Source organism: Solanum lycopersicum, chromosome 9 (genome assembly GCF_036512215.1).
Source record: "Solanum lycopersicum chromosome 9, SLM_r2.1".
Lineage (NCBI taxonomy): Eukaryota > Viridiplantae > Streptophyta > Magnoliopsida > Solanales > Solanaceae > Solanum > Solanum lycopersicum.
The window spans coordinates 44948744-45092922 of NC_090808.1; positions in this window are offsets into that span (position 1 = coordinate 44948744).

Sequence of the window (144179 nt, forward strand, 5' to 3'; positions counted from 1 at the left end):
AATTCTACTCTAAAGTAGACTATGCTTTAATATGTTATGTCCATGTGAAATGTTTTCTCACATGATTTAGATTTATAAAAGGATACTTCTCATCTATAACCTATGATCTAAGCATATGAGGGGTTAATTCTCCTAAAGCCTATTTTATGAAAATAATATTAATAAAGGCTTTTCAGTAAAGGGAAGTTAGCTTATCAACAAGTGGAATTGACCAATTTGAGGTGCCCCTTGTTAATGAGGAAGGATTGTTCACCAATGGTTTTTCATAAGGTGTTCACTTCCCCTAGAGGGAAATTTCTCCTATGGGCCCACATGAGGTGTTGACTTTCGTTGGAGGAAAATTCAGCCATGGTTTCTCATGAGATGGAAACTATAATGCCTAAGGTCATAAAGAGGGTTTCAATATACATCTATTACTTCCATAATTATTTTCCCCATAGGATGTAGCATGTGTATCATCCTAATATGCTAGAGTGATGTTAATGTTCTATGTGGCCAAGAAGAACACCTCCTTCCGGTGTGGGTTTCCACAATACTGCATTCCACAGTTAACTAACACTGTCTCATTTTCAGTTAAGTCTAGGATTTACCTAAAGTAAAATGGAAGTAAAGTCATGAACCCTAACGAGAATAAAATAAGAGATTTGCTTACTCAAGTGAGCGTATGAGACTTTATCTATGCATTGCACAAGTATTTCTTGGAGGGAGTTCTAGGAAGATGTTCTATATGTATATGTCTATTATGTATGATATTATGGAAATCACTTACTTTTATGATAATATGCATAGCATGAGTCCTATTGTTCCCATATGACGAAGCCTTACTTGGAATGCATAATGATAAACTTATTGACTATATGATGAGGTCTTGTCTTATATGCATAATTTTAGTGTTGTTGACTGTATAATGAAGGTAATATTTTGTATGTGTGAGGTTGTCTATACTTTTCACATTTATTTATGAAAAAAATGATATGTTTGTGGTCTCTTTGTGAGTTAACTTAGTATGTATGAAGTTATGAGGCTTTACATGTACATTGCACTAGTAGGCTTAGATTGGAATTATGAGTAAGGTATTGCTATGTCTTTACGAAATGAAGTCAAAGTATGTGGTTTTTGACTATTGCCTCTTGTGATATTATTGGTAGTGTTGACTTGCATGTGTTCTTTGAATGAGTCTTATATGTGGTTCATGAAGTATGTTGGGTCATATGTAAACCATGTGTTTCATGATATTTGGCGCTTATGTGAAATTATGGTTTTAAGTTAATGAAGGTTGTATGAATGTTCACCTTGGTGACCTTAAGGTGATGCTTGAGTGTAAATAGTGAAATGGGACACCATTCATGCATTGCACCAAGTATTATTGGAGGGTTTATTAGTGGTAAGAAACTTACAGTGAAGGGAATATTATGTTATGAATATGATATATGTTCCTTAACGGAAATACGTGTCTTTATGTGACATTATGAATAATATATATTTCTATATAAAGTATATGAGTTGTGTTGTACTTGTTGTATAAAGGTTTTATGAAGTTTCAATAAAAGGCATTACACATGGTTTTCTAACCACATGTCCTCTTTAAATGCATGTTTTTACATGGTTGCCATTCTTAATGCGTTCTTGTTCTAACACCATTCTACTTCAAATTTTTTACATAAAGTGTAGGTTATGTATGCATAAAGGATGTCTCTAAAGTGAAGATCTTGATATGTTTTTCCCAAACTCAAGAAAGGGATTCTTAAGATTCAAGTATTTTCTAAGTTATGTTTATTTTCAAAGTTATGCAATAAATTAGTTATTGTTATATATTGATAAGGGTCGTTTCCCTATTCTATTACAATGATGTTGAGTCTAAGATGAGAAAAGAGTCTGTGAGTATGAATATTTATTATGACTTATATTTTAAACAAATGAAGTGATGTTTCTAGCATAAGATGTGCTATGAAAAGTTTAAATATTCCACTAATTTCCTATGACAATATGATAAATTATGTATCATATTGTCATGCCTAGAAGAGTCTTGTTCATCGGTGGTGAGTCACGACTCATCTATTAGCAAGAGGCCATAGGATAATAGAGTTTCACTTTCTTTACTTATCTTGTGTCGTGTCATAAAACATAACTCTATATGATCTCCCTCTCTTATGTTTTCTTGTCCGGTGGTCTTTTTAGATCTGATTTTTTTGTATGAGATGGTATTTCATTGCTTCAGGGAGAAAAAGGTGAGTTTTATGCTTACTTTGGTTTATGGCTTGATGAGTGTCACATCTGTGGAACACTCCCTAGAAGTAAAGTGTCGTCGTCCTCGAAGTGGACTAAGACTAACCTTTTAGCATTCATCATTATATTTCGTAGGGTAAATTGCGTAAAATTTAAAATTTTTTAACTACTTATACATTGAGGTTTACATAGAGCTCTCGCGTACACATCATATGTAAAAGGGAGTTTACATAGACTCCTTGCATAGGATACACTACATAGGATTCTACTTTTATTTCACGTACATAAGATAACAATATAGACTAATAAGAAGTCTATAATACGTCTCATATGAACCGTCTAAAAAAAAGTATAAGATTGGTTATAGCCCATATTTCATTTCTATAAAGGCCACATGTAGGAATATACAATCTAAATCTTCAAATGAAAGAGAATGAACAAAAGTATGTTTAAGACTAAACAATACTTAATAGCAAGATAGTGGCAGCGTTCTCAGAATGTGAGAACCTACCAAACTTGGAGAATGGGAATCCAAGTCTTCTTCAATGGAATTATTGAAACTAAACGACCAGAACCTACATTTTGTAGTAAACATAGAATCATGGGTTAGTACATCACTTGTACCAAGTATAGGCATATACACATAAAAAATTGGAGACATGCATTAAAAAGAGACATTTACTTTAGAAGGCATGCTAAGTCATTTGAAAGTGTTCAATGCATACTTAAGAACCCATATAAGCTAATAACCACATATTTATTCAGCCAAGATCATACGTATCACAAAACCAACATTATCAAGTATAATCAAGTCAATATGTGTAGTAGCATCCTTAACATTTCATTACATTTAAGGCCCTTACTCATAACCCAACATCAAGTCTACATGTGCAATGACCAAACAAAGCCCCATAACCTTACTCAACCAAGTAAACAGAATGAAACATCACAAATAATTTCTAACTTCACATAACGAAGCATCATGAGTAGATATAATAATAATTAGCAATATAGAACAATATCATATTCACTCAATAATCATCATCATGTAAGAATATCATCATATAAAGTCAACATCGTACATTTCATAATACCTGACATATGAAAAACCTCATAGAACTCCTCTTAGGTTCAACTTGTTAAATGTATAGGTAGAGTCCCATACCCCTAGCTATACTAAGTCAATCCTCTTAAGTCACCCTAGTTAGTTTTAACTTTGTTTGTCCATTTTACTTTCGGGAACACTTTGCTTAATTGACATAAACCACAAGAGCTAAATTTGGAATGCGGTATCGTGAAGCACTACACCAAAACAAGGTGGACTACTTCCAAGGTAGTACAAAAACATGAACATCTCATTATAGGTGGATCTACTAGCTAGTATTCCTATAGGGAAATATAGTTCAACAACTAGGAGATATACTTGGAACTCACTTTATGCATATTGCATTACAGTCTCCAATATCATGAGTACATTAGTGAACGTACCTTCTCAACTTTGGAGGGGACACTCTTTACTATTAGTTCACTCGTTGCTAAGCTAGGGTCCCTTTTTTGAAATCTCATTAAGCGTTTATTAATCATCATAACTTAGTATAGCGTATAGGAGGGATGTATTGCCATTTAGATCATTAGGAATCACATGAGAATTTCCTTTCAATCCAACCCTCATATCTGAGATCAACACGTTATCATCATTATGTAAAAATAAGGAGGCACATAGGGAATCATAACCAACCTTATGTCATTTAATCTTAGCCATAATCTCACAATAACAAAATCAAGAAAATTCAATTTCATCATAATAACAACATATGAATAATTCAATCACAAGGCATGCGTCAATTAAACTTCATCACCAAGTAAAAGCCATCACAACTAAAGTAAAGTTTTAAGATCACAAAGTCTTACCAATTCTCCTTCAAAAAGCCACCATCATTGGTCTTATCCTTAGCCAATCATTTTCAACCATCAATTGGTGTAATAACATCATACAATAATAATTAAATTGTATCGTCACTATCAAAATTAACTTCAGTTAATAACCTAGGGTTAGTGGGAATAAGGTTACATCATGAATTCATGAAGAAATAGATCCAATACCAATAATATATTATCCTAGGAAGTCTATGAATGAATTAAAATAGATAAAACAAGTCTAACAATCGACGTATTAATCAATTCCCATATATTCATATGCAAGATCTAAGAATTGGGGAATTTGGGGAAAGAAACATGATCCATACAAAATTTCCTTAATTAACATCAATTACTCAACAATCTACACTTAACTAACCATGGTTAATCACAACTAGTCATAATCAATCATCAATTTCATGTTTTTAAGAAAACCCACTAGAAGAGGAAAACCCATCGGAATTTGGTGATTTTTAGAAATAATCTTTTAAAGGGCCTCTTGTAGAAAGGAATCCCAAGAGTTAAGTACCCATGTCTTAATGAAACTTAATACATAAAATTTGATAAGAAATGTTGAGAACTTGTTCTTATTCTCCAAACATCCTTTATTCTTCAATGGTGGATGAGTAGAGAGAAAAAAATAGAGAGAGGTGAGAGCTTTTGGTTTTTTAATTGGGTTTTTTATTTCGTTGGGTAAAATTGACCTAAAACTGACCTAAAATCCATATATGCGCATCACCTAAACTACCCAAAATACCCCTCACTTAATTGGGCCTTTTTGAGAAGTCAAAATTCTTAAAATACATTGCTAACGAATCTGGAAATGGTTCCGCATCACGGGGGCAATTTCACATTTTTTTCTGAAAATCCAAGTTGAGGCAGTGAGCCTCGTGGAGATCCCGCCTCGCAAGGCAAAACATTTCCTAGCTTGTTTTAGCTGCACGACGTGTGGCTGGTGCAAAATCTTGGCTGCCACAAGCTGCTCTAGGAGCTTGCTTGCCAAGGTTAGTCATCAAGGACCCACCGGGGGGTCCTTGGGGAGTCTTTACTTGTTGTTCGGACCTTATATACTTTATTTTACCTATTTAATGTCTTTTTACATGTTTTAGACTCCATGTGATACTATCAATCCTTCACTCAACATAGAGAGTAAACTAGTTCAATTTCACTAATTTTATGGACGTCATGGACGTTTCTTTACATCTTGACTCGAAAACATTCTAATTGAGTTATAACCCTTCTTTGAGGTCCTAAAATAGATTTACCAAACATAGAACCACATGTAAGGCTCTATTTTAGGTCTTAGACTTTTGGAGTATTACATCCCCCCATACGAACGTTCATCCCTTGATGACACTAAACCATTTGTAGGGAAAGGATAGACTTAAAATTAACAATGTCACGACCCACAAGTAAACCCTAGAAGTTAGAGCATCTTTGTGTCGTCACTCGGCGAATGAGAGTTTAAGAAGTCTCATCTAAGCCTCTCATATAATTCATTGGACAATCAACATACTAAAATAGGTAAGAATTTAAAACTTTGTCCACACACGAAGAACCCTTTCATAAACAGTAGACAAGCGGAAGACATTAATTTGAAATATTAAACCTTTACAATATCTACATGAACCATATAAACTTTAGAGTATACAATACTTGGGACTAAGCCCATACAAGACGGTAAAATAGAGACTACGACATAAGGGACATGTGGATATTGTCCCAGAATCGATAAGAACTCACCAATACATCATCTTCAAAGCCTTAGAATCCTATCCATACTCCATGGAACATCCATACATCCAATTCCCTACATTTTAGTCAAAAAGGGAAAACAAGGGTTAGCACATTAAATGTACTAAGTATGGAAGTCATACAAAAACCATGAAAAAGGAACATTTAGTAAATCACATGTTTTTCATGAATTTCAATCAAAAACACCATAATATAAGCATAAGAATAACATTGAACAACTTAGAAAATACATAAGAAATCTTTTAAGCAAAAATTCACATTTTAAGAAATGTTACAGTGAATTAACATCACTGTACAGTGAGCTCACTTCAGTGTTACAGTGAAGTTTCATTCACTTCACTTGGCAGACCATATAAGATATAAGTCATTCACTAGGAGCTATCCTAAGACTTTCCAAAGTAATACAAAGAGTGACCACCCATACACCCTTTATAAGCACACCTAAAATATCATTAAGACAACTGATAATGAGATCAATATACATTTACAAGACATCAAACATATTATCATGAGATCCTCCTACCCAAGGTGAGTTCTAAAGTTCACTTGAGTATGTTGTGAAGCGACTTCCCTTACAATACCTTGCACCACACACTTAAGAGATCCTATAGACTACCTAAAATATAATCATTCTCACTTAACACCTTAGCATATAGATCATACGACGTTCTTCTTCCAAAGGCTATCAAAAGACTTACCTAAGTAAATCAAGAAGATAACGTCCGTAGTGACCTTTTCAAGATTAGCGAAGTAATCCTTAAGACTACCTAAGGCTTAGATCATGTCAATAAAATCAGCCAACTCCCCTAACTAGAGTCATTCTTAATAATTATCTAGGTAATACAAGAAGTGATCATTCCTATGCCCTCTACACACCTTAACTAGACAACCCTTAATTACTCTAGATAAGTACTACTTCATTTTAACATATTTTCTTAATTTAAGCCATAAAATTCACTAGTTCATTAAGAGACATTCAACACATAAAGGACATTCAAGTAATGATCTTATACAAGACCTAGGGACTCTCACTACCACATTCAAAATCCTATTGTCCAATGTATAGATAGCGCTCCATAGCACAACCTAAACTTTATAGTACTTCTCTAATGCTACTAAGTATCCCATATGATAAGAATAGGCAATAACCGACATAGACTATGGTAGCAACAAATGGAATCCGAAGATTTAACCTATTTTGATGAGGGTGTTATACTTGCCAAGGAAAGATATAGGACACATCCCATGTAGGAACATGGTTAAAGAATATGAAGGGCATGCTTTGTAATATAGTCTCATACATAACTCGAGCTACTAACCTTACCATACTCACTCCTTGCTAGACTTCGTTCTCATAGAGTAATTCACATTAAAGTTTCACATAAAAGGGTTCCATAATAAGTTCATAACCCACTCAAATTCACCCTACAAAAGAAAGGTCCACTAAGGCTACCTCACAATGGCAACAAGAATCTCATTATGAATTCCCTAAGGTTTGATATGATGTCATTCCAGCCAATCAACCTTAAGTCCATGATTCCTTTACTTTAAGGATACCATTACAACTTTCGACTTAAGCATACATAACCTTACCACTAGGTTCAAGGTTTCACATAAAAGACCCTCTTAATATCATTCAAGGTCACATATCTTTTATACATTCAAGACTAAGAGACTATTGCAATATAAGTCAAGACATAACATATTCATATTCATACAAGCATCAAGTAAGGGACACAAGTAAACCAAGACAAGACACCACATACTTCACCTTATCATATATTACTAATCATTCTACAAGCACATAGGAATAACCATTATCATCTTTAAATCATCCTACACACTACCATATCATCATCAATTTAACTATTATATAATCATATAGTCTAGTAGGAACAACCATGCATCAACCCTAAGACTACACATAGAAGCACATAGTGATAGTTTACATGATGTCTTAGCATACATAGAAAGTAGCATCGACAAGGCCATATCAATTCACATTGAACCGCCACCATAAGTGGACCATACCAATCACAATATAATTTAAGTATAATTAAGATAAAATAAAAGGAATTATGGCAGCGTTACCCCACTCCATCTTACCACTTCGATTCCAAAGCTTAATCATCCAATTCAATATCATAAGTCCCTTACCCAAGGACATAACCAACTATTCAATTCATTTATATCAATAATCAATGAAACTAGGTCAATTCATTACATACTTATCAATTTAATACAATATATATATATATATATATAAATTTAATATAATTATTGCATCATTAGATAGCCCATAGAAAATTACATTAGAAATCATAAGCCTTAAGTCAATAGCAATTCAATAAGTGTAACATTCGATATATATAAGAATATTCAATACTCAGTTGATAAAATTGAAACAACATATAAACCAATTTGTAATAATCTATATATAAAATTAAAATCCCATAACAATCTACGCATGAATTCATCAATATCAAAACATGATCACTTAACCTATGTTATAGTCCAATTGAGAGATTTGTGAAGGTCAAGGGTTCATGGAGAATTTCATTGGAAAAATTATACATCAATTTCATCATATATAAACATTTGAAACCATTTACGCAAGAACCCATGACTTAGAGTAGAAATTTGACTTTTTCATCTCTTTGAAATCTTTGAAAATCATCTTTGAAATTGGCTCTAAGTTAATAGAAAGCTTTAGATAAAGTACTCAAATACCTTATTTGAAGAATCGAAAGCTAATTGAAGAAGCAAATCCATTGAATACCCATCTTCAAGCTCCATTTTTACATTGAACTTATATGGAGGTTTTTGGAGAAACTTAGAAGGGAAGGGGTTTTTATTTAGATGTTAGGGTTTAAATGAGACTTTAACCACTTATATACTCTTTTAATACCCCTAGAAACATAAAACAACCGTCCCCAAGTTTTATCATAGTTAGGGTGAATTTCCCAAAACCCCCAAGTCTTAACAGAAAACTGCCAGATTTTTCAACACCATTGACGCCCATACCAACGGACCCTGGTCTCACCCACGCCCTATCGTTGGGGTCTCGTGGGTTGCTTCCGAGGCTCCTCAACTTGAAGGAAACTTGGATCCAACGACGAGACCTATCGACTGGCCATTGGCTGGTCGAATGGCCATCGTTTTGGTCGTTCATTGCCACTGCTTGGCGTGTTGAGCTCTAATGTTGGGTCCTCCCTTAGGGCTCCTTGTGGTTCTTATGAGGATTCTTATCAAGATATTTCTACCCAAAATATTTTTGTATACAAGTTTAGGAACTACCACATGAGTTTTATCGAAAATGCACAAGTAAAACTCGACATACATGCATACACACACAAGGTCGTCTCAATGCAAGCCTTTTGAACATCATGGACGTTCTTGGACATTTGACCTCCAAACTTGACAAAACTTGAGACAATCCCTACATACATTATAATAACTCATTTAAGAACCTTAAACTCATGAAACAGACGTAAACACGTAGAACTACATATGAGGGACACAGGTCACTTAGTCGCCGAACATCTTGGTCGTCCCTTGACGTTTAACTTTCAAAGCAACTAAACTTTTAGACATTGAGTCAAACACACATTATAAACAATTTGAATACATTATACCATTACGAAAAACATGTTTGGATCTAGATTTACCTTGGTCATTTTTGGGGTCTTACAATCTCCCCCACTTGGAAAAAATTCATCCTCGAATGAAACTTGCCACTCTCCGAACACTTCCAAGAATAGAGACTCAATTAGCAACTCATGACCATATCATATTACGTCTCATACAATAGAAAAATCCAAGAGAACATCAATTTCACATAATTAAGAGATTGACAACACAATAAGAAACTAGAAAACAATTTTATAACTCATTATGCTACAAAACTCACATGCTTCATTCTAAATAGCAAAAAATCATTTTATAATCAATATCATACTTATATACATTAGTTATAACCACATTAAAACAATTAAAGACAAATAATCTGTTAGTCAGTTTTCCAAAATTTTAACATTGAATTGTCCAATGCTATAGTGATTTTTAGCAATTGTTTTTTAAAAAAGCATCTTTTAGGCAATTCATGATATAATCATGCTAATATGCAAAGTAACATTATATAAATACATCCTACAACATAATAAAACTCATAAAATCTTTAGATATGCTCAACATTCACTATATGAAATAATTATCAACCTACACTAGATGCACATGAATCCTGAGGAAGATACCATGAATGAAAGCTCATTTTCTTATTCAACAAAACGTCAATTAAACATGCATATTTATCATAAAGATAGCAATTGGAACTCATTTTCCACAAAAGACTACTACATATGTTCAAGTTACTAAGATCTATTTGCTTTAGGCTTGAATAAACGCATAAAGAAAAGTTAACAGTACTTTACTCCCCGCAACAATACTCTTCACCATACTACCCCACTTAAAAGGAACCCATTCTAAGGTAAACATAACATTACTATAAGGAACTCCCTCAAGGTAACATAAATTGTACTAACACTTTCTCACAAAGGTCTATCTCATGAATATTAAGAACTCTCAAAGGTCTCATCATATAACCACTACATCCCCCTTACTAGGAGAACTCACCCTTTTTTTTTCAAATCTCATCACCTCCCCTTCTATTGTTAGGGTCTTAAACAACTTCAAACCATCTCAAAAACCACTCATTCACATTCTCACACTCTACCTTACCATTTTTCCCATCTTAGGTACCCTTCAAAGGATAACAAACCAATCTATGGTCAAAACCAACTTCTATCATACCGCATCTAACAAATCACATCTCGTCTTTTTTCTCCCTCAACCCAAACTTCACAATGTCACCCTCAAGGGACCAACACATAAGGGAAAGTAGGGAAAGAAACCATACACAAAAATCTTAGGCACGATTAGATGAATCAAGAAGTGAAACATTTCCTATAATACAATAGCCTCCTATTAACAATGTGGCGCGCTTCACATTATAAACAAGACTCTACTAGATGTGGTTGATACGACAAATAAGACACTCCCTAAACCTTGTGCTATGATACCAACTTTGTCACGACCCACAGGTACATCCTAGAAGTTAGAGCATCCTTGTGTCGTCACACGCCAAATGAGACTTCAATAAATCTCATCTAAGCCTCTCATATCATTCATTGCATAATAAACATACTTAAATAGGTAAGAATATAAAAATTTCTTCACACACGAAGAACTCTTTCATAAACATTACATAAGTGAAAGACTTTCATTTAAAATATTAAAATTTCCAATATCTACTTGAACCATCTAAACTTTGGAGTATAAAATACTTGGAACTAAGACCATACAAGGCAATAAAATAAAGACTACAACATAAGGGACATCTGGATATTGTCCTCGAATCGATGAGGACTCACCAATAAATCATCTTCAAACCCTTAGAAACCTATCAATCCTCCTTCGCACATCAAGAATTCCAATTCCCTACACTTTAGTCAAAAAGGGAAAAGAAAGGGCTAGCATATTAGATGTACTAAGTGTGGAAGCAATGCAAAAAACGATGAAAATGAGACATTTAGTAAATCACACGATTTTCATGAATTTTGATTAAAACATCATAATATAAACATAAAAATAACATTTAAGAACTTATAAAATACATAAGAAATTTTTTAATAAAAAACACACATTTTAAGAAATGTTACAATGAATTTACTTCACTGTACAATGTGCTCACTTCACTGTTACAGTAAAGTTTCATTGACCTCACCTGGCATACCATATAGAATATGTCCCTTAATAGGAACTATCTTAAGACTCTTTTAAGTAATACAAAGAGAGACTACCCATACACCCTCTCTAAGAACACCTAAATTATCCTCAAGACAACCTATAATGAGATCAATAGACATTTAGAAGACATCAAACATATGAACATGAGATCCTCCTACCAAAGGTGAGTTCTAAGGTTCACTTGAGTGAGTTGTGAAGCGATCGCCCATACAATCCCTTACACACACATTTAAGATATCCTATAGACTACCTAAGATAGAATCCTTCTCACTTAACACCTTAGCATATAGATTATAGGACATTATCCTTCCAAAGGCTATCAAAAATACTTACGTAAGTAAATAAATAATATAACGTCCATAGTGACCTCTTCAAGATTACCTAAGTAATCCTTAAGACTACCTAAGTCTTAGATAATGTCCACATTGTAAACCAACTCCCCTAACTATAGTCATTCTTAAGACTTACCTAGGTAATATATGAAATGACCATTCCTATGCCCCATTCACACCTTAACTAGACAACCCTTAATTACTCTAGATAAGTAATACTTCATTTTAACATAATTTCTTAACTTAATCCATTACATTCACTAGTTCATGAAGGGACATTCAACACATAAAGGACATTCGAGTAATAGTCTTGAACAAGACCTAGGGACTCTCTAACACCTTCAAAGCCTATTGTGCATTGTCTAGATAACATCCCATACAACCACCTAAACTTCATAAATCTTCTCTAATGCTAGTAAGTATCCCATATGATTAGAATAGGCAATAACCGACATAGACCACAGTAGCAACTCATCGAGTCTGGAGTTCTAACCTACTTCGATGAGGGTGTTCTACTTTCCAAGGGTAGAAAAAGGACACATCCCATGTAGGCCATCATTAAGGAATATGATGGGAATGGTTTGTAATCTGGTCTCATACTTAACTAGAACTACTCCGCTTACCAATCTCACTCGGTTCTAGCACTCGTTGTCATAGAGTTATTAACATTAAAGGTTCACATAAAAGGGTTCCATAACAAGTTAATAACCCTATCACATTTAACCTACAAAAAAATGGTCCACTAGGGATACCTCACAATGGCGACAAGAAGCTCATTATGACTTCCCTAAGGTTTGATATGATGCCATTCCATCCAATCAACCTTAAGTCCATCATTCTTTTACTTGAAGAATACCATTACGTCTTTTGACTTTAACATACATAATCTTACCAGTAGGTTCAAGGTTTCACATAAAAGGCCCTCTTAACATCGTTCAAGATCACATATCTTTCATACATTTAAGACTAAGAGACTATAGCATCCTAATTCAAGGCATAATATATTAATATTCATACAAGCATCAAGAAAGGGACATAAGTCAACCAAGACAAGACACCACATACTTCACCTTAACACATATTACTAATCATTCTACAAGCACATAGGAATAACCGTTATCATCTTTAAGTCATCGTGCACACTACCGTATAATCATAAATATAACTATTATAGACTCATATAGTATAGTAGGAACAGCCATGCATCAACCCCACGACTACACTTAGAAGCGCATAGTCATAGTTTACATGATTTCCTAACATACATAGAAAGAACATATACTTTCACATTTCTTCACAAATAGATAGATATACTCATAATTCACTTAATAAACTATACAAAACATCATAATACTTCAAGTAGTGCCGACAAGGCCATGATCATCATATTGAATGAAGTAGCGCCGACAAGTCCACATCAATTCATATAGAACCGCCACCATAAATGGACAATTCCAATCACAATATAATTTAAGTAAAATTAACTACAAATAAAAGGAATTATGTCAGCATACCCCCACTCCATATTACCACTTTGATTCAAAAGCTAAATCATCTAATTCAATATCATAAGTCACTTACCCAAGGCCATAACATACCATTCAATACAATTATGTATATAATCAATGAAACTATGTCAATTCATTACATACTTATCAATCTAATACAATCTATATATCAATTGAATATAATTATTGGATCATTAGATAACCCATTGAAAATTACATTAGAAATGACAAGCCTTAAGTCAATATCAATTCAATAAGTCTAAAATTCAATAGATCTAAGAATATTCAATAATCAATTGATCAATGAACAACTTTTAAACTAAATTAACCATAATCTATATATGAATCAAAAGACCATAACAATCTACACATGAATTCATCAATATGAAAGCATGATGACTTAACCCATATTTTAGTCAAATTGCGAGATTTGTGAACGTCAAGGGTTAATGGGGAATTTAATTAGAAAACATCAATTATACATAAGTTTCATCATACATAAACGTTTGAAAAACATTTATGCAAGAACTCATGACTTAGAGTAGAAATTTGACTTTTTCATCTTTTTGAAATCTTTGAAAAAATATCTTTGAAATTGACTCTAAATTGATAGCAAGCCTTAGATGAAGAAATACCATACCTTATTTTAGGAATACAAAGCTAATTGAAGAAGAAACTCCATTGAAGACCCATCTTCAAGATCCATCTCCACTTTGAACTCAGATGGAGGTTTTTGGAGAATCTTTGGGAGGGAAAGGGTTTTGATTTAGATGATGGGGTTTAAATGAGAGTTTAATAACTAATATACTCTTATAATACCCTTCAACACATAAAACAATCGTCCCCATGTTTTATAATTGTTGGGGTAAATATCCCAAAACCCCTAAGTCTTAAAAGAAAACTGCCAGATTTTTCCGCACCATCGACGCCCATACTAACGAGTCGTGGTGTCACCCATGCCCCATCGTTGAGGTCTCATGGGTTGCTTCAGAGGCTCCTCAAACTGCAATAAACTTTTCTCCATAGACAAACCCATCAATGGGCCGTTGCCCAGTCGATTGGCCATCGTTTGGTTCATCGATTGCCACTTCCTGGCAGTGTTGAGCTCCAATGTTAGGGTCCTTCTTTAGAGCCCTTTGTGGGTCCTATATCAAGTATTACCCGGACGTTTCCACCCCAAATATGTTAGTATAGAAGTTTAGGACCTACCACATGAGTTTTATCAAAAAACGAACAAGTAAAACTCGATGAAACATGCAAAGATGCATAAGGTCGTCTCAAACCTAGACGTTCTTGGACATTTGACCTCCAAACATTACGAAACATGACACAATGCCTATATAAATGATAATAATTCATTTAAGAACCTTATAACCTCATCAAACACACATACAAAATTAGAACCACATATGACTCATATAGGTCACTTAGTCATCGAACATCTTGATCGTCCCTTGACGTTTAACTTCCAAAGAACCTAAAATCTTAGACACTGCCTCAAACACACATAATAAATCATTTTAGGACCATAGAACATCACGACAACCATATTAGGCTCTAGCTTTACCTAAGTCATTTTCGGGGCCTTACAAGCAATCCAACCCGCAACAACATATCACAACATGAGCTACAACTCAAATCAACATAATAACATGGAATATACATAAAGTAACTCAAAATATCAATTTCCACATATAAGAGCTCAACATATCAACATGACGAATTTCTTTTTGAACTTCAACATAAATTTACGCCAAAATTTTCTTTTTAACACACATCAATATGCTCAATATCATTTCATGAAGGCAACAACATACCAAATATACAAATAAGTGAAAATCAACCAAATGAGCTTTTTTCCATAAAAATTCATTTTAACGTAGACTTTTATAATAAATATGTATATCTTTGCAAAACAAGTCAAATTCTGATTATCCTTTATTTTCATTATTAATAGGAATAAACTACCTTAGTTAGTAAAGAGATGAGGATAACGGTACTTCATGTCGGCCTCGACCCCCCATTTTGCTCCCTCAACTAGGTGGTTTATCCATTAAACCTTTATCGAGGCCACCTATTTTTTCCTCAACTTCTTCACTTGTTGATTAAGGATTTCCATGCAAACCTTTTCATATGATAGATTATCATCCACCCCTAGAACTTCAATAGGAAGAATAGACTCAGGGTAACCAATGCACTTGTTAATCATGGATACATGGAAAACCGGCTGAACCGAGGCTATCTTACTAGGTAATCTCAACTCATATGAAACCTAGTAAACCCTTTAAGAAATTTCATAGGGCTCCACATAACGAGGACTTAACTTCCCCTTCTTGACAAATTTCACCACCGCTTTTATAGGTGAAACTTTCAAATACACTATCACTTTCTTCAACTTCTAATTCTCTTCTCCTATTGTCGGCATAAGACTTTTCTTGATAATAGGCTATTTTCAATTAATTCTTTATGAAAAGAACTTTCTCAATGGTCTTATAAATATCGTCAGGTCCAAGAACTGAAGACTCACCAACTTCAAACAATCAAATTAGAGATCTACATCTCCTACCATTCAAATCTTAAAATTTAGCAATGTCGATAGACGAATGGTAACTATTGTTATAAGAGAACTCCACCAAAGCAAAGATCATCCCAACTTTCTTTGAATTCTATCACACAAGCTCTAAGCATATCCTTAAGAGTTTGAATAGTATGATCTACTTGACCATAGATTTGAGGATAAAAAGTGGTACTCAACTTTACTCTTGACCCAACCCTTTTTCAAAAAATCTCAAAAATCTAGATGTGAATTATGCACCTCTATATGATATAATAGATAAGGAATACCGTGGAGACTCACAATCTGATCTATGTAGATCTTGGCATAATCCTCCACAAAGTATGTGGACTTAACGGGAATAAAGTGAGGTTACTTGTCATCCTATCAACCACCACACATATAGAGTAATTTTGCTTTCGATTCTGAGGCAATCCCAGTATAAAGACTCTATTAATGTCTTCCCACTTCCATGTAGGAACTTGGATTTCTTGAAGTAAGCTACCCAAATTTTAATGCTCGGCTTGCCCTTGTTGGTAATTAGGACACCTTGCAACGAATTCTACTATGTCCCTTTTTAAGAAATCCTACCAAAAACTTCTCTCAGTTCATTATTCATATTTGTAGAACCATGATGAATCGAATAACAAGAACCATGAGCTTCCTCTAGGATCCGATTTCTCATATCATCCAGAATGGGCGCACACAACCTCCCTTAGTATCTCAAAACAATATTCCCCCCTAAGGAGAATGCCTCGTTAAGCTTACCAAGAACGATTCTTTTAACTCCGTCAATTATGGATAAAGATGTTTCTTAGACTTCACCTCAACCACAAAATATGACTCAGTGTTATGATGCCCCATAAAACCTCCATTAGGAGAATCTTTTAATTGGACACCTGAACAAGCTAACCTATGAACATCCTTCATTAGGTATTTCTTGCTCTCCTGATGTCATAATCTTTATCGGGGTGGTAGAGAATTCTCATGTCATAATCTTTCAAAAATTCGAATCACTGTCGTTGTAAGAGATTAAACTCCTTTTGAGTAAACACATATTAAAGACTCTTATGGTTGATATGCCCATCAACATGAACACCATATATGTAATGTCTCTATAATTTCAAGGCAAACACCACATCCGCTAACTCAATATCGTGAGTTGGGTAGCTCTTCTCATGAACCTTGATTTGACAAGAGGCATAGAGTATAACCTTCCTTTGATGCATAAGGACACAACACAATCCCACTCGGAATACATCACAATATAACACAAAACCCTTGGTACCCTCTAGTAAAGTCTACACTATAACAGTGGTAAGCCTATCTTTCAAGGCTTGAAATCTTCTTTCACATGCCTCTGACCACTCAAATTTCAAATTTTTTTGGGTCAAGGTAGTAAAAGCATATGCAATAGACACAAAACCATCAACAAACCTCCTATAATAGACCCAAGAAACATTAAATATCTGTTAGAGCCAATGGTCTAGGCTAATTTCGAACCGCCTCAGTCTTCTTTGGATCAACCTGTACACCCACACTAGCTATGATTTGATCATGAAACGCCACCAAACTTAACCAAAACTTACATTTTGTATACTTGGTAAATAATTTGTGTTCATTCAAAACTTGTAAAACCACTCTCAAATGATCCATATGATCACCGTCATTCATTGAATACACCAAGATATAATCTATGAATATAATCACAAAGGCATCTAGGTAGTTTTGGAATACCGTATTTGTTAGGTCCATAAATGTCAGTGGATAAATAATTAAGCCAAATGAAATCACCCTAAACTCATAGTGACCATATCTTGTTTGAAAGGACGTTTTTTGAATATCTTCATCTCTCACCCTAAGTATGTGATATCCTAATCTTAAGTTAATCTTAGAAAAGTAACTTGCCCCTTGGAGTTGATCAAACAACTCATCAATCCGAGGGACAAGATACTTATTCTTAATGGTAACTTTGTTAAGTTGCCGGTAACTCTTTAAATTTGGCCGAATCCATCCTATAAGGAAAAATTGAAATGGGGTTCGTATCTTTAGCAAGTCAATACCTAAATCAATTTCCCATTCAGGAAGAATTCTGGGAAGATCATTAGGAAATTCCTATAGAAATTCCCTCACTAAAGACAAATTCAATGGGAGGAACCTCAGTGTCGAAATCTTTCACTCTTACATATGGCATAGACATACTTTAAAGATCTTTGTATAAGCCTTTAGAGAAGAAATGATACGACCTATAGGAATAGAACTTGCCCACCCCTTCCACTCAGTAACGAGTTCATTAGACAATTTAACTTGATGACTCTTGTCCTAAATCAATGGAAGCAAAAAAAGCATGCAACCAATCCATTCCCAAAAAAACATCGAAATCTATCATATCAACTTCTACCAATTAAACACGGGTAACCCAATAAGAATACATTATAGGACTATTTCTATATACTCTTTTTGCAACCACCGGCTGACCATCAGGGAACTCACCATGAAAGGTTCATTCAATAATCATGCAAAGTGTCAAACGTTCTATATACCAAAGGAGTAACAAATGAAAAGGTAGCACCTAGATAAGGTAAAGAATTAAAGTTTAAAGAGGAAACTTATAGCATACCAGTCACCACATCGGGAGAACTCATCGTAAAGGTGATTCTTTTTTGGAGCATCAACAGTTTAACCACTTGCTTGTCCACTCCCCTTGTCTTGATGCTTCACATTAGGTAAATCTCTAATCTTGTTGCCACTTTTACCACATCTGAAACAATTCTCCGTTCCAACTAGGAACTCACCCCAATGTTTCTTGCCCTACATTCTGAAAGTTGTATTCTTTCTAGGTGAAGTAGTACCTCTTCCCTGTTCAGACTTAGGGATAGACACCCTCATCACGAGCTTTAGGGAACTTGGAAGGAACTTTATTAGAGAAAATATTCTTTATTCTAAGCTTATTTTGAATTTCCTATCTCCCCTTTGAAGAACCACTTTCAAAAGACTTGACCATCTTAGCCTCTTTATTCTTCCTCCTTAACCTACTTTCTTCCACTGTTGGATCATTAATCATTAGAAGGAAAATATTTATATCATGAAGCATAGCCGAATGACATTCTTCCACAAAGTCATTGAACACGCCCCTAAGAGAATGACTCATATCGTCTCTTAGATTATCCACAAAGGATGAAAAATACATAGATAATTTTGTAAATTTTGAGTGGTAGTCAAGTACACTCACACCTCCTTGACGAAGGTTGATGAATTCTTCCACCATAGCTTGCCTTAACTCTGTTGGAAAGAACCAATCATATAAAGCTCTCTTGAAAATATCCTAAGTCAACTGACCATCTCTTATCACCCTATTATCTCCTTATTGGGTGTACCATGTTTGCGCCACATCTTTGAGTTGATAGGCGGCCAACTCACACTTTTCACCCATAGTCACAGCCATATCAAATTGGATCTTATAGACCTCATGTAGGTAATATTGATGGTCTTCATCTGCTTTCGAACCGTCAAACAAAGGAGGATTCTCTGATAAAGTCTCCCAAACGAGATTCCATAGTTCTAGCATGTTAAGGCACAAGGGTCCTCAAAGAGGACTAAGACTAACTTCATAGCATTTTTCATTACATTTCATAGGTTAAATTGTGGAAAATTTAAATCATTTTAAATACTTCTACATTGAGGTTAAAATAGACCTCTCACATACACATAATATATACATAGGGATTTTACATAGACTCCTCGCATATGAAACACTACATAGGCTTCTACTTTGATTTTACGTAGATAAGATATCATTATAGATTCATAAGAAGTCTAGGATACGTCATATATTAACCATCTAAAATGTGTACAACATTAGGAGTAGCCCATACTTCATTAGAATGAATGCCACATATAGGCATATACAATCTTAGCATTCAAATGAAAGTGAATGGAAAAAAGTGTCATTAAGACTAAACAATATTCAATAGCAAGATAGTGGCATCGTCTTCAAAAAATGAGGACCTATCAAACATGGATAGTGGGAATCCAAGTCTTCTTAAATGGCCTTATAGAAACTCAAAGACCGAAACCTACATTTTGTAGTAAACAGAGAAAAATGGGTTAGTTCATCATTGAACTAATTGTCGGCATATGCACATAAAACATTTGAAACATGCATGAGAAAGGGACATTTACATTAAAAGGCATGAAAAGTCATTTGAATGTCTTCAATGCAGACTCAAGAACACATATAAGCTAATAACCACACATTTATTGAGACAGGATCATATATATCACAAGACCATGATTATCATGCATAATCAATTCAACATGTGTAGTTGCATCCTTAACATATCATTACTTACAAGACCCTTATTGTAAGCCCCCAAAATGAGTAAGGGTGTCTATAGCATAACATTCTTTTACTAAGGGTGTAAGGACCTAAAATGAGTTCTTAGGTTGTAAGGATTCAGTGAATAAAGTTTGAGGCAAGTTAGAAGTCAAACGTTAAGGGACGACCGAGACATTCAATTACTCATCACCTATGTGCCTCATTTGTCTATACGTGATCATAATTGTATTTCATGAGCTTATGAAGTACTAAAATTATTTACAATGATGTTAATAGGAAGTATATGGAGTTTCATGATGTTTTGATGTCAAACGTCAAAGTCATTTGAAATATAGCCCTCGAGACATGCATCCATGTGTCCTGAATGTTTCTAGCCTATTTGAAGGTGTTGCATGTGTTTTATTTTGGGTAAAACTTAAATTTAAGGTCATAAACCTTTTAAGGTTAATATTTATGTCAGAAAAACCTGGGTAAGACTTCCCAAGGGCCCCGCAAAAGGGCTCACAAAAAGGACCCAAGGGCTATCGAGACACTGCCTCGGCTTTGTCAATCGACTTAACCAAACGACGCCCCATTTGTTGATAAGCAGTCCATCAATGTGGTTGTTATCGATGTTAATTTATCCTGGATAAATCTCAGCAAAGGAACAGTCCAAGAACCCATCGATTGAATTCAAAAACGGGCAATTGATGCACCTATTAGCCGTCGATAGTGGCCGTCGATGATGGCCTGCACCTGTTGCCTACCGACTGGTTCACTAAAGAGGTGAATGGGAAATTCACCCCACATCTTAAACGGACCCTTATATATTTATTTGGTTGTTTTTGGGTGTATTTAAATGATTAAAAACGTGAACAACCCACTCCCAATATAATTAACCAAACTAGATTTTTCCCTCCAAAACCATTCTCTCTAGAACCCCCATTGAAGGTGAAGTTCAAGAAAAGAATGGAGTTTTGATTCCTATGGTATATTCAAAATTTTTTATAGGTTTTCTTACACATTAGGGTATTGTTATCCTTCATTTTTATTTATCCTTCCATCGAAAGAGTTAATCTCAAAGTTTCCAAAGAGATTTCATGATCAAACTTTCAATATAACCATTGGTTTTTTCTCAAAGCATTTTTGAAATAATTAATTATGATGAATTTATTATAATGTATTGGTTTAATTATAAAAAAAATCCAATTGCATTGTGAACCCATGTCCCTTCCCAAAATCGATTTAGCCCTTTCATGGGCATTGTGATCATGGATTTTTATTGATTAAATTGTGATTCTAATACATTGAATGTTTTATGTCTAATTTGTATTAAGTATATTTATGGTGAATTATATGATATTGGATCCATTTACATTGAGTCTTGAATACTTGATCTCTACTTCTTAATTATTTTTAAGTATGTCATTTACTGTAACCTTGCTTCTATTTTGCATGAATGTGGGATTCGATTGTCTAGGGATAATTGTATCTACTGACTTACTTGAATGTCATTGATGAATTTTAGATAAGTGATCCATGTGGATCAAAGTTTCATTAGCCTATATTCTTCTATCTTCCATTGATTCCTAATATAGCATGCTCACTGTAATCTCGACTATATGACAATTGTGGTAGGATTTCGATTATGAAAAGGTCATTATAGCAACTGCCTTAGGGTGATATTATGGAATAATTATGGGTATGAATCTTGTATGATCAAATTAAAGGAGTCTTGGTATAAATTGATCTAGGTTCTTCTAGCCTATAAAGTGAAGGTTGTAATGTATATGATATGATCTAAATGCTAGGGTAGATGAAACATGATTTACTTTGAGTAATGATCTCTTAGATATTGTCCTGTGTGTATACTATTGATAATTTATTTTGACGAACAATGCAAGTGAATCGGGTTAAAGATCTATGATCTTCTACTTTCTAGTATGTTGGTGATGTGTTGTACTAGTTTGTAGCTTAGTCTTGTAGTAGCTTATCACAACTTCATATATGATTATTGTACTTATGATACTGACCTATACTTGAATTTTTTGTGAAAGAGTAGTAATGGTCAATGATGACCAAAGGCTAAAGGATTGGTAAGAATTGCTCTACTCTTCTACTGATCTACTTCTCCATAGTATTGTTGGTGAAGCCTTGTATGGGATTGTGTGGTATGGTCTACTTATGTTGGCAGTGCCTGATCTATTGTAGTTATATATGTGTTGACGATGGTCTTAAAGTTAAACTGATGAATATATGGATGTATTTTTATGATGATCACCTTATGTGTAACTTGTACCTAGTCTTCTACTCTAGTTGTGAATCTAGGTTATTTTACTATTGTTATAATCATGAGAATGACTATGTTAGGGTTATGCGTAGGTTCTTCCATTAATGAAATAATAAGGAATGATAACCCCTACCTATGCACCCGTATGTGAGTGCATTAATAGGAAAAGTTGGGAGTCTTAAGTGTAATAGGAAGCTTTGCTTGTCTCCTATGCTATTATGTGTTGTGTGGTCTATGCGTGAATATTTAATGTTGTATTAAGAGGGTGTCTGTCTCAATCTTTGTTTATAGTCATTATATGATCATGTTGACCAATGTACACACAAACTAACATATTATGCATGCTTAAAATGTAGTAAATGTTCATACTGTGTAATGAAAGGCTGATATAATATTCACTTAATGACTACTACTATTCATGTAATGTAAATGTATGAGAAATATGTTATTTATTCGATTAACTTGGATCACTTTGTAGGTGCACTAGTATGGTCAAGGGTATGGGACCTTGTTCTATGCATTCACATGTAAACCATGATAGGATATTTTTAGGTTTGGCTTCTTTTTACATGAAAATGAATATAAGGAAATGCTATAAATATGTCTTATATGCTATGATGTTAAGTATATGTTATGATGAAATATGAATGTGCATAGTTTCTTAAAGTGATTATATGAAAGGATTGCTCATATAGTTACACATATAGACTTATGCATTGATATATGAACATGTGTTATGTGAAAGGTTTTCTCACATACAAGAACACACACACCCATGTATGAAGATCAATTCAATAGAGGGACCTTAAAAGGTGTGCTTGTGTGTACCCTAAAACTTTTTAGGAGCTCGAATAAGCTATAAGCATATAAGGAATCGATCCCCTTAGCTTATGTGTTATGAGGTAAAGTAATAAAGTCTTTTAATAAAAAAAGGAACATAGCTTAGAACTTAGTGACCTTTACAATAAGTGGTGTTGGCTTCTCATGAGGAAGATTGACAATTGGTTTCTCATAGAGTGTTGACTTCCCTTGGAAGAAGATTCACCATTGGGTTTCCATTAGGTTTGACTTCCCTTGGAGGAATATTCACCTATAGTTCCATATGAGGTGGTGGCTTTTTTTAAAAAAAAGGTTCACCCATATTTTCTTATGACATCAGGCTCCAATGCCAGTGAGAATATACATGTTTGTGTATATCTCTTAGATCCATGAACAATGCTTTCTACATAGGATCTAGCAAGTGAATTCACTTAGTATGCTAGGATGTATGTTAATGTTCTACGTTGACTAGATGAGAAAACCTTTCTTTGGTGTAAGACTCTACAACACCAAATTTCTTGTTTTGAACGCATGGTCTTAGTGTTTGTTAAGTCTATGGTTTCCCTAAAGTAAAATGGATAATTCAAGTAAAGTAAGGACTCTAACTAGGATAACTTAAGGGTTTTTTCTTAGTTTAGGTTGGTTATGGGACTTCACCTATGCATTGAACAAGTGAATCCTGAGGGAAGTCCTACCAAGGTGTTCTAATGCATGTTTCTATGAACGTGTTCTTTATGCATGACTTTGTAGTAATTGTCTACTTCTTGTGATGAAGTACATGGTATGTGTCTTAATGGATCTATCTGATGTGGTCCTGTCCTTATATGCACTAGATTGGTCTTAATAACTACATGATGAAGGATTGTTGACACAATTCAAGTTGTCTTCACTTACTAGTTGATGTATGAATTAGATGTTTAGACTTGTGGTCTCATGATAGGTCTACTAAGTACGTGTGAGGTTATGGGGCTTCATAGGTACATTGCACTAGAAGATTATGAATAGGATTCTTAGTAAGGTTTCATAAGGTCCTATGTGATGTAAAATAATTATACATGCATAATGACAAGAGCTTACTATAATGTGCTTGTATCATGGCCTAAGTGTGCCTTTTGTGTATTACACTTCTATTGATGATATGTGTTGACTATATAAATTACAGATAGGATTTTCCTTGCGGACTTAAGGTGATGCTTTGCACCAAATATTAATATAGGGTAACTTGCAATGTTAATGAATTAAAAGACAGAATTCACTATAAAGAAGAAAATGTTCACCGCAAAATGAAAGGAGCTCACTGTAAAGTGACCTCAAATGTGGCTTAAATTTTATATGTTATTTTATATGATATTTGGACTTTAAATATGTCTATATGAAGTATGCGAATGATATAAATGCTATTGTATAAAGGTTTTATGAAGATTTACTCGAAAATTCATGAAGCATTATTTCAAGAAAATGTCCCTTTTAAATGAATGCTTTTGCGCGGTTGCCATACTTAGTGCATTATTGTACAAACTCCCTTATTCTAAACTTTATACACGATGTGAAGGTTAAGGATGCTTAAAAAGATGTCTATTGTTAAGGAGCTTTTTATATGTTTCCCATGTTCAAGCAAAATGGAATCCTCAAGATTCAAGTATGTCCTATGTCAAGTTATGTTCACAATCTTGTAATTATATATTTATGATTATGTTATAAGGGTCATGTCCCTAAAGTACTCTTATGAAGTTGAGTGTAGGATGGTAAAAAGAGACTAGAGTCTTTAACTATGTATGATGATATTTTATATGTATATGAAGTAGTGTTCTAGCATATGATATGCGAAGAAAGTCTAAAATTTTCAGTTCAATTTAGCTATGGCAGTGCGATAAATTATAACTATGGGATTGTATAATACCTTTGGTTGTAAAGTACGCTATGTTAAATCTAGGGGGGTGCTCTTCGGTTGTGACAAACGTGGTATCACATCATGAGAATTATGAAAGTGGTTTTAGGTTCTAATAGTCTCAAATGGTACGAGAGGCTATAAAATGATAGAGTTTCCCTTGTTCATCATTTTCATGTTGTGTCATAGAACATAACTCTATAAGATCTCTCTGTAATTTTTTCGTGTCCAGTGGCCTTTTAGATGTGATTGCTTGGATAAGATTGTATCTCTATGTTTGAGTGTGAAAAGGTGAGTTTTTATGCTTATTTTGGTTTTATGGTTTCATGAGTATATGTGTAGGTGAATTTAGCAATAATATGTTGATATGATGTCCCTTGTAGCTATTTGTGAGATCTATGTGAAATAGCACGCTATGTTTGAAATTATATGTTATAATATGGTTAAACCATGCTAGGAGTTGTTATGGTTAAAATGAGTTTATTTTTTGAATGGTATGCTACTATATGATTTTGCATGGTAGTAACCGAATGATATGATTTGATCTATAAATGCTTCATGAATATGTTAAATAGTAAATATTCATGTTGTCTAAGTGTATATGTTTAAGTGGTTCAACGCTACCCTTTTCTATATGTGTGCATCTTCCTAGTTTCCTTTATGAATTGCAGTCCTTTGCATAGGCTTGATTATAGAAGTAAGGGTTGCATGATTACCTTGGTAGGGTGATGATGTGGGATGATTGACCTAGAAGTCACCTTACTCTAAGATTGAATAAAAGGGAGAGTCCCTATGGTTAAGTCTTCTTGTTGATTTCCCCTAATGTTATATGACCTTGGTGTTTATTGTATTATTTAAAATACAATTATTTAATGTTATATGACCTTGGTGTCATTGAAGATAAGACTTAACTTGAAAATTATGTGATAATTTGCATAGATTATATGGTTTAGAATATCTTGATGTTCCTATGTTGACTTACTGTAATCCCTTCTAAATTGGTAGTCACTTTTAACTGATGAAAATGAAGGGTGTTATGTTAAGATCCTCTTAAGGTTGGGTTAATTTGCTCTTAATTGGGTCTACCCTTAGTGGGGGATGGTGATATAGTAGTAAGGTTGTAGATATTCTTCTACCTTGTCCTTCAATTCTTACATGGACTTAATACTAATGAATTCTTAGTAATCTTGTGCATGACAAGAGTTTTTCCTTAAATTATGAAATGTATACCACCAATATGTTTGGTATGTCTTTATTGACTCTATCTTGAGAGTATTTCGAAGATTCTAAAGTACTTGAATTTTTTTAGTTGTTTATTGTACTTCTTGAGATGATAATGGTGCATCTGACTTCATGATTTAAGGCACGAAGAGTCTTTGAAGTCACATTTCATATGAAGGTTTAGACATATAATGAGAAATTGAGCCTCTTTAATATGAAATATGTTGAGTCTCTTGAAATCTATATCACTTATATGGTTTTGAAAACATGCTTGTAGGTTCACTCTTGAAAAAGTTAAGGCATGTTATATATTATCCTTCTGTGTGCCTATAAATTGTAAGACTTCCCCTAAATGATGCGTGTTTATTAAAGTTAATGTTAAGTTAGATATTGAAATGTTTTTAAATGGCTTCCTATTGTTGTGAAGTGTGTTTTGTGAATTATCAGTTTTGACTTCACTAGGAAGGATGTTTGAGCGTGCCATGATTAAAATTTGAGAAATTTTCATGTTATAGTAAAGTTGACCCTTGTTTATTTGCTTGGGTATGAACTCATGAGAGATGTAAGTGTGTTGAGCAGAAAGACATTCCTTCGTGTATATAACTAAACATGGTATGGTTGAGTATGTATTCATAACACTAGGTCTAATTAATAAGACTCCATTGTCAATCTAATTAACTCAAGTCTATGTTCATTAAAGTATGACTGCTTAAATGTCTTTTGAGTATTGTTGGAATCTGCCTATTTATGACCTTATATGATGAGCTCAATGATTTGAAATGTAATGACCATGTTATGATTATGAGAAGGATGTTCCTCCAATGAACGTGGGATGTTCCTAGGTGTTTGATTCATTAAAGAGTGAGTGACTAAAAGTTTTGCTTGCTTGTATGCATAGAGTGCTAAGTAGTTGAAGTGTGTTCCTTATAAGTTTGGTTCATCAACTACTATCTGATGATGTTATGACTGTTGTGAGTGGCACAATAGTTCAGTTAATACCTTGTTGTGATTAATGTGTTGTAAGTGTCATTCGAGGACGAATGTTTCTAAGTTGGGGATATTATAAGAACCCCAAAATGAGTTAGTGTTTATAGAGCCTAGAATTCTTTTTTTAAGGATCTAAGATCCTAAAATTGGTTCTAAGGTTGTAAGGAGGCAGTGGGTAATGTTTGAAGAAAATTGGAAGCCAAACTTAAAGGGACGACCAAGACATTCGACTACTAGTCATCTATATGCCTCATGTGTCTATACGTGCTAAAAATTGTATTTCATGATCGTATGAAGTCTTAAGATGATATATAATGATTTTTATAGGCAATATATGGAGTTTTATGAAGTTTGGAGGTCAAATGTCCAAGATGTTCGAAAGATATCCCTTGAGAGATGCATGTGTATGTCTTGAATCTGCCTAGCCTATTTGAAGGTTTTGTGTGTATTTGTTTTGGGTGAAACTGATGTGGAAGTTTATCAACATGTTAAGGTTCATATTTACGTTTGAAACACCCGAGTATGACTTCCCAAGAGTCCTGAAAAAGGTCCCACGAGAAGGACCAAAGGTTATCGAGACATTGCCGTGGCAGTGTAAATCGACTAAACAAAACGACACTCCATTTGCTGATAAATATCCCATCAATGGGGGTGTTTCCGATGTTCATTTAGCCTTGATAAGGTTCTGTAATTCCCTAAAAGAGCTTCGTGATTTTTTCTTGAGTTAATTTTAAGTTAAAATGAGTTACATTGATGTTCTTTGGTAGTTTGTAATGTTTGGTGAAGTTTGGAGGTCAAACGACCAAGAATGTCCATGACGTTCGCATAGTGTACCTTAGGGTGCGCTTGTGTGTCTTGGTGTGTTTAAAGGAGTTTTACATGTTCACCATAATCTAAATTGATCTGGGATGTTCCTATGACCTATGACTATGTTTAGGGGTTTAATGCTTTGGCACAACCCCACCTAGGACCCACATGGGGCCCTATGAAAGGGCCCAAGAGAAGGATCCAAACATCTTTGGCAGTGTCCACCAACCAGGGCAATTGACGGCCAGTGGTTAAACTAACGGCCCGTTGACTTGCATCGTCTATTAGACCTGCAAGACTAGTTAGAAAGGATCCAAATGAAACTAAGTGTCAACCAACGAGACCCCACTAAAGGTCCGTTGATGGAAAAACATTCAGCTGGTTAGGTCTCGTCTGTGAAGGCTGCCAAAAGTTTTACTCTCTTGTGAAGGTTTATGGTGTTTTGTAAATTCACCCCAAGGCTTTTTATGAACCTAGGTAGTTATCTTTTGAGTTATTTAGTGTAAGACCCCCAAAATAAGTTAGGGTGGTTTCCAAAGCCTAACATGTTCATCATAAGGTCTAAGATCCTAAAATGACTTATAATATGGTATTGAGGCAGTGTGTAATGTTTGAGGTAATTTGGAAGTCAAACGTCAAGGGACAACCAAGACGCTCCATGACTTGTCACCTATGTGTGTCATGTGTCTATGCATTCATATATATTGTATGTAATGAGCTTGTGTGGTCTTAAAATGAGTTATAAAGTTGTTTATAGGTATTATATGGAGTTTCAAAAAATCTATAGGTCAAAAGTCCAAGAACGTCGAAGACGTTCTATGTTAGACCTTGAGATGTTCAAGTATGTCTTGATGTGGCCTAGCATGTTTAGACGTGTTCTATGTGTGCATTTTTGGTGAAACATTCGTGGAAAGTCTTTGACTTTCTAATATGTATATTTACGTTGGAAATATTTGGGTACGACTTCTCAAGGCCCCGTAGAAGGGCCCACACGAAGGAACCAAGGCTGTCGATACACTACCTTGGCATTGCAAATCGATGAGCAAAATTGAAGCCTTGTTGTTGGACTGATGCCCCGTTGATGGGGAGGCATCAATGGGAATTCATCATAGGGAAGTCTTTTCCACATGACAGTTTTGGCCCAATCGACGGAGAGCACAAAATGGCTCATTGATTGACCAAAGCTCCGTCGTTGGGTCCGTTGATACAGGTTGGTGCATCAGTGCCTGCACACTTCTCATTAAAGGGGTGAATAGGAAATTCACCCCATGTCCTAACCTGATTCTAATAGGTCTAATTAGCTATTTTGGTTGTAGATAAGGGATCAATAATGTGATCAACCCATTCCCAATCCGTTCTACACAAAATAGAGTTTCCCTCAAAAAATATTCTCCCTAGAAACCTTCATTGTTGGTAAAGCTCAAGAACAGATTGGATCTCTGATTTTCATGGATTAATCATCAAACTTTAAAGGTTTTCAACTATACAAAGGTATGGTGACCCTTCATCTCTAAGTGACTTTTCACTTGGAGAGTTAATCTCAATGTTTTTCGAAGATAACTCATGATCAAATCTCTTTTTCTTCGATCAAGCTATGAGATCTTTCTAAAAAATTTTTAATGGATAAATAATTATTAATTGATGTTAATGTGTTGATTTTAATGTGATTTTAATCCAATTACATTATGAACCCATGTCCCTTCCTAAATCAATTTAGCCCTTGCATGTGCATTGTGATCATGCCTTGTTAATGGTTGAATTGGAATTCTCCTATGTTGAATTGTCTATATATACCTTTATTTAGATAAATTGATTATGAATTTATGATGAAAGATCCATTTGTATCATTCTATGAAGAATTGAACAAGCCTAGTTTAGAATTTTAGGAGTTCATTGTAACATTGCCTTATAATGGTTGAATTTGATTAAGTGTTGATGATTGTAGATATTTTTTTGGGTTAATATCTTGATTGTATTATGTATAGGAATGTCGTATGATCAATGTAAGTAGGGATTGACATGAATTGATCACGTTTCTTCAAGTGTATTGATTTATAATACTATGTATGTGATGTAGTCTTGATTTTAGGTTAGATGAAGCATGATTCCTTTTGATTAATGATCTTTTTAGCTACTGCCTAACATTTACATTATTGTTAAAATATAATTGATTACCAACGCCTTAGGGAATTAGTATTATTTCCTATTTCCTCTACTCTCTCTTAAATGGATATTTGACTGCATATGTTTTTACCTTGATATTGTAGGGCTTTAAGCATGATTTCATTATGATAACTGTATAATTATCTACTACCCAATATTGATGTTATTGATGAAATATGATCTATAAGCCACGCAAGTGAAATTAGTTAATGCTCTATGTCCTTCTTCATTCTAGCATCAAAATGATGTGTTATACTAGTTTGTAGCATGGCCTTGTAGTATCGTATGCATGACTTCATATATGATTATTATGTTTTATTACTTCCATTTACTTGAAATAATGATGAAATATTAGTAATGGTCAATGAAACCAAAGGCTAAAGGATTGGTAAGAATTTCTCTTCTCTTATACATATCTACTTTTTTTAGTAATATTGATGAAGCCTTAATGGAATTGTGTGTTATGATCCATTTATTGTGGCGGTGTTTAATTTATTGTCATTATATGTGTAATGACCATTGCCTTAATGTCAAATTGCGAATATATGAATGAGTAGTTATGATGATCAACTTATGTCAAACTTGTGGCTAGTCTTCTCTTGCCTGCTATGCTAAATGGCGTTGTGTGGTCTATGCTTTGTTGTTCATTATGGTCTTAAGAGGGTGTCTGCCTCATGATGTTATGGGTATCCATGATGTGATCAGGTTGACCAATGTTCACACACCCACACATTATGCATGCTTACAAGTAGTATATGTCATGGTGTCTAAATGAAAGGTAGTTCTCATATTCACTAGTGTCTACTACTATTCATTTTAAGACGATTTCTATGAAAGTATTGTGTGTGTTTCCTTAACTAGGATCACTTGATAGGTGTACTAGCGTGGGAAAGGGTATGGGACCTTGCCTATGCATTGCACATGTATGACTTGATAGGATAGTTTCTAGTTTTGGGTTCTATGTACATGAAAATGATTGTATGGGCATGTTATGAATATGACTTATATAATATGGTGAAATGTGAATGTGCATAGTGTCTTAGTGGGTTTATATGAAAGGATTACTCATATATTTATACCTATAGACTTATTGAAAGTATGAACATGTGTGACCTAAATATGTTATGTGAAAGGTTTGCCCACATATATGTATACACACACATGAATTATGATCCCAATAAAGTATATTTGAAAGATGTGCTCAAGTACATCCTAAACTAGATAGTGCTAATGATATATGCTATGTCCATGTGAGAGGATTTCTCCCATGATTTAGATTGATGAACTCTCAACTATGACCTACGAGCTAAGCATATGAGAGGATGACTTTCCTAAAACCTTCTTTTACAAATAATATTAATGAAGAATTTTGATAAAGGAAACTTTGGTTAGCACCGAACTTACTTGATAATGGGAGGTTATGGTTTCCCATAGATGAAGATTCACGATATAGTTCTACATATGGTGTTACTCCCCAAAAAAGAATACTCATCCAATGGATTCCCATGAGAGGAGACCCAATTCCCAAATGGAATGTAAAAAGATCATACCTATCCCTTAGTTCCATAAATATGCTTTACACATAGTATATAACAATGTGATATCAGCTAAATTACCAGCATGTGTTGATGTTCTACCTTGGCTAGGTAAGAACATCTTCCATTAGTGTTAGGCTCTACAACACCAAATTCCATGTTTAGCACCCATGGTCTTAGTGTCGGTTAAGGCTATAGTTTCCCTAAAGTAAAATGGATAATGAAAGTAAATGACTAAGACCCTAACTAGAATTACTTAAGGGAGATTACTTTTGAACGGTGGAACTAATGAATCGATCGAGACATTGCACAAGTAGCTCCTTATGAAGTTCAAGGAAGGTGTTCTAATGTGTATGATTATGATTATGTCTTTTTGCATGGCATGGTAGTATTTTTCTATTTGTCATGAAGATGTGCATAGTATTAGTCTATGTGATGTGGTTTTAGTCTTATATGCACTATGTGAGTCCTAAGGACTATATGATAAAGATTGTTGACATGAATGAGGTAGTCTTCACTTAATATGTTGAGGTATGAATTGAATGATAAGGTTTATGGTCTCATGAAGGGTTTAGTAAGTATGTGTGGAGTTATGGGTCTTCGCATGTACATTGAACTAGTAGACTATGATTTGGGTCATGAACAAGGTCTTATAATGATTTATGCGAGGTGAAGTCAATATATGTTCAAATTGATGTAGCTTACTGTAAAGTCAATCGAGTCTTAACTTAAACGTGTCTTTGATATGCTATGCTTATATCATGATATGTGTTAGCTTATGTAGGTTGTATGTATGATTTTTTGTGACCTTAAGGTGATCCATTGATCCAAGTATTACTAGAGGGTTACTTGGGAGGTTAATGAATAAAAGGAAAGAAGTTCACTATGAAAGAAAAATACTCACCGTAAAGAAAAGTACTTACTATAATGTGACTAAAAAATGACTTAAATTCTATATATGATTTCCTTTGACATTTGTCATTTGAATATGTCAATATCAAGTATGTGTATGCTATTAATACCATTTTTTAAAATTATTATAAAGATTTAGTTAAAAAGACATGAAGTATGATTTTAAGAACTCATTTCCTAAAACCCAAAACTCCTCTCCCGTAGAAGGCTCTCTCAAATCACAATGGAAGTTAGAAGTCAAGAAGTTCTAGTAGGGATGTTGGTGGTCAATTTCTTCATCAAAAATCATTGGGGTTTATCTTATCTAAGGTATGGTATCCATCGTTGAACTATCTTCTAGTCAAGGAGCCCCTTTTTAAAAGATTTCAAAAAGAGTTTCAAGACTAGTTTCTTCTATCTTCAACTCTGAATATGGGTCTTGCATGAAAACATTTCTAATAATTCAAATATAATTCTTCTAAGGTTAGTTGGTGATTTTAATGCAAAACGTACAATGAAATCATGAAAAAGATTTTCATCAAATTTTGGCGTAAGAAAAAGGTTAAATAAGCATGAATTCGTAGTCTTTGAAACTTTGGTTTTTTATGGTTGATGTTGTTTTTTAGCTACTTACCATAGGAATATATTATAATGAAATATTTAGTAAAATGTTATAGGTGATAAAATCGTGGATTAAAGGGTAAGTTGGTTGTGTTGTTTAACATAAATTTTGAAATGTGCTTAAGTGGTATTGTCACCTCCTTGGTTGCATTTTTTCCCTGAATTGTATGAATTTGAAGTTACTTGTTTATTGTGAATGAGTCCATGAAGGCTTGTTAAGTGAAGTAACATGATAGTAAAGTTATTATTTTTAATTTATTCGATGAATCTTGTTATAAGAAGTATTCTAAGGATTATGTCGAAATGACTTATATGATTGTGTGAAGCATGTAAAGTGTGTGATGTGATGAATGAAGGTCTAAGCAAATATACAAGTTCAATATAAATGAAATGATGTTTATGTGCAAGGTGTTCTCACATGTACACACAGTCATACTTAAATGAATGAATAAAGCTAAGTTAAGTCAAAGAGGAGTTTTGGGGTGAACACTCTTTCGTGAGTTTAGATGAATTGTTTAGTAGTAGCCTCAAGATAGGTTGGAGGATGAATGCCCTTCGTGAGTTTAGATGTATTGTTAACTAGTTATCCTTAACATATAGTATATAATGTTTACAATCTGTGGGGGTTATATCTAGCACCAAGAGGATATGAAGAAGAGGTAGTCACACTTCGTGAATTGAGTTGTTGTATTCCAATGTACCTCTTAAGATGATTACTCCTCGTTAGTAGAGAATGAGTTACTTAGTACCAATATCCTTCTCCCTTAAATGTACGCCGCATAGGTGTAGCTATTAGCAAGACATGTAAAAGCTTAGAGAATGACATTACTCTAGACAATTGATGATCCCTCATTTGATAGAGGTTAATATCACAATTCCTTGTCTAGACCTCATGGTTTATGTCGGTTAATCTTACTCGCACAACAGTAATGAATGTGATATGGTTTCTAAAAGAGTGTGCTACTTAGGGTAGGTAGTGGAATGGGACTGTATTTATCCATTGCACTAAGTAGGCATTCCGAAAGTGGAGTCTTGGTGAGTTTTGTATGAATTCAATGAACTAATTCTCCTAAAATAACGTCTACTTAGGGTAGTGGTGGTATGGGATGATAGCTATCCATTGAACTAGGTAGGACCTTCCAAAAGGGGATTATTGGTGCCAAGCCTTCTAAAAGAGTGTACTACTTACGGTAGGTGGTATGGAACACCATCTACTCTTTGCACAAAGTAAGCATTCCGAAAAGAAAGTCTTGGTATGTTGTTCGGGTATTCTTCTATTGTATTGCCATTAAGTGGGGGCTTGTTCTCCCGAGGTGAGTATGCCAAAAAGGAGGTAGTCTTGAGAATCGATTTGATGTGTATTGAAGGAGGCATATGCGTACTACCTTCGTGTCCTGCCTTAATAACTCTTTGGATGACCGTATTTAGGGAAACTCCGATGGAAAGGAGTTTACTTACTCATTGGAAATACCTTGTAAATTCACTACTTTGGAGTCATTTAAGTCAACTGTAATGTTAAATGAAGTTTACTGTAAATGCTAGCTAGTTTACAGTAATGTTTGGAAAGGTTACTGTAAAATGGTTTCTGTTTATGAAAACTTATAGAAATCCTTATCTATGTGTTAAATGATGTTGCTTATGTTGTTTTGTTTCTAAACCCACAAATGTTCTAATTATTCTGCATGATATCTTACTTTACTAAAATGTCCCATTTTTTTTATATTTTTGCCTATGTCATACTTAGTACACTGTTTTGTAGTAACCTCATATTTTCTATGCTTTAAAAGTATAGGTTTTGGCAGCAAGGTTGAAGTTTAGAAGTCAATCTTGGGAATTGATTCTCTCAAGATAGAGTATGTCCTCATATATTCGAGGTCGTAGTTTTTGATTCATTTAATTTTGTACAAGTTCTTATTATGTATTTTTTTTAATTTTAAAAGGGGCGTGTCCCTAAGTTATTTATGTCGTGTCTTTAAGTTGGCTTCTGATGATCAGATTTTCTAAGTATTTATAATATAATTATTTTTTATATTAATTTTAATGAAAATTTTTAATTCCACACTACTTTTCATCTATTATGTAATGAACGATAATTAAAGGGATTGTGCAAGACCCCAAAGGGTAAAGTACGGCCGGTCATGATCCAAGGATTCTACCTAACTTCTATGGGGTACGTTCATGTCGTGACAAGATCATACAAAGAAGAGTCCAAGACCCCATCGAGTGAATCCACAGACAGGCCGTCGATGGACCTTCTGGTCGTCGATGGTTGCCTGCATCTACTGCCTAGTAATTGTTTCATTAAAGGTATGAATGGGAAATTCAACCCACGTCCTAACCTAACTCTAATAGATTTATTTGGTTATTTTTAATTGTATTTAAGTGATTAAAAACTTAATCGACCCCACTGCCAATACAATTCACCAAATTAGACTTCTCACTCCAACAATATTCTCTCTGGAACTTCACTAAAGGTGAAGCTCAAGAACAACTTGGAGTTTAGATTCCAATGGTTTATTAATAATTTTTAGAGGTTTTCTTACACATTATGGCACAGCGATCCTTCATATCTAGTTGTCCGTCCATCTATAGAGTTAATCTCAATGTTTTCAAAGACATTTCATGATAAAACATTCAATCATCCAATGTAGTCATGTGTTTTGTATCAAAACGTTTTCAAAGGCTTAATAATTATGAATTTATGATAATGTATTTGTTTTAAGTTAAAATATAATCCAATTGCATTGTGAACCTATGTCCCTTTCCAAAATCGATTTAGCCCTTCCATGGGGATTGTGATCATGGCTTGTTTTGCTTTAATTGTTATTCTAATACGTTAAATTGCTTCTGCCTACAGTTTATTAAATATATTGACAGTGAATTATGTCATATTGGATCCATGTACATTGATGCTTGAATACTTGATCTCCACTTCTTAATTATTGTTAAGTATGACATCAACTGTAACCTTGCTCTATTATGCATGAATGTGGGATTCGATTGTGTAGGGATGGTTGTATGTACTTCCTTAGTTGGATGTAATTGATGAATTTTAGATAAGTGATGCATGTGGATCAAAGTTTGATTATCCTGTGTTCATCTATCTTCCATGGATTCCTAATATATTATGCTCATTGTAATCTCAACTATATGGTAATTGTGATAGGATTTCTATTATGAAAAGATCATTAAAGATAGTGACTTAGGTTGATATTATGGAATAATTGTGGGTATGAATCTTGTACGATCAAAATAAATGAGTCTTGATGTAAATTGATCTAGGTTCTTCTAGCCTATAATTTGAATGTTGTAATGTATATTATATGATATAATAGGGTAGATGAAGCATGATTTCATTAGAGTAAGGATCCCTTCAGCTACTTCCCTAGATCTATATTGTTGATAAATTGTTATTGATAATCAATGAAAGTGAACTGGGTTAAATGATCTATGTTCTTCTACTTTCTAGTATATTGGTGATGTGTTGTAGTAGTTTGCGGCTTAGTCTTGTCGTAGCTTATGAATAACTTCATATATGATTATTGTACTTTAGATACAGCCCTATAATGAATTGTTGATTAAAAAGTAGTAATGGTCAATGATGACCAAATGCTAAAGGATTGGTAAGAATTGCTCTACTCTTCTACTTCTCTATTTCTCTATAGTATTTTTGATGAATCCTTGTATGGAATTCTGTGGTATGGTCCACTTATGATGGAAGTGTCTACTTTATTGTCGTTACATATGTGTTCATCATGGTCTTGATTACAAATTGATGAATAGATAGATGTATGGTTATGATGGTCACCTTATGTGTAACTTGTGTATAGTCTTTTACTGTAGTTGTTAATCTAGGTTATGTCACTTATGTTATGATAATTAGAATGATTATGTTAGGTTTATGTGTAGGGGCTTCTATTAATCAAATATTATGGAGTGATGAACCCTACCTATGCACCCATACGTGAATGTATTAATAACAAAAGTTAGGAGTCTGAACTGTTATAGGAAACTTGGCTTGTCCCCTATGCTATTGTGTGTTGTGTGGTTTATGATTGAAAGTGTAATGTGGTAGTAAGAGGATTTCTCAAAGTGTTGTTGATATCCATTATGTTAACATGTTGACCAATTGACACAGACACTAACACATTATGCATGCTTACAATGTAGTAAAGGTGGATAGCGTCTAATGAAAGGTTGATCTCATATTCACTGAATGTCTACAACTATGCATGTAATTTAAATGTATGTGAAGTATGTTATGTATTCCATTTACTCGGATGACTTGGTAGGTGTAATAGTATGGGAAAGGGTGTGGGACCTTGTCTATGCACTGGATATGTATACCTTGATAGGATAGTTTCTAGGTTTGCTTTCTATGGGCAAGATAATGAATATAAGGACGTGTCATGAATCTGTCTTATATGCTATGATTATAAGTATATAATATGATAAAATATGAATGCATATTTTTTCTGAAGTGTTGATATGAAAGGATTTCTCATATGATTACACCTATAGACTTATGCATTGATAAATGAACATGTGTTCCATTAATGTGTAATATGAAAATTTTGCTCACATACAAGTATACACACACATATGTATGAAGATCTAGGCAATATGTGGGACCATAAAATGTTTGATTATGTGTACCATAAATCTTCATAGGTGCTTGAATATGCTATAAGCATGTAAGGAATCAATATCCTAAGACTATGTTTTAAAAAGAAAGTAATAAAGGATTTTCATGAAAAAGGAACTTGACTTAGCACATAGTGAACTTGATAATGAGAGGTGTTGGATTCACATGAAGAAGATTCACCATTGGTTTCTATTAGAGTTTTGACTTCCCTTAGAGGAATATTCACCTATTGTTCCACACGAGGTGGTTGCTTCCCTTTGAAGAAGGTTCATCCATTTTTTATCATGTCATAAGGATCCAATATCAATGAGCATGTAGATGGTCATATATATCTCTTAAATCCATAAACTATACTTGTAACATAGGATCTAGCAAGTGAATTCACTTAGTATGCTAGGATGAATGTTAATATTCCACTTTTGCTAAGTGACAACCCATTATTTGGTATAAGACTCTACCAAAATAAGTTCCATTTTTGGAACCCATGGTCTTAATGTTGGTTAAGGCAATAGTTTCCCTAAAATAAAATGCACAATGAAAGTTAAGTAAGGACTATAACTAGGATAACCTAAGGGTAATTGCCTAGTGTAGTGGGGTTATGGGACTTCACTTATGAATTTAACAAGTCACTCATAAGGAAATTCCAAGGAAGGTGTTCTTATAAATGTATCTATATATGTGTTCCTTATGCATGACTTTGTAGTAATTGTGTACTTCTTGTGTTGAAGAGCATGGTTTGAGTCTTAATGGATCTATGTGACATGGTTTGTCCATATATGCACTAGATTGGTCTTAATAACTACATGATGAAGGTTTTTTTACATGATTCAAGTTGTCCTCACTTACTTGTTGATGTATGAATTAGATGTTTAGGCTTGTGGTCTCATGATAGGTCTACTAAGTATGTGTGAGGTTATGGGGATTCACACGTACATTTCACTAGAAGATTTTGATTGGGATTTTGAGTAAGGTTTCGTAAGGTCCTATGTGAAGCAAAATAAGTATATATGCATAATGACAATAGCTTCATTTAATATGCTTATATCTTGACCTAAGTGTGTCTTTTATGTATTATACTTCTATGATGATATGCGTTGACTATGTAAGTTTATATATAATTTTACTTGTGTCCTTAAGGTGATGAATTTGACCAAGCATCACTAGAGGGTTATTTGGAAGGATAATGAGCTAAAAGAGGGAGCTCACTGTAATGAAGAAAATGTTCACCGTAAGTGAAAGGAGCTCACTGTAAAGTGACCTCAAATATGAATTAAATTCTTTATGTGATTTTATATCATATTTTGACTTTTAATATGTCTAATATGAAGTATGTGAATGATATAAATGCTATTTTATAAAGGTTTAATAAATATTTACACAAAAAGTCATGAAGCATGATTTCAAGAAAATGTCCTCTTTCAATGCATGTTTTTAGATAGTTTCCATACTTAATGCATTCTTGTACTAACTTCATTCTTCTATACATTTTACACAAAGTTTAGGTTAAGTATGCTTAGAAGAATGTCTATGATTGAGGAGCTTTTATGTGTTTCCCAAGATCAAGCAAAAAGGTATCTTTAAGATAAAAGGATGTTCTATGTCAAGTTATGTTGAAAATCTTGTAATTTTATATTTATGATTATCTTATAAGGGTCGTGTACTTGAAGTAATCTTATTATGTTGAGTCTACAATGGCAAAAAGAGAATAGATTCTTTAACTATGTGTGATGATATTTTATATATATATATATATATATATATATATATATATGAAGTAATGTTCTAGCATATGATTTGCTGAGAAAGCTTTAAATTTTCCACTAAATTTACCTATGACAATACGATGAATGATAACTATGAGCTTGTATAAGACCTCCGCGAGGTCAAGTACGCCATGTTACGTCTAGGGGGTACTCCCCGGACGTAACACTTACTCATAACCAAATATCAAGTCTACATGTGCCATTACATAGAAAATCCCATAACCTTACTCAAGAAAGTAAACCAAATGCAAGATCACAACAATGTCTAACTTCACTTAACGTAGCAGCATGACTATATATAATCATAAGTAGCATTAAAGAACAACATCATATTCATCAATAATATTCATCATGTATAAATATACTAATATAATGTCAACATCATACATTTAATAATATCATGCATATGAACAACCTCCTAGAACTCCTCTTAGGGTCAACTTGTGAAATGTGTAAGTAGAATCCCATACCCCTACCTATACTAAGTCAAGCCCCTTATGTCACCCTCTTGCCTTAACTGACATAGACCTAAATGGATAAATGTGGAATCCGGTCTCATGAAACCCTACACCGAAATAAGGTGGACTACTTGCAAAAGGTAGTACCAAAATATAATCATTGTATTGTTGGTGGATCAACTAAGTAGTATTCCTATGGGGACAACATATTTAAGAACTAAGAGCTATGCTTGGCACCTTATTTATGCACATTGCATTATAGTATCCAATCTCATGAGTACATTAGTGAACCTACCTTCAAAACATAAGAAGGGATACCCCTCACTACTATTTCATTCGGTGCTAAGCTAGAGTCCCTTTTTGAAATGTCTTTAAGCGTTTATTAATCATCATAACTTATTATAGACTGTTGAATACTAATTCCTTGTATATAATTGTACTTTAGCTCATTAGGAATTGCATAAGAATGTCCTTTCAATGCAATCCTCATATGTGAGATCAACACATTATCATCATCATCTCATAAAAAGGCACACATGCAATTCATAACCAACCTTATATTATTACATCTTAAGCATAATCTCAAATTCAAAAAATCAAGACATTTCAATTTCATCATCATACAAAAACATACTTAATTCAATCACATGACACACTTCAATTGAATTTCATGACCAAGTAAAGGCCATCACAATTGAAGTAAATGTTTAAGATCACAAAGTCATACATATTATCCTTCAAAATCCATAATCATTGGTTTTACCATGAACTAATCAAATTTCAACCATTATTAGGTGTAATAACATCATATAATAATAATTAAACAAGAACTAGGACAATTGAATCATCAATATCCCAATAATTTTCGATTCAAAACCTAGGGTTTGGGGAAATACGGTTCATCATGAATTCAAAAATATATACATCCAATCCCAACATTATATTTTCCTACAAAATCCACAAATTAATTAGAATAGATAAAACAAGTCTAACAATAAATCCATTCATCGATTCCCATCAATTGATATACATGATCTAAGAATTGGGGAAGCTGGGAAAAAGGACATGATCCACATAAAATGTACTTAATTAACATAAATTAATCAACAATATACTCTTAATTTTAAATGGTAAATAACAATTAGTCATAATTAATTATCAATTCCAAGTTTAGTAGAAAACCCATTAGAAGAGAAAAACCCATTGGAATTTGGTGATTTATAAATCAACTTTGAACGGAACTCCTGGGGAAAGGAATCCAAGTATTGAATAACTAACACCATAATGAAGACTAATCCACAAAATGTAAGAAGAAAATTTGAGAACTTGGTCTTCTTCTCCAAACATCCTTTATCCTTCAATGATGGATGAATAGAGGGAGAAAGTAGAGAAAGGTGAGATATTTTGTGTTTTTATTTGAGTTTATAAATTTGAATTGAAATTTATATATAATCAATATATACTCATCCCCTAATTTACCCATAAGACAACTCATTTAATTGGGTCTTTTTGAGAAGTCAAAATGCTAAAAAAATGTTGCGAACTAATCTGGAATGTGGTTGCGCATTGCAGAGGCAATTTTACATTTTTTTCTAAAATTCTAATAAGACAGTGACACTCATGGAGTCCCCACGTTATGAGGAAAAATTATCCTAGCCAGTGTTTGCTGCGCGACGTGTGGCTGGTGCCAAATCATGGCTACTACAAGATACTCTGGCAACTTGCTTGCCAAGGTTTGGGTCCTCCTCAAGGACACATCGGGCGGTCCTTGGGGAGTGGTTACTGGATGTTTGGAACTCATATAATTCATTTTTACTATTTAAAGTCTTTTTACAATTTTTAGACTCAATATGATACTCCCAAACCTTCACTTAACATAGAGATGTCAACTGGTTCAATTTCTCTAGTATCAAGACATCAGAGACATTTCTTGACGTCTTGACTCTAGAACTTCCTTAATGACTTGTAACCATTATTTTAGGCCTGAAAACAATGTTCTTAACGTTAGACCCACATTTAAGGTTCTATCTTAGGTCTTTGACCTTTAGAGTGTTACAATGAGTATGTGTAAAGGTGAATTTTGAATGGATGTTAATGTGATTCCATTTTTGGATATATATGTGATTTATGAGGATGATATGTTATGTGAAGATTTATGTCATGACATGGTTTGGTTATGGTTATAACTTGCTAAAAGTCTTTATATTCAAAATGAGCTCCCTTGGAATAATATATTGCGATATGATTTGATATGATGATAATGTAATGTTATGGTTTAGACTTGAAATACTTTTATGGATTGTAATAAATATCTAAAGATTCATTTTGCCTTTATATAGGTGTACTGGTTCTATGTTTCTTTTTATGTGTGTGATTCTTTATAGTTGCCTTGTATGGATTGAAGTCTTTGGCGTAGGCTTGATCGTAGAAGTGAGGGTAGCATGCGTGGTGTAAGAGAGTTAATAGGGGAAAACATATGATTAGTTGGTTATTTTCCCTTATGAACCTATTTTAAGAGTGTGACATGGGGAAGAAAGGGTTTTGGTCCATATGTTTGAACTATGTTTTGGCCAAAGGTTGACTTAGAGAGTGGTATGTATCCCATAAACCTTAAAAAGAAGGAGAGTACTGATGTTGACCTACGTAGAAGTTGTTATTGGCCCTTTGAGGTTGGACTTAAGTATGACCATTCGAAGAAGTGATTGGGTTATACCTAGGTATGGTTGGTTGGATGTTTCCTCCAAAGTTGATGATGTTGGTTGAAATGACATTTAAGTTACCTTATCCAGTGTTGAAACAAAAGAAAGAAACCTTTCTGGACAAGTTTCCTGTATTGATTCTACTAATGTTTTCGTGACTATTGGTAATCATGATGTAGTTAAGGCTTCATGTTGTAGGGTAATATGACGTAACTTGATTATCACGAGTTTCCTTTAGGTTTTAGTCTTAGAGGAATGAGAATGCATAGATGGTACCTCTTGAAGGTTGAGACAAGTTTCTCTTAATTGGGTTTACCCTATGTGGGAGATGATGATGTGAGTAGTAAGGTAGTAGATATCTCTACTCTTACTCAAATTTTAACCAAAACAGTTCCTAGTAACTTGTTCATCATGGGAGTTTTTCATCTATGTAGGAGTTGCATATTCTCCATATGTTATACATGTCTTAAATGGCACTATGTTGTGCATGTTTTATAAGGATTTACATTACATAAAAATGGATTTTTTATTAAAATCATGTTTTCTCACGTTGTTGTGCATCTTGATATTTTAAATGGGCATTATACATCCTAAGAGTAGGTAAGGAGTATGGTGATGTAACTTTAAGGTTTGATGTCTTAGGCCATCAACGAGAACTTGAGTTCCCTGTACGTGAAAAAACTAATAATTTCATAAGAATGAGTGACCTTTTTGATTTTGGAAATGTTAATGTAGGCTATCTTTTGACAAGTGATAGTGTGTCTAGCTAATGTTCTTGAGGAGTGCCTATAATTTGCAAGAATTTTACAAATTGATGCATGTTTATGAATACTAGAGACATGCTAGGACTTGAAACTATGTGTAATAACTTCCTATTGTTGTGATGTGTGTGTTATGATTAACCATGTTTATTTTATTAGGATGAAAGTGTGAGTGTGCTTTTGTTAAATGTGTAGAAGTTCCCTTTAAAATCAATTGATTGATTAAGCCACGTGGCGATACCCGCCAAAAGAAAGGGGGCCTTGAGTACTCAAATGCGTACGAGGAAAGGACAATTATTCAGCGCACTTAAATTTTTGTTCATTTCTTGTGTATGAACTCATGATAACATGCGAGTATGTTAAGGAGAAGGAAATTAATCCTTAAACATAACAAAACATGATGATGTTAAGTATGTCCTTAATGGTACTATGAGTAAACGATAAAGATCTTTGTTGATCTACATTACTCATGATCTATGTGCATCTAGAGTGAGTGACTTGTTTGAATCTTAAGCAATGTTGAATGTGCCTATCTGTGACTTAAAAGGTTGTTTCATGATGTGCTGTTAATTAAAAAAGATGTAGAGGCCATGTTATGATTAGGAGAAGGATGTCCCTCCTATGAACATGAAAAGAGCTCGTGTGTTTGATGCATTAAGGAGTGAGTAAATTCCTTCATGGTTTTTCTTGCTTGTGTTACATTGAGTTTAAAATGGTTCGAAGTTTGTGTTTGTTGTAAGTTTTGTGCATTGAATTTTATTTGATGATGTTTTAAATGTTATGAGGTTCACTATGGTTGATTTAGTCCTTGAATGTATTTAAAAAAAATTTCCCAATTGTCATTAGAGGACGAATTTTCCTACGTGGGGGATATTTATAAAGCCTCACATGTGCCTAAAATTTTTAACAATATGTTAATTTTGTGTTTTACGATATGCATACTTGATTTTAGGGGATTTCGATGTCAAACGTCCAAGAACGTCTAATGACGTTCAAAAGTTTTCCTTCAAATGTGCTAGTGTGTTCTAGTGTGCCTTGGTATGTTTTCCATTTTGTTTGATGATCCAATTTTTAGGGAAGGTCCTTAATATGTTAATGATCGTATTTACGTTTGAAACGTCCAGGCACGTTTGCAGTCAACGGATCATAGCCTAGTCCATGCCCCATCAATGCGGGTTGTTTCTCCACACATAGTTGTGGGATATTAAACTTCAAATTATAGCCTCAATTCGAAATGATGATTGTAGGGTATGACACAATCGTTCCATCAAAGATCCATCGACTGCACCATCGATGGGTTGCGTGCAACTATGGCATGCACGCCCCATCCTAATGGGTGATTGAGAAATTCACCCACTATTCCTAAATTAGTATGGATTGTTATTATGGGGTATTTTAGGTATATTAAGTTGGTCAATAACACAAAAACCCAATTCCCAATTCATTCTTCCAATTTCATCTTCCCTCTCAAAACAAAACCTCTTTAGAAACCTCCATTGGAGTTGAAGCTAAATGTCACCCTAGGGGTGCAATTTCCATAAAATTTTCATCAAGTTTTCGTGGATTATTCATGTAATGAGGTATGGTGATCCTTCATCCTTAGTTATCCATTTAGCTAAGGTGTTCCTTCAAATAATTTCAATGAAGTTTTATGATCAAATTATCTATTTTTAGTCTAGCCATGAGTTCTTTATGAAATTGATTTCAAAAGCATTATTATGATGAATTGATGATTATGTACTACTTATAATGCTAATTTCAATCAAAACTCATGATGAACCAATGTATATCCCAAAATATCAATTTAGCCTATAATATTGGTAATGTGATTTTGTTGAGATGATGTTAGATTATTATTTTGATTATGTTCTCTTCCCTATATGTATTTTCTTCATTATGGATTTCTTATGATTTATTTGTAATTGATCGATGATGATCATATCATGGAGAAGTTGTATGATTACCCTATTCCTCTATTTTTCTATAGAATTGATAGTTGAATTATCCTTATAAGGGATTGTGTGATATGATTCACTTATGGTAGCGTTATTTACTCTATTGTCAATCTCTATATTTTCTTATCATAGAGTTGAAGGCAAGTTTTTCAATTATGAAGTGTGGTTATGATGATCACATGATGTGAAGTACTATATCTAGTATGTTAATCCAGTATCACGTGCTACTGGTGTCTTCAACATTTGAATGAACATTTTAGGTTTAATTTTGGTCGTTTTGCCAAAGACAAAATTCTAATGGTGAATGACCCCCTACATATGTACCCTTATATAAATGTGTGACCTTAGCCAATGTTAGGTTTCTTGGATACAATGTTGAAAGTGTCTTGTCTTCTATGCTATGATATGGTGTATGATCTATGAATGAATGTGTATTGTGGTCTTAAGAAGGTGGATGCCTCAATAATATGGAGCTACAGATAATGTTATGATGTTGTCCAAAGGTACATGCACACAACTCATGCATTCTTATGAGTAGTATAGGTTCATGGTGTCTAATGAAAGGGTAATTCTCATATTCACTAATGTCTACTACTATGCATGCAAATTATATGTCAATGGAAGTATAATATGTATCTTAACTAGGATGACTTGATGGGTGAAGTATTATTTATAAGGGTATCGATATTTGTGTATGCATTGCACATGCTTACCTTGATAGAATAGTTCCTAGGGTGATTACTTTATCTAAATGTACATGAACGTGAATGCGGGAATTAGATATGAACATGAAAGTTTATGCTACGATGTGAAGAATATGATATGATGAAGTATGCATATGTGTAGTGTCCAAATGTTTTATGTGAAAGGTTTCCTCATGTTTGAACATATACACGCACATGAATGAATTCATAATGAATTATGTATGATATTCTAGTAAAGTAGTGTCTTTTGAACGGTTTGCTCAATAGTAATCTAAACTAGACTATGCATGAATATTCTATGCCTATGTGAAAGGTTTTCTCACATGATTTAGGTTGATGAAATTATACCTCTAATCTATAACATTATATTTAAGAATATGATTGGTTAATTCAGCCAAAGCCTATTTTAGAATATAATATTAATTAAGGCTTTTCACAAAATAGAAGTTAGCTTAACACTGAGTGAACTTGATCAAATGAGTAGTGCCCCATTCTAATATGAAAGACTTGTTCACCAATGGTTTTTCATAAGATGTTGAATGTTCTTGGATGAGAATTCATCCATGGTTTCTCATGAGATTGGAACAATGATACCTAAGTCCATAAATAGGGTTTTAATATGCATCAGATAGTTCCATTATTATGTTTCCCTATAAGACCTAGTTAGTGGATCCACCTAATATGCTAGAATGATGTTAATGTATTAGTTAGCAAGTAGAACACCTCCTTTCGATGTGGATTTCTACAACACCACATTCCACGGTTAACTCACATTCACTAAATTAAAATGGACAATTGATGTAAAGTAATGCACCCTAAAAAGGATAACCTAGGGTATATTTCCTAGAGTAGGTGAGGGTATGGGACTTTACCTATGCATTGCACAACTAACTCTTGTAAGGAGTTGTATAAAGGTATTCTATACGTTTATGCATATGTATATGTCACTTATGCATTATATTATTGCAATGACTTACTTATATGATAATACACATATTAGAAGTCCTATTGTGTCCATATTATGCAGTCTAACTTTTGATGCATAATGTGTGTATAATTGACTATATGGTGATGTATTTTCTTATATGAATAATGTTGTTCTTGTTGACTATATGATGAAGGTATTACTTCGTATTTATGAGGTTTTCAATACTTTCCATGTGGATCTTTGAAGCAAATGATATTTGTGTGGTCTCTTTGTGAGTTTACTTAGTATGTGTAAAGTTATGAGGCTTTACATGTACGTTGAACTAGTAGGCTTTGATTTGAACTATGAGTAAGGTCTTGTTGTCTTTATGAAATGAAGTCCAAGTATGCTATTTTTGACTATTTCCTCTTATGATGTTATTGGTATTGTTGACTTGCATGTTGTCCGAGAATGATTCTTTTATGTGGTTCATCGAGTATGTTGGGTCATATGTTGTAACACTCCAAAATTTCAAGACCTAATATAGAGTCTTGCATGTATATATAAGGTTGTTAATACTGTCTCTAAGTCTTAAATATTGTTTATAAACCATTAGAAATTTTAAGAGTGCAATGTCCTTAGGTTTCGTGAAGGTTTGGAGGTGTTGTATGAGGTCTACAACTACTAAAATGACTTTAAATAGGTAACATAATGTATATAGGGTTGAAATGTCCAGGTACGACCCCCCCCCAAGGATCACCCTAAGGGTCTACAAAGGGACCCTAAACTTGGCCAAGCAAGCTGCCAATGAAAATGCAAAATTGCACGTGGATGAATTGGGTACGCGTCGCGGCCTTGGTGAATTTTATTTCCTAAAAAATAAGTCTGCGTCGTGATAACACAGCGGAATCTACTGTCTCTAAAATTCATTTCGGAAACCATGCGAGAATAGCTCCGCGACACGGACTTTTTTCCCGACAAAAATATAAAATTGGGAATTCAAGTTGGACTTCATTAAATTGTCAAATTAAGTGAGCGGTCTGTTGGGTATTTCATGGGAGGTCTATATATTGATTTTCAATCAGTTTTCTCTCACATTTACTCACTCAAATCAAATCCCTAATTAAACCAAAAAGCTCTCACCTCTCTCTACTTTCTCTCTTTATTCAACCTCTATTAGAGAAACTTTGAAGCTTGAAGACCAAATTCCAAATTTTTTAAACCCAAATTGGAAGCTAAATTATTGATTAATGTATGGTTTCTTTCACTGTTCGGATTTGTTTCCCCAAGAGGTCCTTCAAAGGTACTTTAAAACTTCGCCAAACAAGGATTTCTACACGTGGGTTTCTTTGAAACAAAATGTGGAGTCAATTGTGATGAATTATGGTAAATTAATGTTGTTTAAGTATATATTAATTTTTAATTCTTCTTATTCACTAATGATTCCCATGTAACCATGTCTTTCTCCAAATTCATGAAAACCATGAATTTATACAGGAAATTATGAAGTGGATGAATATGCTGATTGAATATATTAGTCTTTATTATGCAGTTGCTTATTGAATTTACCTTAATTATGCATTGACTATGTATTCTTTGGTAATTGAAGTATGGAGGATATTAAAGGGTAAGAAGGTATGAAAGTTTATTCTTCTTGAATTTAGTTATAAAGAATGAGTTACTTAGATTGTGATGCTTCTATGCCTAATGTGTTGTTGTGATGTTGATAGTAAGTATTCCTCATCCTTAACCCTAGACTACTGAATTAATTATGAAGTATGGAAGTATTTGATGGTATGATTATTATATGATTACAAGTAGTTTTGTCATGATTATAATAAAGTGTTCACTGAAAGGTTTACCCACTTGTATGTGGTTTCTAAAGTGAAAGGATCGTTCTCACTTGTCAATACCTATAAGCTATTTTTATAAGATGTTCACATAGGGGTCTAGAAAAAGACTAATATGATGTTGTATTATGAATATGATGATTACTAAAGGGAATAAATTCTTAGCACCGAAAGGTCACGTAAATGAGACGGGGGTCTCACGTTAAGCAAGTCCGGCCTCCCACATAGGTTTCTTCATATTTTGAATGGACGCATTCATAGGATATGTGTTGTCTCATGAGATTGAAACCTGCGCGTTAGTAAGTCAAGGTTTCTAGAAAAAATTCCTTAACCCTTAACTATGTGCCCATATTGGACTATAGCTTAGTGGATCCACCTAGATATCTATGTAAGATTGGTTAAACCTTAGGTTAGTTTTAACCCTATTTCTTTTTGGTGTGGGAGGAGAACACTATATTCCATGTAGCTCATATAGTATCATCTCGGTTATTGCACTATCTTCCCTAATGTAATATTGTAACTGAATAAGTCAAGTATGTGAATTATATTACGGCTAGTCTTAAAGTTTATTACATAGGGTGAGGGAAGGTATGCGACTGCTCTTACTCATTGCACATATGGGATCCCAAGAGATGGTCTTCGTAGTGTTGTTGTATGAGTAAGTTTAGTTCATGTTATCTATATCAAGTATATATGATATTCGGAATAACACATGTTATAATAAGTTATGATATTATGTTGTGTGTATATAATTAGTGACTTAATGTGATGCTTTAGTTTGAATAGGGTCATGCGGTTCTATTCTTGGCATTACACAAATGTTGCTTTGGGTTGCTTATTTGTTGGGTTAATATCATTTTAGGTTGACTTATTATATTTCAAATATTCGCATGTTGAGTTTTTTAACACAAATTAATGTTTTGAATAAGTGTGCCTTTTCTCATGCATTGATGATTACATGTATAGGAACCATACTTAGTACATATGTTTTGTACTAACCTATATTTCTCACCTCTTTCTCCATGCAGGTTCTAACCATTAATGAGATTCTAGACAACTTTGCAAGGTTATATGGACTTCTTTCTCAAAGTGGTGGTGAGTCCTCCAAGTTCGAGGATGGTGCTTTTGATCTACCCTAGTGTATTGCTATAGTCTAAAAGTCATTAGTTACTTTGTTGATCTTAAATACAATTGTTTTAAGCCCTATGTGGCAATATGTACTTGTGTAATGTCTATGCTAAAATAATGTACTTCAATTGGATCTTTAAATGTAAGTGGGTATTAGTATACTAACTCCTTATATTTTTATTTTGTAAATTTTGTGAGAAGCCTACACTACACCATTTTTGGTTAACGACAACACTAAATATGGACAACACTTATAAAGTGTTGCCTAAAATACTTTTGGAAACAATTTTAAAGTTTAGCCAAATATTTTGACTTTTAGATACACTAATATTAGCAACACTTTTGAAGTGTACTCTTTAATTGAATAACCTACACTTTATAAATTTTGTTATAGTTGGCAACAACTATTTACATAAATGACCACACTTTTAATGTGTGTTATTTTTATAATTATAAATACAAAACATTGAAAATGTGCCCTTAGTGTTTTCACAAAAATTTTATATTCCCTCAATCATTTTAACATTAGAATTTGATCTCCCTCCCATTTTTATTTGGCCTAAAAAACATTGAAGATATATTAAAAAGAATAAAACATTAAAGAAATAAAAAAAGGCAACATTTCCTAAAACTTTAGCTAAAGCTTTCATTTTCACCTGAACAACACCATTTGAAAGAACTGAAGAAGAGGTTCAAAGAACGGATGAAATTGATTTGTAATACGATTTTCCTCAAATTTTTGTCGAACTTCATCTAAAGATCACTAGAAAACTATGTGATTCTATTTGGGTTATAGTTGATAGAATGACCAAGTCACTCACTTCATTCCAGTAAACTCTATTTACAAAGCTGAAGATTATGCAAAGCTTTATATTGATGAGATAGTGAGATGACACGGGATTCCTCTGTCTATCATCTCGTATAGGGGCGCCCAATTTTCTTCTTATTTTTGGAGATCTTTTCAAAAGGTGTTCGGCACACAGGTGAAGCTTAATACTTCTTTTTATACGTAGACGGATGGACAAGCAGAGCGTACCATCCAGACCCTTCAAGACATGATGAGAGAATGTTAATGACTTCAAGGAGAGTTGGGATACTCATTTGACGCTGATAGAGGTCTCTTACAATAACAATTACCATTTAAGTATTGGGGTAGCACCTTTTGAAGCACTATATGGCCGAAGATATAGGTCTCTAGTTTAGTTGTTTGAGGTAGAAGAATCTGTTATACTTGGTCATTAGATTGTAAATGAGGCTATGTAGAAGGTAAAAGATGATCAAATATAGGTTGGCTACTTCTTACCGTCGTCAAAATTCGTACGCAGACAACAAAATGAGGGCTCTACAGTTTGATGTAGGTGATCAGGTCTACTTGAAGATATCACCCATGAAAGGGGTAATGATGTTTAGTAAGAAAGGTAAGTTTAGTCCGAGGTATATATACCCTTATGAGGTCTTACATCATATAGGAAATGTTGCATATGAATTGAAGTTACCTCAAGATTTCTCTTCAATTCATCAAATGTTTCAATTTTCAATGCTTAAGAAGTTTCTAGGCGATCCAGCATCTATCCTTCCTGTTGGGGGTTAGGAGTTGATGAAAGACTCTCTTATGAAGAGGTTCAAATCAAAATTTTAGATCATCAAGTGAAGAGACTGAGGAACAAGGAGAATATTACCGTGAAAGTCATATGGCAGAACCACCTTGTTAAGGTAGAAACGTGGGAGGCCGAGTCTGACATGAGATCTCGCTATCTTCATTTATTTAGTTCTTAAAGGTAATATATTCTTTTCCTGAATTCTTATTTATGTGTAAGAAACTCTATATTCTAATTGTTGTAGTCAACTTGGTGTAATAAGTCACTAATCATATGTTTTACCAAAGCACTATATGAGTTAAAATGAAAATATATTTCCAATATATGTTTCTATTTTATGTAGCATAGGTATATTTTCTTTGTTGCAAGAATTGTGTTGTGCATTAAGTTAAGTGAGATTTAGAAGGAAATTCATCAATATCAAGAATGAAGACTTAAATAAGTTTGTATGATATGCACCACCCAAATAAGTGTGTATCAAATGTTCCCACAAGAGAAACATTTAAGTACGATGAAGTAACTTTCAAAAATCACCCTCTTTGTTTAAATGATATGTAGTTTTATTCGAGGACGAATGTTTCTAAGGGGGGGGGGGATAATGTGACAACCACAAAATGACTATACTAACTAAAGCTTTAACGTACCTAGATGCCTAGAAAAGACCTGTTTCACACAGATTAATGTGCGTGGAATCAGACCCCTGGACCTATGAATCAGCAAAGCCAACCAACTGGGTGAGTTAGTTGAGCTAGGCAGGGTTGATTAGATCCAGGTTGGGTACCCGAATACTAGGACTAACCCGGATGAGTCTTAACCGTACATAGAGGGTTAATCCTAGGTTTTAAGGGTTCTAGGGGTATAAAGGTAATTTTGGGTAGCATAGTAATTATCGTAGAATGACAATTAAATAATTATATAAAGTTTTTAATCAATCATAACGGGTCAAATATCGGTGTTCAAAACCTAGTTTGACCAGATCTCCACACTCGGGTTCAAGGTGAGTTGGAGGCACATAAAGGGACGATTTAAATGAATTGAATTAGACAAAAACAAGAAGGGGCATTATAGAGTCTTAATATAAACATTATAGTATTATTTTATCATCAAAATTATGTTGAATAAGTCAACAACAAACTCACCAAGCATGAGTGTCACGACTCTCAGTAGAAGTAAACTATTCTGAAGAGTTCTAGGCTTCATAATTTAAAAAAGGAAAGAAAAATTGTTCGCCTAACTGCTTTGAAAAATTGTTGAGGAACTTCACTTGTGAGGAAGAACCAAGGCTCAGAAGAGAGGTTTTATGTGTTGGCTAGGACGTGTTAGTGGATCGTTGTAAATATTAAAAACGTATGGTTTTTCTTCTCTCTTGTTCCTTTACCTAAGAGTCCCCTAAGGTTCAATACGTATTCCAATAAAAACAAAGGTTACCCCCGTTGCACGCCCCCCGTCGTTAGATCCTATTAACGAATTGATACATGCGTTTGCATGACTTTTGGTGGACAATCATATGAACATTTGTGATTTTATGAAATGTGATGTCTTCGGACAGAGTATGATCATTTTGTGTGTGTCTGATTGTATGTATGTTTTATGTACACGATAACGCTAATACCATGAGATGCATATTACGGATTGTTTTCAAGAACGTAGTGAATTATATTATATGTAATTGTCGTGTTACTAACATACGATATGAAACCGTGATGTTCATTAAAATTAAGTGAAAATGATGATCTAAAATGGAATACTATTTTGGAAATTAGATTGAGTCTATGACTCTCGGCCATGTACATTAATGCACAAAGGGATGGTACTGATATGTGGACATAAGTTTAGGCGAATGTATTTATTAAACATGATATAAAAATCTAAATCAAATTCTCTAGACTAACATGTAAGGAAATGAACTTAAGGACTTAATGCTAATTAGAGAAGACTCGGATAAATTCAAATAAATAAAATGCTACACCTACGAATTGAACCCAAGACTTTAAGGTTCTAACACTAGATTAAGAGGTATTGTGTTTAGGATGGGAATCGAATCCAACCTCAAGTCCAAATGTGTAAGAGCCATAAGTCTCATATACAATTAAATATATATGCGGTCTAAGGGATACGAACACTGCTCCCCTTGAACGAAAATTGTGAGGCACATAAGTCTTGCATACAATAAAAATAAAATGCAGCCATTAAGGATTGAACTTGGGTTCTCTTGGCCGAATGTAAGAAGACACATAAGCCTCTCACACACACATAATAATAATAAATCAGAGAATAGATACTACGCAAGGGATTTGAACAAGGGTAAAGTATAGGACCACTTAAATCACGAAAGCAAGCCTTATATGGTGTAACCTTAAAGGGGTACTATCATGAGAGTACAGTGTAATAAAGGCCATGTGCATGGCATACGATGTAAGTTAATAGTTATACAAAGCAATGAACATTCACATAATGAGGTGAGTAATTATGTTAAATGTAGATGCTAATGAATATGGTGAAAACATGATAAGAGGCTAAGATAAATGGCGAGACAAGTCTCAACACAAGCCTAAGTAAAGGTCACTAAAATTTCTTACCTAAGAGAGTGTTGAATAATAATAGACAAGTCTCTATAACATTTTCTATGCAAGTATAAGGACAATTCACACTTAATACGTAAAGAAGATATGAGAAATCATCTAATGAGTTATGTAAATAAGAAAATTAATCTCAGCACCGTTAAGCTAACTATGAGTGGTGTTTCCTTATTTCGTTAAGGGCGGAGGTTTACACAAATATCATGAGATGAGACTATACACCAAGGTGGATATGGATCTCGCTAAATGCCCTAGTCTTTGAACTATGTCGCCAACCTACGGGAGTAACTTGGTTTGAACCCCTAAAGCTAGAATGTTTTTGGTTTCACTTTGGCCAGTGACTCCACCTCTTTTTCAGTGTGGGGGAGACACAAGATTTCGTAATACGTGATCTATGTCAGTTAAAGTTGACGTTTCTCAAATTATTAAATAGAATGATATAAATGATGCCGAAATTGTTTTTGCAACACAATCAAGAGTGAAACCGGATTCAAGTAATGACAACATGTCATTCTTGGTCATTGCACTTCATGATCCCGATGAAAGTCCTAAACTTCATCCTACATATAGTTGGTGCTTACATATGCGTATGAATGAATAAAATGAATAAAGTGAAGTACAAATGAACGAATGACGCAGACTCTGTATTTGCTAAAAGAAGGTCCTTGGGTTGAGGTCCTATATGTGTGGTCCTCATTTCAGATGTCTTAATGCTACGTCCATGATTCAAAGATCTCATGGATTTGAAATGTATAATATATGAAAGATTAAATGTATATTATCTGAACCTATGTATGTATGATATGTGACTTATTCATCGTATGAGCTTCCTATTATGAATTAGGCAAGTCAAGCGGCTTGACCTTCAAAGAAATCATGTTCATTAGGAAGAGCCATTCTTGTTCATGCATTACTGTTATGTGTTGCGACATTTACCTATACTTAGTAAAAGTGTGTACTAATTCCATACGATATTACTATATTTAGGTGCAGGCTTGGGTGGACGTTGAGGGTGTCATTGTAGTTGTTCAAACTCAGAGATTCCATCCGAACTATGTAGGTCCTCATGCCATTGAGAATACCTGCCTTTATATTTTTTGATTAGTTGTAGGTTTGAAGTAGTGGGGTATCTTCCACTAGTGTTTTTTGTTTCCTATTTTATTGAGACGCTTGTAATGATGCCGTTTTGGCATATATTACTTATGACATGAGATTGCATTTCTTTCAATTTGCATGATCTTATAATTAGATGGTTGATGTATGAGTAATGAACTTTCTTATAAATATGCATTTATATGAAGTCTATCTCTTCTTCAACTATAGACAATTTTTTAAAAAATTATCAGGTAAAATTAAACGTATGAATGTGATGAATACAAGAAGAGGCTTGTCTGAGACCTCTGAGAGGTCAACGACGCCGGTTGCGGTTCGCATTCCAGAATCTTGGTCATGAAAAAAAGGGGAAGTGAAGCCCTCATTATGTGGTTCCCTATGAAATTTTAAAGTGGTTGGTAAGGTTGCATACTAGTTAAGATTACCTGCTTATCTATCTTTGGTTCATCCGGTATTACATATATCTGTTTTTTAAGAAGTGCATTGGTGACCCCGAGTCCATTCTTACTATTGAATGTCTAAGTGTTGATGATAACCTCCACTATGAAGAGTTTTTGGAATATATGCTTGATAGACAAGTGACGAAATTAATGAAAACAGAGGTGGCCGCAATAGAGGTGTTATGGTGGAACCACCTAGTTGAAGGAGCAACATGGGAGGCCGAGGCCAACATGAATTCCCATTATCCTCATCTCTTTTCTAATTAAGGTTAGTTGTTTTTATTAATAATAAAAGTATTGAGTAAATTAGAGTTTTACTTGTTTGGTAAAATCTATGCATGTTTATGGTACAAAATGGTTTTGCTAAAATTAGTCATTATGGAAAAATGTTCTTTTTTCTTGATTTGCACTTATTTGTGCTGTTACCTTCATGAAGTTATATTGAGCATGTTGATATGTTTTGAAAGGAATTTTAAGGTAAGTTACTCTTTGATTCTAGTTGAGCTCTTGTTGATGTTGACAAGGTCATTCCTCATGTAGTGATTTGGATCTCTTATATGAAGTAATTTATGTGTTGAGTTGCTATGAGTAAATTCCATGTTGTTATGTTTATTTAAGTTGTAAATCATGTTGATTATGTTTGTTGTTCGTTGGTTTTCTAGTATTGAGTCTATCTTTTCCTTTCAAAAGATTTTTAGTGTCATTCAAGGAAGAAGTTCCTAAGGGGGGATAATGTAATATTCCAAAAGTCCATGACCTAATCTAGAACCTCACACACTGAACTATGGTTTTTGGAACTGTTTCTAATCCTAATATAATGCTTATAAATCATTTAGGAAGTTGTAGAGTAAAGATGTCAAGGAACGTACAAGAGGTCTGGAAGCTACTCTAATTTAACTAGTGAAATGTCCTTAGGTTTCGTTAATGTTTGAATGTGTTATATAAGGTCTAAAACTTGTAAAATTTCATTAAATAGGTAAAATCATGTGTATAGGGTTTAAACTTCAGGGTCCAACCCCCCAAGGGTCTCCCTAGCGGTCCACAAAGGGACCCCAAACTTAGCAAAGCAAGCTGCCAAAGCAGCAGCCGAAATGCACATGGATGAAGTTGTTCCTCATTGCGGATATGGTGCTTTTTTGGAAAAAAAGCAAGTCTGCATCACGGGCACAAAGAGGACTGTACTGTCTCAAAAATTAATCTGGAAATCATGCCGAAACAGTTCCGCGACACATATTTGCTCCACGACGAAAATCTGGAATTTGGAATTTAAGTTTAACTTCATTAAATGGTAAACAAAATTTAGGGTCATTTAATTGGAGGTCTATATATTGATTTTCAATCATTTTTTCCTCACATTTACTCAGTCAAAAAAATCTCCAAATAAAAACCCAAAAACTCTCATCTATCTCTATTATGTCACTCAATTCAACCTCTATTTGAGAAGCTTTGATGTTTGAAGAAGAAGACCAAATTCACTAGTTTTCTACCCAAATTTGGAGATAAAGTCCAGATTAAGGTGTTGTTTATTTCACTCTTTGGATTCCTTTTTCCAAGAGGTCCTTTCCAAGAAGTTTTCAAACTTCCCCAAGCTGTGATTCTTCTCTACACACGGTCTTCTTTGAAAAACAAAATTGGGAATCAGTTATGATAAAATATGGTTAGTTAAAGTTTTTCTAAGTATATATTGAAGGTTAATTATTGTTATTCACTCAACATTCCCATGGACCTATCCCACAATTTCATGAAAAATTGAATTGATATGGTGAATTGGGAAGAGGATGAATATACTTATTGACTACATTGATGTTTCTTATATAATTGCATCTTGAATATACCTTAATTATGTGTTGATTATGTATTCTTTGGTATTGGGTATGGAGTCACTGAAAGGTCAAGAAGGCAAAAAAGTTTATTCTTCTTGAATTCAACTATGAAGCATGAGTTACTCAAATTGTGATGCTTCTATGTCTAACGTGTGGTTGTGATGTTAATAGAAAGTATTCCTCATCCATAAACCTAGTATCTTGAATTTTTTATGAAAGATGAAAGTATGTTATGGTATAACTATTATATGACTAAAATTATTTTATAACGATTATAATAAATTGTTGAGTGAAAGGTTTATTGACTTGTATGTGGTTTCTAAAGTGAAGAAATAGTTCTCACTTATGAATGCCTATGAGTTACTTTGATAATATGTTCACATAGGGGTATAGAAAAAGACTAATGTTATGTTGTATGATGAATATGATGATTACAAAAGGGAATATATGCTTTGCACTGAAAGGTCATGTAAATGGGATGGAGGTCTCACGTTTAGAAAATCTTGCCTCCATGTTAGTAAGTCAAGGTTTTTAGTAATAATATCCTTGACCATTAATTAAGTGCCCATATTGGACTATAGATTAGTGAATCCACCTAGATAGCTATGTAAGATTGGTTATACTTTAGACAAGTCTGTGGGAGGAGAACACCGCATTGCATGTGGCTCACGTGGTCTCTTGTCAGCTATCGCACTATCTTTCATATGTAATATAGTAAATAAATAAATCAAGTATGTGAATTAGTATAAGGTCTTGGGTTAAAAAATACAACATAGGGTGAGGGAGGGTATGCGACTTCTCTTACTCATTTCACATGTGGGATCCTAAGGGATGGTTTGAGTAGTGTCCTGTCTGAGTAAATTTATTCCATATTATGTATATCAAGTATATATTAACTTATGAATGAAACATATTATGATAAGTTATGAGATTATGTTGTGTGTATATAATAAGTGACTTAAAATGATGTTTATCTTTGAATAGAGTTATGGGGTTCTATTCTTGGTATTGTACAAGTATTTCTTTAGGTTTCTTATGTGTTGGGTTAATATCATGTTGGGTTGACATATAATATTACTAATATGTGCATGTTTAGTTGGTGAATACATAGCATAGTTTTGAATAAATTATGTCTTTTATCATGCATTGCTGATTTCATGCATAGGAACCATACATAGTACATGTGTTTAATACTAACCCATATTTGTTCTCCTTTTTTTCCAACATTGTAGGTTCGAGCCGTTAAGGAGCTTCTACACCACTTTGTAAGGATTCTTGTACTTCTTCCTTCAAGTAGTGGTGAGTCCTCCATATTCTAGGATGGTGCCTTTGATATACCCTATTGTATTGATATAGTCTAACAGACAATCATTGTTTCATTATTCTTAAAGAGAATTGTTGTAAGCCCTAAGTGGCAATACATACTTTTGTAAGGGGTATGCCGAAATATTTGACTTTATTTAGTTTGTTTAATGTGAGACTCTGTTATTATACTAACTTCTTATATGTTGATTTTGTTAATTAAGCGACAAGCCTGTGTTAGGTTCCTACGAGAGGAGTCTAAGTACACTCTATATGTATATATGTTTAGTATGTAAGGGGTCTATGTATACCTTATCATTTAGAAAGTTTCAATTTTTTGATGCATTTGGACCTATTAAATGTAATGATAAATTCCAAGAGGGTAGTCGTAGTCCTTTTCAAGGGCGACAATGCCGGTCGCCTCTAGGGGGCGCTCCCCGGTCGTGACATTTGTAAACTATTTGTTTCATGATATATGATAATTATGTGAAAGTACTGGTTTAAGTTAATAAAAAACATATGAATGTGCAACTTGGTGACCTTAAGGTGATTCTTTATTGACGGTAGTGAAATGGGACACATTTCCTGCATTGCGGCAAGTATTACAAGAGGGTTTCTTGGGTGTAAGAAACTTACAATGAAGGGAAAATTATGTTATGAATATGATAGATGTGACTTAAATGTATTATCTGGATTTATATGAAGTTATGAATAGTGTCTTATCCTATGTGAATATATGAGCTATGTTGTACTTGTAAAAATATTTTATGAACTTTAACTAAAAAGTATGATGCATGGTTTTCTAACAAAATGTCCTCTTTAAATGCATGTTTTTTCATGGTTGCCATACTAAGTTCATTCTTGTACTAACACCATTGTTCTAAACCTCTTTTTACACAAAGTTTATCTTAGGGATGCTTAAATGATGTCTCTAAAGTGAAGGCCTTGATATGGTTTTCCCACGCTCAAGAAAGGGATCCTTATGATTCAAGGATTTCTTATGTTATGTTTATTTTCATTGTTATGTAATAGATTAGTTATTGTTAAATATTGATAAGGGACATGTCCCTAATCTATTCTAATGATGTTCAGTCTAAGATGGCAAAAGAGAGTTAGATTCTAAATATGTATTATGACTTATCATTTATATATATGAAGTGATGAATCTAGCATATAATGTGCTATCAAAAGTGTTACATTTTCCACTAATGTCCTATAGCAATGTAAAGAATCATGTTAATGGGCTTGTACAATACCTCTGAGAGTTCATGTACGCCATGTTATTTTTAGAGTGTGTTCCTTGGTCTTGACATAAGATCCATATCTGATAAACGGGAAGTCTAAGTATTTTTCACTGTGTAGAACTTTTAAATTTTCTACTTCTCGACCTATGATATGTGATGATGTATGGTAAGGGATAGAGTAAGGCCTCTTTGTGGACGAAGATGCCGGTTACATTTAGGTGGTGCTCCCCGTTTGTGACAAACTTATCATATATTGAAGACTCTTGTGGTAAGTAAATATATCCATATTTTCAAAGAAAACACTATAGCCGCTAATTCAAGTTCATGAGTTGGATAGTTCTTATCATTCAACTTGAGTTCTTTATAGGTATAAGCTCTCACCTTACAATTTTGCATAAGGACAGAAACCAACCTACCCAAGAAGTGTCAAAATACACCATAAAACCCTTGGCACCCTCTGGTAATATTAAACATTTGAGCCGAGGTAAACTTATCTTTCAACTCTTCGAAGATTCTTTCACAAGCCTCCAACCATTAAAAATTAACCTTCTCTTTAGTTAGGGTTTTCAAAGAACAAGCAATAGATGAAAGCCTTTGACATCCGTAGAGCACTCCCTAGATGTAACCGGCGGTGGCGTCCTCTTTAAGGACTAAGACTAGCCTCTTAGATCATCACTATTTTCATAGGTTAAAATACGGAATGTTTTAAAACTTTTCTTACTACTACATAGAGGTTTACATAGATGTCTTCATACAAATAAATGTTATATCGAGTATACCTAGACCCTTCATATAGGAAGATTACATAGTCTTGTACTTTCATTGCACATAGATATATATAAATAACATAGTCTCAAATGGACGTCCTAACTTTGATGAATAAAAGTACAAAGTGTTCCTTCAAAGTCGTCTCAAAAGCCCTTCAATGAATGGAACGTAAAATATTGGTGAAAAAGGAAGAAAAGGGGGTTAGTACACCACTTATACTAAGTATGAAAACACATGCACACATATCATGAAATCATACTAACAAAGGTCAATTCATTAAGACATGCAATACACTTTGAAAAAGTTATGCACATTCTAGAAGAACATACCAAACAAGAATATATATTCATTTAATCCAAACCATGTACATCACAAGACCAAAAAACACTAAGTCTAGTCAATTGAACATGCATATGACATTATTGGCTACATTGTCAAGGAAACTCTATCATCAAGTCATAATAGCAACAAACATAGATAAGAGTTTATTACAACATAACCAAAGCTAAAAAATTACCCCTGAAACCCTCATTAAGTCAACTAGTGCAATGACCAAGCCAAGCCCCATAATCTTACTCAATTAAGTTAACCCAAAAAGAATCATGGAAAACCTCGAACCTCAGATAGCATGAAATTTAAAATTAAATATCATCATACTTTAAAATTAGAGATCAACACAAAATCATAAGGGAAACCAACCATCAAATAGTATCATCAAAGTGGAAATTCATCATATCATATCATGTAAAATTATAAAGATATACATAAAATTTCCCTCAAGGAAACTAGGGCAAGGCATATGTAGAGTCCCATAACCCTAGCTAAGTTAAATAAAACCTCTTAAGTCACCCTAGTTAGTTTCAACTTTATTACTTCATTTTTAGTAGAGGGAATACTTTCTTTAACCGAAAATGACAATAAGAGCTAAGTGTGGAATCCGGTGTTGTAAAACATTACACCGATGGAAGGTGGTCTTTCAACTCCATCAATGATTTATCAAGGTGTTTTTTTGACTTAACCTTAACTATCAGTGATGACTCGGAGTAATGATAAACCATGAAACAACTATTCGGTGAATCTTCCAACCTCACACCCAATCTAGTCAACCTATGAACATCCTTCACTAGGTCTTTCTTGGCTTCGTTTATGTTAGACACCCTACCCATAGTCATAGGACATAGACTATCCGCAACCACATTGGCCTTGCTGGGTCGATAGAGGACACTGATGTTCTAATCATTCAACAATTCTAATCACCTTCTTTGTCGGAGATTCAACTCCTTTTAGGTAAACACATATTGGAGAGTCTTATATTTGTATACACATCAACATGGATACTATAAAAGTAATTCATCAGTATTTTCAAGAGAAATACCACGACAACTAACTCAAGGTCATGAGTTGGATAGTTTGTCTCATGTGCCTTATGTTTCCTACAGGCATAGGCTATCACCTTTCCATGTTTCATAAGCACACACCCTAAACCCACTCGGGATGTATGACAACACACAACAAAACCCTTTGTACCCTTTGCTAAGTTAATGAATAGAGCAGAAGTAAGCCTATCTTTCAACAATTGAAAACTTCTCTCACATGTCTCTGACAACTCAAATTTCTTAAACTTTTTGGTCAAAGTAGTATAGGGAGATGCAATGGATGAAAAATCATCCACAAGCCTCCGATTATAACCCGCTAAACCCAAGTAGCTCCTAATGTCGGTTGGAGTCAATGGTCTACGCCAATTTTTCACTGCCTCTGTTTTCCTTGGATGAACCTCAACTACCTCACTAGAGATGGTATGACCAAGAAATGTCATAGACCTCAACAAAAAATCACATTTGCTATACTCTGCAAAAAATTGATTCTCCTTAAGCACTTGTAAAACCACCCGTAAATGGTTCAGTGATCACCCTCATTTTTCAAATGTACAAAGTTGTAGTCAATGAATACAATGACAAATAAATTTATTAAATTTTGGAACAACGTATTCATGAGTTCCATATATGCCGCCGAGGCATTTATGAGACCAAAGGTCACTACTAAGAACTCATAGTGACCATATCTAGTCTGGAATGTAGTATTTTGTTTATCCTCACATCTCACCCTAAGTTGGTGATATCTCAATCTAAAAGTTAATCGTATAAAAGTAGCTTGCCTATTCGCGTTGATCAAAGAAGTCATTAATCTAAGGGAGAGGATACTTGTTCATAATAGTGACTTTGTTGAGTTGACAATAATTAATAAACATTATTAAGGACCCATAGATCTTCTTCACAAACAAAATTGAAGAATCCCATGGAGAAATACTAGTTCTAATGACGCCTTTGTCAAGTAAATATTTTAGTTGACACTTAAAGGAGGAAATGAAATGGGATTTGTATTAAGTAATAAGTCGATACTGAAATCAGTTTCCCGTTTGGGAGATATACCCGGAAGATCATTCAAAAAGACCTCCGAAATTTCCTCACTATGAGGACCGACTCAATGGGAGGAACATTGGAGTGTAAATCTTTGACACTTACAATATGGTAATACACTCTTTAGAGATCATTTTGTATGCTTTTAGACAAGAGATGATACACCCTCTAGGAATAGAATGTCCCCCCCCCCTTCTACTCCCCAATGGGATTATTTGGAAAGTTAAACTTCACCATCATAATTTGACAATCAATGTAGTTAAAAGAAGCATGCAAAAAATCCATGCCCAAATTGACGTCAACGTCAAGCATATCAAGTTCTACTAGTTCAACACAAGAAACTCTATTAGGCTATATTATTGGACAATTATATACACCTTTTTTTTTGCAATAACCGACTCACCCACCAGGGTAGGCACTATAAAAGGTTCATGCAATATATGTGGAAAAATTTCAAACCTTTTAGCTGCTAGAGGAGTAACAAATGATATAGTAGCAGTGGGATCAAGAAGGGCATACACCTCAATAGATAAGACTTTCAATATACCGGTCACCAGATCAGGAGAAGTCTCTTTCTGACCCCTAGAGCGGAGATCATAAAAGCGGTTCTTCTTTGAAGCCTCATTTGAACCACTTTATTGAGGTTGACCAATACCCTTGTCTTCACCCCTCATATTAGGGAAAGTCATAACCTTGTGCCCACTTTTAGCACAACAAAAACAATTGTCCGTCCCCATAAGACAATTACCATAGTCCTTTTTGCCACACTTTCCATAAGTTGGATTTTTTATTAGTGAACTATTATCCTTTCCTTTCTTTGGCTTATGGTTAGACACATTATAACAACTAGGACTAGGGAACATTGTAGGAACTTTATTAGAAACCTTCTTCTTAAATCTAGGCTTGTCTTGTATATCAAGCTATTCTTTGAAAAACCTCCATCAAAAGATCTTGCCCTCTTAGAATCTCTACACATCCTCTTAGTCACTGCCTCTTCCACATGTTGGTCATGCATCATAAGTCAAGAATTGTTCATGTTGTCATGAAGCATAGACGAATGTCACTCTTCTTGCAAGTAATCTGACACCCCCATTACAAAGCGGCTCATTTAATCTTTAGGATCAGAAACCAAAGAAGGAGTATATATTGACAATTTAGTGAATTTTAAGAAGTATTTATGAGAACTCATACCTCCTTGGTGAAGGTTTATGAACTACAGAACTTTAGCTTCCCTCATATCCCTAATAATGAAACGTTCAAGCAAAAGCTTATTTAAGATCTCCCATGTCACCGAACCATCCCTTAATGGGATATTATCCCTTTATTAGACATACGATTCTTGAGCCACATCTTTTAGTAGATAAGTGGCTAATTCGACCTTCTCGCTAATAGACAATCCCATAACCAAGATTATCTTATAAAATTCATTGATGAATTCTTGGGGGTCTTCTTCAACCTTGGAACCGTAGAAAGTAGGACGATTTATTTCAGTTAAATCCCTTTGATGGAAGACTATGGTATCAACTTGTTAATTTGGACGGGCTACAACCTCCCGATTTTCTCGAGTCGTCATGGTTTGGACATGAGTACAGGCGTCTTGTGCTTTGATATTGGAGGCTTGGGCCATTTGCAAGAGAGTGAACCTTATGTTCACATTTTCTAAAGGAGGAGGATTCACCGGGGCTTTGTTATCATTCTTAGCTTCCTTAAAAGGATAAACTTGATTACCATGGGGAGGATCTCCTGCATTGGCAATCTCCTCTTCAAGACGTCGTGCCACATTCCTTTGAGTGTTCATTTCCTATAATCACAACAACAGGATTAGATGAAAAAGCACGCAATAAGTATACTCTTATCTCATGATATTTGATTTCCAAGAAAGTAATAGTTTCGTAGGCATCACGCAGGTTCCTATCCATAAGTGTGGTGCACTTTACAATTATGAATACGAATTTACATAGACGTTGTTGATAGAGATATTGACTAAAAGATAATTCAACCTCATGCTCTAACACAAATTTTGTCACATCAAGCTTTCCCCCCAGACATGACCGACATGGTCGTCGCCCTTTTTGATGAATAGTACTAGCCTCCTAGTTTACATTGTTATATTCATTTGTCAATTTTAGAGAAAAATTTAAAAAATTTCAATACTACTTCTTGGAGGCTTACATAGACCTCTACATACACATAACATATATATATCGAGTATACATAGACCCTTCATATATGAAGAGTACTTAGTCTTCTTCTTTTATTACCCATAAGTATATAAAATTTAACATAGTCATAATAGTCATCTCATCACATAACAATCTAATTGAAGTGTAAGAACTTGGGTATAATCGATAGATCAAAGTAAACATGCCTCATATGAAGTATACAATCTTTCAAACTAAAAGGAATTAAAGAACCATAAAAGTCTTTAACTAAAAAATAAATCCATAAGCCAGATAGTGGCATCGCCATTGGAAAGTGAGGACTTACACTACTTGGATTAATAAGATATCCAATCATTCTTGAATGTCATCTTCAAAACACTTCATCGACCGGAACGTAAAATTTAGGGGAAAAGGATGAAATAGGGCTAGTACTCCACTTGTACTAGGTATGAGCCCATATTCACAAATTATATGAAATCATGAAAAAAAAGGGACATTTCATAAAGCATGCATTTTTCTTTGAAAACACTTATGCTTATTCAACAAGAACATACCAATCAATAGGACATGTTCATTAAGTCATAAGCATATACATTACAAAACCAACAACATCGAGTCTATTCAAGTCAACATGCATAGCATATAATTTGATTCATATTCAAGTAACTCTATCATCAAATCATATTAACAAGAACCATCAATAAGAGTTCATAATAACATAACCAAAGTAAGATAATTAATCATAAACCCTAATCAAGTCAACGTGTGCAATGACAAAGCAAGACCCTAAAACCTTACTCAATCAAGTAGCCCAACAAGAATATTGACTAGCATCTTACTTCACATAACATAGCATTGACGAATACCTATCATCTTACTTTAACCTTATAGACCAACACATATACATAAGTGAAACAAATCATAATATAGTATCAACAATGTGCAAGTTTATCATATACATATCACATATCATCATCAACATATTCAAACATAAGGACATCTTCCTAAGACTCCCCTGAAGGCTAACTAGTGCAATACTTAGGGTAGAGTCTCATACCCCTACCTAGACTATGCTAGACCCCTTAGGTTATCATAGTTAGAGTTCAATCCGTTAGTTCATTTTATCTTTTGGGAACATCTTGCCCGAACCGACATAGACTACATGATCTAATGTGGAATCCGGTGACATAAACCCGTATACAAAAGGAAGGGGGACTACTTGTCAAGGTAGTACTAAAACTTGAAATATAGCATTACGTGAATCCACTAGCTAATATTCCTATAGGGGAAACATAGTTAAAGAACATGGAGATATAGTTGAGACACTCTTTAAGGTACATGTATTTTAGTCTCAAATCTAAAAGTACATTAGTGATCCTACCTTTCTGTTGTAGGAAGTGACACTCCTCACTCTAGTTCACTCAGTGTTAAACTAGACTCCCTATTTGAAATGTCTTTAAAACTTTATTATCAATCATAGCTTAGTTTATGTCATGATTTCTACCCCTTGTATGACCATCAATATCAATAGCTTATTAAGAATTGCGTGAGTATAAATACTTTCATTAAAATTCATATATGTGAGGTTAGCATATTAATATCTTCATATCTTGATAAGGCACATTGGTAAATCATTCACCTTCATTGTAACATTTACAACTTTAGCCAACACCTCAAAATCATAACCAAGACATTTCAATGTAACATTATACCACCCTATAAATCCAAATACAAGGCATACTCATATTCAACATCATGACATAATCACAATTAACCACTATTTGAAGTAAAGGATAGATATCACAAGACATACCAAGTCTTCTCATAGTTCATCACCAAAGACTTACCATAAACACTCGATTAAACCTAATTTCGGTATACATAATCATAAGTCAATATTAAACATGATAACAAGGCTAGAAGAATCACTACATCACAATTAAATAATAAGATCATAACTTAACACAATATACTTAGGTTAATTAGCTTTATAACCTAGATTATCTTCTCAAGAATTAGCATGAAAGAAAAGCAATATCCTAATTTTATTCATGATTAGTGTAACAATATTACCTAGTATTACTTCAACTAATAACAAAGTTAATTTAACCATACACAACCTAATTCATATCAAGCTCAAACCTAGGGTTAAGGGTTATAGTCATCTTCTACAAACTAGACCTAACCATAATGATGTATCATAATTAAGTTAGAATACATGTTAATGTACTCATAATGTACAAAATAAATTCGAAATAATTCAATTCATAATATAATTTTCTAGATTGACAAAGACCTACATGAAAACTCAACTTTTGAAATTACCTTGAAGGAACCCTGTGAGGAAAGAAGTCTAAGAGATGAATTAGATACAAAACACAATGTTTGATGAAGAATTGATTGTTAAATCATACCCTTATAGACCTCAAAACCATCCCCTAGATTGGTCTTTAATGGTGTCCTCAAATCGAGAGAGATAGAAGAGAGAAGGAAGAGAGTTTTATTTTGAGAGTTCTCATTAGACTAATGGGGTTGGGTCTATTTATGGGGGGTGAATTAAGTTAATTAGACTTATTTTAATACCTAAATAACCACCAAACACCTTAATTAATTATGTAAGACTAAGTTGAAATGTTCAACAAAATTAGACCCTCACAGATAAGACATTGACGAACACTCCATCTATGAGTCGACGACCAGTCCATCTTCCATTCTGCACACTTGTCGATTTCGTTAGACTATGTGCAGGTTAGGGAATCCAAAAAATTGGCTATGCTTTGGCTGGAAGTTTCATCGATGCCCCATCGATCAGCGCATATTCATTTGTTCCCTTTAGTGGGTGCACACTGCCCAGGCAGGGTTTGACTCCACTTGAAAGGGTCCTGTTCAAGGCACCTTGAATGGTTCTTGGGGAGCAGTACCTCGACGTTTAAACTATGAATCAACTTAAACCTATGTTAGAAACCCTTCCACCAATTTTCATTCATTTATGACTCCTAATAGCTAGTCAAATAGGCTAAGACATGCTAGTATGGAAGTTCTAGGATGTTTTGGTTTCTAAACTTCCTAAATGACTTATATTCATCAAAATAGACATTAATAATTGTCTACACCTTAATGACACTTATTTTAGTTTCTACAACACGTCTTGGATTTTTGAAGTGTTACAATGTTACACACCCTTTCACTAATTTTCATAATTTTCTTACTCCTAAAAGCTAATCAAATAGGCTAAGGCACTGTTGAACCTCACTGAACTAGTTTCCGGATGTCATGGAAGTTTTTGGCATTTTGGTTTCTAAATTTTATAAATGATCTATATTTATTAAAATTTACAATAATACAGTGCCTAATACTCTTGACTCTTATGTAAGGATGTAGAACATGTCTCAAATTTTTGAAGTATTACGAAACCTATCAACAAATCTTCTGTAATACCCAGATAAACTCAAGAAACATTAAGTATTGGCTAAACTCAATGGTCTAGGAAAATTCTTAAATGCTTTTGTTTCCTTCAGATCAACCTCTATACCTTTAATGATATTATATGACAAAGAAAAGCAACCGATTTCAACCAAAATTCACACTTACAATATTTAGCAAGAGTTGGTATTCCTAGAGGACTTCCAAGACTACCCTCAAATTGTTCATAGTCTCATCCTCAATCTTAGAATAAACAAATATATCATTAATAAAGACAATGCAAAGAAAGTCAAGTTAATTCCTTAATACTCTATTCAAATGGTCCATTAAAGCCGTTAGGGCATTTGTTAAACCAAAAGACATAACAATAAAATCATAATGACCATACCTAGAACGAAAATTGTTTTAGGTAGTATATTTTAAGATCTCATCCTAATTTGGTGATATCTTGACATCAAATCAATTTTTGAAAAGTAGATTCTCCCTTGTAGATGATCAAACAACTTATCAATCCTAGGGAAAGGATACCTATTTTTAATGGGGACCTTATTTAGTTTATGGGAATCGATGCACATTCTAAGGGACCCATCCTATTTTTATCAAACAACAACAGAGCGCCCCATAGAGAAATACTATTGTTACATTCCAAGATTATAAGACCTAATCTAGAACCTCACATGTTAAACAAAGACATAGAACACTATTTTATGACCTAAAATAATGAATATAAATCGCATAGGAAGTTTTAAAGACAAAAGGTAAAAAGTGTCAAAGGCATTGAAACTTTACAAAAATGGCAAATATCTTGTGTCCAAATTTATCGATGGACGTATAGTACGGTGGGAATGAGCAGGAGTCGACTAACCTACGGATGGTAGGTCGGGGTTTATTAGGTCAAGTCTGGTTTGCTCTTTGAATTTTAAAGGAATTTATTAAATTAAGTTAGTTGCTTAGGTTGTTAATTACGGGTTAGGAGGTGTCTCATTATGTTAATCCAGGTACTATAACACTTAAACCTAATTAAACTAACACAAATCATTTCAATTCCCCAGACTCAAATCCTCTTCCATCTCTATACTTTCTCTCTGCCCAGACAAGACTACATGACAAAAGTCAAAGATCTTAGGTATGTATGATTCCTAATTTTTCTCCATAAAACTTAAATATTTAACTAAGGAATGAAATCTCTTCACATTTGTGACTCTTTTCCCCAAAGGGTTCTTTCAAATTGTTTTCCAATTGATAATAACGTGGGTTTCATTTCTTATACAAAATTTATGTTTCAATGTATTGTTCTTGGTTTCTTTTAATTATAATGGATATCATATAATTTATTATTGTTAATTAGGGTTGTTCTTCATGCTAGACCTAGTTCTATAAAAGAGATCATGAATTGACCATATTTCCCTAACCCTAGATCATGAGATGATGTTTAATTGAGTGGTCATGATGCAACATAATCAATTCTTGTGTTAAGTACTTTAATAAGATATTGAGTCTATTAATACACGGATATGGTTTTTTTATGGTAAGACCATGGAAGAAAGCTTGTGAAGGTTAATTGGTAGGACTAATGATCTTTAAGTCTTACTTCAAATTGTGATGGCTTATACTTGATGATGGTATTCAATTAAAATATTGATTGTGATTTTATTAGATAGGTGATGGTATGATAAATGTAAATGAAATGTCTAGATTATATGGATTATGATTAAGGTATAATAATATAATGATGATTGTGAATCACTTATGTGCCTTACTAATATGATGATGATAATGTGTTAATCTAACATGTGAGGGTTGTAATGAATGGAAGTTCTCATGCAATTCTTAATGAGCTAATATTATAAATATACAACGGGTCTCCCATAAACTTTAATATGTTATGATAATTTTTAAAGACTTAAAGACATTTCAAATAGGGACTTTAACTTATCATCGAGTGAACTTGACAATGAAAGATGTTGACTCCCAATAGAAGGGATATTCACCAAGTATTGATATTAGATTAGGGCTCCAATTTCTAATGGGCATTTAGAGGGCTCAAGTCATATCTCCTATTTCCTTATCTATGTTTCCTCGGGGATCCAACTTGAATGATATATTCATGTTATGGTACTACCTTGACAAGTACACCGCTTTCTTCATATGTAGGGTTTGATGACACAAGATTCTATATTTAGCTCATGTGGTCTATGTCAATTAAGACAATGATTCCCGATAGTAAAATTAAATAATGAAGTGAACACCAACTAGGTTGACTTAAGGGGTTTGAATTTTTTCTTGGTAGTGGTATGGGACTCTACCTATACATTTCACTAGTTCGCCTTGGTTGAAATCCAAGGAGGTTGTTCTTATGCTCTTAATCAAGTAAATGATATGCATATGTTGACTTTTCACATTGGGGATTCTATATGATGTTACTTTCACTTATGTACATGTTATTGTTCTATATTACTAAACTTGATGATGACTTCTTATGATGCTATGTTATATGAAGTAGAACATTTCTTGTGATTTTTTGTTGGGTTCACTTGGTTGTGTGGGGTTGTGGGACTTCACTAGATCATTAAAATTGTAAGTTTAGTAATTGGTTATGGGTAATTTTTTTGAACATGTTGCAATGTTATGAACTCTTATACATGCTTTGTTGTGGTATAACATTGTACTGAAGTTGTTTTGGTTATTTAATCTAATATGCTTCTATGCTTGATAACTTGACTTTAATTTATTATGTTTATCTTGTATTTTATATGTCCTTGTCTTGATGAATGTTTGTTCATTGGATCATATGCGTTATTGATTATGCATAAAGGATTTTCTAAGTAAATGAACATGTTTTGAAAAAACATCCCTTTTCTCATGAATAAAATCATCATAAAGTTATATCAACATGGATAGCATAATCATAATTTCATCACACTAATTTATGTTTTAGAGTTCATTGCATCGTACTATACAAGACCCTTACTGATAATCCCATACCAAGCCTATAGGTACAATGCTCATGTTACGCCCTATAATTCCACATAATCAGGTAAATTAGGAAAGTGGCCATAAGCAATGTCTATAATTCATATAACATCATATCATGTGTATTAATCGTCTACCTAGGACTCCTCTAGAGGTGAACTTGTTCAATGCATAGGTAAAGTCTCATACCCTTACATACACTAAGTAGAACCCGTTAAGTCACCCTAGTTAGAGTTCATCTTTATTAATTTCAATCATTAATTCTACCTTTGGTAACAATCTCTTTAAGTGATATAGAACATATGTGCTAAACATGGAATCCATTGTCATGAACCCTACACCAAAAGAAACTGCTCAACTTGCCGAGGTAGAACCAAACATGAACATAGAATTCTAGGTGGATCCACTAGATAATATTCATATGGGGGCAACATATTTAAGGAACTAGGATATATAATAGAAACCCATGTATGCACATTTCAAGGTAGTTGATATATCATGAGAATCATTGTGAACGTACCTTTCAACAGTGAAAAGGGAAACCTCTCGTATCTAGTTCGCTCGATGCTAAGCTAAATTACCCGTTCAAAATGTTTTTAAGCCTTTATTAAACTTCAAATCATAATATAGGCCATTGGAGACTAAACCTTTGAATAATTATCTCATTAGCTCCTAAAGTTGAGAATGACAACTTTCTTTTATCGCAACCCATCATTTAGTGAGATCATCACATAATAGTCATATCATAATAAGGTACGCAGGAGAATCACATTCAACCTTGAATGATCATACCCCTAACAATATCTCATAATTCAAAATATCCACAACATGCCATAATATTCATAGTATCATAATATTGCTAACCTATTTGCATAATAACATGCCATAATATTCGTAACTTAGGGCTAGGGAAAAGGGACGACTATGGATCTTTTACAGAAACTAGGTCAAAGACAATGAAATAAAAAAATTAATCCATAAACAATCATAATCTATAAATATTAATCAATACAATACAACTGTAAATAAATTTTGAAAGAAACCCAGGAAATTTGATGAAAACTAAAGCATTAGACATCATTGGACACAAAATTTTAAAAACATCTTGGCCAAAGAGATCCAAAGAATTAATAGCTCTCGTACCTTAACAAATATTTTAATATTGTTATAGAAAACATTGATCTTGGATACCTAATAAATTTTGAATACTTCTCTTCAATGGGTATCTTTAGGTAGTGAGAGAAAGTATAGAGAAGTTGGAGAGATTTGAGTTAGGGGAAATTATAAAGTGATGAGTTAGTTTAATGACTTATAAATCTTTTATAGTCACCAACAAACATAATTGAACACCCTTTAACCCCTAATTAAATAATTAACCAATTAACCTAACCTTGACTAAAACATCTTATGGAAATGAAAGACTAATCGACAACTTCATGTCATCACGGCATCGACAAGACCACCCGTATTAGTAGTCTATCATTTTTTCCGAAGACTAATTTTTTAAAATGGATAGTCCCTACCCACGAGCACCATCGACGGGCCCTTGAATTATCGAAGGCTTGTCGTTTGGGTCCTAGACTACCCATTGTCAATTCATAGCTTTAAGGGTCAAATGTAGGGTCCTCTTCAAGAACCCTCAGGATGGTCCTTGGGGAGTCGTACCTAGAAAATTCAAACCTAAACACAATCCAATATATGTTCCACACATTTTCACCTATTTTTACTTAATTATGACTCTGTAAACCCCTTGAAACGCACCAAGGCACACTAGCTCATCTTTAACATATTTCGGGAAGTCATGGTTTTTTTTGAGGTTTTAACTCTAAAACATCCTAATTAATTTCAATAATTTAATTTAGAAATAGAAACATTTTGTTATGTATTAGTTAATAATCTTAGGGTCTAGACTATGTTATGGACTTTCAGAGTGTTAGAAGTTGTTCCTACATTGTACTTGAATGTTATTGAATATATAATATGATGATGTTATTGTGGTTTTGTTGGTATACGTATGTCCCTATACTTGATACATGCAAGTTATGTGAATATGAACTCTTGATTTAGTAGGATTATGTACCTTTTTCAAGTCTGTGTATACATGATTAATGTATGATTAGTATAGGACCTTGATCATGTAAACAAGGTCAATACTTGAAACTTTTAATATAGAAAGAGGGTTAACACAAAACTTGAAGTTGAAATCCGTAATAATATCCTTCTTGAGTAAACGATGTACTCAGTGATAGGTTGTCTAGAACGATATGAAACAATCTCTAAGGAAGTCATAAGACCTATCCTTATAACCATTGAGTGTCATCCCTAGTGGACCCATCCTTGGTAGGGGTATTATGATTTTTTATGATTGAGAAATGATATATTTTCATATGCCTTGTTGTCAATGAACTTACTCAATGAGAATAATACTTAGCACCAAGTGAATATGACTGTTGTATTGGCTCTACTTAATATGGGACTCTGTACAAACAAACCCTTGATATTCCTTAAGCATGTAACAACATGGGATGTTTTCTAGTTCTACCTTTTGCAATTAGAAGACCCTCCTTGGAGTAGGGGTAGACATTGGATTTCATACCCATCTAGTATGGTCTATGTCGGTTAATGTTGATTCTTATCACGTCTGATACATTTAATGTTGGAGATGTCCAACAACGTTAGATAGTGAAATGAGATGCTATCTATACATGGAACGAGTAGTCTTGGAATGATCTAGGATGAGGGTTCCCTAGGTCCTTCGATACATTATTGTGAAGTCCTCTAAGTTATTAATTGTGTCGTAAATGGCTTGATGAATGATGATAAGTTTAGTTAATGAATGTGAATGGAAAGGTTCTTATCAAGGGTAACTTTAAGGGATTGATTAGGAAGGCTTGAAGAGGGTATGTGGACGGTCTCTTCATGTATTACTCAAGTGAGTCATAGAGAAACCTTTTTTAGAGATTCTAAGAGATGAAAAGGGAATAATAATTATTAAATAGCCTTAAGGATAACTTAGCCATTCTTGAAGAGGGTGTATCTCTTCTTATATTACTTAAGTAAGTCCTAATATTCCATTTGGTAAGAGGTCTATACGTTTATATGGTCTCTAAGTGATGATAATATTATATTGTGGATTACTTACAATATGTCTTATATGAGTATGTTTTCTTCAAAGTTTTTATTATACTTTTTTTATGATGTTTTCATCGAAAGAGTATAAAAAGCATGTTATAAAGTAAAATGTCCGTTTTAGCATGGTTTTATTGCATGCCACCATACTTCGTGCATTCAATGTACTAATTTCGTATGTTGTTTCATTTTTAAATGTGTATGTAGCAAGTGAGGGTCTCTTGGGAGTGAATCTTGGGTATAGTTTTCTCTCAAAAAATCTCTGTATGTTTGGCTATCCTTTTCAAAAGACATTTTATTATACTTTGGTTTTCGATTTTAATGATGTATAGAGAGTTTGTGAGCATAAGATTTTAATGAGTCTAAGATTTGTATGAAGAGACTTAGTTTTCCTATGTCTCTATAAAAGTGATTTAAATTATTGTTGTGAAAAGTTTTAACTTCAAACTACCTTTCATATATGTATATATCTATATATACATATATATATATATATATATATATATCTATATATACATATATATATATATATATCTATATATATAAATATACAAATGTATATATATATATATACACACACACACATATATATATATATATATGTATATACATATACACACACACACACACACACACACACACACACACACACACCCACACATATATATATATACACACACACACATATACACACACACACACACACACACATACACACACACACATATATATATATATATGCGATGAATAATTTCTTTTGGCTTTTAAAATACCTTAGAGAGGTTGAGTACGAAGTGTGGCGACTAAAGAATGCCCTAACTTCTAGAATGTACTTTTGGTCATGACAAACATGGGATCATAACATAAGATATATGAAGTAGTATTTAGGAATCCAGTGTCTCATTAAAGCAACATCTAGTAGAGTCTTGTTCATCTATGTGACTTTTGACACATCTATGGACGAAAGGTTGTAAAAGTATAAAGTTTCCCTTTCTTCATTACTCTAGAGTTGTTTCATGGAGTTGAGGTTATAACTGTCTTTTCCTAATATCTTCTCTTGTTTTCATAGTATATTAATACGAGGAGGACGCCAACAAGGAGAGTTAATGAGGAAGTGGTATGTGAGAGAGTTCCTCCCCTAGGTTGACAAGATCCACAAGATTTTTAAGATCCACAAGGTGATCACGTCCCAATAGTTTGTCAAGGGGCTGAGATTATGGTTGTTCCGCAAGACACGACTATTGGGGAGATTAGAGAGGCTCTCCTTACCACAGACCGATCCGTGACGGCTCATGAAAATAGAGATGTTGGGCCTAGGGTTAATACTATTTAGAATGCCATAACCTCTAGATTGAGGGACTTTGTGAGGATAAATCCTCCTAACCTCCGTGGTTCTAAGGTGTGAGAGTATCCAAGAGTTTTTATATGGTGTGTATAAGGTTTTGAGTTCTATGGGGGTGACTTATAGGGAGAACGTGGAGTTGGATTCATAACAATTGGGGGAAGTTTCTCAAGAATGGTAAACTCAATGGAAAGACTATATCGCCTCTAAAATGACATCGGTGAAACTAGATTCTAATATGTGTTTCATGATATTTTGCAGTTTTAAAATGGATAATTATAGTGTTTATAGGCACTATATAATGTTTGGAAGTTATTAGAGGTGGAACATCCAAATCGTCCGGAAACTAGTTGAAGTTAAACTAGTGTGTTGTAGTTTTTGAAGTGGAGTTTAGGGGGATAGTTTGAAGGTGAAATAGATTAAAGATGGTTCCTACGCATATACTGACATGTAAGTGTCTAAAGTATGACAACAACATCCCAGAAATCAGCCTAAGGGTCGTTTAAGTGGACCCAAACATGGGTCATTGAAGCTGCCAAGCAGCAATGACCTCGTAGCTATTGTGCAATGCCCAGCCAACACGAAATGGTTAAAAATTTAGCCCTCTCACGCAGGGTTGTCACGAACCATTTTGTATCAAAATTTTTCTGAAAAAAGATTTAAAATGCCTTCTCGACGCCCAGTAAACTCCATGATTTGGTTGCGTCATTTTTATGTCAAATTTGATTTGGTTAAAATGTCTAATAAGTGTAGTGGTATTTTGGGTAATTTGGGGATGACTTATCGATGGTTATTGAGTATTTTTATACTCCTAAACTTACCAATCTAATCTAAACCCTCTACTCAAAATAAAACCTCTCGATTCTTCTATCAAAATCCTCTATAGATGAAGATCTGAACCTCTAAGGAAAAAGATTGACTTTCTCAATCTTTCTCCATCAATTTTGTGGGCTCCTCATCACAATTATTTTATGGACTTCATAATTCAATCACTTTTATTAGAGGAGCCAATCTTCAATGTTATTTGTCAAGTTTTTCAAATATGAACTTGTGTAATTTCGTAATATATCCATGGGTTCTTGCATAAAATATTTTGGATCATTGTATAATAATGTAATTGTTCTTAATATGATGATTTTAACTTAAAAACATTATAAACCCTTGTAATTCATGTATCCCTTGATTTAACTACATTATGGGTGATTTTATTATGTCCTAATGCTACTAAATTCTTATGATGTTTGATTAGGGAAATTGAATTATGAATGAATCGTGCTAGAATTGTTAGTTGGATGCCCTAATTTCATAATTCCAAGATGAATTATCTTTTCTTCATTGTATATTTTACTTATTGGGTTGAATTGATTATCATGACCATTAGTAAGGGCCTTTGTATATTATGTTTGATGAATTGGATATGGTTTGAAGTTGTGAGGTTGGATTTATGGTATGTTGATCTAACTTTCTCTAAATTATGTAGTGTAGTATTATATAGTAATGATTCTAGGTATGGACTTAAATGGTGGCGGTTATTATGTATTATACGTGTGATTAATGTGGCCTTGTCGGCATTACTTTATGAATTATGGATATTGTGACCTCGTCGGCATTATTTCAAGTATTATGGCTTTATCATGTTATAAATTTATTATTTGCAGATAATGAATTCCATGATGACATATGTATTTTTTGTGGGGTCAAAGCTAGAGTTCTTCTAGTTGATGATATTTGTCTCTAGTAGTCTATAGTTTAGTCATTATATGGATAACTTGATATTGAAGTATAATAATTCTCGATGGATTATATGATACTTGTGATACATAGATTGATGATACTATAGTAGTTAGTAGGGTGACCTATAAATTATATTAGTTATACCTTTGTGCTTCTAGAATGATATGTTATATGTGATATGGTGAAGTATGTGTGTCTTGTTTTGGAAGACTTGTGTCCCTTACTTGACACATGTACAATGTAAATATGTGTTATTGATTTTGTGTGCTAAAGTTTATTAGTCTTGTATGTGTTATTAGCATGTAATCTTGAACGTTGTTAAGAAATGTGGAACCTTCAACCTAGTAGGAAGGTTATGATATCGTTGAAGTTTATAGTTGTAATGATATCCTTCTTGTGTGAATGGTGGACTTAAGGTTGCTTGTCTAGAATGAAACGAAATTATCCTTAGGAAAGTTATGGAGCTATCCTTTTAGCTATTGTAGGTAGCCCTCGTAGACAATCATGGGTGAAGGGTAATGTGATACGGTTATGAACTAGATAAGGAACCTCTTCATGTGATCCTTTTTGTTATTACTCAATGATAACAAAGCATATCACCAAGTAAGTATGGTTGGGGATTTTCTCTAATGTAATATGAAGTTAGAGAACAAAGAAAGCATTCATATTCCCTAAACATGTGCCTACATGGGTTGTGTCCTATTTCTACCATTGGCAAGTAAGATACCGTTTATCGTAGTAGAGTTAACTCCGGATTCCATGCTTTGATACCATTGCCTATGTCTTTTATTGTCTGTTCTTATAATATGGGATACCAACTAGTATTTGAGAAAATCTATGATGTTTAGGGGGTGGCATGGGATTCTATCTAGACATTGACCAATTAGTCTTTTAAGATGTAAGTGATAAGTCCTTAGATTTTTTACAAGAAAAGTACTTGAATGTGTTTAATGTATCTTAATGAACCAGAAAATATAATGACTTAAGTTGGAAAGTGTTTTGATGAATAAGGACTTACCTAGAGTAGTTTATGTGTTCCTTAGTTAAGATATGAAGGGGGCATAGGAATGATAAATTCATATCTTACCTAGGGAAGTCTTAAGGATGACATTAGGTAGGGAAATTTTATTTAATAAATAGAAATGAACTAAACTTTTGTTGTCTTAATGATTATTTAGGTATGCATCAAGAGGGTGTTTGGAAGGTCTCTTCTTGCATTATTTAAGTATGTATTTTATTAAACTTTGTGAAGAGACTGTGATATTATGTGTAAATTGTTGTGTCTAGTGTGATTTATCTTATCTTTTTTAGTCTAAAGGATCTCTTAGGTATATGTGAAGGGATTGTATGGCCGGTCGATTCATCACACACTTAAGTGATACTTACAATCACCTATTGTAGGATGGTCTCATGTATGCAGTGAAGTTAATAAAAGGCTTACAGTATGGTTATGGTAAGTTCACAGTAATGTTACCTAAAATGTTATAAATTGATATGACTTTTATGATGTTCTAAATGTGATGTTTATTGCTTAAATGTGGTTCTTCTACTTTTAATTTGATGTTTTAATAAAAAAGAGCACATTTCTCGTAAATGTCTATTTCTCATGTTTTATGCATTAAGTCATACTTCGTACAAGTGTTTGTACTAATTCCATACATTTTGTTTCATATAAAGGTTTAGGTGGAACGTGAGAATAGTCTCGAAGGAAATCTTGGAGTCTAGTAATCGTTCAAGAAAGTTGAAGTATGTCCTCACTTAAACACGTGGGCATAACTATATTAAGTTTTTGTTTAATTTCAAGTATTGACTAACTATTTCTACATTCGTATTTTATGGGTCGTGTCCCAAGTATTCTTTAGTCCAAGATTGGCATATGTTGGGATTTAATTTTTTTATGGTTTTATATAAAAGATATTTTAAGATATTATCTGTGTGAAAAGTTTTACTTCAGCACTACATTTCATAAATGGATTCAATGAATGATGTGTAAAGGCTCGTACAAGAGCTCAGAGAGGTCAAGTGCGGCGTGTAGCGCTCCGAAAGTATCATATCTTCTAGGGTGCGCTATCGGGGTTTGAAATTTTTTGTATCATAACATAGTTTATGAATGTGGTCTTAGGAATAAAAAATCAAATAATGATGCGTCTATTAGATTCTTGAGCATCGGTGTGAGTCGCGACACATCTAAGAGCAAGAGGCTATAGGAAGATAGAGTTTCACTTTCATCATCAATCGTATGTTGTGCCTATTAAGTTGAGGGTGTATCTTTATATCCCTAATATCTTCTATATTTTTTTAGGAATATGAATATTAGATGTTCACTAGAAGATTCAAAAATGGAAGGGTGAATGAGGAAATTCCTCCTCAAGTTGAGAAAGTTCTATAAGAGGCTCAAAGGGCTCAAGGTGTTCAAGTATCTATTAGAGGTCAAGGTAATGAGGTTCCGATGGTTTCCCCGGAAATGAATAATGGGGAGATTTGAGAGGCTTAACTTATTTTAGCCCGAGCCGTGACAACCATGTGAATAGGGGTATTGATCCTCGAGTGAATGTTGTAAAGAGCACGATGACCTCTAGATTGAGAGAATTTGTTAGGATGAATCTTTCTATCTTTCTGGTCACTATGGTTGGAGAAGATCTTTATAAGTTTCTAGCTAGTGTTTACACGGTGTCATGGGGATGACTTGTAGGCAAAAGGTGGAGTTTGCTTCATACCAATTGAGAGATTTTACTTAAGTGTGGTACACTCAATGGAAAGATAATAGTGCGGTTAAGTCATGTCCTATAGAGTGGGAAGAGTTTAAAGCAGCTTTCTTAGGAAAGAACTATTCTCGTGAGAGCTGCGAGGTGAAGTTGGAGGAGTTCATTAATCTCAAGCAAGGAAAGAAGATTAATAAGGAGCATACCTTGAAGTTCACTATGTTTTCGAGGTATGCTCCATCCTTTGTGTCTAACCCTAGGGATAAGACAAGTAGGTTTGTGACCGGTGTTTCCAAACTTTTGACAGAAGAGTGTTGTACGACCATGCTCCATGGTTACATGAACTTTTCTAGGCTCATTGTGTATGCTTAATCCAAAGAGGACTCTAAGAATAATTGGATTTCTAGAAACCTGAAGAGGAGTTGACCAAGTGATCAAAACCAACCAAGGTTCAAGAAGACGTCTCAAATTAAAGATGTAACTAGATATTCTAAAGTCAAACATGAGAAGGGTAGTGGTTCCCATGGTGGTAAGCCTTCTTGCGCTACTTGTGGGAAGAAGAACTATGGGAAATGTCTGTTTGTTACCAGGAATTTCTAGTATTAAGGAAAGGGTGGACACAAGGTGAGAGATTTTCTTACTATTGCGCTAGAGGAAAAGAAGGTAAGAAAGACCCTCCTAGTGTTCCAGAAGGTGGTACTCCAAAGGGAATGGCTCATTTCCAAGCACTACGGGTAAGAGTATCGAATCGGATGATTATGATGATGTTGGTAGGTTATAACTTCTTTCTTTACTAGTTACTAGTTCCTTTTAAGTAGCAGGGTATGGTGAGAATTGGAGTTTTCATATATCGTCTCATCTCTTCTATTCAACTCAATTTGGAAAGCTAGAAATTCACCATAGGATGTTAAATAGTTGCATTATTTTTAGTAGTCTTGTTGGAATTGAATTTCATTGATTCCTTGCATTGTGCATTTCATGAAGTGGTGATTATATTGAAAATAGAGATTATACGGTTATATATATTACATTATCATGCTTTCATTAGTATTTGGTTAACTGTTGCATTTTTAAAATGTTGAAACATATTCATTTTAATGCCTCACAATTTACTCTATGATTTTTGAAAAATTGACTAAATTGTTCTTTTGTTGAAAATTTTTGTAATATGTTTAGAATTGATGTATATGAGCATAATAACAAACATAGAAGGAGTTCCTCCTATTTGAAATAAATAATGTGAGTCTTTTTTGCATGATGAGTCTTAGATTATTTTAATACTCTAGTTGTTATTTTTATCTCTAAAATTATGTGAAATTTGTGCTCCCCCTAAATTTGTGTATTGGGTATTATGTGGAATTGTTATGTTCTTCTAGTCTTGAGTTTATTATCTTTTGAAAGTATATTAAAAGAAGTAGGTGTCATATGATGACTAATGTTGTCCAAGTTGGGGATATTGAAACATTTCTATGAAAGACCTTTGTGAAAGTAGAGACTAACATGTGTTAATAATATTGTTTATATGCAATATATGAAGTTTGGAATGGTTTGGAGGTCGAAAGTCTAAGATGTCCGAAAACTAGTCGAAGTTAAATAATATGTCATAGTGTTTTGTAGTGGAGTTTTGGAGGTTAAAATGAGTATCAATGGTTTCTACAGGTAGGTAAATGTCCTAGAAACACGTCGGGGGGACCAGCCGATGGGTCCCTGAGGAGGACCCAAACATGGGTCATCGAAGCAGCAATGCAGCAAATATCTGAAGCTGCTGCGCGACGCATAACAAACACGGATTGAGAAAAAGTCTTGTCCTGCAACGTGGGGCCGTCAAAACCATTATTTCTTGAAATTTTCTAGAAAATTTTTTTGAAAGTGCCTCCACAACGCGCAATAAACTCTATGATTTGGTTGCATTATTTTTATGTAAAATTTGAATTGGTTAAAATATCTAATGACTTAAGGGGTCTTTTTGATAATTTGTGGATGAATTATTGACTTTTACTGAGTCTTTTTATATCTCTCATCTCATCAATAAAAGATAAACACTCAACTCAAAACAAAACCTCACCATTCTTCTCTATGAAACATGTATTGATGAAGTATAGAATCTCTAAGGAAGAAGACTCATTTTCTCAAGGTCTCTCCATCAATTTTGTGGACTTTGCATAAAAATTAACGTATTACCTTCATCCTTGATCTCTTTTAGTCAAGGAGACATTCTTCAAAGTGATTTTTAATGTTTTAAAGAATGAACTTGTCCAATTTCGAAATCTATTAATATGTTCTTGCATAAATTTTTTTGAATCATTGCATATTTATTGAATCGTTTTTAATTTGATGAGTATGACTTAAAAACTCGATGATCCCATGTAATTCATGCAACCCTAGATTTGACTAGTTTATGGGTGCATTAATTATGTTCTAATGCTATTGATTTCTTAAGTAGGATTATTAGGGATGATGAATTATAAATGAATAATTCTAGAATTATTAGTTGGATCCTTAACGTCATAAATTTATGTTGAATTATCTTTTTTCCATGGTATATCTTAATTATTAGGTTGCATTAATGATCATGACCATTGTTAAGTGCCTTTGTATGTTATCTTGGATGAATTGACTATTGATTGAAGTTGTGAGGTTTGATTCATGGTATGCTGATCTAACATTCTCTATATTATGTAATATAGGATTTATATAATAAAAATGCTTTTTTTGGTCCACCTAAGGTAGTGCTTATGTGGTATAGGTGTCATTGATGTGACCTTGTAGGCATTACTTTTTTGTATTGTGAATGATGTGGCGCGGTCGGCATTACTTCAAGTATTATGGATTTATCATATTATAATTTAATTATGTGGATATTATGAATGTCATGATGAAATATTTGGTTATGTGGGGTAATAGCATAAGTTCATTTCGTTTGTGATATATGTGTCTATTAGACTACAATGTAGTCATTATGTGGATTAGTTTATGTTGAAGTATGATATTTCTTGATAGATTATTTGATATTTGAGGTACTTACTGATATACCGTGGTTTCAAGGTATTATAAATATTTTTTACTTATGTTTAGTGTGTCCAAAATCCTTTTTGTGCTAATTTTTATATAATTTTCTTTTTTATTTTGGAGGAAATCTGTCCAAATATGAATGCGGAGATTTTGAGTGAAGAAATGCAGAAGAGACCACCTACGGATCTAATGACGGTCCGTCGTGCTTGTGACGGTCCGTAGGTGGCAGCGTAATGTAGCTGCTGAAGGAAGATGGGGAAGTCTGACCAAGTGTGGGGTTACGAAGCTTGTGATGGTCCGTCGTGTCTATGACAGTCCGTCCTTCAGGTTGGTCATGAAGTTCAGAGAAGTAATCCCAGTACCCATATTCCAAGAGTTGAAGATTTTTTGAACGAAGACCCTCAACGGACCATTGTTCCTATGACGGTCCATCATGACCATGACATTCCTCGCGAGGTCCGTTGATCGAGTTGCATTTCGGCAGATTTCCAGCAAATAGAGACCTTGTTTAATTAGGTTTTTATTTTCTATAAATAGTTCAAAAAACCACGTTTTTGAGGTTAGACTTTGGAGTTTTAGACTCTGGATTGTTAGACTCTGGATCATTGTTAGACTTCGTATTGTTAGACACTGTATTAGAAAACATTGTATTGTTAGACTTTTGATTCTCATTAATTGTTGGTGAGTTTTGGTGATTAATCAAGCAAACTTTCGGATTTTTACTCTTTCTCATTGATGTAAGTACATGAATTCTTATTTAAAATATTTGAATATTGTGATTATGACTATGGGTAACTAAACTCCATAACTAGGGTTGTGGAAACCATAGGCAAATAATGAGATAAAACCTAACTAAAACAACAATTCTAGAATAGTGTCTTGCATGTATTAATAATTCTTTCGCTTTGAAGTCTTTTTAACGGATGGCCAACGTTAGAACTCGCCATAATGCTACTTGCCAGACAAAGGAGGTAGATAATAGGAGAAGAATTATCAACATAGATTTAGTGTATACTAGCTAATAGGCTAGAATTGATTGGTACGAGGTAATAACTTAGTCAAATATCGAATACGATTCTTAATATGAGGTAAAGATAAGAGTTAGGAAAGCAACACATGTAGCCAGACCAAGGTGCGGAGTGAGATTTTTTATATGCCGGACCAAGGATTCAGAAATACCTAATTTATCAATTTGCATGCAAGATACTAGGAAAGAATTGTTATAGTTAGAATTATCAAGTTATGAACTTGTGGGAAACACGTAAACCCTAGTTACTTTGATTAATTGATTAAAATCCAACATTCAAAATTGTTCAGTATCTCTTTCAATTGCGTTAGTTATTTTCGTTCATTTAGAATTAGAAACCCCCTTTCTATTGTTTTTACTTTCCAAGGAAGTTATTGACTAAACAATAGTAATAACAGGTTGAAGTTATGTCTAGACTATTTTCCTCGTGGGAGCGATCCGAACCTCACTAGTTGGGTATTTACTTGACACGACCGCTTTACTTCTTATTTGAGAAGTAAGTTTGAGCTTATCAAATTTTGGCGCCGCTGCCGGGGAATATAGCTTTTAGGTTAACTTGAACTTAGTTGATATTTTGTTGATTTTACTTCATTTTATTGTTTTTGATTTTTGTTCAGAACTATCCTCCTTGTATGCTAAATACACGGAGAGAAAGAGAACCCTTGTTTCCCTATGATCACGAATTAGAGCGTACACTGCGCAATATGAATTGAAACTTGGGAATAAATGATGATGATCCGAACCAGAACATCCCAGCTCCGGTTGATGTTCATGGTCAGATGTTACCTGATGCTTCGGGGGAACACCAACAGAGGGGACAAAATCCCATTCCACAGCCCCAAGCATACTACAGAGGCTATGATAAAATAGTAGACTCGGATGGGCCACTTGTCTTGCCTCCTCTACCTACAGGCAACACCTTTGTGGTAACTAGTAGCCTAATGCAAATAATCACTGCCAGAGGTTTGTTTTCATTACTACCTTCTGAGGATCCACATGCCCATATAGCTAAGGTAAGGGCATTGTGTAAAAGTTGTGTAGGGAGGCCTAATTTGGATTTAGATGTAACAGGTCTCAGAGTGTTTCCTCTCACACTGACGGGAGAGGCTGCTATGTGGTTTAATGAGCTCCCATACAACTCAATCTTCACTTGGAACCAACTAAGGGATGTCTTCTTAGCAGGCTACTATCCGGTCTCCAAGAAACTAAACCACAAAGACAGAGTGAATAACTTTGTGGCACTACCAGGAGAGTTAGTAGTTCTTGGGATAGATTCAACTCATTCTTGAAAAGTGTTTCAAATCACCGTATAGATGATGAGTAACTGAAGGAATACTTCTATTGGTGACATGATGATAACAATAAAGAGGTTTTGGACACTATAAAAGGTGGATCTTATAGGGAGTGTCCTTATGCTGAGATCGCCGAATAATTAGAGAAAATCACCCGAAATAACAAAGCTTGGAATACTAGGAAGTCTGATACAAGGAGAAAAACTTCGCAGTGCAGTGCACTCATAACCCAGACACAGATGATATTCGTGAAGAAATGGCTCAGATGAGAACCGATCTTGGGTTGGTACTAAAACATGTCACTGGGGTGCAGAAAAGATAAATGCAGTCAACTACTTTGCTAAACCACCACCTCTTAATTATGAATGCTATTATGCGGAGGACATTTATGCATTAAATGAGTAGATGGGGAGTTTCCGACCAAGCGCCCAAGGCTCAAATAAGGATAACTGGCGCCAAGGTCAAGGGAACCAAGGTCGAAACTATGGTAACTACAACCGTGAGGGTCATTATGTCCAAGATGGAAACTACAACCGCGACAAAAAATTTAGCAGGGGTAACTATGCTAATAGAAATGACAGGAATGGGCCATATGTCCCTCCTCAAAATCGTGAAGTTATTCCTAGGGATTGTGGAGATAGTATGGCGCGAGTTGAGGATATGTTGAACAAAATGATGAGGAGGTTCGATGCTAGTGATGTGAACATTAAAGAGTTGAGGTGTGATTTAGATATTATTGGGCAAAAAGTTGATACACATGCAATTTCGATTAAGCAGATCGAGTTGCAAATGGCCCAATTATCTGCAACAGTGAACACACGGCAACCGGGCACTCTTTCTTGTAACACTGTCCAAAATCCAAAGAATGATGCACACTTTATGGCAATCACTTCTCGGGGTGGTAAGCGAACGATTGACCCATATATGCCATCTACTGAGGAAAATGTGAGAAAGGATAATGACAATATGGTAAAGGGTAGTGGTGAAGTAGAGGACTGTAATGGAAAAAATGCGGAAGTACCTATGAATGTAATTCCCATGCCTAGGACACCACCAGCTTTCCCTCAAAAATTAGTGAAAAAGACCGAGGATGGTAAATATCGGCGTTTCATAACAATGTTGAAACAACTTTCTATCAATGTCCCTTTGGTAGAAGCTCTAGAACAAATGCCTGGTTATGTCAAATTTATGAAAGATCTGGTCACCAAGAAAAGATTGGTCACTTTTGAGGATGATGATAGACTGCAGCATTGTAGTGCTATTGCTACAAGATCCCTCGCACAAAAGAAAGAAGATCCGAGTGCGTTCACTATTCCTTGTACAGTTGGGTCATTACATTTTGCGAAAGCATTATGTGATCTAGGGGCAAGCATAAATCTCATGCCCCTCTCAATTTACAAGATGTTTGGTTTGGGGGATCTAAAACCTACTGCGATGCGACTATTGATGGCTGATCGGACAGTGAAAAAGCCTATAGGGATACTCCATGATGTGCTAGTAAAAGTTGAGTCATTCATCTTTCTGGCTGATTTCATTATTCTTGATTGTGAAGTCGATTTTGAAGTGCCTATTATTCTTTGGAGGCCATTCCTTGCTACAGGTAGTGCCTTAGTTGATATGGAGAAGGGACAAATGACATTTCGGTTGAATAATGAAGAAGCGACCTTCAATATTTGTAGGAGCATGAGGCAGAGTGGTGAGCTCCAATCGGTATCTGCCATATCCCACAAAGAAAAGATGAAGAAGTAGAATGAACAAAAAAGTGTAAAACAAGAGTTTAGGGTTGGGGATTTAGTGCTTTTAGTCAATTCCAGGTTGCGCTTGTTTCCGGGAAAGCTCAAGTCTAAATGGACTAGTCCTTACTTGTTTACCCAACAATTCCGTCATGGAGTAGTTGAGTTGTAAACTAAGGAGGGTATGAAGTTAAAGGTGAATGGACAACGCATAAAAATCTATTTCGGGCATGCTGAATCGGCGAATGAAGTGATTGAGGCAAACCATATTGATGAAGTCTGAGTAATCAAGTGTCCCCACTCGTGCCGCGACATTAAATCAGGTGCTTTTTGGGAGGCAACCCATTACTTAAAATCTTTTTAATAATGGTAGAATTTTTCTACTAATGGGTTTTTAAATTTGCAGGCACATCACCAGGAAAATTTACAGAAAATTACTCCACAACAGTCAATGACGGACACATCGACGGACCGTTGCGCCCACGACGGACCGTCATATGCATCAGTCGTACCAGGTATGTCTTTTTGTTATTTTCAATCTAGGGCACACACGACGGAACCAATGACGGGTCGTCATAGCTGCGATGGACCGTCATCAGGGAATCGTCGCGTGATTCATGAGGCATACCCGAGCCGACCCGGTTGGTGTTTATTGTAAACTTTCACCATTTAAACTCCGCAACCCCTCATTTCACCACCATTCTTTCATTATTCGCCCCATTACTCTCTCTTTTAAACTTTTACAATCTCTCCCTCTATCACCCGATCATTGTCCCCCTACAATTCACCAAAGCCCTAAAAGTGTTCATCTACTAGTCAGAGTTGCTGCTGTGGGTGTCTTCTTGGTCACCGAGTACTCTCCCATCTTGTTTTTCTCAAATTCTAAGGTATGTGTCTCTAATTTGTACTCATTTATCTTGCATTTTTTCTAATTAATTAGTATTAGCTTAGTTGTTCGTCATATGTTCATTTTGTTCATAAGATTTTGTCTAACCTAGGTTAAAAATGTTCGAAATTGTCGTGTTTACAACCCTAGACATAGGTGCTTTTGTATTGCTAGTTTCCTAGGTAGTAAGGTCAGACAAATGTAGGTCCGAAACACTACAAGTTTGATTTGAGTTCATCGGGGATGCATGGGGTACCCCAGTTCTATCACTGGTATATAGAACGAGATCCCGATGACGGACCGTCATACCACGACGTACCGTCATAGGGTCCGTTCCAAAAGCCCTATCACCCTGTCCCAACGGACATATGTGACGGACCGTTGTCTTCACGACGGTCCGTGCTGCACAACAGTTCTGGTTGTCAGAGACCCTGTTTCAAAGGGTCTCTCATTTTTTCCTAAGTTTCCTCTAACGGACACCTGTGACGGACCGGCGTAGTCATGATGGTCTGTCCTGCATGGCCATCATCTCGTTCAGAGACCCCTCTCTTAAGGGTCTTCTTATTTTTTTCAAGTGTCCTACGACGGACCGTCGTATTTGTGACGGTTCGTCCTGCACATACAGTTATACTAGTCAGAGACTCTCCTTCAGGGTTCTCCATATATACGCAGTTTAAGTAAAATACGAGGACCCTATGACGGTTCCTCATAGTCACGATGAGCCATCACCAGGCCTATCGTGTGTCACTTTTACCATAGTAATCACATACTATTTTAATTGTTTTTGTGGTTTTGCTTGCTTTGTTTTCCACTTCTCATACTAATATTTATCCTTTATAGGTACTATCTACGATGGCACCCAAACAAGACCGAGTCTACGCATGTGGGCGATCAAAGTCTGTTGCCCTGTCTTCCCTCATGGTCATTGGCTCTGATGATAAGCGTTACCCTAAGAATGTGCACCTAGGCACTTTAACCCCTTCCCGTACTGCACGTGCTCGCAGATCCACACCCAAAAAGGTGGCGTCCGGCATAGTTACTGCCTCCGAGTCAGATGAGGAGCGCACACTGACCGGCACACCATCCGGGTCATCCACAAATGAAGAAGGAGCGTCTGGCTCCTAAGAAGTATCATGGTACGAGGAAGCCTCCGGCTCTACTAAGGTTCCCGCACTCGCCACCGCTGCAGCATCGGCCTCGTCTTAAGAGGCGGATAGTTCGGAATCCACATCAGGTTCACCAGCTCAGGCCCGCACACCAGCAACTGACCAGCCCAACCGGTGGTCTGTCGACGGGCAAGTGCAAGTGTACTCTGACGCCAAGTTCCTGATTGATAAAGGAGTGATGACTCTACCACTCACCTAGGAGCGGCGGGTCTTTATAAGGAGTCTCAAGACGATGCCTGAGATCCACAATCTCTTCACCAGGCATTGCTTGGAGTGGAAAACACGTCCGTTGGGACGTTACAGTGAAGAAATAGTCTGAGAGTTCTATGCATCCTACGTAGCGACTCTCCGATCGCAGATAGATAGTAGGGCTACCCCCGCTAAATAGGCCCCACTGAAGCAGGTCCGAGTACGAGGCGTATAGGTTGACATTTCCCTGCCTTCCATACGCCAGTTTCTACACGCCGAGGGTGTTGATGCTACTCGGACCCCCCTCACTTCCGAGTTTGACTACCGCTGGCTGATAGTTAAAGTTGGCCAATTCCTGCGCGAGCCATCACTGAGAGAGACCACCAAGAGGTGGATGACACTGCACCTGTCAGTTGATGGAGAGGGTGCCGACTGGGTGACTGAGCCAAGGGGGGCCATCAAGAAGGCCAACCCGACTTTCACGGCGAAATTCTTGTGGATGCTTGTTCGTCACTATCTTTCCCCCACATCTGCTGATAATATCGTTACATGGGATCGAGCAGTGTTGATGGCGGCGATGATAGCCGGGTTCGAGGTGGACTTTGCGTGGCTTCTACATGCAGTCATGCACGAGAGGGAATTCAAGGTCACTACTACTTACCCTTTCCCGTGCATGATATTCGCTTTATGCAGGTCCGCAGGTGTGCCTATATGGCACGTGAATCAGCTCAAGACCCCACAGGGCACTGTTGACGTCGGCCTCATCAGAGACGAGGCCAATGATTTGGATCCACGCAGAGGGCCCCGTATAGAGCTGCCCCCACTTGCTGATGATCTTGCTGATACGGTAACCCAAGCCCGCATGGCTACACAGGCGGCGTCCACTGACACTACCCCGGTTGAGTCTATCTCGGGTAGTAGCACTACCCCAAGCTCCTCCCGCACAGCCCTTCTACCAGCACTGGTCCCGCTTGCTAGGGTCCAAAAATAAGAGGCGCAAATGGCTACACTTCTGCATCATATCAAGCTGTGGATGCACAAGTCTATTACTGAGTCAGAAGAGCGCCTAGAGCGAAAAATGGTACAGTACACAGAGTGGAAGATCGCTGAGGTTAACCAGCGCTTGGACGCCTTTGAGTTGAGGGTGCTAACCTGACCAGCCCCTTCAGTGGATGTGTCGACTCTTCAGGCTGCAGTTTATAGTCTTCGTGCAGATATCGACACGATCTTAGAGGCTAGGGTGCCGGAGTCTGAGGCCCTTTCTGTCGAGCCTGCTGAGGACAAAGTGCTAGCGGCCCTATTCGCCACGTAGAAGATTCCAGCACCTCCCTCTGGAAAGCATGCCAAGAGGCGTAGCAGTCGAGCAGAGGATGAGGTGCGAGCAAGGAAAAAGGAGCGCCGAGAGATGGAAGCTGCGTGGAGAGCCTCACTTGATGAGGAGGAGGCGCACCAGATGAGAGCGTCAAAGTTAGCGGCTAGGGCGTCTAGATCCCGAACAGTGGAGACAGCAGGAGGCACTAATGATAGTGCGGTTGTTGCTAAGGACACTACTGAGGGTTTCCAGATTGCAGAGGACGTAGGTTCCGGGGAACCGGACACACCAGCTTGCTGATCGACGGCGCTTTGCACCACAGGTTTTCTTCACCTACAACTTTAGTATTAAAATTTTTATGCATTGGGGACAATTGCATGTTTTTTTGTTGTGGGTGGGGTAAATGGAAAGTGAGTGTTAGGGTGAAGACTGAGTCGCAAAATTCACTATCCTCTTTTGGAGTTTTCTTGCCTGTGTTCTTTTTCCCCAAAAGACTGATTATTTTTTCTTTTGAATCGGCATGTTTATATTTTTTGTACACAGTTTAATTCTGGAGCATGATGGCTAAAATGATATCCTGATAAACTGGGAAATGATGCATGACTAGGAAAAGTAACTGATAATTGTGTGGCCCTAAGAATGATATAGAGGTACACAATTGCATTACCGTAAGTCTAAAATTCGAACTAGGTGTCCGATAATCTGGTATAGTGATTAGATGTCAAGTGAGTGTGAGGAAAATTTTAATAGTCCATTATTCGTACTTAGCTAGAACTTGCCTAGTTAGTCCTGCTAAAGTGAGTTGAAATAAACAATTGGGAAAGGATCATAGGCCCTTATTCAATAAATCCCATTTCTAGCCTAAATAAAAGAAAACAAATGAAATTAATTCTTCTTTGATTTCAAAAGATCTGAGCTTATATTAGACCTTTCTTTTTCACCCCAACTTATCTTTTCTGGGAACAATGTGTTTGCCCTGGTCCCTCCTTGGACATGTGCACCTCATTTTATGCCAAAAGCATAAGTTGAGGGTGGCTAATTTAGTAAACAACCTTCGTTATGGCCCTGACCCAAATTTGCATATTGTGTACCTTGACTCATGGCAAAGCCATGAGTTAAGGGTTGATATTATGAGGAATGTTCTGGAAAGTGTGGTTGAAAGAAAAAAGAGAGTGAGAGAGAACAAAAGTAAAATGACTCAAGAATTAGTTGAAAGAAAAGTAAAGAAAAAGAAAAATATACAAGAAATACAAGTAAGAAAAGAAGAGAGTCACTTATACAAATGAAGAAAGAAGACAAAATATCAAGGTGAAAGAATATCTGAAATTGGGCGAGATAAAATGATAGAAAGTGGAAGCTTTAGCCGATATGTCAAGGAGGGATAAAAGTCACTAAAGTATACCTAAATATACCCTACCTGACCCTGAGCCTGTTTTACTAGATAAAAAAGTCTATCGTGATCCTAAGGGTTGTACAGCAATCTTAAGGCAGTGCAAAATAAGGGCAAGCTTATGGCAATAGGTATGAATGAGTGTGACTTTGTTCTGAGAGCGAGTGTTGGAAATTAATCCTTATACTCAAACCGAAATCATTGTGTGAAAAATGAGGAATTTGTTTTAAAGTGAGGACCCTAGTTGCAATACCAAAATTGTTAGCACGTCGGTGATAAATTGAAGAGGATAGGTTTTAGTGCATGGTGAGTCTGTATCATGTTCAGATCCCACATAATTCAAGCCTAATAGTGATATCATGCATAGATTTGATGAGATTAATCATGATTCATAGCCAAATGATTGCAAAGGATAAAACATGGATACTATTGTACAAAGATTTTGAATTAAGTCATAGTGCGTCACTTGCGGACAAACAACGAATTTAAGTTGAGGGTGTTGATATAAAGTGGTTTCACGGTATTACTAATACTTTTTCCTTATGTTTAGTTTGTCCAAAAAACTTTATTTGCTAATTTTTATATAAGTTTCTTTTTAGTTTGCAGGAAATCTGTCCAAAGCTGAATGCGGAGATTTTGAACAAAGAAATGCAGAAGAGACCACCTACGGAGGTTATGACGGTCCGTCGTGCTGGTGAAGGTCTGTAGGTGGCAGCGTAGTGCAGCTGCTAAAGGAAGATGGGGAAATCTTACCAAGTGTGGGGTTACGAAGCTTGTGGCGGTCCGTCGTTCTATGACGGTCCATCCTGCATGTTCGTCATGAAGTTCAAAGAAGTAATCCCAGTACCCATATTCCAAGAGTTGAAGTGTTTTTTAATGAAGACCCTCGATGGACCGTTAAGCCTATGACGGTCAGTCATACTTGCCGTCGAGGGTAATGAAGAAGAGCAGCAGAAGAAAACAAGTATGGGACGATAGAGTCCATGACGGTCCGTCGTGACCATGACGATCCGTCGCGATGTCCGTCGACCCAGCCACGTTTTGGCAGATTTTTAGCAAAGAGAGTCCTTGTTTAATTAGGTTTTTATTTTTTATAAATAGTTTGAAAACATCATTTTTGAGGTTACACTCTGGATTGTTAGACTCTGGATCATTGTTAGACTCTGTGTTGTTAGACACCGTATTAGAAAACATTGTATTGTTAGACTTTTGACTATCATTGATTGTTAGTGAGTTTTGGTTATTAATCAAGCAAACTTTCAGATTTTACTCTTTCTCATTGAAGTAAGTACACGAATTCTTATTTAATATATTTTGTGATTATGACTATGGGTAACTAAACTCCATAACTAGGGTTGTGGGAACCATAGGAAAATAATGAGATAAAACCTAACTAAAATAACAATTCTAGAATAGTGTCTTGCATGTATTAATAATTCTTTCACTTAGAAGTCTTTTTAACGGATGACTAACGTTAGAACTCGCCTTAATGCTACTTGCCGTACCAAGGAAGTAGATAATAGGAAAAGAATTATCAACATAGATTTAGTGTATACTATCTAATAGGCTTGTATTGATTGGTATGAGGTAATAACGTCGTCAAATATCGAATACGGTGCTTAATATGAGGTAAAGATAAGGGTTAGGAAAGCAACATACGTAGCCGGACCAAGGTGCGGAGTTGAGATTTTCTAGATGCCGGACAAAGGATTTAGAAATACATAACTTATCAATTTGCATTCAAGATACTAGCAAAAAATTGTTACAGTTAGAATTATCAAGTTATGAACCTGTGAGAAACACGCAAACCCTAGTTACTTTGATTAATTGATTAAAATCCGACATTCAAAGCTGTTCAGTGTCTTTTTCAATTCTGTTAGTTATTTTCATTCATTTATAATTAGAAACCCCCCCTTTTATTGTTTTTACTTTCCAAGGAAGTCATTGACCAAACAATAGTAATAACAGGTTGAACTTAAGTGTAGACTATTTTCATCGTGGGAACGATCCCAGCATCACTAGTTGGGTTATTTACTTGACACGACCGCTTTACTTGTTATTTGAGAAGTAAGTTTGAGAGTATCACTTATATAGATGATACTATATTAGTAAGTAGATTGACCTATAGATGATATTGGTTATACATATTTGCTTCTAGAATGATATGTTATATGTGATATGGTGAAGTATGTGTTTGTCTTTTTCCAAGAGACTTGAATACCTTACTTGATACGTGTACGATATGAATATGAGTTATTGATTTACTATTCTAAAGCTTCTAAGTCTTCTATTTATGATTGGAATGTAACCTTGATTGTTCTTTTGAATGTCCTAGATATGGAACCTTCAACCTAGTTGGAAGGTTATAATATCCTTTAAGTTTAAATTCGTAATGGTATCCTTCTTATGTGAATGCTGAATTTAGGGGTTATTGGCTGGAGAGACATGAAATCATCCTCTTGAAAGTCATTGAGCTATCCTTTTAGCCATTGTACGTAGCCCTAGTGGACACTCTTTGGTATGGTGAAATGTGATTGGGTTATAACTATAGATTGAACTTATTCATGTGATCCTTTAAGTTAATTACTCAATGAGAACATAGGTTATCACCGAGTGAGTATGTCCAGGGGAGATTCTCTAAGATAAGATGGCATTAGAGAACAGAGAAATCATTTATATTTCCTAACCATGTGCCTACAAGGGCTGTGTTTTGGTTCTACCATTGGCAAGTATAACACCCATTCTAAGAGTAAGGTTTACTCCAAATTCCATCCTTAACCACCATGGTTTATTTAGGTTATTTCCTTTTCATATCATATGGGATACCTACTAGTATTGGAGAAGTTCTATAAAGTTTTGGTGGTGGCATAGGACACTATCTATGAATTGCACGATTAGGTTTTGAAAATGTAGTAATGTAGTGAGTCCCTACGTCATCTCCAAGACAATTAGTTGAATGTATTTATGTGTTGAATGTATCTTAGTGAACTAGAAAAGAGAATGACATAAGTTGGAAATATTTTAATGAATAATTTCTTACTAGAGTAGTTTACGGGTTGTTGGGTTAAGGTATGAAGCACTTCATATCTTACCTAGAGAAGTCTTAAGAATTACTCTAGAGAGGTAAAGTTTATTTAATAGGTAGACATGATATAAACATAGGTAGTCTTAATGATTATATAGATAAACTTTTAGAGGGTGTATGGACGGTCTCTTCTTGCATTACTTAAGTAAGTCTTTAGTTAACATTTCAAATGAGAACGTCATATTATGTGTATAATATTGAGTTTAGTGTGAATGATCTTACATTAGGTAGTCTGAAACATCTTTTAGATGTGTGTGAAGGGATTGTATGAGAGATCGTGTTATAACCAGCTTAAGTGAGACTTGTATCAACATTTGGTAGTAGTGTCTAATGTCTATGTGATTTTTTGTATGCTTGACGTTATTTGTGATATGTGAGTTCTATATGAGGTCACAGTGAATTTAATGAAAGGCTAACTATAAGGTTATTGTAAGTTCAATATAATGTTACCTAAAATGTTATAAATTGAGTATGACTTTTATGGTTTTCTAAATGTGATGTTTGTCTTAAATGTGGTTATTATACTTTTAATGTGATGTTTTAATCATAAATAGAACATTTCTCATTAATGTCCATTTCTCATCTATTACGTATTATGTCATACTTAGTACAATTGTTTGTAATTATTCCATACATTTTACTATATGTAAAGGTGTAGGTGGAAGGTGAGAAGCTTCTCAAAGGAAAGATTAGAATTATGTTACCATTCAAGCATGTTGAAGTATTTTTTTACTTGTATCGATGGCATAACTATCTTTATAATTCTTTTAATTAAAAGTATTGACTAAGTATTTCTATATTCATCTTGTATGTGTCGAGTCCCAAGTATTCTTGGGCCTATGAATGGCATAGGTTGAGACTTAGCATTTACAATGCTTTTATATGAAATTTATTTACCATATTATTTATGTGAAAAGTTTTAATTCTTCACTGCTTTTCGTACATGTATTAAATGAATTATGTGTAAGGGCTTGTACAGGACCTCCGAGAGGTCATGTACGCCATGTTGCACTTTGAGAGTGTCATATATTTTAGGGTGCACTCTCGGGATGTAACAAACTTTGTATCATAATATAAGTTATAAAAGTTGTCTTATGAATCAAAAATTCTATTAAGGTCATGTCAAGTAGAACCTTGATCATCGGTGTGAGTCGGGAAACATCTACTAGCAAGAGGCTATAAAACGATAGAGTTTCAACTAATTCATCTATCTTGTGTAGTGCATATAGATTTTAGGTTGTAAGTGTCTATTTCTAATCTCTTCTCTTTCGATTTTAGGAAGATTAATACTAGATAGCCTCCAGAAGATTCAAAGAAGTATGGGTCAATGAGGAAATTCCTCTTCTAGTTGAGAAAGTTCTTCATGTCCCTATTAAATGTCAAGGTAATAAGGTCCCAGTGGTTCAACAAAAAATGAGTAATGGGGAGATTATAGTGTCTTTACTTGCATTAGCCTGATCCATGACAACCCTTGTGAATATGGGTATTGAACATAGAGTGAATGTTGTGGAGAGCATTATGACCTCTAGATTGAGAGAATTTGTGAGGATAAATCCTCCTATCTTTCTTGTCTTTATGGTGGGAGACTATCCCCAAAAGTTTCTAGATGGTGTGTATAAGGTTTTAAGTTTCATGGGGATGACTTCTAGGGAGAAGAAAGAAATGGATTTGTACAAATTCTGTGAGGTTTTCACTCAATTGAAAGATAACAGGGCAGTTGTATCGGGTCCTGTAGAGTGGGAAGAGTCTATAGAGGCATTCTTAGGAATGTACTTTTGCTGTGAGAGAAGGGAGTTTAAGGTTTCGAAGTTTATTAATCTCAAGCAAGGCAATATGATTGTTGAGGAACATTCCTTGAAGTTCTCTATGTTGTCTAGGTATGCTCCACCCTTGTTGTCTAACCTTAGGGATTAGATGAGTAGGTTTGTTACCGGTGTTGCCGACCTTGTGCAAGAAGAGTGTTTTACGGTCATGCTCCATGGTTACATGAACTTTTCTAGGATTATGGTGTATGCTTAATCCATAGAATAGAATAATCTTAGTAGGATTTCTAGAAACTTGAAGAGTAGTTGACAAAATGAACAACACTAACCTAGGCTAAAGGAGAGGGCTCATAGTGAAGATGAACCTATAGATCCTAAGGTCAATCATTAGAAGGGTTGTGGTTCCCAAGGTGGTTAGCCTTTTTATACTACTTGTGGGAAGAAGAACAAGGGAAATGCATATTTGGTAATGGGAATTGCTTTGGTTGTGGTAATGTCACGACCCAAAAGTACCCCCTAGATGTTAGTGAAAACCCTCGGTTCGTGCCAAGGCATACCGACCCTTTAAGGTCTTGGACAAACCCTTTAACTATCGTTCATTACATAGGACATGAGTAGTAGTGCGGAATTAAAATTTTTCAAGACATCAAATATAAAAAGGAATTCTTCATAAATACATCAAAAGATGTCATGTCACAAGCTAAATTAAAACGCGACACAATAAACATAAGGAAACAACACTTTACATTAGATACATAATAAGTCTTAACATAAGGAACTAAGAAGATAAAAATTATGCACTCGGATATATGAGGACACACTTTTTCTTGAGAGGAACTTTCCCAAGCATTGACTTCTAGACTTAAACCTTGCTTCCAAAACCTATACATGGATAGTATATAAAAGTATAAGGTTAGTACAAAACAATGTGCTAAGTATGACATGTGCAAAAACATGCAAAAATGGACATTTTAGTAAAATAACATTCATGCAAAATAATTAAATATTCATTAATTTAGAAGTAAAACAACATAATAAAAATCATTACACACTTAGAGAAGGATTTCCATAATTTTAACTAAAATGGACACTTTACAACAAACTCACCAAACATTTCAGTGTTCTAGCTAGCATTTACACTGAATTCACTTTAACCACATTGACTAAAATGACTCTAAAGTAGTGAACATCCAAAGTATTTCCAATGAGGAAATAAGAATCGTTTCTGTCAAAGTTTCCCCATCTAAGGTCAACCTAAGACTCAATTAGGTAATATATGAAGGAAGTACGCATATTTGTACGGAGCTTCATTACTCATATAACTATAATAAAGTTATTGAAACATACAACTTGAATGAAATAGAATACCATGTCATAAGTAATACTTGCAAAAACGCCACTATAAATAACGTCTGAATAACATATGAAAGAAATACTAGTGGAACATACTCCACTAGTTCAAACCTACTACTAAGAAATAAATATAAAGGCAGGCATCCTCGAATGCATGAGGACCTACCAAGTCCGGATGAAATTCCTGAGTCCGAACAACTGCAATATTACCTTCAACGTCCCCCTGAGCCTGCACCTAAAATATTAATATTGTATGGAATTAGTACACACTTGTACTAAGTATAGGTATATGCAGTATTGCATAACGGTAATGCATGAACAATAATGGCTTTTCATAATTAACATGCTTCCTTAGGAGGTCAAGTCTCTTGACTTGCCTAATTCGTAATAGGAAGGTCATACCATGTATATGTCACACATAATACACATATAGGTTCACATAACATACATTCCATATCCACGAGACCTTTGAATCATGGACGTAGCATTATGACATCTCAAGAGAGGGCCCAACATATGAGAATTCAACACGAGGGCCTCCTTTTGCAAACACAGAGTCTACTTCATTCGTTCGTTCGTACTCCACCATTATTCATTTAATTCATTAATAGGCTGATGTAAACACCAGCTACACCTTTGACGAAGTTTAAGACTCTCATTCGGATGATGAAGTGCATTGACCAAGCTTTACCTAATGTCATTACTTGAATCCAGTTTCACCTCTTTATTGTCTTGCACAAACACCTTCAGTATCGTTTATTTCATTATCTTTAATATTTTGACGAACTTCAACCATAACCGACACAGATCATGTGAACATCTTGTAATACGGTGTCTCCCCTCCACCGAAGTACGTGGAGTCACTGGCCAATGTTAAACACAAAACATTATAGCTTTAGCGGTTCGAATCAACCTAGTTCCCTATGTTGGAAACATAGCTCAAAGACTAGGAGATTTTGGGAGACCCACACCCTCCTTGGTGGACAGTCTCATCTAATGAGATTTATGTGAAGCTCTGCCCTTCCGAAAAAAGGCATCACCAATCATAGCTAGCCTATCGATACTTATATTAAATTTCCTATTGACATCAAACTCATACATCGTCGTAGCTTGCTCGTAGCATGAGGTATTCATCGCTCATTAGATTACTTCTCTTCTTGTTTTTACATATTAAGTGTGATTTGTCCTTACACTTACAGATACAATGTGATTGAGACTTGTTTCTTAATAATCAACACTGTCTTAGGTGAGTACTTTGATTGAACTTTACATAGGCTTTATTAAGACTTATCCCACCATTCCTCTTAGCCTATTATCATGTTGTCAGTATTTTCATTAGCATAATAGTTTATCATTATTTCTCACCTCATTAAGTGAATATTCATTTCATCTTTCCATTATCTTACATCATATGTCATGTTTACGGCCTTTAGTGGACTTTTCACGCATTGCAGTACCCCTTCCGGGTTAATAATATCTAGTTATGTGTTTCATGATCATCTAAGGAGACCCAAGTTTGATCCCTAGTGACTGCATTTTATTTTGCTATATGTCAGACTTATGAGCCTCACAATTTCGATCATAAGACCCCGTTTTAAAATCACTTGGGCCGCATTTTTTTTCAATATTTAGAGTGTTAGATATGTTCATATATTCGGCAAAGAGAATCTTGGATCGAATCCCTGTGGCCTCAATTTTATTTTCTTGTTTTAGTGTAGGATTTATGTGTCTCACACCCTAGGCCGAATAGCAGGGTTCGAATCCCCTTTCTCACACTATTTTTTTTCTTTTGATTTATGGCTTCTTCTCTTATTTTTAGGACCTTAGGGTCTCGAGTTCTACCATAAATGGCAGCATCTATTTCTCTTCATTTTTACTAGTATTAGCCGATACCATACTCAATTAACATATGCCTTCAGTTCACTTTTGTTGCATTTAGCCTAGGCATTTACCTTAGAGTTTTACATGTACTTTTAACAAATTACTTAAGGACTTTACTTTCATTTTCTTGTTTATGGACATCAAGATTACTTTTTGCATGTTAAATACACAACAATACATAAAGATATAATTCACAATTTCTTCAAGTAAATCTTACAACACAATTACGAAAAAACAGCATGCTTTGTGCACATATGACATTCAACATTCGTATGTACATATCAAATCATAAACAGTCCGAGAACACACATTGCACACAATCACAATCAATCCTAAATTCATTTACCAAAAGTCATACTAGCGCATGCAACAATCGTTCATAGGATCTAATGACAGGGTCCTGCAACGGGGATAACCTTACTTTTTAAATTGGAATTGAAAAGCGCCATAGGAGTCCCTTTGGAAATGGACCAAGAGAGAAGAAAATCCATAACTTTTGCAGCCTTGAAAACCAGCCAAAACCACACATTCTAACCAAAACACAAACCTTTCTTCCAAGCTTTTATTCTTGTTCCCAAGTGAGGTTCTTTACGTTATTTCATAAAACACATAGGCATACGAATTTTTCTTTTTGTTTCTTGATGGATGCAGTCGAGAATTCCATAGAACATTAAGTTCCATTTTATTTTCTGTTTTTTAATTGTAAGGTAAAGATGAAAAATGTTTTTAGGAGTATATAAAGAACGAAGAGTGTACATGAAGTACACTCCTAGTGGGAGTGGTGCTTTTCATGTTTGGGGAGTTTGCTGTTGACTTATTCAACATAAATTAGATGATAAAATCATATTATATTCTATATGTTAAGTTACTATAATGCCCCTCCTATTTTTATCTAATTTAAATAATTCAAATCGCCCCATTTTGTGCCTCCAACTCGGCTTGAACCCGAGTGTGGAGATCTGGTCAAACACGGGTTTGACCATCAAACTTTGACCCATATTGACTAATTAAAAATATTATTAATTAATTAAATATCAGCCTAGGGTAATTACTATAATATCCATAGCCCTGAAATTACCTTTTTACCTCTAGAAACCTTAAGACTTAGGACTAACCGTTTAAGTCCGGTTAAGACTCACTAGTGAATATTAGAGTTTCGGGCCCTATCATGTATGGAACCAACCCTTACTAGCTCAACAAACTCAACAAACTCAACAAATCAGTTGGCTTGGATGGTGCATAGGTCCAGGGGTCCGGTTCAACGCGCATAAATCCGTGTGAGCCCGTCTAACCTACGCATTCTAGGTGCGTATAGGTCTTACTCATCATAGTCGCCTTCGGATGGTTACATCATTTGCCTCCTTCAACACACACCAAAGAGACCATCAAGACCACCTCCCTTTTGGCATACTCAAATCGAGAGAACAAGTACACATTTAATGGAAATACAATAGAAGAGCACCCAACAACACACCAATAATTCTCTTTAGGAATGCCTAAGTGCATTGAGTATATGGCGTCCCATACCACCACGTACCCTAAGTAGTAGACTCTTTTAAAACACTTGGCACTAAGACTATTCTTTCGGAAGGTCCTACCTAGTGCAACAGATACATAGCGTCCCATACCACCACCTAGCCAAAATAGTACGTTCTTTTAACAGACGTAGTTTATTCAATTCAAACATTCTCCCCAAGACTCCTCTTTCTGAATCCCTTTCTAGTGCAATGGATAAATAGTGTCCCATTCCACTACCTACCCTAAGTTGAACACTCATTTATAAGACTTATCACATTCATTTCTATTGTGGAAGTTATCTTAACCTACATAGAACATGAGAGCTAGACGTGGAATCCTGATATTAACCCATATCTGACGAGGGATATTCACTTTCCTAAACTGAGGTCATTCTCTTAGATTTTACACGGACTTCCCAATAGCTACACCTATAATGGCGCATAGTTAACGGATAACGAGATTTCTGCTAACTCATTTTCTTCTAAAGAGAAGTACTCATGTCAATAGGTACATTGGAATAAAAAAACTCAACTTACGAAGTGTAACCACCTATTCTTCATATACTCTTTGTGGGAGGCATAACTTCGCAAGGATTCAAAACATTATAAACAATAGGTTAAAAAATAAGTAGTGAACACCACATCTCAACTCACGAAGTGTATTAATCCTCCCACCTATCTTAGAAAGATCATAGGTTGTAGTGGGGTTTCTACTAAACACTTCATCTTAAAACACGAAGAGTGTTCACCCAAAGACTCCGCTTTAGGACTTAAATTCATTCATTAATTCAAATGTGAGTTTGTGCGTGTACATGTGAGCACACCTTGTATATAAGTATCATTTTATTTATATTTAACATTTATACCTGCTTAGACCTTCATTCATCAAATAACACACTTTACATACTTCACATAATCATATAAGTCCCTTTGACATAATACTTAGCATACTTTTCATAACAAGCTTTATAAAACTATTAACAAGATTAACTTCCTTTAAGCATACTCTCTAGCCTACTTCACATAATTGCTTCTGTAGGCACATTTAAGAAAAATAACATTTTTATTATGTAACTTCGCATAACAAGCCTTCATGACCTCATTCACAATAAACAAGTAATTTTACATTCATACAGTTTAATAAACATCGCCACCAAGAAGGTGGACCATAACACTCAAGAGCATTTCGAAGTTAAAGCTAGAAAAAATAAACAACTTACCCTTTAATCAAATATTTAATAACCTATAATATTTTAATAAATACTTAATCATAATAAAACCCTTTAGGAAGTAGCTAAACAACAATAACAACTATAAGAAACCAAAGCTCAGTGACTACCAATTCATGCTCATTTAACCCATTTCGTAAGTCAAAATTTGATGAAAACCATTAACATGATTTCATTGAATTTATAACCATAAAATCATGAACTAAAATTATAAACATCATTATTAAATCATTCAAAACGTTTTCATGCCTGATCCATCTTTAGATTTGAAGATAGAAGACATTAGGGTTGAAAACTCTTTAGAAATCTTTTAAAAAGGGGCACTTTGAATGTAAATGATTTCATGGATGGATACCATACCTCACATTTAGGAAATACTAATGTTATTTTTTATTAAGAAACGACCACCAATAGACCTGCTAGTTCCTCCTTTACTTCTAGCCTCCATAGTGACTTGAGAGAGTCTTCTAAGGGAGAGGGGTTTTCAGTTTTAGGAAATGAAGTATTGAAGGAGGTATTAGGGTTTTAAACACTTTAATATAATTAATAAACCTTAAAAAAACTTCCTTGTTTCACAAAAGACTTGGGTTAAATTTTCCAAACACCCCAAGACTTGGCCGATTTTTCACAACTTTTGAGACAGTCTCTAACAACGGACCAACCAACAAACTGTTTTTCAAAGGAAGGACCGTTGGTTGGGTCTAGTTGCATGAGAAATAGCTCCATTTGGAGCCTGGAAAACTGAAACATCAGTTCCAATCGACACTGCTGGTCAACGGGCCGTTGGTGGACCATCGGATCGTCCCTTAGGTAGTCGTTTGATCACTGTGTTGACAGCTTTTTGTGAGAGGTGCGGTCCTCTTCTAGGGACCCTCGTGGGTCCTAGATGGAGTCGTACCCGAATGTTAAACCGTTAAATGTATCCGTATAAGTCTTAGGAACATCCCACATAAATTTCAAGAAAAACAAAAATGTAAAACTCTCTGAAAAACATCAAGACACACAAGCACCATCTAAGGCGCACCTTCCGAACATCATTGACATTTGACCTCCAAACTTCACACACTGCCTAATAACACCAATGTTACTGATTTTAACTTCAAATTAACTTAAGAAACACTTACGAGGATAGAGTTCTCTTTAGTTCTTTATAGGGCATTACATTGTCCCCCACTTAGAACAACATTCGTCCTCGAATGTCACTAAAACTTCAAGAACAATAAAGAATCACTTATCATCACATAACACATTATAATCATGATTAAAACACTAAAAATCAAAGCATAAACAAGCAAGGAGCATCATTTCACCTTTTCAAACACTTAGCCTTATAGGCCGCACTTACACACTTCAAAATTTTAAAACTCACCCTTAACCTTCTTCTATGAAGGAACTTTCTTATCCAACATTAAAAATTCTCATATACAACACATTTAAACTTCAATCAAAGGCAAGACAAATTTTCTCAAAACTCAAAAATCGTACCGTGAACACCACTGTAGCATTCTTCGCATGCTCAAAATTTCAATACTTCATTCTTTCAGCAATACATCAAGAAGATACGATCATATAAAGTATAATAACATATAAACTCATCTCATCATATATTTAAATCATAATTCATGAAAAAGCAATTTCCTCAAAATTTGGACTTATACTGAATTCAAACCTTCACTGTGTCACATGCTTGAAATTTCAATAACTAAGGTTTCAAGCTACTTTAACAAGATGTCATGTTTTTATAAGAGACAAGACCACACTAACATACTCCAAAGAGACTTTGTAAGTTTCACTAAGTACAATGTGAGAGGAGCATCCTATACTACCACTCCCACTTAGTGACCTTTGAGGATTCTCTTGGACTAAGTACATTACATGCAATTTTACTAATATCATTCTACCACACTTAGGGTAAAGGCATATTCAAATTATCATACTTCAAAGCAGCACTATGCCTCTCACATGGTAGGAACTCAGAGTACACTCGACTCATGCATATCAAGATTAAAAATCAACCTTACAAGTTAAGCATCCACTTCGCTTTTTGGATGCAAGCCTAGAAAAACTCTCTTAACATCACCTCATTCAACTCTTTGACATAAATTAACCCAATATCATGGAACAAAGCTCCCTTACTAGATATTCATACCACATTTCCTCCTTAGTATAAACCTACACATGAACCTCAACCAAATCACACGAAATATTTTTCAAACATTAGCCACACAAGAGGGTTTCCCTCAACTCCTAGAAATCTCCATATTCATACAACATTCCTGAAATTTACACCTTAAAGCATTCCTATTATCATTGTACATAATTACAAGATAACTCATTTGCTCTCAAAGGAACTTTATTCAATCATTCTAACTCTTACCATGCTTGGAACTACAATACCATAAAATTTCTCATTACGATATGTCAGTACTCATAAATCATACCTTGCAATAAATCGCATCACATCACAATTTTTCAAAACATACTTTCATATTCACTCTTCTATCAACAAAAGCATCATTACATCAAAACTAACCATTTCTATCCCTCAAACATAGAAACATAACCCCTTCCAAGCAATAACACCTAGAAGACCATCAGAACAGGGAAAATTAGAGAGAGAGGACTTATGGAGTTAAGTTGTATGACATTATTCAAGAGTAAAGAAGAAAGTGAAACTCTATCATCCTATAGCCCCTTGTCCTTGGATGTATCGCGACTCACACCACTGACCAAGATACTACTAGACGTGGCTTGTGAAACTTTTAGACCCTAGGCTATTTCACATAACTTTATCTTCTTGTACCAAGTCTGTCATGACCCGAAAGTACCTCCTAGAAGTCAGGGAGAATCCTAGGTTCGTGGCAAGGCTTATTTTACCCTTGGAGGTCTTGTACAAGCCATTTAACTATCGTTCATTACATAGGAGATGTAAGGTTGTGCGGAATAAAAACATTTCAAGACATTTAATATAAAAACGAATTCAACATAAATAATTAAAACAATACCATCATCACAACCCAACATAAAACGCGACATAATAAACTTAGGGACACAACCCTTGGCATTTGAAAGAGATACATAATAAGTTTTAACTTATGGAACTAAGAAGTTAGGAATTATGCTCTCGGATATATGAGGACACACTTTCTTGAGAGGAACTTTCCAAAGATTTGCCTTCTAGACTTCAACCTTGCTTCCAAAAACTATACTTGTATTGTATAGAAAAGAATAGTGTTAGTACAAAACAATGTACTAAGTGTGACATATGCAAAAACATCTAAAACGGGAAATTTTAGTATAAGAACATGCCATCCCAAATTATTAAATTATACATAAATTTAGAATTAAAATATCAAAGGAAACATCATTTAATACATAGTGAAGGATTTCCATAATTTTAAGCAAAATGCATACCTTACAGCACACTAACCAAACATTACAGTGAACCATCTAGCATTTAAAATGAATTCCCTTTAACCTTATAGTGACTTAAATGACTCTAAAGTAGTGAACTTCCAAAGTATTGCCCATTAGGAAATAAGCATCATTTCAGTCGGAGTCTCCCTATCTAGTATAATCCTAAGACTTCCTAAGGTAAGACATGAATGAAGTAAGCAATGCCTCCTTCAATACATACCAAAGTGACCCTTAATACTACCTCCCTTTTGGTATACTCAACTCGGGAGAACAAGAAACCACTAGATTGCAATACATTAGAAGAGAACCCAACAACACACCAATAATTTCCTCTCAGAATTCCTACTTAGTGCACTAAGTAGATGGCGTCCAATACCACCACCTACCCTAAGAAGTACACTATTTTAGAAGACTTGGCACCAAAACTCCCCTTTCGAAAGGTTCAACCTAGTTCAATGAATAGATAGCATCCCATACCACCACCTAACAAGAGTAGTACGTTCTTTCAGGAGACTTAGTTCATTCAATTCAAAGAAGGCTCACCAAGTCTCCCCTTTCGGAATGCCTATCTAGTGCGATGGATAAATAGCATCCAATTCCAGTACCTACCTTAAGTAGAAAAGTCTTTTAGAGGACTTAGCACATTCATTTCTTTTGTGGGAGTTTGCTTAACAGACATAGACCATGAGAACTAGACATGGAATCCCGATATTAACCCCTATCGGATGAGAGATTCTCACTTTCGTAGAATGAGGTCATTCCATTAATTTTAACATGGTTGTCACGATAGCTACACCTAAGTGGACACGTAGTTAAGGGATAAGGATTTTGCTACTAAGTAACTTATTCTCTACTAACGAGGAGTACTCGTCTTAATAGGTACATTGGAATACAACCTTTCAAATCACAAAGTGTAAGGACCTCTTCTTAGTATCCTATTGGTGCTAGGCATAACCTTTCTAGAATTATAAACATTATAAACTATAGGTTGAGGATAACTAGTGAACACCACATCTCAACTCACAACGGGTAATAATCCTCCAACCTATCATAGAAAGCTCATAGGATGTAGTAGGGTTACTACGAAACACTTCATCTAAACTCACGAAGAGTGTTCACCACAAAAATCCCTTAAGGACTTAACTTAGCTTCATTAATTTATTCAAATGTGAGTCTGTGTGTACATGTGAGAACACCCTGCACAGAAACATCATTTCATTTAAATTTAACTTCTATACATGCTTACACCTTCGTTCATAACATCATACACTTTACGTACTTCAAATAATCATATAAGTCCTTTAGACCTAATCCTAGCATAATTCTCATAACAAACTTCATAAAATAATTAACAAGAATAACTTTCTTTACACATACTCTCTAGCCTACTGTACATAATAGCCTCATAGGGCACATTTAAGAAGAATAACATTGTTATCATCTTTCTAGACATACCAAGACGTCATGGAATCATTCACAATAGACGATTAACTTTTCATTCATACAATTCTAGTAAAAACTGCCACAAAGAAGTTGGACCATACCAATCAAGAGCATTTTGAAGTTAAAGCTCACCAATATAATCAACTTACCCTTTAATCAAAGATTTTATTACTTATAACATTTTAATAAATATTTCATCATAGTAAATCCCTTTTTGAAGTAGCTAATCAACAATAAAAATTATAAGAAACCAAAACTCAAAGACTATCAATTCATGCTCATTTAACCCATTTCTTAAGTCAAAATTTGATGAAAAGCTTCAACATGATTTCATTGAAGTTATAAACTTAAAATAATCAAATAACATTATAAACATCGTTATTAAGTCAATCAAAACGTTTTCATGCAATACCAATATTCAAATTTTAAGATAAAAAAACTAGGGTTGAACACTTTTTTTGAAATTTTTTGATAAAGGGGCTCCTTGAGTTGTGAAGAGTTCAAGGATGGTATCATTGAAGAAATAGAAATTATTTTTCATGACGAAACGACTACCAACAACCCTCCTAGTTCCTTCTTCATTTCTAGCCTCCATTATGGCTTGAGAGAGTATTCTAAGGGAGAGGGGTTTTGCGTTTTAAGATAAAAAATCTAAAATTAGGTCTTAGGGTTTGAGACATTTTAAAATACCTAATAAACCCTAAAACTAATTTCCTAGGTTCATAGAAGACTTGGAGTGAATTTACCTAAAAGCCCAAGACTTCGCCAGATTTTTCACAACTTTTGGGACAATTTTCACCAACGGACCAACCAACGGACCGTTTGGGAAAGGACGGACTGTTGGTGTGGTATTGTTTGTTGATACTTAGATCCATTTGGAGCCTGTCCAACTGAACCTTCGGTTTCAATCGACGCCCATGGTTAACGGTCCATTGGGCCGTTATTTGGTCATTGTTTTGGCATCTTGCTGCCATGAGGTGGGGTCCACTTATATATCCCCTCGTGTGTCCTGGATGGAGTCATACCCGAACATTACACCCCTAGAAATAGTAATCAAGGTATTATGAACATCCCACATAAAATTAAAGAAAAAAACATGTAAAACTCACTAAAATACATCAAGACACAGAAGCTTTGTTTAAGGCACACCTTACAAATGTCATGGACGTTCTTGGACGTTTGACCTCCAAACATAAAAAAAACTTCACACACTGCGTAAGAACACTTATTTAATTCATTTTAACTTTAAATTAACTCAAGAAACACTCACGGGTAACTATTTCACCTTAGTTAATTTTAGGGCATTACATGTAAAGATTGACACAAAGTTATAGATTTTCCTACTATTGCGGCTAGAGGAAAAGAAGGTAAGAAATATCTTCCTACTGTTCTGGAAAGTTGTTCTCCCAAGGTAAAGACTCATTTCTATGCACTTTGGCAAGAGGATAAAATTGGATAATGATGATGATGTTGGTAAGTTATAACTTATTTCTTTACTAGTTATAAGCTCCTTCTAAGTGCGGGAGTGTGGTAAAAAGTGGAGTTTTTATTGATTGTCTCATCTCCTCTATTCAACTCAATCTTGAGTTAGAAAGTCATAGTAGCATGTTAAATTAGTGCATTATGTTTAGGAGTCTTGTTTGATTTGAATTGTATTGATTCCTTGCATTGTGCATTTCATGAACTCATGATAATATTATAAATTGAGTTAATATGGTTATATCTCATATATAATGTTTTCATGATTAAATGCATAATATTTTCATTTTTGATTATTTAAAGCATGTTCACGGTAATGCCTCGTAGTTTACTATAAGATTTTTGAAAATTTGACTAAATTGTTCTTTTGTTAAAAAGTTGTTGTTATATTTTCAGATTTGATGTATATGATCATCATAACGAACAGAGTTCCTCCTATTTGAAATTAAGATATGAGTCTTTTTTTGAATGATGAGTTGTACATTAGCTTTTATACTCTTGCAGTTATTTGAGCCTCTCAAATTATGTTCAATTGTTCCTCTGAAATATGGGTATTTAGTATGATGTAATGTGCTTATGTGCTTCTAGTCTTGAATTTATTTTCTCTTGAATGTGTTTTAAATAAACTGTCATTCGAGGACGAAGGTTGTTCATGTAGCGGATATTGTAACATGTCTTAAAATGACCTAGGTTAACTTAGAGCCTAACATATTTGTAATAATGTTTTAACGTCCTAACATGGTTAATAATAGTGTTCATAGGTAGTATATAATGTTCAAAAATTGTTTAAAGGTCGAACATCCAAAAAGTCCGAACACTAGTCGAAGTTACATAATGTGTCATAGTGTTTTGTAGTGGAGTTTTGGGGGATGGTTCGATGATAAAACTATCGATGGTTCCTCTACATAGTATGAGATGTGAAGGGTCAAAATTTCCAAGAACGACGACTCAGGGACCTGCCTAAGTGTCCCCGAGGAGGACCCAAACATGGGTCATCGAAATGAACCTTGCCCTGCGACTTGGGGCTTTCACAAACAATTGTTTCATGAAATTGTTAAGAAGGTAATTTATGTGGAAACTTCATCCTAGCTGAAAGGTCGTGACATCCTTGAAGTTGATAGTCGTAAAGAATATCTTCCTTATGTGAACGGTGAATTTAGGGCTGATTTGATGGATTGACATTAAATCATCCTTACGAAAGTCATCGAGCTGTCCTTTTAGCCATATTAGGTAGCCCTAGTGGACCCTCTTTTGTAAGATGAAAAGTAATTGGGTTATGATTTAGATATGGAATCTATTCTAGTGATCCTTTATGTTTATTACTGTATGAGAACATAGGCTGGCACCAAGTGACTATGGCTTGGCGAGTTGCTCTAAGATAAGATGACATTAGGGAACGAACAAATCCTTCATATTCCTAACCATGTGCCAACAAGGGTTGTGTCCTAGTTCTATTATTCCAAGTAGGACACCCTTTATAAGAGGAGGGTGGAATACAAATTACATGATTAGATACCGTTGTGTATGTAGGTTCTTTCCTCTTTTAGTCATATGGTATACCTACTAGTTTTGGAAAAGTTCTATGAAGTTTCGGTGGTGGTATGGAACACTATCTATACATTGCACGATTAGGCTTTGAGGATGTCAATGAGTGATTCCCTAGGTCTTCTCAAAACCATTACTTGAATGTCCTTACGTGTTGAATGCATCTTCATGATCTAGTAAAGATAATGACTTAAGTTGAAAGTAGGTTAATTAATGCGTACTTACCTAGAGTAGTTTAAGGGTATCTTAGTTAAGTTATTAAGGGGGAATAGCAATGTCACTTAATGTCATACCTATGGAAGTATTATGTCTTACTCTAGATAGGGAAAGTAAATCTTATAAGTAGACATGATCTAAACATAGGTAGTGTTGAGGATTATATTAGTAATGTTGGAAAGAGAGTATTGTCGTTCTCTTCTAGCATTAATTAAGTCTTTTGATAACCTTTGTTAAGAAAATGTCATATTATGTGTATACTATTGTGTGTATTGTGAATGATCTTATTTTAAGTAGTCTAAAATAATCACTTTCTAAAATAATTATTTAAATGCTTGAGGTCAGTGGGGATTGAACCCAAGACCTCATCATATACATGTCAAAACAAATTAATTAATAATATGGGGGAAGGGGGATTCAAAATGGGGTAAAGCTCAAGTTTAAAGTTAGGGGGAAAATGAAAGAAAATGAAGTGAGGTTGGTGGGGTTCGAACCCACAACCTCTTGGACGTATGATGGAGAGAGGAGAACTGGAGAAGAATGAAATAAAGAAATAATAAACATGAGGTATGTGGGAATCGAACCCAAAACCTTTTGGAAGAATGAGAAGGTAAGGAGAAAATGTAAATTAAAATAAAGTGAGGCTGTGAGAATTTGAATCCACAACCTCATGTATAGATGAGAGAGCTAGGAGAAAAAGAGGAAAAATAGATGTAGTGAGTGGGTATTGAACCCACAACCTCTTGATTAGATTAAAGAGTTAGGATAAATAAATAAAGGAGAAAAAATAAATATTGTGAGTTTGGATTGTACCCACAACCTCTTGGATAGGTGAGAAAGTTAAGGTATAAATTAAAAGAAAAAGAATGAGCTTGTGGGTGATTGATCCCACAACATCCGTGCCTTAAACAAAACAGAGAGGATAAAAAGAGAGTAAAATATTATGGGAGTGATGGGGATCGAACTAGGATCCCCCAAATCTAAAAACTACAATTATCAAGTTTGCTATAAGTTTAATTACTCAAGGTATACGAAATCGGGTTCCCTTGCCCAATTCTGTATTGACACAATGTATCATACGTCATTAAATACATAATGTATACTAATCATAGGAATCAAATTGGGACCTTGGCATACATACAAGATGCATAAGTCTTGTACCATATAATCTTGGGCAGTATGAATTGATTAAATGAACTATGAATAAAGCCGCATGGCTTGTGTATGTGGACTCATATGTCCAGCATACGTTATAAAGAAAGTGCACCTAAGATGTTATGTTATTAATTATGAGACTCTACAAGGGTTAAGTAAAAGTGTGATACACACTAAAAGGCCAAGTGCATTGACATATGATGAAAATACCATTCACGTAAAGAGGTGAGTAATTTTTAAGAGTTAATGTTCTAAAGTTAATGAATGTGGTGAAAACATCATAAAAGGATAAATTGAAAGGTGAGAGGAATCTCAAATATGCCTAAGTAAATGCGACCAAGACGCAACTCATGTATAAGAGTGTAAAGTTAATGAAGATACTAGTCTCTATGAACACTTTAATGAAAGTGTTGAAGTTAATGCTTACTTAATACTAATGATGAAGTGAGAAATCGTGTAATGATATATTATTTCCTCATGCTAGAAGCCAACTTCCATGATGTATGAGTTTAATGTAATGGAATTTTAAACTAAGCAGCGATAGGCTAGCTGTGAGTGGTGATGCCTTCCTTCGGGAAGGGCAGAGGTTCACGTAAATCTCATGAGATCAGACTGTACGACAAGCCGGGTATGGATTTCCTTATAACTCCTTGTCTTAGAACCTATACTGCCAATATAGGGATCTAGCAGGGTTCAACTCCCTATATATGCTAGCATGTTCAGGTAGCTTTGGCTAGTGATTCCACCACTTTTTTTGTGTGGGCAGACACTTGATTTCAAGATGCTCATATTATCTTTGTTGGATAGGGTTAAAATTACCAACTAAAGAATGAGGCAAGCCTCAAAGAATACACATAATGAACTGAACGATACCAAATGTGTTAGGATTGGATAACAAAGAGGTGATCTACACTTGAGTAATGCCAATATGTTATTCTTGGTCATTGCACAGCGAACCCGATGAAAGTCTTAAACTACATCTGAGGTATGACTGATGGTTGCACTAGAATAGGAAAGAATTGATATGAAGTGCGTATAAATAAATTAAGCAGACTCTATGATTGCTAAACAAGGCTCGGTAGTTGTTGCCCATACGTTGACACTTCATTTATGGAATTCCTAATGTCAAGTCCATGATTCGAATGTCTCATGGCATATGAAAGAATGATATGAAATATGTGATATGATATGTGCAATATGTTATATGTTGTTTGCACAATAATAAGTATGATGATGCATGTTACTCTCAAAGCATGACTTTCCTAATCAAATTTTGGCAAGTCCACTGACTTCATTTTTCATAATTCATTTCGTTGCAGAGATCTCTTCTTAATCATGCATGTCCTTGGTGTGTGGTAGCATATACCCATACTTAGTACAAGTGTGTACTAGTTCTATACTTTTAGGTACAGGCACATGGAAGAGCTTATGATACGACGTTGCATCTATCCGGACGTGGAGCATTCATCCAAACATGGTAGGTTCGAATGCTTTCGAGGACACTTTCCCATTTTATTTCTATCTTAGACATAGGTTTTAGTTAGTGTAGTATTTTCCACTATTGTTTCTTTCACATTTATTTTAGACATTCTATTGGTATAATTTTGCCAAGTATACACTTAATCAAGTATTGAACTATTTCTTTCACCTATCATCTTAATATTAGATTGTTGATTGTGAATATTTATGAGTTTAAGTGGAATGTCTTATATAAATGTTATGTAACAAAAAGTTCAACTTTCCGCTAAACTTAACCTAGATGAAATAGCGATGACGTATATAGGCTTATCTAAGACCTCTGAGAGGTCAATGAAATCGGTCACGTCTGGGGTGTAGACTCTAGTAATAAAAAACTTGGTCTCAAAGTGTTAGGTTAAATTCCGTTGATATAAGTTCACATCAAGCTCATTGAGTATCTTATAAGTCATAGCAGTGAAGTGCACCACTATCCTTTATTAGAGACTACATGATGCATAGGAAAATTTTCTTTTTTTGATTTAACAAGCCTTCTCTAATGTCTGATTTCTTGGTGTTAAGACTGTATCAAACATAAACTCTTGAGAGTCAAAAAGATGAATACCAGGAAAATGCAAGTGTAGAGATTGGAGGAGTAGCCGCTAGGCTAAATCAAGTTCCTCCCCAGGCTCCAGCTGCTAGAATGGAGATGCATGTTAACCCAATTGCGTTGACAGATGGAGAAGTGAGGACAACCTTTGTAGCGATAGACCAACCCAACATTTTACAAGCTCAGGCTATGACAGCCCAGGCAGAGCAACAAGGTGTTGTTTGGGAGAACCCACCTACCGCACCATGGAAAACAAGTTAAGGGACTTCACGATGATAAACCCTCCTGTTTACACTAATAAAAGATTGCTGAGGACTTCAAGGATGAGTGTGTGGAATCTATTCCGCATGATAGCATGGACCTTTCCGGGCTTATAGTCCATGTCCAACATGTGCAGGAAAGTAGGAAGAGGAATCATATTAGGGTAGGGAACAAGTCAAGGAAAGTTTAGAAGAATTTTTCAAGGATTAGTAGTACTGAAATAAGGGCTAAACACAGGTTCATAAAGGGACTCGCCCACCAAGGAGAGCCAAGATCATTCAAGGGTCTCTATGATAGGGATTATGAGCCCAACGTTAAGAGAAACAATGATGTTTGTGAAAAGGTATGATGGAACCCTTAGAATGTATATCGATTATTGGCAGCTCAATAAAGTCACTATCAAGAATAAGTATCAACTTCCCAGAATAGATGACTTGTTATTCCAACTCCAAGGGTGTAGTTTCTTCTCCAAGATTGATCTTCATTCAGGGTATTATCAGCTTAAAGTTAGTGATGAAGATATTCCAAAGACAACCTTTTGTACCTGTTACAGTCATTATGAGTTTCTAGTTATGTTAATTGGTCTCCCTTATGCACCTGCTACATTTATACATCTCATGAACAGAGTCTTCTGGGAACACCTTAGCTCTTTTGTCATAGTATTCATTGATGATATTCTCATATATTCTAAGAGAAAGGAAGAGCATGACCAACATTTGAGACTAATATTTAAGGTACTTATGCAATATCAGATGTATACAATATTCAGCAAGTGTTAATTCTAGCTTAGATCAGTGACCTTTCTGGGTCACATTGTGTTCGTCAAAGGTGTCGAGGTAGACCCGAGGACGACTGATGGTGTTAAGAGCTGGTGGAAACCTTTTACTCCTAGAGAATTCCGTAGCTTATTTGGATTGACTGGTTATTATTGCAGGTTCTTAGAGGGTTTTTCTTCCATTGCTGCCTTACTCACAGCTTTGACGACGATAAAGTCAAGTTTGAATATGTGGAGACTTGTGAGAAGAGTTTCCAGGAGCTCAAGGACAGACCCACTTAAGTCTGGATGCTTACTTTGCCTATGTGTTGTGATAATTTCTGTTTATTGTGATCCATATAGGGTTTGTTTGAGTTGTGTTCTTTTGTTAGGTGGTAAGGTGATAGCTTATGCTTCTACCCAACTCAAGGTTGATGAAAACAATTATCCGACTCGTGACCATTAGTTTGCAGCTCTGGTCTCTGCACTAAATCTGTGAAGGCACTACTTGTATGGAGTGCATGTGGATGTGTTCATAGACCACAAAAGTCTTCAGTACATGTTCACATAAAGGGAGTTGAATCTATGTTAGCGAAGGTGGTTGGAGCTATTGAAGGAGTATGACATAAATATCCACTACCATCCAGGTAAGGCTAATGTTGTAATTGATTGGTTGAGCAAGATAAGCATGGGAAGTATAGCCCATGTTAAGGATTACAATAAGGAGTTTGTTAAGGATGTACACAGACTAGTAAGACTCGGTGTGCGGTTGGTTTACTCTACTAGTGGGGATGTTTCATTTCATCCTAGTTCTGAATCATCCTTGGTAGTTGAAGTGAATAAAGGTCAGCATTTTTACCTAGCGTTGATAGATTTGAAAGACTCAGTATTGGTAATGATGAATAAGTCTTTTTCTTTGGTGGATGACGGCATACTTAGGTACCAGGACAGGATGTGTGTACCAGATATTGATGATTTGCAAACAAAAATTATTGTAGAAGACATGGTTCCTAATATTCGATACATCCTAGTTTAACCAAGATTTATCATGTCCTTAAGTGAATCTACAAGTGGGATGGCATGAACAAGGACATTGCAGAATATGTGTCCAAGTGTCTTAATTTTAACCAGGTTAAGGTAGAACTTCTTAAGCATGAAGGTCGTACTCAGATGATCGTGGAGTGGGAGGCCATTAATATGGACTTCGTGGTTGGTCTTCTGAAAACTGGGAGACAACATGACTGCATATGGGTTATTATGCACAGGATGACTAATTCTGCAACTTTATCCCTTTGATGTCTACTTACAGAGGCGAGGATTATGTGAGACTCTACATTGATGAGATGGTATTGGATTCCTTTGTCTATCATTTTAGATAGAGGAGCTCAATTCACTTCACATTTCTGGAGATCCTTCCATAAGAACTTAGGCACGCAGGTAAAGCTTAGTAGACTGATGGGCAGGAAGAGCGCACCATTCAGACATTGGAGAACATATTAAGAGTGTGTGTGATTGACTTCAAAGTTAGTTTGGACAACCATTTGCCTTTGATAGAGTTCTCATATAATAACAGTTATCACTGAAGCATTGGGATGGCTCGTTTGAGGCATTGTATGGTCGAAGGTGTAGTTCTCAAGTTAAATGGTTCGAGGTTTGAGAATTATCCATTTAGGATACGAAGATCATTCATGAGGCCTTAGAGAAGGTTAGGGTTATTAGAGACAGGTTGAATACTTCTATTAGATGGTAGAAGTCCTATGTAGACAATAGAATCAGTTACCAGGTCTATTTGAAGACATCACCTATGAAGGGGTAATGAGGTTTGGCAGGAAAAGAAAGTTGAGTACAAGGTATTTTGGGCCATATGATATCCTAGAGAACGTGGGTGAGGTGTCCTATAAATTGGCATTGCCTGCGGAGCTAGCTTCTTTTCATACAATTTTTCATGTCTATATGTTGAAAAAGTGCCTTAGTTATCTAGTATCGATTCTGCCTGTTGAGGGTTTGGGAGTTGTTTTAGAGTTGTAATGCTCCTGTGGAGATTTCAGATCGGCAGGTAAAGAGGCCGAGAATCAAAGAGGTTTCCACAGTGAATGTATTGTGGAGGAACCATCTTTTATAAGGTGCTACATGGGAGGTCGAAGCCGATATGGGATCCCGCTACCATAATCGGTTTACCTTTTGAGGTTAGATTTTCTACTCTAAAGTCTATGTTGATTAACATCTCTATTTCTGATTGTTATTGCCTGAGTATGTATAATACCTATCTTAGGATATGACGTGCATTGTGGTAGATTAAAAGAAGTGTAATTCGGGGACGATTGTTCTTAGGGGGGATAAAATGTAACAATCCTAAAAAAGGATATATATTAAGTAATGCTTCATGTGTCTAGAATGCCTACGATTAGACCGGGTTAACATGGAGTAATGTGCATAGAACCATACGTCTTAGCCTATGCAACATCCAAGAAAGTTTACTTGCTGAGTTAGTTGAAATAGAAAAGGTTAGGTTCAGCCATGTAGGAAACCCGAATATGAAGATTTACCCGGATGAATCTTTTCCAGACTTTAAAAGTGTAAATCTTGTGTTTAGAGGGTCTAGGGGTAAAATGTTCTTTTTCAAGGCTAAGGGTAGTAAAATAATTACACTAAATATTTGATTAATTATTTAATTCATATGGTTGAGGGGCATTTTGGGGAGAAAGGGACGAAATTGGTCTTCAAGTAAAATCTTGCTCAACCCTATGTTCGAACGTAGGTCGGAGCAATGATTCAATTTGATTATTTAAATTAATGTATTAATTTAATAAATCAATATTTAATGTCTCATTTACGAAAAAGAAAAATTAGATTTTTATTATCAATTTTTAGTTATTAATCATTTACCATTATTTCACCAAGTCTTGCCTAAAGTCCTAGCCCTATGGAAACACTCTATCACACATCTATCCACTCTCATGTTTATCTCCCTCTCTTCAACACACTCTTTCATGTTCTCTCTTATTAACGGAACAGAAACAAAAAATAAGAATAATAACAAAAACAAAAGTTCTTCACTCTTGAAGAACTTACATGCAAATTACAAACGACAAAGCAATCTGAAAATGTAAAGCAAAACGTTATATTCTCGTCGTGTAATGTGTGAGATTTGGTTGTGGACGTTGGTTTTGGGATGGATTTAGAAGAAAGTTGAAGTGTTGAACGACGTGAAATCAGGTATGGCTTTTCTTCCATCTTGGTCCTTTTCCCAAGAGACCCTTAAGGCTTAGATGAATCTACTCGAAAACTAGAGTTGTTCCCCGTGGCATGTTCCTGGCACTAGATCCCTATGATCATAGGTTGGTTTGACTTGTGGTATATAATTTTTGGTCTGGTTGCTATTACCTTTTTGAATGTGCATCTGGAATTATATAGGAATGAAGAAAATGACTCCGAAAATGTGTGATATATTGACTTGTGAGTGCACGTGTGTACTGTGACAGTCTCGGCTAGGAGCATGAAATTTGGCATGATTAAATTGTTGTATTTGACGTGTATGAATATGTTAAAAACTTGATGTTCATATAAGTTCAAGGTTGCTTAAATAAATGAAAAGTCTTGATTGAAAGTAATCTTGAAAATGCACCTAAAGATCTCCCTAAACAATACTCAAAATGTCGTAATGTTTAACGTGAAAGAGGGTAATAAAATGGACTGGAAAAAGATGATTAAATTCTCACAAATAACCATAAAAACTCACCTAATGATGCACTAGATGTTACATGAAAATGTATCCTAAACTTTAACATTATAAAAGTTGAGAAAATGGAATGCAAAGAGGATGAATAAATTTCCAACATTCTGGAAATTTGTTTTTGGGTAGGTTACTGAAAAAATATTAGGTTCTAAAATATATTTTAAATGCTTGTGGTCAGTGGGTATTGAACCCAAGACCTCACCATATGTTGTAAGGGGGATTCAAAATGCAGTAAAGCTCAAGTGAAAAGTTAGGTCGAAAATGAAAGAAAATTAAGTGAGGTGTGTGGGGTTCGAACCCATCACATTTTGGACAAATAAAGGAGAGAGAAGAATCATGAAGTAAAGAAATAATATATAAATGAGGTATGTGGGATTCAAACCCACAACCTCTTTGCAGAATGAGAAAGTAAGGAGACAATGTAAATTAAAAAAAGGTGAAGTTGGGGGAATTGGAACCCACAACCTGTTGAATAGATGACAGAGTTAGGAGAAAAATAAAGGAGGAAAAATAGATGTAGTTAGTAGAGATTGAACCCACAACCTCATGAATAGATGAGAGAGTTAGTAGGAAAATAAAGGAGGAAAAATAAATGTGGTGAGTGGGGATTGAACACACAAACTCTTGGATAGGTGAAAAGTTAAGAGGCATATTAAAAGAAAAAGAATGAGCTAGTGGGGGATTGATTCCACAACCTCTTTTCCTTACACAAAAAAGAGAGGTGAAAAAGATAGGAAAATATTATGGGAGTAATCGGGATTAAACTAGGGTCCCCCAAATCTGAAAAATGCAATTATCAAGTTTATTGAAAGCTTAAGTGTTACTCAAGGGATTCGTAATCAGTTTCCCTTTCCCAATTCCGTATTGATACATAAGTCTTACGTGATTCAATATTTAATGAATGCTGCCCATAATAATGAAATTGAGATCTTGCCATACCTACAAGACGTATTTGTCTTATACCACATAATCTTGGGCAATATGAATGCTTAAATGAACTATGAATAAAGCCACATGGCTTTTCTGTGTGGACTCCAAAGAGAGTGAACGTAAGATTTTATGTGATGAATGATGAGACCCTAGAAGTGTTTAGTAAGAGTGTGAAATACAGTAAAAGTCCAAGCGCATTGACATATGATGAAAAGAATATTCACGTAAACCGGTGAGTAATTATTAAGGGTTAATATGCTAAACTTAAAAAATGTGTGACAACATGATAAGAGGATAAAGCGAAACGAGAGAGGATTATCAAATGAGCCTAAGTAAATGTTACCAAGACGTACTCACCTATAAGAGTGTAAAGTTAATGAAGAGACCATTCTCTATCAACACTGTAATAAAACTATTGAAGTTAATGCATACTTAATACTATTGATGAGATGAGAAACATCTATTGAGCTATAATGTCCTCATGCTAGAATCCATCTTCCATGATGTATGAGTTGAATGTAATGGAACTTTATACTATGCTCTGATAGGGTAGCTATCAATGGTGATGCCTTCCAACGGGAAGGGTACAGGTTAATGTAAATCTAATAATATTATATTGTCCGACATGCCGGGTATGGTTCTCCTTATATCTCATAGTCTTTCAACCTATACTGCCAATATAGGGATCTAGATGGGTTTGAATCCATATATACGCTAGCATTTTTGGGCCACATATCATTGTGGGGCGTACACTGGATTTCATGATGGTCATATGTTCTATATAGGTTAAGGTTAAAGTTCCCAAAGAAAGAATTAAGTCAGCCTCAAAGAATACACATACTGAAATGAACGACACCAAAGGTGTTAGGATAGGATAATAAAGAGGTGAGAGAGACTTAATTAATGACGCTAGGTTATTCATTGTCATTGAACAGGAACCCGATGAGATTCTTAAACTACATCCTAGGTATAACTAGTGGTTGCACTAGTATATGAAAGAATGCAAATGAAGTACGTATGAATGACTGAAACATACTCGTTGAGGTCCCATATGTTGAGCCCTAATTTTGTGAAGTCCTAATGTCAAGTCCATGATTACATGGTCTCATTGTATAAAAAGAATGATATGAACTATGGGTAATGATATGTGCAATATGTTATGCGCTTTTTGCGAAACGATAAGTATGATGATGTATGTTAATCTCATAGCATGACTTTCCTAATCCTATTTTTGCAATTCCATTGACCTTTCATAATTCATATCGTTAGTAGAGAGCTCTTCTTAATCATGTATGTCCTTGGATTATGATTGTAGATATCCATACTTAGTACCAGTGTGTACTAATCCCATACAACTCTATACTTTTAGGTGTAGGAACAGGAGGACGCTACCGCTTACAATATGACACTGCAGCTATCCAGACGTGGAGTATTGATCCGGAATTGGTAGTCCCTCATGCTTTCGAGGAAGCTTGACCATTATATTCTAGCTTATATATAGGTTAAAGTTAGTGGAGTATGTTCCACTAAAGTTTCTTTCTCATTTTATTTTTGATATTGTATTGTTGCCATTTTGGGAAGTATACACTTAATGCATTGCTGAATTATTTCTCTTATCTGATGATATTAAAATTAGATTGTTGATTGTGAATGTTTATGAGTTTAAGTAGAATGTCTTATATGAATTTGAAGTAACAAAAAGTTGAGATTTTCCTCTAAAAATAACCTATATGAAATGACGATGATGTATGTAGGAGTTTCTGCGACCTTTGAGAGGTTAATGACGCCTGTCTCGTCTGGGGTCTTGACTCCATTCGTGACATCTACATCCCTCTACTTCATACATGAAAGAATGTGTAACACTATGAAAGTCCAAGAACTTATATAGAGCCTCACATGAGTATCCAATGCTCGAAAAATAGTTATAAGACATAAAATAATGTTTATAACCCACTATGAAAGATTTAGAGGAATGATATCAAGAAACACCCATGACGTTCGGAGACTAGTGAACTACGTGTTAGTGTGCCTTAGCCTATTTCACAAGGTTTTATGAATCAGAATTTTATTAAATTTTGTACAAAGATATCAAACTAGTGTTATACTGTGTACATTGTTGAAACGTCTGAATACGACTTCCCAAGCACAATTAATGAGTTCGTCATTAAACACTTTGATATATGGCAGAGAAAGATCTATGAACAAGTTTGTGACACAGTCATGGACGTGTAGGACCGTCTGTGCAGCAGGCGTTGACTAACTTACAGACCATAGGTCGGGTTCTCGTAGGTGAGCCTTGTGAGTTCACTGTCCAAATTTTAATGATGTATTTTACTTAGTTAGTTAAATAGGAGTTTAATTAATTGTTAATGTGTTACTATTTTAGTCAGTTATGTGAGTATAAAATTCCTATTTCTCATTAAACTAAATAACTCTCTTCAATTCGCAAAATTCAAATCCTCTTCATTCTCTATACATTCTTTGTCCCAAAGAAAACTCCACAGAAGACCAAGGTCAATAGGGTTCTAGGTTATAAAAAAAAATTGATTTCTAAAAGATGATATGAACATGGGTTTCTTTCTAATCCGAAGTTGAATTTTTAAATTGTATTGTTATTGATTTTTATGATTATTATTGATATACTATGATTCATTATAATTCAATTATTGTATTTCTTGAGGATAAAATTAATATGTGGAATAGGTGATGAATTGACCCCAACTCCCTAACCCTACACTATGAACTCATGTTGAATTGACTATTATTGATGTAATAGGTGATGAATTGACCCAAATTCCCTAACCCTGTTTGATGAAATTTGTTTATTTGTAGTAATACAATAGATGGTGGTTGTTAAAAGAGAATTGGTAAGACTTTGTTATCTTGAACCTTTTATTTCAATTGTGATGTCTAGTACTTAGTGATGAAGTTCAATTGAATCATATATTGTGATTCGATTAAGTAGGTTTTTGTATAATTATTCAATTGAAATGTCTTCATTATGTTAATTTTAAGATTATTATTACCATGTAATGACATAAGGTTGGTTGTGAATCATATATGTGCCTTATTATGACATGATGAGGATATATGTTAATCTCACATATGAATGTTGTATAGAAAGGATGTTCTCACATAATTCCTAAATATATAATTACTATAACTATACATGGGGTTGGGTTCGAATGATCTAAACTAAGCTATGATTGTTAATGGAAAACATAAAACATATAAAAAACATATATAGCTTAGCACCAAGTGAGCTAGTAGTGAGGAGTGTCCCTCCTAATGTAGGGAAGGTAGACGCACTATTGTACTCATCAGATAGATTTTACAATGCCAATGGTATAAAGAGGGTCTAAAACATGTATCCTAGTTGTTGAATATCTTGCCTCGGTAGGAATACTAGATAATTGATCCTCCTAGGTTCTATATTAATGTTTTGGTACTAGCTTGGCAAGTAAACCACCTTCTTTTGTTATAGGTTTTAATGACACCGGATTGCAAATTTATTTATGTGGTCTGTGCCAGTAAAGGCAAGTGTTCCTTAAGGTAAAATGACGTAAAAACATACACACTAACTTGGGTAACCTAAGGGTTTTGACTTAGTCTAGGTAGGGATATGGGACTCTACCAATACATTGAACTAGATGCCTTGAGAGAAGTCTTAGAAGGTTGTTTATATGTCTTATAAAGTAAATGTTATGCATATGTTGAGATTACATGTTGATGATCCTACATGATGTTATTTCATTCATGAACATATTATTGGTCAATATTCCTAAATATCATGATGACTATTCTTGATTATATATTATGTAAGGTTAGGCATTTTTTGTGATCTTTTTTTGTTTACATGGCTTAGTAAGGTTATAGGGCTTCACTTGGTCAGTTCACTTGTAAACTTTATGGTGGGTTATGAGTAAGGGTGTTCATATGTAATAATGTTATGAACTCGTGTATATTCTTTGTTGTTATAATATGTAGAGTTAGGTTGGTTATGTATTCAATTATGCTATTACACATGTGGAGTTTTTTCTACTTGATGATGTTGATATTGTGTTGTACATGGTTTTGTCTTAAGGAATATATTATTATTGGCTTATATGTGTTCTTGATTGTGTATTAGGATTTTCAAAGTAACTCGGCATGGTTTTTAAATAAATTTCCCTTTTAGCATCATTTCAAATGTTGATGTGCATATTCCCATATTTAGTACAAGTGTCTCCTAACCAATATTTATTCTATTCCTCCTAATAGAACATGGATATAGGGATGGATACCCCCACTATCTGTAGAAAGATCTCAGGTTCTAGTTTAAAGACATTCAATTCTTTCACTTTCATTTGAAGAAAATTGGTGTATATGCCTATATGTGGCTTTTATTAAAATAAAGTAAGAGATATGACCGAAGGCTATTTTTGACATAGATGGTTTATATGTGAGACTTATCGTACACTTCCTATGGTATTATTTTTTTTTACTATGTATGTGAAATAAAATTAGAAGCATATATAGTGCTTCAAATGTGATGAGTCTATGTAAACTCCCGATGTATAGATTATGTGTAAGTTACAAGCCTGTTTAAACCTCAATGTTGAAGTAGATTAAAATTTCTAAATTTTCTGCTATTTAACATATGAAATTCAATGACGAATTCTAAGAGGTTAGTCTTAGTTTTTTTTTTGAACAACAACACCGGTTACTTCTAGGGGGTGCTCCCCGAAAGTGACAAACTTTGTATCAGAGCATGATAGTGAATATATTTAGGATTGATGTCTCACTAAACCATGTCTAAATAGATTCACAATTATAATTGTGAAGAACACAACAATTATTAATGAGAAACTATATGATGCTTAGGAAACCATCATCTTTTTTATAATCCTTTGTCGTGCCTCTAGAGTGTACTTTGTGGATTATTTTCACCTAAGCCTTTTATTGTGGTTATAGTTATTAAAATTAGAAGACAATCTGCATGAAGGGACGACAAATAGATTGCTAATGCAGGGACTAAAGACAACCAAGATCCTCTGCAAGACAATAAAGTCCCTCCACTTAAAAAAGTTGAGATGGGTGATCAAGTTTTTGTTGTTCCTCCACCAATGTAGATAAGGGTCTCTTTTCTCAATTTGGCATAAGGTATGACTTCTCAAGCTAACTCCATCACTTCTCAAGTCCAAGCAATGACGGCCCAAGTGAATCGGGAGGTTTGACCCTGAGTGCCTCAACATGCTAGTACCATGAAATCTCATTTAAGAGACTTTACTATGATGAACACTCCTATGTTCTACGGGTCAACGGCAGGTGAAAACCATTAAGATTTCCAAGATGAGGTGTATAATATCCTTTTTTCTATGGGAGTAACTACGGATGAAAAGTAGGAGTTGACTGCCTATTAACTCAAGGATATGGTGCAAACTGGATACACCAAAAAAAGGTAATAAGTTGATTAAATGTGGCTGGTGACTTAGGATATGTTTGAGAGAGATTTCCTTGATCGGTTCTTTCCTAGAGAGTTAAGGGAACCTAAGGTGGAAGTATTCATCAACATTAGTAAGGAGGTATGAGTGTACTTCACTATTCATTGAGGCTTACAAAAATTTCAAAATATTCTCCCTCTTTGGTGTCTAACCCAATGGATGAGATGAGTCGTTTTCTTAAGGGAGTGTCTGATGACTTAGTTGAAGAATGTCCTTCGGCTATGCTTCATGATAATATGAATATCTCTCGTATCATGATTCATGGTCAACAAGTGGAAGAAAGTACGTTAAAGAGGAGGAATATAGGGGCCAATAGGGGAAAGTATTTTTTAACTGATTCTTCAAAGAAAAGGATGGAAACTCAAGAAAAGACTAAATTTAAGAAGAGTTTCTCCAATCAAGTTCCTTCAAAATTTCCCAAGGCTCGTAATGATAGGGTTTCTAACTCTAAGTCCCAAAAGGATGGAAGTTTAAAGTCACCAAGTAATAAACCAATTGGTTCAAACTGTTGTGAGAAACGTTATACTGAATTTCTAGTTGGGATGGGAAATTGCTTTAGTTGTGGAAAAAAGGGTAACAAGGTTAAAGATTGCCCTAATATTAACGGGCAAGACAAGAGTGGTGGAAAAACTAAACAAGTTCGGTCCAAAGATGATGCCGCAAGAAAAATTTGCTTTTATGTTGTCCGATGTAGGGGTGAACAAGAGTATTCCTCCGATGTGGTTCCTGGTATGTTACAAGTCTTCTCAATAAATGTTTATGCTTTACTTTACCTGGGTTCTACCTTATCCTTTATTACTCCTATGGTAGTTAAAAAGTTTGATATTTTGCTGGATACCTTGGATGAAACTTTTATGATGACTACCCTGGCAGGTGAGTTGGTCGTTGCAAAAAGGGTATATAGAAAATAACCTATAATATTACCCAATATAGTTACTCATGTTAAATTAGTAGTACTTGATATGGTGGATTTTGATTTTATTTTGGGTACGTATTGGTTGAATGATTGTTTTGCTTCCATTGATTGTACGACTGTCGTAATTAAGTTTCTTTTTCCCAATGAACCAATCTCTTTGTGGAAGGGGAGAATTTCTATTCCTAAATATCATATCTTTTGTTGTCTAAGAGTTTGTGATAATCTCTAAAGGTTGTTTATACCTTATTGTTCGAGTTAAATATTCGAACTCTGAACTTCCTCCCATTAAGTTAATACCAATAATCAGGGAATTTCATAAGGTCTTTTCTAATGATCTTCCTAGAATTCCTCCCTCGCGGTAAATTTACTTTTGTATTTAGTTGCTACCGGATACAAATCCCATTTCCATTCTTCTTTATCAGATGGCTCCGACTGAATTTAAAGAGTTGAAGGCTCAACTTAATGATTTACTAGACGAAGGCTTCGTTCAATCTAGTATTTCCCCGTGGGGTGATCTAGTCTATTTGCGAAAATAAAGGATGGATCGCTGACGATGTGTATTTACTACTGGCAGCTTAATAAAGTGTCCTTCAAAATTAAGTATCATGTTTATCTTATTGATCACTTATTTGATCAACAACAAGGGGCAAGCTGCTTTTCCAAAATTGACTTAAGGTTGGGATATAACCAACTTCGCGTAAGATATATGATCACCATAAGTTTAAGGTGATGTGTTTTGGGTTGGGTAATGCACAAACAACATTCATGATCTTAATGAATAGGGTGTTCCGAAACTACCTAGTTTCATTTGTCATTTCTTTCATTGGCGATATATTTGTGTATTAAAAAATAAGGGTTATCATATGGGGCATTTGAGAGTAGTGTTAGGAGTGTTGAAGGAAGAACAAATATTTTCCATGTATATCATGTGAGAGTTTTGGTTAAGGTCGGCGGCATTTCTTGGTCATATAGTCTCTAGCGAGAGATTAAAGGATGTTACAAAAAATTCGAGGTGGTTAGAAATAGGACTTAAATTTTAACTCAAACCAACATAACAAGTTTCTTGGGTCTAGCCGGGTAATATTGGAGGTTTGTTGACTGTTTTGCGTCCATTGCATCTCCTTTATCTACATTGATCCAAAGGAATATGTAATTTGTGGGGTCAGAGGCTTGTGAAATAAGATTTTAAATTTTATAAGATAGACTTACCACCGCTCCATTTGTTTCTTTTACCGGAGGATAGCAAGGGTTTTGTCATATATTTTTACGCATCACGAGGTTGATTAGGTTATCTCATTTTGCAACACGGGAGGCAACTCAAGGTTCATGAGAAGAACTACCCAACTAATGATCTTGAGTTAGGGGTTGTGGTTTTAAAATATAGAGGCATTACCTCTATGGTGTTCATGTTGATGTGTATGTCAACCAAAAGAATATTTAATATGTGTTTACTCAAAAAGAGTTAAATCTATCACAATTAAGGTGGTTGGAATTGTTATAAGATTACAACATGAGTGTTATCTACCACCCCTACAAGGCCAATATGGTTGTGGATGCTCTAAGTCATATGACAATGGATGGTGTGTCTCATTTTAAAAAAGGCATGAAATACCAAGTGTTAGATATCCATCGTCTGGCTCATTTGGATGTTAGATTTGAAGATTCTCGTAATGGTGGTTTTATGATCCAAAAAAAATCAGAATTGTCCTTGGTGGTTGAGGTTAAGTCTATGAAACACCTTGATCTATCATTGATTAAGTTAAAGAGATCGGTTAATCGAAAGCTTAATGAATTATTCTCCTTAGGGTGATGGGATTTTTAGGTACCAAGAGAGGTTGAGTGTACCCAATGTGGATGATTTGAGAAATTGGATCCTGCATGAAAGCTCATTCTTCCCGTAATTCAATTCATCCAGGTTCAACAAAGTCATAGCGGAATTTTTTGCAAAATTTCTCAATTGCCAACAACAGAAGGATTAGCACCTTATATGTTCGCGCTTGGAAGTGGGAAGACATTAATAAGGACTACATAGTGGGTTTGCCTCGAACAAAGAAAAATGACTATATATGGGTTGTTTTTGATAGGTTGACGTAATCAACTCACTTTATCCCTATTAAGTTTACTTATTAAGAAAAACATTCTGAAACGATCTATATCAGTGATATTGTGTATCTTAATGATATCAGTTTATCCATTATTTTTTATAGAGGTGATCAATTTACATCTAATTTTTTTAGGTCATTGAAAAAAGTTTATGTACACAAGAGAAATAAAGCACCACTTTTCATCCCTAAACGGATGTCAAGCGCTGTATACTATTCAAACTCTTGAGGATATGCATAGGGCTTGTGTAACTGATTTCAAGGGAAATTAGATGAATAATTGCCTTTGCTCGAGTCCTCTTATAACAATAGTTTCCATTCTACTATATCCATGGCTCCTTTTGAAGCTTTGTATGGTAAGAGGTATAGATCTCCTATAGGTTGGTTTGAAGTTTGCGAGTCCTCACATTTTTGTTACGAATTTAAAGATAAGACTTTGGAAAAAGTTCATATCATAAGGAAATGGTTGAAAACCGCCTATATATGGACGGAAAATGTTTTATGCCAACAATAGGATAAGAGAGTTCGAGAATTAAAATGGTGAGAAGGTATACTTGAAAATTTCACCCATGAAAGGGGTGATGATAGTTTGCACGAAGGGGAAGTTAAGTCCACATTATGTGAGTTCGTATGAAATTTAGCAAAGGGCTTGTTATGGTGCATACGAGTTGACCTTACCTAGTTATCTATCTTTGGTTCATCCCGTATTAAATGTACAATGATTAAGAAGTTCATTGGTGACCCCTAGCCGATTAATCCTTTAGAAGGTCTAGGAGCGGATGAGAACCTCTCCAATGTATAGGTTTTGGTTTAAAATCTTGATCAACGAATAAAGGTGTTACGAAAGAACAAACTAGTTGAGGGAGAAACATGGGAGGCTGAGACCGACGTGAAGTCCTAATATCCTTATTTGTTTGCTATTTAAGGTTTGTTGTTCCTACTAATAACTCAAATAACAAGTAAAATTGAATTTTCCTTGTTTCTCAATGACGTAGATAATTAATGTAATAGTTTTCTAAAAATGAGATTCAATGAAAGATATTCTTTTGGTTGAATTGCGCATATTAGTTTATTTTGTAAGTTGTTACAATTATGAAGTGTTATTAAGCATGTTTATGTGTTTTGAAATTATTTTTGGCATAAATGACTCTTTATGTGTTGTTGAGCTCGTGTTGTTATAGAAAAGGAAATTCCTCCTGTTAGGATACGAAGCCCTTATGTAACGAAATTAATTTTTTGACTTGATATGTGTAAATGCCATGTTTATATGTTTATTTGTGTTGTACCTCATGTTTTTATGTTGTTGTTGTTTGGATGCTACGCTTGAATCTATAATTTCCTTTCAAAAGATTTTAGTGTCATCCGGGGATGAATGTTTCCCAAAGGGTGATAATGCAACACTCCGAATGTCTAAGACGTCATCTAGAGCCTCGCACTAGTGTCTAAGAGTTCTAACACCTTTTTAAAGATTAAAATAGGGTTTATGATTCATTTAGGCAGTTTTAAGACATCATGAAACGTCCATTTGATGATCGGAGACTAATCAAAGAAATGCTAGTGTGCCTTAGCCTATTTTACAAAGTTTTATGAGACAGAATCTGGTGAAATTTGGTGGGAAGGTGTCAATCATGTATTAAAATAAATTTAGGGTAGAAATATCAAGTTACGACTTCCCCAGGACCACCCAAAAGGTCCTTGAGGAGAACCCTCCCTGAATAACCAAAAAACATTCAAACGACACTAGTACCTATGCCAACCATCGGTGGAGCGTAGGCTAATCGATGAGGCTTCGATGCCTCTGTCCATGGAAACTTAACAATTCTTCCAAAAAGGAAAAAATATATATTCTCTTACAAATACAATGGTTGTGCAGGACAATGGGGGTCATGGTCGCCGACTGAACTAGTACCCGTAGGTCGGGTTCTAGAAGGTCAGGTCTTGAAATTCTGCTAAGTTTTTAAAGGGGTTATATAATTAAGTTATTTAATTAGAGTATTACTTATGGTTCAAGGGTTAGTGAATTAGATTAGTTAAGTAACTATATAAGCTATTGTAAGCCTAAATCTCACTTAGCACATCCCAGTTCCCGAACCCAAATTGCTCTTCCTTCTTTTTACTTTCTCTCTCCATTCTAAAATTGGTTAGCAAAAATATCGTTCCATTAGGATTTTTTCCTTATACGAATTTGATCTCCTACATTGTATTGTATATGATTTCTTGGTTATTATTATTAGATAATGTTGTATTTTGGTTCAATTAAATTGGTTCTTGATAAATTTACCTAGTATGTGAATGGATCATGAATTGACCCAACTTCCCTAACCATAGGTTATGAACTCATATTGAATTGGTTAGTATTAATGCAATCAAGTAAGTTATTGCGATAATTACTGTTGAATGATTTTATTCGACCTATTTATGATTAAATATGATTGGTTGAGGGTAAGACCAGTGATGATGGCTTGTTAAAGGAGAATTTGTAAGACTTTCTGATCTTGAACCTTCACTTCAATTGTGATGGCTTGTACTTATTCTTGTAGTTCAATTTAATCATGTCTTGTGATTCTATTAAGTATGTGTTGGTATGATGATGTCATTTAAATTTATTAATTGCATGAAGAGGTGAGACAATATTTAAGCTGAAATGATATATGGTTGGTTATGTATTGCCAATGTTCTTTATTATGATAAGACTATGATAATGTGTTGATCTCACACATCAGGGTTACATTACAAGTACATTCTCATGCGATTCCTAATGAGCTAATGATATGAATATACAAGGGGTTAGGTTCCTATGGCCTATTGTAAGACCCCAAAATGAGTTCGAGTGTCAAGAGACTTACATGATAGTTTAAGGTTATAAGGTCCTAAAATTACATATAAAATGTCTTAGAGGCAGTGTGTAAAGTTTGAAGTTATTTGGAAGTTGAACGTAAAGGGACGACCCAAACGTTCGACGACTAGTTACCTATGTGTCTCATGTGTCCATGCGTGATTATATACTATATTTCATGAGTTTATGAAGTATTAAGATAATTTATCATGATTTTTAAAGATGGTATATGTAGTTTCGAGATGTTTGGAGGTCAAAAGACCAAGAACGTCTAAGGCCTTCAAAATATAGCCCTTAAGACACTCAATGTGTGTCTTGATGGGGCCTAGCCTGTTTGGACGAGTTGCAGGTGTTTGTTTTTGATGAAACTTATATGGAACGTTTTAAAATTGTTGAGGTTCGTATTAATGTTTGAAACGCCCAGGTACTACTTCTAAAGAGCCACGTAAAAGGACCCACAATAGTGAGGCAAGACAGGTCAACACTGCCTTAGCAGTGTCTATCGACGGACCAAATGACGGCCAGTTGGTCAACCAAAAGACCGTTGGTGAATTCTCATTTATTAGTACTTATCTTGGGCAGGTATCAACACAAAAATTGTCTAAGTACCAATCGTCGGAAGCCAAAGGACGGCCAGTAGGCTGACCTACGACCAGTCGATTGCTTCGTCGAAAGATGCCTGTACACTGGTGCCTACGTCTGTGTTATTTGAGGGGTGAACTGGAAATTCACCCCAAGTCCTAACCATATCTAATAGGATTATTTAGATACTTTTGGGTGTATATATGTGATTTGAAACATGATCAACCCCACTCCCTATAAAATTCACAAAATTAGACTTTTCCATCAAAAAATATTCTTTCTAGAACCTCCATTGTTGGAGAAGCTCAAGAACTGATCCTATCTTGTATTTACATAAATGAATCATAAAGTTTTAGATATTAACCTTCATCTCTAGTTATTCTTTGATCTAGAGAATGAATCTAAAAGTTTTCAAAGATAAAATTATGATCAAGTTCTTCTTCTACATTCTAGCAATGGGTTATTTCTTTAATTTATTTCAAATGCATATTATGAATGTATTGATTATTATATATTTATTTGTACGTGATTTTCAATCCTATTGCATGATGAACCAATGATCTTTCACAAACTAGATTTAAGCCTATGTATGGCTTTATGATGTTGATCTTATGTATGTTGAGTTGTGATTCAATTATATTAATAGTCTTATGTCTAATTTCTTGTATGTATATTGATGGTGAATTGTCAATGAATTATCCATGTGAATCAATCTATGAAGAATCGAACATGACTAGTCTATGCCTCTATGTGGTCACTATACTATTGATCTTCAAATGTATAAAAGTGGAATTTGATTATATTCATATGTTTGTAGCTACTGCCTTAGGTTAATACCATGGCTCAATTGTGCATATATACTTTTTATGATCAAAATAATATTGGCTTTGTTTAAATTAATATAAGTTCTTCTAGTGTATCAAGTAGTAACTTGAGATATTGACATTAGGTAGTTGTTATAATTTTTCTATAGTTGTTGCCTATAACGTTGTGAGATTATGAATTATATGTAATGGATCCAATATGAGTCAATTCATAATATTTTGAATAGGATTAGCGTACGTAAACTTACCTTCCATGAACTTCTAATTTAAAGCATGCTTATAGTGAATTCGACTGTATTGGCTATTGTAGTAGTGTTTCAACTATATAATGATTTAATTAGATACTTCCTAGCATGTACTCTATTGGTAAAATATGATTTATATTGGGAAAATTAATATGATGGCCTGTTCTCTCTACTCTACACTGAATTGATAGTTTAATGCCTATGATAGTAGCTTGATCTTGAAGAGAGTTAAGAAAGATTTCAAATAAATTATGTGTATGATTAGATAGTACCTTGGTTATATATTATTGATTAAATATGATCTGTAATCCATGCAAGTAATGTTGGTTGAAGGTCTATGTCCTTCGACATTCTAGCATGTTAATGATATGTTGTACTAGTTGTAGCATGGCCTTGTAGTAGCTTATGTTTAATGTCATGTATGATTATGGTACCTTAATCTACAGCCATATATTTGAATTATTGATAAAAATATAGTAAATGACCAAAGGCTAAAGGATTGATAAGAATTTCTCTACTCTTATACTTCTCTTTTTCTTTATAGTAATGTTGACGAAGCCTTGTATGGAATTATGTGGTATGATCGACTTATGATGGTAGTTTTTTATTTATTGTCAATCTAAATATGTGTAGACGATGTACATGAAGGAAAATTGATGAATATATGAACATGTGTTTATAATGATGCTATGTGAAGCTTGTGACTACTTTCCTAATCTAGATTTTATTTAGGTTGTATGGATATTGTGTAGGCATGAGTGTGTCCATTTTAAGGTAAAGAATAGGTGATTCATTCGATGAGTTAACACGTTTAATAATCCATTACCCATGTACCCCTATGTGAATGCATGAATAGCGAAAGTTAGGAGTCATAATTGTAATATGATGTTTGCTTGTCTCCTATGGTATTGTGTGTTATGAGGTTTATGCTTAAAAGAGTATTATGGTCTAAGAGGGTGAATGCCTCAATGTTATGTTTATATCATTTAGGTGATTATGTTGACCAATGTACACACACACTCACCTTACATGCATATTACAAGAAGTATAGGTCATGGTGTCTAAATGAAGGTAGTTCTCATATTCAGTAGTGTCTACTACTATGAATATAAGGTATATGTATGTGAAGTATGTTATGTATTTTTAATTGTGATGACTTGAATGGTGTACTATTATGGTGAAGGATATGAGACTTTGCCTATGCATTGCACATATGTACCTTCATAGGATAGTTCCTAAGGTTTGGCTTCTATCTACATGAAAATGAATGAATGGGTATGTCATGAATATGTCTTCTATTTTATGATGTTAAGTATATGATATGATGAAGTATGAATGTTCATAGTGTCTTGATGTGTTAATATGAATAGATTGCTCATATGGTCACACTTATAGACTTATGCATTGATGTATAAACATGTGTGACTTAAGGTGTTATGTGAAAGGTTGATCACATGTATATATACACACAAACATGAATGATGATATATTCAATACATGATCCTTGAAAGGTTTGCTCAAATGTATCCTAAACTAGAAGTGCTAATATATATGATATGTTCATGTGAAAGGTTCTTCACACATGATTTATGTTGACGAACTTTCATCTATAACCTATTGGGATAATAATATGGGAATTGAATCTCCTAAGCCTACATTTTATAACATAATGTTAATGAAGGTTTATAATAAAGGGAACTTTACTTAGCACCGAGTGAACTTGAATATGAGTGTGTGTCCCTTCCCTAATGTGGGGAGGTAGGTCATCATCAATTTCATGAGGTGGATAACCACAACGCCTCAATAGCCATAAATAGGGTTGCCATAAGTAAATAACTACAATGCCTAATCTTGGCATAACGAGGGCTTACACATGTACATCAAAGTTCAATAACTATGATTGCCACATAGGATCTAGCAATAAGATATCACTTAATATGCTAGCATGAGTTAATGTTCTATCTTTTCTAGATAAGAATACCTTCCATTGGTGTAAGTCTCTACAACACCAAATTAGATGTTTAACACCGATGATCTTAGTGTCGGTTAAGGCTATAGTTTCCCTAAAGTAAAATGGCAATGGAAGTAAATAAATGGAATCTTATCTAGGAGGTCTTAAGTAAGTTACTTACGATAGGTGAAAGCAATGAACCCATCTAGACATTGACTAAGCAGTACATTACGAAGTCCTAGGAAGGTGAGTGAATATGTATGATTATGATTTGTCCATATGCATGACAGTGTAGTATTGGTCTACTCGTTATGAAGGTATGCATGGTATGAATATATGAGATGTGATCTTATAATTATATAGACTGTGTTGGTCTAAATGACTATATGATGAAGGTCTTGTATGACATGAATGAATTTTTCTCCACTTACTAGTTGATGTTTGAATTGAATGCTAACGTTTGTGGTGTCATGAAGAGTCTACTAAGCATGTGTAGGGTTATGTGACTTCACGTGTGCATTGAACTAGTAGACTAAGATTGGGGTCATGAACACGTTCTAATAAAGATGTATATGCAAAGAAGTAAATATATGTCTTACTTGATGTAGCTTGAGGTAATGTGCTTTAAATGCAATATATTCTACATGTGATCTTATGTGATTTTTGGACTTTGAATATGTTTAAATTAAATATGTTAATGATATAAAGGCAATTATCTAAAGGTTTTATGAAGGTTTACTAAAAAATGCATGAAGCATGGTTCAAGAAAATGTCCCTTTTCAAAATGCATGGTTGCCATACTTAGTGCATCGTTGTACTAATCCCATTCTTCTCTACTTTTTACTGAAAGTGTAGGTCAGTGATGCTTAAAAGATGTATATCATTGAGGATCTTTATATATGATTCCCAAGCTCAAGTAAATGGGTCCTTATGTTCCAAGGATTCCCTACTCCTGTCTTAATGTAAATTTTGTTAAAAGTTATATAGTTATGTCCTATGTTTTTAGGGTTGTGTCCCTAGTGTATTCTAATGTTGTTGATTCTACGATGGCAAATACACTTAGGGTCTAAATATGTATTATGAATTATATTTTATGTTTATACAAAGTGATTATTCTAGCATATGATGTGCTATGAAAAGTTTTAAATTTTTTGCTAAATTTACTATGTCGATGCGATGAATGATAACTATGGGCTTGTATAAGAGCTCCGAGAGGTCAAGTACACCATGTCCTTCTAGTGGTTGCTCCATGGATGTGACACATATACTATGTTATGATTATAAATAAAGGCTTAAAGACATTTAAAAAGGGACTCTAGCTTAGTACCTAGTGAAATAGATTTGAGATGTCCCTTACCAATATGGTAAGGTAGGTTCCTTATGTTTCTCATGAGATGGTGACATTAATGCAATTCTGCATCAAGAGGGTCCTATTTATATCTCCTAGTTATTAAACTATGTTGCCCATATGGGAATCCTAGCTAGTGGATCCACCTAGAATGTTATGAAAAAATTTTGGTACTACCTTGGCAAGTAGTCCACATTCTGTCTCTGTAGAGTTTCATGACACCGGATTTCATATTTAGTTCATGTGGTCTATGTCGGTTAAGGAAAGTGTTTCCTAAAGTAAAATGTAAGTAATAATTTAAAGACTAACTATGGTGACGTAATGAGTTTGACTTAGTGTAGGTAGTGGTTTGGTACTCCACCTATACATTGTACTAGTTAGCCTTGAGGGATGTATTTTAAGGTTTTTCTTATATTTTATAAAGTAAATGATATGCACATGTTGACTTTACATTTTAATGACCATATAATATATTAGTTTCATTCATTAACATTCTCTTAGTCTATATTACAAGATATGATGATGTACACTCCTACTGTTACGTTATATAACATTAGACAGTGTGTATGGTATTTTTTGGGTTTACTTGGTTGAGTAAGGTTTAAGGACATTACTTGGTAATTTCAATTGTGGAGTTGATGCTGGGTTATGCGTAATGGTCTTGTTTGTGTATTAATGTTATGAACTCTCATATACATGCTTTGTTGTTATAATATGACATTGGAGTTAGGTTGGGTATGTATTCGATTATTCTATAACGCTTGTGAACTTGCTTATACTAGATGATGCTTGGCTTTTGTTGTATATGGTTTTCTCTTAACGAATTTGTGATAATTGGCTTATATGTGTTCTTTATTACTCATAAGGCATTTCAAAGTAACATGCCATGGTTTTGAACAGATCTCCCCTTTAGCAAATACTTATGTGCATATTACCATACTTAGTACAAGTGTGTACTAACCCATATTTCTATGTTTCTATAATTATGTAGGTTCCGACCATTGATCTTATGGAAGGGACATTTGAAGATACTTGGATTCTCGTTATCCATGTTTGGTAGGTCATCACCTTTTGATAATGGTGCCACCATCTAGGTATTGATGTTGTTCTAGTTTAATGACATTCAATTATTTCCGTTCCATTTGAAAAAAAAATTGTTGTATATTCCTATATCTGGATTTTATTGAAGTAAAGTAAGGGTTATTCCTGAATGTATCTAGATTTTATTGAAGTCCAGTAAGGGTTATTCCTGAATGTAAGCGAGAGGTCTATGTAAACCTTAATGTAGAAGTAGATAAAAAGTTTTAAATTTCTGTAATTTAACCTATGAAATGTAATGACGAATGCTAGGACGATAGTGCTAGTCCTCTTCGAGGACAACGACATAGGTTACTTCTAGGGGTTACCGCCTTGATGGGACACATATACTATGTTCATGTATTTGTGTTATATTGCCAATTAGACCACCTTCTTTCGGTGTACAGTTATATTACACGGGATTCCACATTAAGATCATGTGGTTTATGTTTGTTAAGGAAATTGTTCCCAATGGAAAAATGAAAAAACAAAGTGAATACTAACTAGGGTGACTTAATGTGTTTGACTTAGTATAGGTAGGTATCTGGAACTCTACCTATACATTAAGCTAGTTGGCCTTGACGGAAGTCCTAGAAGGTTTTTCTTATGTCTTATAAAGTAAATGTTATGCATATCTTGACTTTACATATTGATGATCCTATATGATTTTTGTTTCATTTATGAACATAATTCTTGTTTTGAGAGGACACATGTGTGAAATATCAAGCACGAGGAGTTTGTAGTCAATTATAAACAAAATAGCAATAACAAGAAATAATAAATATAGAGACAAGATTCTTGGGTTATGATTAGATCATGGGATAAAGTAAAAAAAAGTATAATTTCAATTGACCGTCAATCATTGTAAATCACTAAATAAGCTAGATAGTAGTGGGGAAAAAATTTCTCGTAAACAATTTACACCTAAACAAATTATTTTTTCTTGAACACCAATAAGCGTAATTAAGCACAACCTCTGCTTAAGTCCATTTATGCTCTTAATTTGAATGTGTGGAAGAGGGTTTAGGATTCCTTCTCTCGAGTTGAAAGTACAACAACCTAATACCCACAGCCCGTCGAATTTGTAATTGTGGTCTTAAAAAGTCTCTCTCGAGCAAGCCAAAAACAAAATGTTAAGATTGAATTTTCAACTACTATCTCATTATGTCCAACCCTGATTACTGAACAAAGTCACTTTCAAACAACAAATAAACTATCAGTTAAGAATACCCTGCAGTTAAATAGACTCATAATCACATAATCACACCCCAAGAATTGGCTATTTAGATAAACATAGTAAAAAGGTAGAAATTCATACAATATCATGTTTCTATCAACAAGTACGATTAATATTGTCTTTATAAGTGTTTATGATGAAAAATATTCAATGACAACTTCAAATATTTCATGGATATCTTCAAATATCAAAGATAAGGAACAATATTTCAAGGCACTTAGTTGTAAGCCTCAAACCTCAAAATCGAATAATAAATTTGATATTCTAAATTATATACAAAACAAACAATACAATCAAGTATATATAGTGCAAAAAATTATTCTCGAATGTAACGACCTGTTTAGTCGTTCTGAGCAGCAGATTTTATTTCTGGAAAAATAGGCTGAGGCGACGGACCCCACGACGGACCGTCATGGGCACGACGGACCGTCGCAGGGTCTCAATTCAAAACACTTAGAAAAACTGAAAATTGGGTCACAGATTCTTAAGAGAAATTGAGTCTCTGAACTCTGTGACGGTCAGCAGGACGGACCGTTGCAGGCGCGACAGGCCGTCACAGACTGCGAAATCCCAGTCTGGGTCGGATTTCATGATACGTTTTAAGGGACATTTTTGACTATTCTTGCCTTAATTATAAAGTTAGTGGGTTAATGTTAATAAGTCTAATTACTTGGGGGTTAAAAGAGGTAACCTTAAGTTAATTAGTGGGGCATTATTGCCATCTTTTATTCTTAATTATATGTTAATTAGGGTAAAAGGAAGAGGGTTTTGAATAAAGAAAATAGAAAAAACAAGAGAATGAGAGAGAGAGTCGAACGAGAAAGAGGAGAAACGAAGAGAAACAAAGCTTGGAGAAAAATTTGCTTGCTTGATCACTAATCTTCGATGGAGGTAGGTTATGGTTTCTCTTACGATATTCGTAGTAAACTCTTAATAGAGAATGATATGTATTGATAATATTGTAATCCCTTCTATGTGCTTGATTGTATGCTTGCATGAATGTAATTATATAATTGTGACTATATAAGCATGATGAAGTTATTGAATCCCAAATCTTGCAAAATCTTAATCTCTTTGTTAATAATGAGGCCTTGGTATAAAAGAAGGCCTGATGAACTAAAATAATGGGATTGATGATGCCTTGGTAAGAAAGAAGGCTTGATGAATTGATGGAAAGAGATTAGGGGATCGGGTGTCACGAACCAATATGTAGAATTAGGGGATCGGGTGTCACGAACCGACACGTAGTATTAGGGGATCGGGTGTCACGAATTGACACGTAGAATTAGGGGATCGGGTGTCACGAACCGACACGTAGTATTAGGGGATCGGGTGTCACGAACCGACACGTAGTATTAGGGGATCGGGTGTCACGAACCGACACGTAGTATTAGGGGATCAGGTGTCCCGAACCGACACGTAGATTTAGGGGATCGGGTGTCACAAACCAACACATAGATTTAGGGGATCGGGTGTCACGAACCGACAGATAGATTTAGGGGATCGGAGTGTCACGTACCGACACAAGAGGATTAATGAATATTGAGGGAGCGGAGTGTCACGTACCGACACAAGAGAAATAAAGATAATGAATCTTGAAAGATGTTAATATACTCAATCTAATGAACATGATTCCCAAATGAGTATGGTATCGAGGCTTGAGTCCTCATGTGTGAACTTGACGGTAATTGTTAATGATATAGTATTTGTTGTTGCTACATATTGAGTATCATAGTTGATTTTATGATATTACCCGGTATATATTGATTTCTATTTTGAGTTGGCCGATGATATCTACTCAGTACCCGTGTTTTGTACTGACCCCTACCTTTATGTTCTCTTCTTGTTTATTTGTGGAGTGCAGCAAACGTGCCATCGTCTTCAACTCAACAGTAATTCAAGCCAGTCTTACTACACGGAAATTCAGGGTGAGCTAATGCTTCTAGCTTGGACTGGATCTTCTTCTTCAAGTCTTGATGCCTTGAACTTCTGGCATGAACTAGCTTCTTATGTATTTTTTTGCTTTTAGAATACTCTTAGTTTAGTCATTTTATCGTAGATGTTCTTGTGATGATGACTTTTAGATTTTGGGGAATAATAGGTGTTGAATTTAGAAGTTAATGAATTGGTCTTTATTTAATGAGTTTAAGTCTTCCGCATTACTTTCTGTTGATATTATATTGAAATATTAAGGTTATATTGGTTGGTTCGCTCACATAGGAGGGTAAGTGTGGGTGCCAGTCGCAACCCGGTTTGGGTCATGACAAACTTGGTATCAGAGCATTGGGTTTGTTGGTCTCATCACACAAGAACGAGTCTAGTAGAGTCTTAAGGAACGGTAGGGGGACGCCTTTACTTTTCTTTGAGAGGCTACAAGACTTTAGGAAAATCCATTCTTTCTTTCTTTCGTGCTATTACTTGGATCCAATTGGTATCTAGGTGATACAAATTGGTATCTGACCATCTTCACTCTATTTCGCGGATGGTTAGAACTAGAGCAACGACTGCGCCAACACCAACATCGGCAAGACAAGAAGCGTCTGAGCCAGCCACTGGGGCTGTAGCTCGAGGAAGAGTAGCGGCAAGAGGCCGTGGTAGAGGTCGTGGGTGGACGTCCTCTAGAGGAAGAGGACTAGCACCTAGCCCGTCTGATACTAGGGCGGTGACTCCTCCACCGACTGAGGAAGTGGTAAGAGAGGGTGAGGAAGGGGAGAATGAACAAGTGCAAAATGAGGAATTTCCACCCCAACCTACCCCAGATGATCAATCATGTTCTCGCTTATCTTAGTGGGTTGTCTGATCAGGGCCAGGCTCCTCCAGTGTTTTCTTCACCAACACCTCCGGTCTTAGAGGTACAACATGCAGCCACTATGGCTCCTCGTATGGATGCCTCATTGGACATAGGCACGTTTCCACGTCTGACTACTGGGCCCATAATGACAAGTGATCAGCATGAACTTTTCAGTAAGTTCTTGAAATTGAAACCTCCAGTCTTCAAGGGTGCTGAATCTGAGGATGCTTACAATTTTTCTGGTTGACTGTCATGAGCTACTACACAAGATGGTTATAGTAGAACGGTTTGGTTTTGAGTTCGTGAGTTATCAGTTTCAGGGGAATGCCAAAATGTGGTGGCGGCCACATGTTGAGTGTCAACCAACGGAGGCACCACCTATGACTTGGGTCTCATTCTCTAGCTTGTTTATGGAGAAATATATCTCGTGGACTTTGAGGGATAGGAAAAGGGATGAGTTCTTGAGCCTAGAGCAAGGTAGGATGTCGGTCAATGCATATGAGGCTAAGTTTCGTGCACTATCCAGATATGCCACTCAACTTTGTTTCAGTCCACAAGAGCGGATTCGTCGTTTTGTGAAAGGGTTGAGGTCAGAGTTGCGGATTTCAGCCTTACAGGTAGCGGCTACGGCAAAATCCTTTCAAGAAATGGTTGACTTTGATGTAATTCTGGGTATAACTTGGCTTTCTCCAAATTTTGCAATCTTGGATTGTAATGCTAAAACCGTGACGTTAGCTAAGCATGGGACAGATCTGTAAGTGTGGGAGGGTGACTACACTTCCAATCCGGTGCGTATCATCTCCTTTCTTCGTGCTAAGAAAATGGTTAGTAAAGGGTGTTTAGCTTTCTTGGCACATCTCAAGGATGACACTACCCAAGTACCTTCGATTGAGTCGATTTTGGTGGTCCGTGAGTTTCTGGATTTGTTCCCTGCAGATCTTCCTGGTATGCCACCAGATAGGGATATTGATTTCTGTATTGACCTTGAACCGGGTACTCGCCCCATTTCGATACCCCCTTATAGAATGGCACCCGTGGAGTTAAGAGAGTTAAAATCCCAACTTCAAGAGTTTTTAAACAAAGGCTTTATTAGACCAAGTGCATCTCTTTGGGGTGCTCCGGTTTTGTTTGTGAAGAAGAAGGATGGGAGTTTTCGGATGTTCATAGACTACCGGCAGTTGAACAAGGTAACCATAAAGAACAAGTACCCTCTTCCCCGCATTGATGACTTGTTCAATCAGTTACAAGGTGCTTGTGTCTTCTCTAAGATTGACTTGAGATCCGGTTATCATCAATTGAAAATACGGGCAACGGATGTGCCAAAGACTGCTTTTCGAATGAGGTATGGGCATTACGAATTTGTAGTGATGTCTTTTGGTCTTATGAATGCCCCTGCTGCGTTCATGAGCTTGATGAACGGGATTTTTAAGCCATATTTGGACCTCTTCATGATCGTATTTATTGATTTTATACTGATATACTCAAAGAGCAAGAAGGAACATGAGAAGCATTTGAGAATGGTGTTAGAGTTGTTGAGGAAGAAGAAGCTTTATGCCAAATTCTCCAAGTGTGAGTTTTTGCTAGATTTAGTGTCCTTCTTGGGACACGTGGTCTCTAAGGAGGGAGTGATGGTGGATTCATCTAAAATTGAGACAGTAAAGAATTGGGTAAGACCTACTAATGTGTTAGAAAAAC